This window comes from Archocentrus centrarchus, chromosome 21 (genome assembly GCF_007364275.1).
Source record: "Archocentrus centrarchus isolate MPI-CPG fArcCen1 chromosome 21, fArcCen1, whole genome shotgun sequence".
In the NCBI taxonomy this organism is placed as follows: Eukaryota; Metazoa; Chordata; class Actinopteri; order Cichliformes; family Cichlidae; genus Archocentrus; species Archocentrus centrarchus.
In genome coordinates this window covers 19,421,413-19,565,591 of record NC_044366.1, presented here as the reverse complement: position 1 = coordinate 19,565,591, position 144,179 = coordinate 19,421,413, and the positions used below count along the sequence as shown (strand labels likewise).

Sequence of the window (144,179 nt, the reverse complement as noted above, 5' to 3'; positions counted from 1 at the left end):
ACGGTAAAAACCTCATGAAATCATGGCAAGAAGAAGCAGTATTAGTTCATTGGAATGACTCTTCTGGTAGACCTGACGCAAACCCACCGGAACCCATGAATTTGATTTTCAAAATAAAACAACGTTTAAATTGTCAGTTACACGATAGAAGTGTAAATGCTTTAAAACTAATTAATGCATTATGCCGAAATGTAGAGAATTGGATAGGTAAGCCGCAATTTCAATATAATCATTAGCTTTAATGATAAACATCTGCAAAAATACCTTGCCGGACTTATGGGATATTATTATGGCAGGTTGATGTAGCTTCCGTGGAGAGCAGCGTGTGACCTATGGCAGCTGGGTAGGTTCAAAACTCAACGAGCCGCGAAACAAATCAACAAGAAGAGCTGTAGCTCACTAAACCTAAAAATGGCTAATATAAGCTCAATATACACCCTAAGAAGTTCACATACCATAATAACAAAGACCATGCATCTTCGTTCGAAGCATGCTTTTACATTCAGAGACAGCAATAATTAAATTAACTAAATTCTGGAACTAAGAATATATTCATGCCAAAAATAAGTTTATATATATATATATATATATATATATATATATATATATATATATATATATATAAAAGGAAGATCCCACACTGCTTCAATATTGTTGAGGTCCGGGCTATGGGGGGGGTCAGTCCATGACTCTTCCATTGTGTGTTTTTCTATCCTGGTATGCTTTTACTGCTCTGGCGGTGTTTGGGGTATCATTGCCATGCTGAAAAATTAGGCTACTGCCAATAGGACACTTTCGCTGTATGATGGTATTGCATGGTTAATCAAAATCTAACAATACTTTTCTGCATTCTTTATTCCATCAGTTTTGACAAGATCTCCAACACCACTGGCTGGCATGCAGCCCCAAACCCTGAAAGAGCCTCCATTGTGTTTTACACATGGCTGTACCGTTCTCCTGACCTACTCTGTACATACTGACAATGATTTGAGCAACAATTTTCAAAATTGGATTCATCACTGCATCAGACCTGTTACTACAGATTTTTCAGTCCAGTTCTTGTGTAATGTGGCAGCTTTTTCTCCCTGTTTCTCTTCATTAAGAATGGCTTCTTGACAGCCACCCTTCCACTGAGACTTCAGTGAACAGTAGATGGATCAACTGAAGGCTGAAGGGCCAGATGCATCTCTCAGGTCCTGTGTCAGGTCTTTGCTGGATCTTTTTCCTATTTCTTAAGGACTTGAATTTCAGATACTGTTCATGTGCTGTGAAGTAATAGCTTCTTTTTTTTTAGTGCGGCCCCTTCTTCTTTTGTCCTCCACTTGTCCAGTTTTCTCATTTTTTTAAGGACACACTGCACACCAGGTCGAGATATGCCTATTTATTTATTAGGGCTAAAAGCTCTTGACTTGTTGCATTTTTCATAGATTCCCCAAAATAAATGGGAATAAGTTATGTGTTTTTGTGACAAGCTGCTAGTAACAAAGTGCCTAAGGATATCATTTAAAGTTGGTTCTTTGCTAAGTTATGCTATGTGTAGACCAATCACTGGTTCAGCTCTTGAGTAAGGTGCCTTTTTATGTGCTTGAATGATTCATAGGTCAGTGTTAAGCAGCTTTACAAACATAAAAGTAGCATTCCCCCTAAAATGGTCAGGTGCAAGGACTGGATTAAAAATGAGTAAAAAAGCAGCCAGTGTCCAAAGAAAAACTCTGAAAGAGCTTCAGAAAACTTGGGGAATGATTGCTCGAGACCACTTTTTCAAAAATTACAAGAAAGTCTGGCTCCTTGAATGCAAAATATAAAGAAATGAGGGGTAGCTCATTTTGAAAGTACTGTGCATTTTTTTGCAAACAAGTGTGATCTAATTAATACATTTTTGTCCATTTGATGTGTGGGAAACATGATTGATATGTTATTAAAATACCTTATTACTGTAAAATGTGCATGCTTTATGTTTAATAGCTGTCTTTTTATTTTCTTTTTATTTATTTAGATATGACCTACTCAGTGTTGAGAGTAGGACACGTCTAAATGTTGTATAGTTTAATCAAGTGTATTTCTCTTATGTAGATGTACTAGTTAATGCTTCACATTGTGACGACCCCCCCACTGTCAAAAAAGTCCTTGGCTGTTGTTTCTGATAACTGGCCTGCATGGGAGGTTCATCAGCCAATGCAGCTCACCTGTGTCTTTCAGGCTATAAAAGATGGCCCAGATATGTTTAATAAATTACCTTTAATTTAAGTAAACCTCTTGTTTTGACTCCCTCCTTGTCACCTACTCTGAACCAGTTTGTGTGCATCTCCCTTTTTGTCATGGCCGTGTGGCCCGGTTTATGACTTTGTCATTCCAAAGTGTACTGCCCCAGTCTCAGGAAAAAAAAAAAAAATGTTTTTTTACTCAAATAAATGTAACTAGAAGAAAACCACACAGGTCTGTTTGCTTCACTTGTTGCTTTTTTAAGTATTTCACTCTAGAGAACCTGTGCTGCAGCTCCTAACTGAATATGGTTTCAAATGTTTTTTCTTTTTGAAATGAATTCGGTGAGGCAGCAGTTAAGTATCACATATTGTTGCTTTAACTGGGTTTCTCTTCATTTAAGAATGTGGTTTAAGAGCAAAAGCAAAAGTTCCACCCACCCAAGTGTTTTAAAGTTCCTCTTTAACTAGCTTCTCTTAACATGGGCTAAATCTGTTTTTTTTTGTTGTTTTTTTACAGTACAGTTATTATCTTAATGTTGCACTTAATTCAATGGAATTCATTGTTTTTCTTTCATTTATGTCATCATTAATATGACATGCACAATGTTTAAGTGAGCATCTGTGATTAAGACAAAGAAGCCGATGGATGACAGCTGTTATTCTATTAAATGAATGTGCATGAGGTAGTTTTAGTTTTTAGTCTTTCAGCTGCAGCCCCCGGTGGTGTTTAACAGTATGACAGTAAAGAGAAAATATGAAAACAGAATTCAACCGTACGCTTAGACTTTGTGCAAATTTGATAAAAAAGTCCACCAGTGCAAATCACTGACCTGTTTTAGGATCACATGTTAATGCGTATAGAACAATAAAATTTTTGTTTTAAAAAAGGAATAAAGAATCTAAATTTCTTACTGATGCTCATCAAGGAAAAATAAAGACTACAGATAATAATCAAAAAGCAAATAATTTAAGTTCTAAGTTAACTAAGAAAAATCTACTCAAAATAATTACGCTAAAAGTTTAAAAATTATTACTAACCCTAAAACTGACTAAAACTCAGGTTTGATTATAAAATTGTGATCAGTAAATTCTAATTAGCTGCTTTTATTTAGTCATACTTCAGCCAGCTCACTGTCACATTTAGATCTTCTCTCCACACACCTCATTAAGCAACAGCTTTAGTTTTTTTTTTTTTTTTTTATATTTTCAATATATGCTGTTTAAACTGTGCCTGCAAAAAAAGAACTGTCACTGACATAAAAAAAAATTGATTTCTAATGTAGTCACTCCCTCTCTTCAACAGTATTTAACATATTTTTTATTTATTTGTTTGTTTTAATCCTCAAAGAGAAATAAAATTTTAAATACATCACAGAAATGGGTGACAGTTTTTCTTGGGTGTTATATATCATTACATTTCAACAAAACACAAACAGTAATAGTTTATATATTTACAATGCCTTGCTTTTTGTCATTTAAATTGCCATTTGCATTTCCTTTCTGTCTGAGCAGAAAAGGCAACTTCAGATTCTAAGCCTCCATTGTTTGACTTCACACATGGCTGAATCCGGGGGTGAGAGGTGAACTACACTGACCTATGGCCATAAGCAAGACAATCCCCTTGCGTCTGCTTGGAACACTTCTTATGTCCTTTCAGAAGGTAAAGCCCCGGCAAAAGACACTAAACCATGTTGGTGGCCTTTAGATTCTCTTTATAAAACTCTTTGCTGACATTAATGAATATTTGTATCAATATGCACATCAAAATACAATTAAATGTTACAGTTTAATTTGTATAGGAGCTTGTTTCATTTAAAACCTCTTAAATTAAATACATACATGCTTTGGGGTAATTTGTGATTTACATATAAAGTAAAAGACAGCCACAATAAACCTGCACTAACTTGGTTTGATTTGGAATTATATTGTAAAATAATTTGTTTTTGTTTTGTTTTTGATAGTGTAAAACAATATTAAAAAAAACAACAATAATAATAAGTCGAAGTATTTTATTTGTTTCATTTTCTAAGGTTGAGATTTATTTGTATTGCTTCAAATTCTGGCCAGCAACAAATCTGAAAAGTCATCCCAGAAAATTCCCAAAATAACCTTTTTTTTTTTTTAATGTGGTAAACAGAATTAACAGACGTGTGTCATCCATCAGTTTTAACAAACATAAGAAATTTATTTTTCGTTAGATCTAAGTATTTTAAGAATATATGAAATCTCATAAAACATCTTTCAGTGTAAACATCAAAATTTAGAGCGCCTTTTTAGCTTCCTTTTTCAGCGATTATAACGGGAGCTCATAATGGGAGGCAATTTGATACATTTTTATTCAATCGTGTATTTATTTTTCCAAATGAATGGGGCTTATCTATTTCAGCACCTTTGTATGTTTACCAACAGTATATGAATAAAGTGGGGAAACTTCAGAGTCCCACTTGGAGAGGAAGTAGCGGATTTATGCTAATGAAGGAGTTGAGGCTGCGCTACGCTGGCTGGGAACCGCCCTTCATTCACCACATGGTTAAAAGGAGCGTCTACTCGCGCCACTTTCGCAATCTTACTACGATTCCCAAAATCCTAGCAAATCATAATAGTAGCACATGGTTGTGCACTTTTTTTTTTGGAGGGGTTACAGGTCTTCGCTGTTATTTAATCTCCGAAGTCTGTTTTCTTTTCTAAATTTTGCAGATATCCAAGAAATTCTGAGTAAACGGTAAGTCCGAACAAGTGAGTGAAGATGGTGGATTTTTTTTTTTTTTTTTGGTGTCTTACAAGGCGCGTGTTGTTGGCAAGAAACCTGTTGTTAGCCCTTCTTTTTTTTTTTTTTTTTTTTTTTTTTGAGGAGGGAGATGCGGTAAATGTAGGGAAAGTGAAACACACGGGGTTGACTTCGACACGAGTGTGCACTTTAACGTTTACGCGAGTGGGGGGGAGAGGAAAACCTTTTAATCGTCAGTTTCCGCATTTAAAAACAAATGTTGTAGGGGCGCATGGCAACCTCTCCTCCATGGCTGGAGAATGAGGGAGATTTGAAAAGCATGTGTTGCTGCTGCACCTCTTGTCGGCACCTCGGGGAAGTGGTCCTCACTCGTAAAAAAATATCTGCTGCACATTTCGGTAGAGGCTGCGAGTTGTAGACTCATGCGCTCGCGCTGTCAGCCGTGTGTTTCTATTATTTAAGTTTTCAAGTCTTTTCGGCTTACAGTGGTGTACATTTAAAAGTGCCTCCAGAACAAAGCAGCAGCACATGGGGTTGTAGCAGGCCGCGCGCCTTTGCCATCCCGCAAGCTGCCGAGTTAGCGGCTAACTGACCGACAGGGACTATGTATTGAAAATAATGATGATTAAAAAAAAAACACCACTGTCATTAGCCTGGAGGGCCCTCTTTTGTATGCTCAAGCGGCGCTGTCAGCGTTTACAAGCACTTGGGAGCACGTGTGTTGATATTCAATTAGCATGTGTAAGTTAGCCAACTTAGTTGCTTTAGTATGGCTAAGGCATGGGGGATACAATGCTTAGAAGTGGAGAACGGTGGCGAATACACAAACGTTACCGGCACACTTCGCGTGACCTAATGGGTATTGGCTTAAGTGGTGTCTTTAAGGAAGACTGAATGGGTGACCAAATTTTTGATTTGGATAATTATCCAACAGCTAACCACACTGTGGCAGGTTGCATACGTTAGCCCGTTTGGCTAGCACATGCTCGTAGCAGACTTTTGATGGAGCCCTCTTGGGCAACTACTAGCTTGTGTTGGATTCTGCGTTAAGTTTGAAGGAGCTGCGGTTTCACGCGTGGTCCACAGACCAGTCATGAGTGGATAACCTCATGTGCAGCTCATTTTAGCTGTGTGTCTGTGTGTGTGTGCGCGCACACCGATGTAGCCCATGTGCTTGTTTTTATGCAGTGGCTATTAGATTTTTTTTTTTTTTTTTTTCTCTTTTCAAACTGTGGACTTCTGGGCGCCATGTTAGCGGATGGGGGAGGGGTACAGAAATGTGGCTGGAGTGCAAGTGTTAGTATCCGTAAGCAGTCCCGGTTCAGATTTATCATTTAACTAATAAGTTAAGGCGTACAAACATATCGGCGTTTCTGTGACGTCGTCGCAGGGAAGCCTGGTTGCATGAGATTAACTGGAATACAGGGTTGGTTGTGGGGAGGCTAAATGGACAAGCGGACTGTCACTGAAATTTTTGGAGAATCTCTAAACGTGTTAATGCAACAAACAATGGACGAATCATTTTGCAGAATAAGTCAGAAAATAGATGGCTAAGATGATAGATTTTCAGGCTTTTACAAGGACGTGTTGGTGTCTAATAAATGTGTACATAATTGTAAGAATCTAATGTCTCCAGTGACTCAAATTTTCCTTTTAAGCATTTGCTGCCTTTAAGGGATTTGAGCTTTCAAACTAATAAAATTTAACAGGGGAACTTGTTTAGTCTTTCAACGACTAAAGTTGGGAACATTGCCTTGGATGACTGAGATCATACTCTGCACTCATCTCACTATTTGCCAGTTCTAGTTTGTCAAGTGTCTGCACATGCTCGTTGTCCCTGGCAGCATTACATTGCAACTGTAACTTAAGTGTGAGCTTTGAATTTTTCAAGAAAATTGCCTGCTTCAAAATTTAAAACCAAACTTCTTAACATTTGGCAGACTGCAAGTTAGAAATGTTCATGTTGATTTCAGTTACTCATACTCTTAATGCTTCATCTTTATCTTACAGAATCCTGGGCACATCTGTATCTTCTGGACAGCCCTCGCTGGATTTAAAGGCAAAGTAATGCAGTCTGTGAAAGGAATGCCACATGAACAGTTTCAAGTCACTGTAGTGCCAAAGTGCTTACAGTGCAGGTAGTTTTGTTCAAATCTACTGCAGTGAAGGCACTTTCAGCACTCTTCTGATAATGTTAACCGAAGGAGTTGGCTTGTTCACAAACACGGCCAGTGTGTTGCAAGTCCTAAGTGGACTGAAGCCACATACACTTGTTAATACACATCTGGCAAGATGTCATCTTGCTGTGAGGCTCAGCTCCCTGCTGTTCTGGAGCAAAGCAGCTGTGTATGGAGCAAACATGCTAAATGGCTGTTAGACACATCGCATCCTGTCACAAAAAATATTTCAGTGGTTCGTGGAATCAGAGTGGCAACTCAGTGTTATATTTTTAAAATAATTTTTAGTTTGCTTTATGCATATGGTGCCTTAAGAAAAATTGTGACCTGGCAAAATGTGACTACCACTAGTACTTATGCTAAGGTGCATCTAGTGCAGATAGTGAAGTAGACTAGCACCTACTGCCCTAAGTGCTCCTTCTGGCATAAGGAGCTGGGACTCTCATCTGCCTCTGTGCATACATGTGAGAGTGGCTTTTATAAGTATATTTGCATAGACTCCCTTAATCTTAATTGCGGCAGTCCTCCGTTAGTTTTGCATAGTTGCGCTGCAAGAAGTAAGTTGTGCAAATCTATGCAAAACTGACGGTGGCCTGCGTTTCCATCCAAATCCTCTTTGACTGTTCGTTCTTAGGTGGCGCTCAGTCTGGTTTCCACTACACCTCTGTTAATGTAAAGACAGGTTTCAGTAGTATTAAAGTGCTTATAGTGCAGGTAGTTCTCTTGTTTTCTTTAAATTCTACTGCAATGTGAGCACTTCAAGTACTCCTAGACTACATCTTCTTGGGGGGGGGGGGGGGGACTGCAGAGGTAGCTTATACACGTGGGTCTCTGGTTAGTTTTGCTGGTTTGCTTTCAGCTTTTTCAATGTACTGCTGTGCAAATCCATGCAAAACTGATCATAGAACTGAAAATAATCAATCAGAAGTGATCCCTTTCTTTGCAGGTTGGGGGAGGTGGCAGTGCTTTGTACTTATGCAGTATTGCACTTGTCCCGGCCTGTTGAGGACATAGGGAATTATTCTGCAAGTTCTCCCTGGATAAATTTGTTTTATCATTAATATCACCATCTCTCCTTTTTTTTGTTTATTTTTGAGTGGTGCCTTTTCTTAAGCTTGTTAATGTAGTCTGCTTTAGAGTTAAGCAAACATGTAACAGAGCTACATGTCATACATATCTAAGTATTATACTTAACACTGTAAATGGTCACTTTGTCAATAAATTCATTTTGGAAATATTTCATTTTGTTTTTTCCCTTTTCAAATGTAACCCATATATTGGTTGGTAAGCTTGCTTAAAAATGTATTTACCCTTTTTTTTATTTATTTTTGGCTATTCTGTGTAATCTGGGCTATAATGTCATCATTCAACCAATTTATGGCAGCGCCTGTGACGGCAGCAAGGCCACAGAACACTTATCTCTTGGATGGTTGTTCTGGAACTTTTCATTACATGTTTCATTGTAATGACAATAAATTGATTATGAAATGTTTGGATTGGGGGGGGGGCGAGACAAATTTCACACCAAAATTCTCAAAGAATTTAATTTCACTTGAAATATTTTGAGCATGGGAGCTCCAGTGTCTTGAATTTTGAGGTTTAATTTTTTCGGGTTTTTTTGTTTTGTTTTTTTTTTTTTTTGTTTTTTTTTTTTTTTAATCTGTGTTCATTGGTGTAGAATTGGCAATTTTACCATCTTCCAGCAGAGGGAGGTAGCTGTGCACTTAAAAGTGAGAGCAGTAAGTGTAAATTTGTGCAAACTAGTATACAAATTTAACACATTTTAATATGGTGATTTGATACATGGCTTAATGACGACTGCAATTTTAAAGAAATGCATTCCTTGATTATATTTTCACAAAATGAGACACCCCCCCCCCCCCCCCCCCCCCCCCCCTACCTCTCTTTCCCCTCTTGTTCTCCACTCTACCTAAACCCCATTGCTATAAACAAGTATTGTGTTAACAGATATCAACTGAGTGAGCACTCCCCCTATCCTACACACCCAACATCTAGGAGAACTCTGGTCATTGAGCAGAGTTTCCATTATTTGGCATTGTATGGTAGGCTGGCAGAGGGAGCCATTCACTGGAGTGTTCATCTTTCATTATCATGTCCCGGCTACTTGACAGACAAGATAAATGGGAAGCATCCAGAGAGGACATGAACTCAAAGATGCATTTCTGCTTGTCAGTCCGTGCAGATTGCTCTAGCAACCTCTATTTAAGTTGATGTCTAGAAAATCCTATGCCTTTATTAGACTCAGACTGCTGCATGATTGTGGGCTGTCAGGTAAATGGCAACTGGCACATTTAAGTTGTCCAGACTTTGTGATCAGCTACAGTGTTCCTGCTTGTTTTAAGTACAGAATATTGAAAAAGAATTCATGAGAAATTTATAGAACTGCTTTTAGCCCAAGTTACGAGCAGGTTGGTTTGTTCCTTGTTGAGGCTCATATCTACCCATGTAGCTTAACCGCTACTAGATGGACTGTCATTGATTTTTGACAGTAGCAGTTTCCAGAGGATAAATTCCATTACCTGGATGGGTATTTGATTCTTTTATAAAAAGTTGTTATGGGGTTAATAATTTGTGAATTTGAATAAATTGTCCAAAACTGTTTGGTGTAAGGCTGTGAAGCTTTCTTTGCTGACCATGAGCACCATTTGACAGCTTTCCTGTATCATTCCAAAGAACTTCTATTGTGCCTGGAAAGGAATTCACCTCATTATTGTTATAAATATGCAACAAATTATTTTGGCAAAGAATAGTATGATTTGATAGCATCTGTGAGCAATATTTAACTATAGGGATCATTTGTGATTATTCAAGGATGGGAAAATGCTGAAGAGAGAAACATCTGATGTCACACTCAAGTTATGAAATGTAACAATACATTGCTTGGGTCATCTCATTGTATTACATGTGCTATTAGATGGGGATGAGTAAATAACTGCGTGAGCTACATATATTTCATTGCCATGGGAAATTAACACATGTCACTTTGCAGTTTGCACCCAATCCTCGCAGCACAAAAGCTCTTTCCAGGCTTTTTGTCTTCTTGGTTGATTGCACTGTTCATCTTGTAGACCTTCCTAATCTGTATTCAGAGTTCAGCCTTTCTCTCTTTCCCTATCGCCTCATTTATGGAAAGAAATGATAGAATTTTTTACTAGCCCCTTAACCCATTAAAGAGGTATTTTTCAGCCCAGGTTTATTGCATTTTATTGTGAACAGTCTTACCCTCACTGTCCACTGCACCAGTGGAGATGATGCAGAACACAATAGTCAACAAGACATTCATTCACTCTTGCATTGTGCTCCCCTTTTGCTCGAGTAATTAAATTGGAGACAAGACAAATAATTAAAAATTCAATGTGCCATGGTTCCTTGAGGGCCAAACTGATGGGAGCCTGTTTGTACACACTTAAATTATTTTTGGTTCCCTGGTGAAATTGTGTGAGAATTTGAGTACAAGTCATTCATGGAGTTTTTTTTTTCTTTTTTTTTTAAAATATCAATGTTTAATAGCCCCCAGCTGACTATCCTGAACACAAACTCTTGCCCTGATAGTAGTTACTAACCCCAAGCCATATGTGGCTCTCTTGAAGGCCACAATTTAGCAGATAGCAATTTGATTTATGTCTAAATCCTAACCTAAACAGGTCTACAGAGGAACTGCTTTCATGGTTATCAGTCTGGATGATTTTAGAGAAACGCAGCTGGCTCCTCTTAGTACCTATAGGGCTAATTGAATATTCAAAAGGGACCCTGTGTGTGTTGATGTTATGTCTCCAGGGATTGTTTAATTCTGCTAACAGACACAAAAAAGATTGTGAGCCATGCTGCTGAGGCTGCAGTTCACTGCTGACATTCACTCCAATGGGGGTCTGTTCCTTCAGCTGACCTCTGTGTTAACCATGGCTCTATCTCAAGGATCATGCCCGACCTGAGTATGAACTCCAATTTTACGCATGCATATTGCACACCGCAGCTGTCAATTTATGCTAATGCACTTTTGAATCAGCCACGAAAAACAATTAATTTTCTGAGCAGGTTGAGGAGGAGTGTTCACAAGGAGCTTGATCACAATCTTTAGCGCTGGAACACTTGCTGACTATGTGGCTTGTGAAGTGAGACATTGACCAAATTCAGCATCTCTTTAAAACTGGGAAACAATGTCTTGCATGCTTAATACACAGTATTGTTTATTTTTAGACCTGAAATTATGTTAGCTTTTTTATTAATTCCAACACTGTTATGTTTTACAGGCACCGTTGTGTCCATTGCTGTTTAAAGTTAAAGCTGTAACCACAGCAACTTTTAATAGAGATTTAATATTACATCTTACTGTAATTGTCCTTTTATGATTAGGCATGAATATTTGGGGCAATGAAAATCTGATTCAAAATATGGATTTAATGAATTCATTTTGTAAAAAAACAAAACACATACATCCCAGTTTGAGGATGATTACGGGAAGCTGTAATATAAAGTAGAGGGCACCAAAGGCACCGTGTGCAAGAGAGAGCACAACTCTGGTTATTCAGGTGGTTGCTAAAGCACATAAAATGTCTTTAACCAAGCTGCTTTCATGCTACCAATCTCTGTCCTATTTTCTCTCACTCTTCCTGTCACCTGTCTCTCATTTCCTGTCCTTAGGGAGTCAAAGTTCCCCTTGGCTTGAAAGCCTCTCCAATCTTTTTTTCATCTGCCCAACTAATTTCCAGTAGGTCAGCCAGTAAGATGAACTGGCAGAGGTTTCAGCGCCGCAGATGTTAAAGCACCAACTGCTCCACAGTTTTCTGGCCCTGAAGTGTGAGAGGCAATTTCAGGGTTATTAGGGAAGTGACAGTGGTAGTCTATTTTACTGTATTTGATATGTACAAGTCTGTGAACATACAGAATCAGAAATATATCAGATGATAAAAAAAACAAACATTTTGTCAAAAAATTCAAAAGATGTTCATTAGGGTAGTCATGTAATGTGGGAGCTTTCGCTTGTGAAGATAGAGAAACCTATTTATTTTTTTTATGTATTTAAAGAGCAAATTAAAATGAAACTTGAATTTTGGTTGTAGAAATGTCTAAATGGGCAAATGAACATTTGTGCATCTTCCAAAAATATATATAATTTGGTGCGATCAATCCCAAATGTTCCATCTACATCATCTTTCTGATGTTCAGTGTTTTGTTTTTTTTTATTAGAATATTTTCATTTCAGTTGTGTTAGCAAAGCCTATTAGCATTTTGCTTTCATTGCAGGCTGTTGCTTTTCATGCTAAACAGCTGCTTACTGCTTTTGGAAAAAAGGTTGATGAGAGCAGTGAGACTTAACAGTAACTCTGTGGGCTGTAAAGCTAAGATGATGAGCTAAGCAACAGTAAAAGACTGCAGTGAATTCAGGACAACAGCAGAGTTTGGTGGGAAATATCCACAAACAAATACTGTTTGTCTTTACCAAAAGCATTATGCCTTCCTATAACAAATCTGTAAATTATGTATTTTTTGGTCACATGTAGCCAAACCTGCTATGTTAGTCTCTTTCTGTCTGCTAATACTTTCTTAAAAATGTATTTTGGAGACTCATAGGATATACTTTATCCCTTCTATGATGATTGAAGCTACAGAGGTAGCCATTATAAATATTCCTTTTCTCCAAGAGAGCAAGAAAAGGGAAACCAGTGGTGGTTCAACAGTTACAGATCTGACAGCCTGGTTCAACATAATATTTTTTTTCAACATAGTGGGTTTTGTGGGGGGAAATGTGGTGAATTGACACAAAACAGGAAGCATAATGTTTTCCAGAACAAATACAGTAATTGTTTTGAGAAGGTTTCTCAATGGCAAATGGTGTACCAAGTGAAAGCTAGCAGAGAAATCCTTTCAGTGCATTTCTTCTATGAACTTTGAAGTAAAAATTCTAATTATAACTAAAGCAAAATTGTTTTATGGAACATGTGGTCTTATGTTTAATAGTCTATTCCTCTGATGTGATTGAAGCGACCTCAAACACTGTAACATATTTATTTATGATTGAAACGTTAGATTTATTAGTTCAGGATTACCACAATAAATCACATTTTCTGTTCTGTTTTCTGTTTACCGAGTGAGCTGAAAGCTCATTCCACTTTTAGAGAAATAACATTAGGCGTGCACATCCTCGTACAGAGCGTCTCACGGATTTGTAAGATTTCAGCATACTATTTGTTCTAATCTACACCGCTACTTCTGACCAACAGCACTGATATTAAAGACAGAACACCTGGTGGTTCAGACAACTGTGTCTGGAAACTTCTCCTCTTTTTTTTTTTTTTGAGAAATCCATTTTTCAGTCAAAGAATATATAAAAAGATTCAGTTAAATCATTTCAACCCATTGCCATCTTTTATCATGAAAACATGGAAACCTAGCATCTCGATTAAGGTACATAACTGTTTGTTCCTTTGAGCTCTTTGACACATATGCCCTCGTGTCTCATCTTCCAGCATTTTTCTTTGTTTTTATGCATGCTATATGAAATCTTTGATACAGAGATCTCTAGGAGACACAACCTTTTGGTCTGAGAGTTTTATCGACAGCTCAGAAGACACATTGCTTTTCTTCCTCTTCCTTCTTAGCACTGTCTCATTAATTAACAAAATGTGTCAAGGAGGATGAGAAGTGGCCTTGTAACACTTCACCTTCACTACTGTGAAGGTGGGTAAAGAGCAAAGTGCTTGAGTATAAGTATTATTAGTGTTATTACTATCTGTTACTCAGCCGCAACTGGAGAATGGGAGATTTATTAATTTATTTGTCTTTAAAGAAGTGATTGAATAAGTGAAGTTCTATATTTAGCATTATACAGTATGCTTCAAAATGTGCACTGGTTCATCCCGTCATGTAAACACCGGTGAACGACAGTCATTTGAGTGTAACCTAAAAATGTCACTGATGCAATTTCTACATGTAAATGCATATTGCTGAAGACAGGTTTGATCATTTCCAATAATCCTCCCACTTCACTTGCACTGAAAAGATACGTTTACAGTTCCGCTGCGGCCAATGAATCATATAATTTGTCATCACAGAGTGATTCCCCTCTGAGCTAGTATTAGATTACTGTGTCTCCTAATTACGCAGTCTGAATTTGCATAATATTTCACTTCTATCATCTGAAAGTTTACAAAGTAAAGCTGCAAGCAGTTATCTGTCACCATCTTCAGTCAGGAGAATTGACTGTTTGACCCAGCTTCCACAAAAATCACACTTGACACTCGTACTCCTGCAGGCAATGTCAAATGAGACAGCTGGGGCTAACTTGGGATGACACACATCACTGAATACTGCTAAAGATGTTCCATTTGTCAGAAATAAACTAATATTTCCTTTCAGCAAAAGCTCCCCGCTCTACTGCATTTCATATTTGCTGTAAGGCAGTTCTGAATCTATGCTAGGTATGAAAGACTTCCTGTGGTGCACAGGAGAGCAACCAGGGTACTGGCATGCCCTTTGTCCTAGATGTAAGAACCAGTCTTTCTGTTAATGTTGTATAAAGAATATGGAAGAGATTTACAGCTTCTTGACACTTTTAATATAAAACTGGCAACATTGCCAGAATGAATTCAAAGAGGATCTCAGTGGCTTTATCACCAGTGAGATAACCATCGCGGTTCATTTAGACAGAAATCAGGATTTTAGGAAAGTTGATTTGTGACCTGCCTCGCTTGCACATTGCTCTTTTCGCAACATATAAAAATGCAGTATATTGTTATACAAAGAGCTTTACCCTATAATGATGCATCACTGTAAATAACTGAATTTTTCTCATGCATTTAATTATAAAAGAACACAGGAAATCAAAGAAGAAATGTGTGGGATTACATGGAAACAGATGTATGGGGGTACTATTGATGAATTAGTGGGTGGACTGTAGGCATATCTAAACCAGCAGTGCATCTATAATTGTTTTGTTTTGGGTGGCTGTGTTGTTGAAACTAAAAGACTAAATATGATATTACATTAAAGGAGCTTTTTGTCCCAAGTGATAGCTGCCAAATCAATGTACAGTCACAAATACCAATTGTACATATTCCTCAAATCTCACCTTTCTGTGATTCTGCAAATAAAGAGCCATTATCTAAACCTCCAGCATCCCAGTATAAGTTAAACTGGCTTTGAATAAATGAGCTGTAACAACTACAACAGCAGTGTCATCTTGGTAATGGAGTGTGGACTGAGGCCTTTCATATTATCTCAGTGTAACAAAGCAGACGCTCACAGAAATCAGATCAGTTTGGCACATCAAGCTATAGGAAGCATCTGCATTACAAGCATTCCATTACCACACTGTATACTGAGTAATTACACTTTATCTTGAAGGTTTGTTATTTAAAGCGGTAACAAAACCAATAAGCAATATAATAAAAAATACTATTACTAATACTATTAGCCAGCCCTATAATTACATGAAAATGACTAATAATTAAAAACTTTCCAGTCTGTAACATAGCTTCTATTACAGCGATGCCATTAAATTCACAGTAATTTGTTTAATGTTTGTGTAAGTGAGGCTATCACATAAGGATTTATGTTACCAAATACCAAATATTTGTATTTCTATGCCATCATTTTGACAACCCTTATCTTTATACATCAGCTTCATTTACGATCTCAAATGAACGAATTATAATTATGAATATTTCTGCCTTGTAGCCCAAAATGATCTTAATAGACAATAATATGTATGGCTTTAAACCTCACTTTCCAACATTGTCAAGCGTAATATTGTAAGAAATTTCCATTAGGACGTTCATGACTTCCTCAGTAAATGTCTGCTCAGATACACTGATTTACTTCCTTAATTAGCTGGTTTACTGGCTGGCTTATTTGTTTCAATTACTGTCAACTACAAACTTCCAGAAATATTGATGATGCACAATCTTAGCTACAAATGGAAGTCAATTAATGAATCTTTTACTTCTTAATTCTATTATTTCCTCTCACTCAGTTATATAATTTTTTTTCTTTGAACACACAATCATGGACTTCATCTTTAAAAGAAAAGCCTGGTCGGGCACCCGGGTTGCTCAGTGGTGGAGCAGGTGACCACATACATATGCTGTGGTGCGGTGCGGGCAGTGCAGGTTCAAGTCCTGGCCTGTTGCCGATTTGCTCGTGTGTCTTCCCCTATATCTTTTCCCCATTTCCTGTCTATCTTCACTCGATAGAAAAGCTGCTGTGGGCATAAATGGGGAAAAAAAAAAAGTCTGGCCATTTTATTTTGGCAGATGCAAAGTCCAAAAACTAAAATAACGTTCCAAACAAAGTCCAAAAGGCAATCAAACATAAAATCTAACAGCGCATTAAAGACATCAAAATGCAATAGGGGGTCAAAATGAATTCCACAGGGAAGATAAAGCAGATAATTCAACAAAGGACAAACGGAATACTGAGGCTGTATATACAGACAGAGGGCTGATTAGCAATGAGTCACAGCTGAATGCAATCAAGACAATCAACAGATAGCACACAATTAAAACTCTTCAGCAGACTGGAAAAAAGTAAAGACCGAATCCAAAGATACAAAATGTTACAAAGGATGAAACTCACTATGGATAATAAGGAAATGGTAAATGGACTGGTAGTTATATCGCACCTTTCTGCTCAATTTGAGTGCTCAAAGCACTTTCTGCTACAAATCTCATTCACTCATACAGCGCTTTATCTAACATTCGCACACACACGCACACACACACACACGGATGCATCAGGGGAAAGTAGTTCCCCTGATGCATCCGTGTCAGTCAGTAGTTCAATCTACTGACCTTAGTCAGTAGATTGAACTACTGACTAAGGCAGTCACAGCCACCCCCAGATCTGCATGAATACTAAACAGTAACTAAAAGTACAAATACAAGAAATAATACTCAAGATTACTACAACTACCAATATAAGAACCGAACATCAGAAAATACGAGGAACTAAACTCAGCCCTAGAAAATAATAACAACAATAAAAAAAAAAACAGATATCAGAGACGATAAAGACAGTAATCCAAAACTCAAAATACTAGAACATAAACCTAAAGAGAAACACAATGTTTGAATATGATAACTAAGAATCCCAAAACAGAAATGGAGATTCACTCTGAGGAACATCAACAAAATAAAAAAGCAGCTAGAAGAAAATGACACACAATTTAGTTTAAGAAGTAAACGTCACACTTGACAACATACTCACTTGCCCAACTGCAAGTTTATGTAAAACATCAATGTTTCTTGTAAAAGTACATAACACATAATGACAGCATAAATCAGATCATCATCCAAAGTTCTTTTTCTTTTTCTTATAGTAAGAATATGCTTGTCTATAAAATATACTATAATTTAATAATTTTGGACCACATTAAAACTCGTAACACTTAGACTGATAGTGCTTCAAACTTCTCATGTGTATCATGGATCAACCCCCCCACCCTTCCCATCCATCCAACCATCCATCCATCCAACTTTCATTCATTGAAAGGGTTTTTCATTTTTGTTGCATGCAGTTTGATGTTTGAAATTGAATGTATTCTTGATGAGGGAAGCTGGGAATTGGCTGGCTGTCAGATCAGCACTATTATCTGCCTTTTAGGTTTGAAGCAAATTAGACTTGGAGTCCCCAAGGTGCCTGGACCCTTGCATGCTGGCAGTGTTGAATTCTCTGAGCGTGTCACTTCCTTGATGGAAATTCACTTTAATCAGAAGAAGATTCACAGCCCCACTGGACTTGTTCACAGCTTTTAGATTTGTTTTCAGGACGTGTCAGAAAGCATCTTTTTTTCTTTTTTTTTCCCTGAAACTAAGAAATGTATAAGTTGATTAACATATCTGACCAGTCAGTAATCTCAAGCAGGCACAAGAAAAGTTTATTAATGAACTATTACACAAAGCAGTGATGTATACACGCTTTGATGTTGCAACATGCACCAACTTTATGACAGAAATGTGAAACCATGATTTTTTTTTTTCAGAAGAAGAAAAAAGAAAACAAAATATGACATAAAGGCAGATGTGTGCATTCAGTGTTTGACATGATAGTAAATGAGTGACAGCACAGTTTAAACAGAACTTTTTTTTTTTTTTTTTTAGCCATGTTTGGGAACACCAGAACCTAATTGTGGTTAAAAATGTTTAAATTAGTTTAAATTATGTTTGTCTTTAAATATATTTCAGAACAGTTTGGAGCAATGCCTCAGTTGGAAGTTAAATTCTGTTTTTAGTGCATTTGTGACATATATAACCAAGTTTTTGTGCTGGCCTTTGTTGAGGCAGAAAAGCTAGACAATTATATGTTGCTGTCTTATTCTTTCTGACTAATTCAATGATGATTATACTGTATAATTACAATGACAATTTACAAAGACTATTTATAATCACCATCTTAGTTTATCACCTTAGCATCAGGCTAAGGTCAGGCTGACTGGAATGAATTATTGAATTTGACCAGAAGCAGGTATTACAATGGTATTACAGTTTATTCTGTTACACCCTTACTGTGCTGCTCCATCCTTGTCTTCGAGGATGGTGGTGCAGCAGTTAGAATTGTCGCGTCACGGCGAGTTTCAAGGTTCACATCTGCTGGTGCTTTTGGGGCCGTTATTAGGTGTTATTAAGTTATTAGGTGATTCTAGTTGTAGTTGTAAATTTGTGCATGAATGATTATTTGTTTCTCTTTGTTCACCCTGTGACAGCCTGGTGACATCTTCAGGGTGTACCTCTCACCCAGTGTCAGCTCCAGCAACTCTAAAGTGGATAACTAAGAAAAGTTAAGAAAATGGACGGATGCATAAATTTAATAATTTTACCAAATTTAATGGCAACCTACCCAAGTGTTGTTGGACTATTTAGCCCCAATTGTCAAATATGACAGAAATCATTCTAGTAGTAGTGGTAAGTCAGTAGGATTTATTTTTTATTTATTTTGCTAGAGACCACAATATGTGTAATACATTTCAAGGTAATCTCAATGATGTTTATTGAGATATTTTAGTCTGGAACAAACTAATTAACCAACAGGTTGGCACTTACCATCCCAAGAGCCACACTGCTATCAAACCTAAAAGTAAAAAGCAACATCACATCATCAATAGAAGAAAATGTGGAATTCATTAGTCTGCAAACTTTAGTTTTATTTTTAGGATTCTTAAACCAACAGAAGATAAAATACCTCCCTTGGATTACAGAAAAAAATGACAGTAGCCAGCACAGTCTCAGCAGTTTGTATGAAGTAATCACAATATTCAGGTATACAGTACCAGTCAAAAGTTTAGACACACTCACCCAATGAGTGAGTATATATGTATATCACTTCACAGACACCGATTTCACACTTCCTCTGGTGTTATTCTTTCACATGTGGCATTTTCATTTGTTGTTTCCCTACTTTTTCAAACACTCTTTGGTTAGGGGGTAGCCACCACCTGGTTATGTTAGGAAAAGGATCACGATTTCATTAAAAAAAAAATACAACTACTGCTTTTAAGCTCATCTTTCCAGGTTGCCTGGGTGCTGGGGAAAAATGGTGCCGGCATGAAACGCACTTCCAATTAAAATACATTAGTTTCAAAGTCCTGCTGACTGTCACAAGAAAATTGACAATTTATGTCCATGCACACTAAAAATAGATCACATTTCGTCCCTATTTCATGACTTTGTGTGAGACCAGGCTGAAATAACGGAGACAAGGCTGTGTCAAGCTGACATTGATTGCTGGGCTGCTTTAGTGTAAAATACATGATTTTTTTTAAGTGCAGTGATTTTTTTTTTTCTTCATTTCAGAATCCATTCCTTTAACCTTAGAAGCAAAAAATACACACAAACAACTTTTAAATTAACAAGCCCACACACTGTTTTCTACTTGTTCCTGTCGCTGCGACAACCTGAAAACAAAGCACATGCAGTCAGTGTGCTAGCTTGGAGATTTTAGCAGGATCAGAGTTTGGATCTTGGTCTTTCTTTGGTTTCAATCATCTTGTCTTATCTGAAATTCTAAACCATCGGGTGTGTTGTGTCCCACAAATTCCCACAGGTAATTGGACTCTCAGTATGTTTTCAGAACATCTTCCAGGCACCCAGAATGGTCCAAATCATTATGGTTTCTGGCAGATCCAGAGCTAACAAAGGATTAAACCAGAGAGGAGCCAAGGAGTGTTGGGATTTGGTTTGTTTGTCCCAGCTGTGTTGTTTACAACCTCCTGTACTATACTCTGCTTAAAGACAGCCCAAAAGACATCCGAGAGGTGTTGGTATCCAGAAGTTTTGTCAAGCCTGTCTCCCTCATACTCATCTGCAGGCTCAATGTGTCCGCTTTTGGAGAATGATTGACCACTAGCCTTAGATTGAAATTGATTGCATAAGAGCTATAACATTGAAAAGCCTTTGGTATTCTGGCAGTAGCGGTGGAGGAGTGTCAGAGGATTGGGATACTGCTGTCACTAGAACAACAGGGTTCTTTATTAACGTATTGTCTAGTAGTCAGATTCCTAAGATCAGAGTGAGCCTTTGATCTTAGAGATACTGTGTTGCTAATTGGGTTGTATTGATCCATCCAGCGCCTGCCCATGATGGCACAGTCATGATGAATGTCAGTCTGCTGTGCTGAATGAATAACTGGAGTAACCAGCTTTGAGTTCAGCTGGGTTGTCTGGGTGATGTGTGGTGCCAGGTTCTAGACAGAGAAGAATCAAACATAAGTGGCAGAAAAGACGTCATTACTGCTTTAAAGTTTTCTGTAAAACTTGTTGCAAGGTTTCAAAATTCTTCAGTGCCCATATCAGTCTTAATATCATATAATAGGTCTTTTAAAACATTTTTATGAATGTCCTTAACAAATGTGACTTGCATTAGAAAAAAAGATCAATTACTTTTTAAAAAAATGTAAATATTTGTTATATTGTCAAGTCTGACAAGTATTTACTCATAGCAGAGTAAATAGCAGTGGGGTTTTTTTGTTGTTGTTGTTTTTGTTTGTTTTGTTTTTTTCTAATTGCCTCTGATATACAAACATATTTGCAAAAGGCTCAAACTGCTTGATAAGAATTTTAAATAGTTCTGTCTAAGGGAACAATTACATACTGTATGTGTTAATTTTTATTGTGTTTCAGACAAACAAACAACACATTATATTTTGCTCTTGTGCCAAAGTCTGTTTTCTGTTGTATTATTCTGACATTTGTAGAGTTGCACAACCCCAATTTCTGATGCACATTTTTTTTTAGTTGCTATGACATTTAGTGCACTAAATATCATAGAAATTAGTATTACATAGTATCAGTACTACATAAATGCACTACAACTTTGAATTATTTATTAAAGATTTATAGATCCATACCATTGATGTTGACACAGCCTTCATCCAAGAGTGTCTCCTACTGATTCATTATGCTGCATTAAATGCACATGGAGTAGAACGGGGCAACGCTTGAAGGATTGTACAGCATATTAAATCTGTCTTGGTGAACATCAGTGGAATGAAGACATCCTATGAAGTTCGAAATGCAGATACAAAATTGCTGCTTGAAAACAAATAATGTTTAAATCACAGTAAAACCTGGGAAACGAAGGGTAGCATACATCGCCTGCAGTGACCCGGAAGATAAAAATAAACAAGTTAATGTATTGTAACTTACCATATACAGTATTAGGACACACCTGGCCTTGCCTCTGTGTAGTCCCTGATTCAGTTAGAACATAAAAAAAAAACTTTTTTTTAATGTTTTTACACGTTTTAGTAATTAATGTTTTGATATTTGTTATCTTCCCATGATGCATGAGGCTTTTCATTCACCTCTTTTTACTCTGTTTATACCCTACTCTGTATTTAATCATTAGTTATTATTAATCTCTGGCTCTCTTCCACAGTGTGTCTTTTGTCCTGTCTCTCTCCCCTCAGCCCCAGCCGGTCATGGAGGATGGCTGCCCCTCCCTGAGCCTGATCCTGCCGGAGGTTTCTTCCCGTTAAAAGGGAGTTTTTCCTTCCCACTGTCACCAAGTGCTCATAGGGGGTCGTTTTAACTGTTGGGTTTTCTCTATAATTATTGTAGGGTCTTTACCTTACAATATAAAGTACCTTGAGGTGACTGTTTCTTGTGATTTGGTGCTAAATAAATAAAATTGAATTGAATTGAATTCATATGTATAACAACACGTTAGTTAAGTGTGGCTACACATGTTTTTACTTGATACAAACCACCACTGACACTACTCACATAAAAGAGGTCAGTCATGCAATGGCTTGAGCAGCCAAGGTGATCATGTAGAGATAACAAATGAAAATAGTCAAGCCTGGACTCCACTCTTATATTTCTGTGCTAAACTACTCAGCTTGATTGCTTTACTCAGGCTGTCTGCTAGTTTCTGTAAGGTGGAGTTCTTTTCCTTACGGCAGTCCAGATAAAGATTAGACTGCAATCCAATGTTAAGAGAATGCTAATTAATTTTCTAAGTCAGTAGCCCTAAGGAAGAAGGCAATTTGGTCTTTGCTTTTTTACAAAATTGGACAAGATTTTGTAACTGATGATAATTTAAAAATGTTAGCACTTTTGCTTTAGAGGTTTTAATATCATAACACATTTTAGCTTGATGGGTACATAGTTATGCTATGTATATGCTATATTGCAGACACAAGATGTGTTTTTTTTTTTTTTTGGTACTGGAAGTGTTGATAATTTTTCATTATATAATGGATTCATTTCTCATAGTCAGCTGAGCACATGGCCCTGAGACAGCTTTGTTTCTATTGCAATAAACAATGGTGAGGTGAACAAGAGTGAATGATGAAAATATGCCTGTGGTTTGAGTCTTTCCGCCCCGGGCTTGTGAAGAATATATAGGACTTCCCTGGACATATACTTTACAAAGGAATCCTTAGTTGTAGACACAAATATACAATTGCAATGTTCACAAATGCATAATCAGTTATAAGCCACCACAGCCAAGTATGTCTTTGTATAATGAATCCTTAAGTGTACATTTAGAAAAAGGAAAAAGAGCAGCATCTTATAAAATTGTATTCCAGTTGTGCTGTGTAAAAGATGCTTTTTATTACAGGCCTAGAATAAAATATGTATCTTTTGGGATGATGGCCTCATATAATTCTGCCTTTCATTCATGAAAAGAGAACGTAATTGAGTAAAAGCAATTTTGTTCTTCTATTATTATTATTATTATTAGTAGTAGTAGTAGTAGTAGTAGTAGTAGTAGTAGTAGTAGTAGTATATAATACATAATTTTAGAAATCTGACTTCTAACATAAATAAGACAAGCCTAACAGCTGCCACGACTGCATGCAGGTGTGCAGGTGTTTATGTACGTGTCCGTCTGTCTGCTTAACTGACAGTGGACAGATTTTTGTAAACACAATACCTTCCATAACCCTGCAGGATAGAGTCACAAAAAGTCTCAGTTGTAGTTGGTATTTGATCAGTGTGGTCCAACACAAGTGCTAGTTTTGTAATGAAATAGCTCAGTAGCTTCCATAATGTCCCATTAAAATGCATCATTATTCCTTTTAGATGAGTAAGATTATTCTGCTCAGTACCCCTTTGGTGTAATGCATTTCCAGTTGAATATTTTTGGCTCAGTCATGATTAACGGTTTATATAACTTTCATTTTAAATTAAAACCAAGAGTTTAGATTCATTCTTTGATTTATTTTTCTGACACTTAAACTGCATTTACATCTTACATGTCAATTGCACTAGAACTTGCTTTTTATAATCGAGCTGCGACTTAATATACTTACGCATCACTTACGGATATTTTTAAAGTACTGCTGCTTTCATCTCTCACTTTTCAATTGACAAGATAAATGCTTCACTTACACACTTGATTCAGTGCTTACAGTGAAACTTCTTTCATCACATTCATTTCAGCTCCTTGCTGTGCTTCTTTTAGGATTTGTATTTTGACCGCACCTTAAACTGTTACATAATTTCATATGTTTTATGTGTCCACTGTAAAATTTCAGCAGTAAGAGTAAATTTTGTTGCCATGTTTTACTGTTAATTACACAGATGACTATTTCATCTTTGTGATTAAATTCATGAGTGGGTTAAAATATTTAACACACACTTTGCCTGCATTGTATATTCCACCTGAAATTGTAGTTTTATTATGACAGATGGTTATATTGGCCTCAATAACCTCCAGTGTTGGAGAGTAAATATGTCAACTATAGCTACTTATCTTCACACATAACTACCTGGATGCATGTAAAAGCGTTATTTAATCCAACCAGAAGAAAAGTAACTGTGATCTGTTACAGATCATGTATAATATTAGTGATTACAAATAGGGTTATGATTTAATACATCCTTTTTGGAAGAGCAGTGTTATTGTCGAATACAGCTTTTATTGTGTTGCCTTGCATTTGGTCAAAATAGTCTCTAGCGTCATACCTGAGGAAATATCTACAACCTGTAGAAGACTTAATTGTTCAATCAAATAGTAATAAAAAAAAAAAAATGATTCAAATACATATAATAGCTTCCCTTACTTTGATTAGGGGTTTCAGATATTTATCTTAGTTGTTACATATTTAACAGGGTAACTAACAATTTTTAAACAATTCATAAAGCTCAGTAACCCTGAGCTTTATGTCCCAATAAGAACATCCAGAGTGAAGTGTTCTCATGTGAGTGTTCGAGTAAAAACATTTTTACAAAGAGCTCTGTGAGTGGTTTGATAAAACGGAATCAATCTCACCTGGAATGGTGCCTGATTCCAGTGGAGAATCAAGAGTCATGCGCTGAATAGGTAGAACTAGATGAACTGTCTAATTATTTCGAATGCTAATTTAGCAACAATGAAGCCAGCATTTGTTTATCTTTCTCTCAGCGGGTATTCCGCCACCCCACTTATCCAAACACAGCAGCTTGTTTCACTGGGAGTGGATTAAAAGTTTCTGTCTTCTGAGCATCTGTTTAGTGCAGCAGGAGTCTCCCCATAGCTCCAGACAACTCCTGCAAGAGCCCATATTCGCATCTTTGAGAAATCTGAATGGGGACACAGTTGCTGAAGACAAACTGCTTATCCTATAATACATTTCACATTTTCAGTCTTTAAAAAAATAAAATACAGCCAAGAGATAGACATAAGGGGAAATGCCCAAAACACTGTGCTTTCTTATATGCATTTATTTCCCTGTAGGTTGTCCCAGTAAGCGGTGGAGTGATTTGGAAGGTTGAGAAGTTCACTGCAGGAAATACTTGAAAGAAGGTGGTTTATAACTGACTCTTCAGAGGCTCTCAGTTTGAAGTCAATTGAGTTTTGCTTGTGGTTTTATTTTCAGAGGGAAGAAAAAAAAATAGATTTTGAAATTTACTATTTACTGTGCTCCAAAGGGGCATATGAAGTTCACTGTACGATAAAGATGGTTTTTAACACTTAGTTCTGATTATTGTGTTGCTTTGTTGTCAATTAAGAATCTTCTCTCAGACATGCAAATGTCCATTATCTGTTATGTCTCTATCTGAAGAAAGTGATATATTTCTAATATCTCCATCCATCATTTGTCTTTGAAAAGGCGTGCTGTTTCAATTCCTAATATCATGAGCGCATTAATAAAAGAGATTCATCTTGTCTATATTAGACCACAGGTGCATTGTATGAAAGTCCATTTTTCAATTCAGAAGTTAGTCTGGTATGAAAAAAATGCCAGAACATGGAGTTAAAGAATGTGCCAGACAGTTTTTAAAAACTGAAAAGAATTCATAACCCATCCTTTTCACACTATTGTGTGTGAGGTCAATTCAGTTAATGTTTTTGGATTACATGAATGAGTACATGACCTTCAAAATACAAAAAAAGAGGGGAAAAAAAGACAGAATTAATGAATAGCACAAATGCCAGTTTGATAAATCAATATTAAACAAACTTTTAAAGCAATAGCAACTTCACAATGCCATTGTGATTAACTGATAAAATGGCAAAAGGCTGAATTTCAGCAGTGAAGGAAGTCCTCAATTTCAGTATCACTACAGGACATATTACTAATAATGATTTCTGCCAATCAGAAATCTAGATAGCAAACCATGTTGACAAATAATAGATTTTTTTATGATTTTTTTTTTTTGGCTGTTTGTTTGTTTTGGTTTGGTCTGCTTGCAGGTTACAAGCAAACTTCATGTCTTGGCTACATGACCAAGCTGCAAACATTTCTCTGGGAACCATCTCTGTTTATGTTCTATTCTCTGTTGTCTATGAGAAGAGCAATTTATCTCAATATTTGCAAGATATTAGCTACAAGATGATTATACTGCTATAGCAGCCCCATGGCAGAATGATTATATTAAACTGAACGCTGAACAGAAACTCTGAGGTTGAAATGTAATGTGAATGAGAGCTGTCAACCATTAATCATGCTATGCATTACAGCGAGAACAAGCCTTTATGTAACCTATGCCAACATCTTGAGTTTGACTTCACTTTGCCTCCTGTTTGTGGTGATATTTTTTCTTTGACTAAATTACGTGTAGAAAAAAAGTATAATTACTTTTGTATTTGTTGTTAAACTATGACAGCATTATGATTATGTTTATGGGCCAAATGTTTGTCGAAGTCTTTTTGTTTGTTTGTTTTGTTTATGTAGTTTATAATTGTTGAAAAATTCAATAAATATATATTATTAAAAAAAAACTATGAGAGCATTATTATCTAATTAGTCATTTGAATCTTTCTTTCAAATTTTCTTAGGAAATGGGATATGGCAAACTGCCACCATTGAAGTGTTTGTTATTGTAATCTAATCCACATTCAAATCAACAGTGATGCTGAAAGAAAGAAAGAAAGAGATGAATATATACTTATTTTACCTACTAGACTCTCAGTTTTCTTCATTGAAAAATGTTAATTACAAATCAACTAGTCTACCCCAAACACACTCACTCACACACACGCATGAACAAAAACCTCCATTCATTCTGAAAGGCCTCCACATTATTCCTAAACTTTTGATATGTGTACTCCACCTTATATATACCATCCCTTTGAACATGGAAATAACATCCACTAGGACACCACCCTTCAGCTTGTTTCTGGTTAGCCAAATGGCCAACTTAACCTGATCAAAAGAAAATGAACTAAAACTGCTAGTGTTTTTCTTCGTGCTATATACACTGGTCCCAGGATAATGGTCTCAACAGAAAAAAACCACCCCAAACTGAGCACAAAGAAACTTAAGAAGTTCTAAAACACGCTTGATTCTGGAACATTACAGGAAAGCATGCATATCAGTTTTACATAAACCACAAAAAGGACAGCCCTCCCCTTGGTCTGATCTTAGCCTGGCCAAGAAATGGTTTGTTGGCAGGGCAGCATGAACTACCCTCCAATGCAAATCTGTTCTGGCTGTTTGTAAAAAAAAACTCTTGACCTGAAAGCTTGCAAATGTTCAAATATAACTTCCTGCCACTGATGCACTGCAACGTCCCTTCAAACCTTAAAGTTCCTCACCTTCATGTAGGCCATATACAAGGGTTTACTGTGCAGCTTACTAATTCGGCCCAGACAAGGAGTGCTGATGAACAGCAACTTCCCTTCCCCCCCTGCAGTTCTTCAGTGTTCATGTCAACTGAGGCAACTCAGACACCTCCTTTCCCTGTGACACCACCAGGCAACTCCTCACTAACTCTGGCAGAGCCTCCTGGACTCCTTCAAGAAGCTTCTCAGTGAATTCAGCCCAGTCAGCTGACTGAATTCTTCAGGTGTCCTCCACCATGTCCCATCAGGAGATAGAAGATGCTTTACCTTGGTAACTCCTGCCTTCATAATTCTCTGTGTCAAACCTGAAGAATCAAAAGATGTCAGAGAGAAGACTGGGAACAGGCTCCCCCAAATCCCCACTTTGAGGCCCTCCATCTGTTCATCTCTTAAGAAGCTCCATGCTTTCAAAACAGACCTGTAGAAGTCCATGATCCCTGTTGTATTCAGCTCCAAAAACTCTGTGAGGAAGAGTTGAACATCCAGCCCCAGTCCTCCAGCCATCCTTAACAAGGCACAGGCTGGTTTCCTCCAACTCACATCAGCAGGAGGAGGCTACTACAGTAAGTTATTAGCAATCAGGGTCCTACCTCTGCAAGACAACTGACTTAACAACTGTTTCCACTTTAATAGTTTCTTTTGTATTGTCTGTACTAGTCCTTCCCAATTCTTTTTAACCCGGGTCTCAGAGCCCAAATAAACCCCAAACCCTCAGCCCAGTATCCTTCTACTGCAAAGCACCTGGCAGTCCAATTTCCACACTGCAAAGCCTCACTCTTTGCCCAGTTCACTTTGGCAGAGGATGCCTTCTGATAGACCTGAAGACATGTCTCTAATGCCCTTACATCTTCATCACTTTTTATAAAAACACATATACATATAAATACATATACATAAATCATCTGCATAAGCAGACAGAATGTTTGGTTTACATTGTCCAGCTTCCTAAGAAGACATAACATGGGCTCAATTGCCAAACTATAAAGTTGTCCTGGCAAAGGGCAACCCTGCCGAATTCCCTGTCCAACCTGGACCAGCTGACTCAAACCTCCACCCACCTTCAACAAACAAGTAGCACCTTTATACAATATTTTAACAATTTGAATACAAAGCTGTCCAAACACAAAACCAGATAACACTTTGAACAAATATCCATAATCCACTCTGTCAAAAGCTTTTTCCTGGTCCAGGGATACCCCTCCACAGCAGAGTACCCCCAAATTGCCCATTTCCAAAACATCACACATAAGAAACAGATTATCAGAGATTGAACATCCAGGACCACAGCATGATTGACAGAGTTTCAGACAATTCACCAGAACCATGGCAATCAGTTTATAATCCACTGTCAATAAAGCTACTGGCCTCCAATTCTTAAGAGTCACTAGATCTCTTTTTTTAGGTAGCAGGGTCAGAACAGCCTTCGTACCACTCAGTGGCGATTCTCCAGTTCTAATGCACTCCGTTAAGACTTCATACAGATCTCCTCCAATAATATCCCAAAAGGTCCTATAGAACCCCACTGGAAGACCATCTATCCCAGGAGCCTGTCCCAGTACCGTGTGAGACAAAGCACAGGCCGATCTAGGAGAGTCTTGTCGGAGTCAGAGAGCTGAGGAAGGTCTGACAGGAGAACATCACTCGTCGCGTTGTTCTGCTTTAAATAAATCAGAATAGAACCGCACGGCCTTCTCTCGCACCACCTTCACATCTGCAGTTATTCTCCCACTAGAAAGTTTTAAACAGTGCATAGTCTTCCTTTGAGCCGCTCTCTTTTCAAGGCCAAATAAATAGGAGCTGGATGTGTCCATTCCTTTGAACATATTGACTCTGGCGTTAATGAAGGCCCCTTTAGCTTCCTCCTTCAGGTGAACTCCCAGGTTTTTACGGCCCTCCAACAACTATTGCCTTTTCCCAACACAACACCTCCCACTCCCATCCTCTATCATTTTAGCCTCCAAATCACTGATGCTTTTTCCAAATCAGCTTGTACCCTCCTCAGCTCTGCAGAGGACAGAGCAGAGTATTGCTGACAAAACAACCTGATCTGTACCTTCCCCACATTCCACCAAATCCACAAAGAATCAAAACCCTGCTTATTCTGTTTCCATACTTGCCAAAATTCTCTGAACCTAGAAGAAAAGGTAACATCCTGCAAAAAGCCCACACTGGAAAACCAATATGCAGACCTGTGGACTCTTGTGGACAAAAACAAATCAAACAGAACCATGGATACATGGACCTGAATGTATCTACAAGACCTCTGACCTTCACCATATATTACCCAAGAGACTGGGTGTGGCTCAAAACTCTCCATTCCATCCAGACTGGGGCTCACTGTACAATTCCAGTCCCCTCACCACCAAAACTGTATCCAAATCAGCAGACTCTAACTCAGTGCTAATCTGATTGAACTGGGCCACTCTCTCCCTGCCTATATTAGGAGCATAAACATTAACAAACATAAAATACCTACCCCTGCACTAAGATTAGTGCCATGACGGAAATAAACTTTCCCTCTTCACCAGAGCTCCCAGTCCACCTCATTATCAGCATTACCACGTGTTTCTTGTAAAAAAAAAAAAAAAAAGCACACTAATCCTCTTTTGTTTCATAAATTCCCACAAAATGCTCATCTTTCCTGCATCTCTATCCCCATTAATGTTAAGATAAGCCACATGTAAAAGATCCATGCATAGGAAAGAGAGAAGAGAAAGGAACCCAAGAAACAGAGGGTGTAATGAAGAAGAAAAACTGATTATATTAAACAGTATTTGATCCTAAACCTTTTCTCTCAGAAATCACCCATTTCCTCAGTCTATAAATATCCCTCTCTGCTATCAACTTGCTTCCAAATTTATTAATATGATGAACAGATCTCAGAAATTTTTCTGAATCTGGAAAATAGGAAACCAGAGAAACATTCTTCTTATTTTTTGTGTTTTTCGAGAACTGACTAAGCTCCATAGCTGAGTGCAAGTCTTCACTCTGGAACTCACAGCTAGTCTCTGGTTCCGACATTTCCCAGTCCGACAGCTCCTGTTCCTCACACCCAATCATCCTCACCTCCTCCTCGTCTCCTTCGTCCTCCACCACTGTCTGACCCTTCACCTTCTCATTAATAGTGACCTCTTTCTGTAAAGGACACTCAACGTGTACCTGTTGCTCCACAAGATTTTTACATTGTCCTCCAGTCTGAATAATCCCATCAGACTCCATCTGCTTTCTTACCCTCTTAACATTTCTTCTAGATAGACCTACTCCATCAGTCCTACTTCTCTCCTCTCTCTCTTCTCTAGTCTTCTCTGCCACCTCCCCTCCACCTTCTTTACCTACAACCACTCCTACTTCTGGCCCCTCTCCATCCTCACCTATCCCCCCACTCGCAGGACCTCCCTCACCTATATGCCCTCTACCATTCTGATGGGGACACACAAAGCTTTTATCGCCAATGTTGCCATTTTCAAAACATCTCAAACTATCAGTGGTAGCAAAAATGGAATAAAAACTATTTCTGTGTTTCACTGCAAAACTGACATCCAAAGTCTGATCTGTGCTCTTTAAACACATGAACGCCTCTCTACGGAAAGACAAAACATGTTTCAAGTTTGCATATGTCTGAAACCGCTTGCAAACTTGCCAGATCAACTCAATTCTTTTTCTAAGGTTTCATTCTCAATGAATGGCAGCATATTAGAAACTAATACCCTGGTAGCTGGCGCTGACAGTGGTAAAACCAGCACCATAAGCCCATTAATCCAGATACCGGCAGCGACAACCTTGCTAACCAAGCTCTCCTTCTTCAGAAACACCATTCGTTCTGGAAGCAAAGCTGAGATTCTCACTATCTGCTCTCCTACCAGCAAACATGTCACAAACAAAATGTGTTCAAAACAGTCCACTCACAAATTAAACAAGGAATCACACCAAAAAGTGACAACTGATTATATAACAAAGGAAACTGTGAATGAAAGAAAGAAAGAATGGAAACAGCCAAGAATGCCAAAAAAGTGCAGACCCTTCTCACCTGATTGAAGAAAGAAAGAAAGAAAATTTTGAATATACACTCACTTTACCTACTATGCATTTTCAAAAGGTTCAAATATATTTACAATGTTGTGTAAAATGTAACCTCACTCTACAGTCATGTTAAAAATAAAGTACATCTTTACTGATAAGAGGGTAAGTGGCAGCCAGGTGCTGCTAATCACATGCACTTGATTAACTGATCATCAGTGTGAGCACCTGTATAAAAGCAGAGGCTTTGGCAGTTTGGTCGACTGGAGCATTTTAGGTGTGTGTTAGCGCATTGCAACAATCTTTCAATCAGTGGGCAACCCAGCAAATTCACCCCAAGGTCAGACCGTGCAATGCTCAGAGAAACTGCAAAAAACCCAAGAGTTACATCTCAGACTCTACAAGCCTCAGTTAAATGACAGTACATTTAGGAAAAGTGGCTTGTTTTGAAGGGTCGCCAGGAAAGCCTCGTCTCTTTAAAAAGAACATGGCAGCACAACTTAACTTTGCAAAGCTGAACAAAACACAAGACTTCTGGAACAATGTCCACTGGACAGACAAGACTAAAACAAAGATGTTTGACAATAATGCACAGCACCAAATTAGAGAGAGAGAGAGAGAGAGAACAACTGTCAAGCATAGTGGTGGAGGGTTTCGGCTTGTTCTGTAGCAGCCACCTGCAGTCACTGAGTTGACCATGAACTCATCTAAATACCAAAGTTTGTAACAGCTTGGCTGAAATGGCCTGATTGAAATGCTTTGGTAAGGCATAAGGAGTGTTGTGCAAAAATGAAGGCCCCCAAACTGAAACAATGTTGTAAAGATGAGTGGGCAAAAATTCCTCCACAACAGTGTGGACTGATGAAGTCGTACAGAAAACAGTTATTTTTAGTTATTGGTACTAAAGGTGGTCCTGGTAAGTACTGAATCATGGGGTGTACTTAGTCTTTCACAGGACTGTGAAAACTTTGTTTCTTTTTTTTTTTTTTTTTTGCATGACTGTACATAGATTTTATGTTTGGGTTTTTTTTTCAATAGTTCCAAATACCTTTACCTTTGAATTAAATCTGAAGCCATATTTTTGGATCTTCTGTAGAAAGATCAGATCATGTGATCTGATTGTGAATTCATTCACAGTGAAGCCGATGATGATGGTAAACAAGTGTATAAAGACAAAATTGTTCACACAGTAAAATTTGCAACACTTGTTACTTGTTTTTGTTGTTTTGAAGTGACTTCTTGCTGTTACGTGATTTGTTGCTATTTGTCCAAGTATTTTAAAATGACATATATTTTATATATATATATATATATATATATATATATATATATATATATATATATATATGACACAAAATCCTGAAACAGGGATTTTGGGGCTGTAGCAATTAACATATTTTTGTTTGCCATGTTTTGAGATGGTTTTGGAACAAAGTCTTTACATTGCCAGAAAAAAGGGCACAGCCTATCTGGAAAGCTTACACTAAACATGCATCAAAGAAGATTTATGCTGCTTGAACCTTGAAAGCGATTGCAAATTTCAGCACAATACAGTGTTTTTATCCAACAAGAATAATTGAGGGATCACAGGGATATTGCTGCCTTCCCTCGTGTATTGAGGATTTGGTGAAGATGTACATCTAGCATGTTTATTGTGATCGTTTCAATGAGTCATTTAGTCTAACACATTGACAGAAATCTGCATTATCTTCCTGAGATTAAGTGAAGCATGCGCTGTGCTTGCCACAAATTTGATATCAAATCCATATAAGCTGTTCCTTACCCCCTTTCGCATTTGTGAAAATTTGTGGACACAGCCAAAAACAACAGTCAGCCTGTTTTAATTCAAGACGCCAGCTCTGAGATCCCCATACTTCTCATTGTGCTGCCTTGTTTTTTGGGGGGTTTTTTTTACAGAGAATAAACGTGGATTTTCTCATCTGCATGAGGACTGCAAACAGAGCCTGAGTCCATATACAGGAGAAATCAAAGTGCATTAGTATTTAGGGCAGGTAGACCAATTTGACTCATATAAAAATACATATTTATTTGTTGTCATGACTTGAAGGTAGGTCAAATATTATGTAATGTGCATTTGATAGTTTATCCACATTCTCCATATCACATTAAATTTTTCATCCAAAAACATAAACCCCTCTGTGCTCTTGTAAGGAAAAATCACTTGTCAGGTTCTAGACTTTTATTAGTCAGACCCTTTTTGTTCCACTCTTACCTCAGCTGGAGACATTCTTGACTAACTGATGATGATTTATTTCATTTTTCTTGTCTTAACCACTGTGCAGTAACATTGGCAGAACTAATTAAAAATTATAAGAAGCAAATTAGCATAACAACTCAGTTTACAGATCTTAACTAATGAATTAGTCTATTTCTTACATGTTGATGTAAAAAGGGTAACTTTATCATTTGTCTTGCAGCTAGCTGAAACACACAGAGCCCTGATTATAAAATATAACAAATATATAACAGAAAAATATGCAAAACATAAATAAACAATACACAAACACATGCCATAATCACCCCACCCAGTCATCAGTGGTTATATGATAATTTTTATTACCTGTTATTTTCAAGTAAAAGACTGATGATCAGCTGACTCACACTGAGCAGGTTAGCATTAAGGTGCACTGGACCAGATGGAGACAGCCACAAAGCTCTTCATTTGTTAGTTAATTGTTCATTTTGATTTTGAAAACCACCTAAAAAAAAAATTAAGCTCTGGTTGATACATTTAAATAAAAGCAGCCAAAGCTTGAGTTTGGAGCTGGGATGTAGGGCATGGTGAAAAGTCCTGTAATAATGGTGTGCAATTGCCATATTAAAAGGAAAACAGATGTGATGGTCCAGGTAAGACATGAATATGTGGTGCTCTCCAAGGTGCTGCTCATGTAGCTGTCAGTTGCAAAGAAAATGTCTGAGTCTCTCACTCTAATTTGTGCCAGGTGTTTGTGTTACTTATTAGCAGAAGCTTATAAGACAATGTTTTAACTGCACTCATCTGTATATGTGGATGCGTTTTTCTCTCTTGGTTGCAGAGACTGGAGCCTTTCTTCACCTAATGTCTTCATAATAAGTACTGTCAGTGTCACAGCACTCAGTATTTCTCTTCTATTAAGTTTGTTTTGTTCTGAACTGTTAGTGTGACAGTATGCCAAAGTTATACTTTACTCACCTTGATGGCTGCAGTGTTTATTATTTTGGCAAGTAGTTCTTGTGATTTTGACAAGATAATAAAACTTAAATTTTAGTGCATGTCATGGCCCTGGTTCTTTTGAGTTCTGTGAAGTTTGTGGTTCTTTGATTTTTGCATTTTAGGTCATCTCTTGAGTTTCAAGAGATAACCTAGGTTATATTTAAGTCCTTGGGTTTTCAGTTTATTTTACCTGCCCTTTCAGCCCCCCTGTTGTCAAGGTGTAAGGTGCCAATAGGTGAAGCACAGTCCAATTGGCACAGATCTCACAGTTCACAAATGTTTATTGAACACAAAGAGTTAGTTGCACAGGGAGGTCTCAGTAAAGGAATGGTTTAATTTGTTAAACATGAAAGGTGGGATGTATTCCAAGGCTAGCCAGTGGATGATTCTGCTCAGAGTTACAGAGTAGTGCTGCTCTGGTCAGCATTTACGCAGATGCTGCTGCATGGATGATACAGCCAAATCCTCTTATTGAGCAGGGATTAATGGTAAATGGACTAGTTCTTAAATAGCGCTTTTCTACTCTACTTGAGCACACATAGCATTTTATACAACATGTTTGCATTCACCCATTCACACACACACACACACACACACACACACATACACACACACACACACACACACACACACACACACACTTTTTTCCTACATCTAAGTGCTTTCTATCTAACTTTCACGCACACATTCACATCCCGATGAATACATCAGGAGCAACTCGGGGTTCAATATCTTGCCCAAGGATACATTGACATGCAGACTGGAGCAGCCAGGAATAGAACCACCAACCTTCTGACTAGCAGATGACCTGCCTCCAATGGAGGCTGGTAACCTAAAGATAGTTCAAATTGGGAGAGTCCTGTAGCAGATGAAGTCAGAGAGTTGTGGGCATATTCTATAGAGGACAGTTCTGAGCTCCATGAAGACATGCCAGAGACATAGCAGTTCCTAGTTTAAACGTTCTGTTTGGAAGTTGGTTTGAGGGTGAAAACCGGAACTGAGACAAGGTTTGCCCCCCCCAAAGCACCACAAAATGCCTTCCACACTTGTGAAATGAACTGTAGCGTCTATCGGAAACTCTCTCTAAAGGAATGCCATGCAACCTGAAAACATGATTGGTGGCAGTTTCAGTCGCTAAAGTGAGTTTTACTAGTGCTAGGAAGTGTACTACTTTAGAGAACCTATCAATTATGGAGAGGATTACAGTCTTTCCACATGAGGGGGGTAACCCAGTGATGACGTCTAAAGCAATGTGTGACCACAGTCTACTGGGAGTGGAGGGGTTGTAACAGACCTGAAGGGGGCTGAGAGCTACTCTTGTTCCTGGAGCAGATGGTGTAAGCTCCTACATATTTACCAGAAGGTCACCAAAAATGATGTTTCAGGAAAAGAATAGTTCTGCTTACCCTGGGGAGGCAGGTGAATCTGGCAGTGTGGACCTAGTGGAGAACCCCCAAGTGCACTGAGAAGGGGACATAGCCCAGTCAAAAATGGGCAAATCCCAGAAAGTGCTGGAGTTGCTTCTGGGAGATGTGAATCGGCCGCTCAGCCATGGCCTTGATCTCCTCCGGGTCTGTGTTCATCTGCCCTCTCTCGAACACATATCCCTAAAAGTTCACTGAAAACACATTTTAGATTTCATATATGGGGGATTCTCCAGGAACCTCTGGAGGACTCATTGCATGTGACAGCGATGTTCACTGAGGCATTTGGAATAGATCAGAATATTATCAATATCACAAAAAAAAGACATTCGGGTAAACTGTTTTTATAGCATTCACAAGGGCTTGAAATACAGCAGGAGTGTTAGTCCAACCAAAAGGCATTACCAAATACTTAAAATGACCAAGTAGAGTGTTGAAAGCTGTTTTCCATTCATCATCCTGATGTATTCTGACCAGGTGGTAAGCATTCCTAAGGTCCAGTTTTGTGAAAATGGTAGTTCCATGTAGCAGCATGCATGCAGAACTAATGAGAGAGAGTGGGTACTTATTCTTAATGGTGGCACAATTAATCCATCCATCCACTTTCTTCTGCTTATCTGGGGCCAGGTCGCAGGAGCAACAGCCTAAGCAGAGAAGCCCAAACTTCCCTCTCCCCAGCCACCACCTCCAGCTCATCCAGGGGGACCCCAAGGTGGTTCCAGGCCAGCCGAATTCCTCCAGCATGTCCTGGTTCTGGGAGCGGGAGATTGACAGATGCATTGGGGCTGCGTCTGCAGTGATGTGGACACTGCACCGGTCTGTCGTGGTAAAGAGGGAGCTGAGCATGTAAGCAAAGCTGTCAATTTACCGGTCAATCTACGTCACTACCCTCACCTATGTTCACGAGCTTTGGATAGTGACCGAGAATGAGACTGCGAATACAAGCGGCAGAAAAGACCTTCCTCCGAAGGGTGGCTGGCCTCTCCCTTAGAGATAGGCTGAGGAGTGCAGCCATTCAGGAGGGGCTCAGAATAGAGCCGCTGCTCCTCCACATCAAAAGGAGCCAGCTAAAGTGGTTCAGGCATCTGACTAGGATGCCTCCTGGGCACCTCCCAGACATGCAGACCAAGGACATGCTGGTGTCTTGATAAGTCCATGATAATCTATACAAGCAGGGAAAAAACAAAACAAAAAACAGCACCCATACAAGAGGAAGATGCTCCCAGAGATTCTCTTAGGTCGAGAGATGTTATACAGTAATGGCCAAAAGTTTAGAGAATGACACAAATATTGGATTTCCCAAAGTTTGCTGCTTCAGTGTTTTTTAATCTTTTTGTCAAATGTTTCTGTGGTACACTGAAGTATAATGACAAGCATTTCATAAGTTTAAAGGCTTTTATTGACAATTACATTAAGTTTATGCAAAGAGTCAATATTTGCAGTGTTGGCCCAGTCTTCCTCTGTAATTCACCCTGGCATGCTGAAAATCAACTTCTGGGCCAAATCCTTACTGATAGTAACCCATTCTTGCATAATCAATGCTCCATCATACTGGAAAAGGCATTGTTCTTTACCAAACTGTTCCTCTCAGAGGATGTTTTCGTACCATTCTTTATTCATGGCTGTGTTCTTAGGCAAACATGTGATTAAGCCCACTCCCTTGGATGAGAAGTAACCCCACACATGAAGGGTTTCAAGATGCTTTACTGTTGGCATGACCTCACACTCACCTTGTCTTCTCCAGACAACCATTTTCACAGATGTTCCAAACAATTGGAAAGGGGCTTCATCGGAGAAAATGACTTTACCCCAGTGCTCAGCAGTCCAATCCCTGTACTTTTTCTGGAAATTTCAGTCCTTGATGTTTTTCCTGGGGAGATATGGCTCCTTTGTTGCCCTTTTTGACAAGTCTTTGCCTCATTGCACATGCATTCCCACATGCCTGCTGCCATTCCTGAGCAAGCTTAGGATTAGTGCCCCAATCCTGCAGCTGAATCACCTTTAGGAGATGGTTCTGGAACTTGCTGGACTTTCTTGGGCACCCTGAAGCCTTCTTCAGAACATTTGAACCTCTTTCCTTGAAGTTCTTGATGATCTGGTACTGCATATGGTTGATTTAGGTGCAATCTTACTAGAAGCAATATTCTTGTCTGTGAAGCCCATTTCATGCAAAGCAATGATGGCACATTTCCTTTCAGGTAACCATGGTGAAAAAAGTAAGAACAATGATTTCAAGAACCACCCTCCTTTTAAAGCATCCAATTTGCTATTCGAACTCAATCAGCACAATGGAGTGGTTTCCATCCTTGTTCCCATCAACACTCTCACCTGTGAGAGTATCACTGAAATGATGTCAGCAGGTACTTTTGTGGCAGGGCTGAAATGAAATGGAAATTGTTTTTTTGGGAGTAAGTTCATTTTCATGGGAAAGAGGGACTTCACAATTATTCAGCATTCACCTGATCAGTCTTCATAATATTCTATATGCAAATTGCCATAAAAAAAAAAAAACGGAAGCAGCAAACTTTGTGAGAACCAGTACTTGTGCCATTCTCAAAACTTTTGGCCATAACTGCATAAATGGCCAGTGGGCTGTGCGGCCCCAAGGAGCAATGGCACATTCATATGGGAGATGAGGTGGCAGTGACGGGGCTTTGTCATTACTGGGCATAAATTGGAGGTCTTGGTATTCATTAGGGACTGAGGCCATGTCTGATGAGTAAGAGTTAGATGAGTTATACTTTAGTCACCTTGACGGCTTCAGTGTTTATTATTTTGACAAGTAGTTTTTGTGAATTTGACAAGACAATAAAACTTAAATTTTAGTGCATATCATGGTCCTGAGTTCTGTAAAATTTATGGTTATTTGAGCTTTGTATTTTGGCTTTCCGGGAGGAATGAACCAGCTCAGCTTTAACAGGTGAGTGAGCAGGGACTGTTTCTCAGCCACACGGAGAATACTGGAATGCGAGAGAACGAAGACACTGGAATAGAGAATGCAAAGGGATACAGGAAAATCATGGAAGAGCCTGATTACCACTCTAGGTATGCAGGCATTCTGGCAGAGACTGGATGCAGGAGCTAATTCTTAAATACAGGTGGGTGATGAGCAACAGGTGGGGGACCGAGGAGCAGGAGATGGTGGGACCATGCCTGCCCAACCCAGCCTAGACCTCAGAGAAAGAGAAAAAAATACAAAACACAAGAGCAAACCAGTGCAGACCATGACACCAGTATTCTGTTCTCAAGTCTTAATATCAGTGGTAGGTGGTTTTTTTTTTGTTTTTTTTACTTCCTGTTTTATATTGGTAGCTCTGTTTCCCTGTGTTACTAGATTTCTCTCTCTGTTCCTAGTGGTTTTCCTGGTTGGTGTTTCAGTTTTGTTTTTACTAATCAGCTTTTTGTTCGAAATCTGTCTCCTCTCTCGTCTGCTTTTGGATCCACACTTTAACCCACTCCAATCACGACAATTTATTTTCAATGTGCCTGTATTTTAACTGCAGTATTTTTCTTTACATCTCTCTTTAGAGGAGTAGCTGGTATGAGTAGCTTGAATGAGACCCTCAAATATACTAAGAACATCACATATACCACTGTACATCACTGGATCATTTGGGAATGCCTAGAAATCCCAGAATAACTGTCCTAAGTTAGAGCTGCATATTACTGTGTAGTTGGGAAACTTGAAGGCTATCTTAGTTGAGAATTTTCCATGAAATTAATTCTTCATTGTATTAAAATTACTCATTTGGATGAAACCATTTCCTGGGTTTCAAAGTTAGATACATTAATTAAAGTGTGAAATATCCAGGTCAAAATATCTCACTATAAAAGCAGAACAGAGACTTCATGAAAGGAAATACAGGATGAAGAGGCTAACCACTAATTCCATCATCCCTTAACCGAGTGTCAGAATAGGGGGACTACATTTGTTGGGGGGATAGTGTTTGACCAGTTGCAAACACATAAGGGAGTATAAGTGTATCGGGGTATCGTGATTAGCAGTGTTTTCGTTATGTGACTCCTCCTGACCTCTCAAAGGACATGATTGACATGAACATACATTAAGAATTCTAAAAACTAATGAGTCTTTCATGTAAGGAATTCAGTGTGGCGTCTTAAAGGCAGAGTGCAGGCACTTTAATCTGTAAAGCAGAACATGCCTCAGTGTTGCCCTTAAACCTGAACCCCTTGGATCTGGATATTTAATTGAAAACCTTCCAGTGCTACCATCTGAAACAAGCCAGTGTCACTTTAAAGAACTTTCAAAATGTGGTAACCCATCCCACTGGAATCCTTTGCATAGTGATGGCAGTCATGTTAATCCACTGTTGATCTACCCAGGGATCAAGCTGCTCCAAAATCAATAAAGCTGTGAAAGCCTGCCTTCTGGTCTTCATCAAATCCTTTACATCCGTGACTTATACAGTTTGATGCTACAGAACCTGATAATTTGCTCCTGTATCAGATGAATATAGTGAAAAAATATCAACATTTGCATTTTCTAAGCTCAACAGAATTACCCCCAGTGGAACATGAAACTGCAGGCCAAATAAAGGATAGTTAAGTTTCAGATATTAGGGAGAAAAAAAAAAAAAAAAAAAGACTTCATTTTGTAATGCATACTCACATAAAACAATGAGATATACCCAAAGGCATTTAAGGGAGTGATTCAATTTTAAAGTCAGCTCCATATCTTCCCAAATATTCCTATAAGGGTTTGGAGATTTATTGCAATACTAAGGAGTCCGCCCGTGCTGTATAACGCAGCTGATGTAGTTTCACAAAATTACTCCTTTCAAATGCAGATCGATTTTATCCAATAGCACCTAGGGGATGCTTTATTTATTAGTTAATTTCTACTAGATTGTATCTCAAAGGCAGGTGCCGACCTGCTGCGGCCCCCCTGCCACACTGGATGAGGCTGGATTCCACTCCATATTTTGTGTCCCGCTTTTGCCCTGCCGGTGCATCTGATCTGAACACAGAGCGCTCTCCTCCACAGTGCATTTCCACTTCAACGCAGCGACCATGGGCTTTCTTTGCTGAGCGAAGTTGAGTCAACAAGCCGGGAAACGCACTCATTGGATTTATGTGGCACCTTTATGCTCACAGCCCTCTTTTCTACTGCGCCGAGGGACTTTCAACTAGACTCGGTTGCGTTGCAAACCCGTTGTGCTTTGAGGAATGTATTAGTAGACAGTAGTTAAGTTCCAACCACTAACCGACCAGTTATTAAGTAGCCTTACCTGCGAATCTGCTGCAGGGGGAGTTTTGCCAGCAAGCGGGACACTGCAGAGCACCTAAACAAGAAAGGATCTGTACAGAAGTGAACGATGCTCAGACTGGAGACCATCATTTGCACTTTTTCTGTGCTCTCTGTTGCTGCAAGAGCAGAATTTAAAGCACGGAATTGCAGCGAGGTGAGGGAGGCTTGTATCGCAAAGGGCTTCAGCTTCGCACATGTTCCCCATCAGGAGATCCCAGGTAAGGGTGGGCTGAGTTACTGACTCACGACCTGTCAATTACAGCATCATAAGTGATCGGGAATACACAGCGACTTTTGCCAAATAAACGCGTCTGTGTTAAGTGCTTAGCAGTGGGAGGAAAAGTTAAAAACTCAGCCGTCCTATCGCAGTCCATTGAAGATGCTAAATGGTTTTAATGCTGCAGGGGTACGCTACTGCGACGGCACCACTTCTAACTAATTGGTTACAGCTTTTCAACCACCTGTCACTCACAAAGTAACTGTCATTCTCACTCACCGAAGTTAACTTCATACGAATGATGTGAGCTACTTAATTTCCACACTGACTAACTGGATACAGCGAGCTTCCCACTGCCGGATTGACAGGTGACAGGTCTAACCAACAATCCACAAATCTAAAAGGCCTGAAACTACAGGCTTATCAGTTAAATGCTGGGATGGCACATCATATCGGCTACCCTGTTCTGTCAATGCCGAATGTGTGCCGAATTTATCTGCATGTCTCCAGCAGAGGTCTCTGACCGTGGAAAACCAAGTAGCGACAGCCCAATGAGTGGCCAGCTCTGCAGATTAACTCCTGTCCTGTGAAAGGAGAAAAAAAAAAAAAAAAAAAAAAGGTTGACTAGATAAAATGTAGCTCATGCAGTGCTTAAGCAGTAGCCCATAACCACGATCCACGCATTTGGTTATGCATGATTTCAGCCACAGCCCTAATGAGTAATTATCTTAAATATACCTTGTACTGTACAATAAGGTAGGTCTGATGCACCCCCACCAGCATGCAAAACTACAGATTTAATGATGTTTAGTTGAAATCTCTGTTGGTTCTCTTGACCTTGATTACACATTCTTGCACATAATTTAAAAAATGACTTAAGGTTAAAGTGTCAGGGTTTTACTGCAGTAATACTTAATCTAATTATATATATATATATATTTTTTTTTTCAAGCATAGTTTGGATATAAATGTCAGCAAAACAGGAGAATGGATGAGAGGCATCCTCCCCCTTCCTCCTCTTTTGTCAATTTGTCTCTCCAGGTCATCATTGTTATGCTTCAAGGCTAATTATTCTTTCTATAAATCAGGAAATCTGGCACAAGTAAAAGGCTGCATATTTGATAACAGGCACACCTGTTCAGAGATGGGTTGAATAACTAACTGATTAAATCCTTTGGATCCGTGTCTCCGGCATCACAACTAATCTCTGGAATGAGTGAAAAAATTCAATCTGTCGCTTTCCTGAATGATGTCACCCTGAATAAACGTCTTTTGATCTGCTCTTTGACTGAGTCACAACCTTGCATGTCTTCTGGAGAGAGTCTTTATCAACAACTCAGCAAATTCACACAGTGATAGACGTGTCCTCTGGGCTCACAGCTCATTGCCTCTTACTCATGCAAACAACTTTCAAGCTAAGCCAGGTCTTGACTAAAATGAATTTGGAAATTCCTTTTGATTAAAAGTTGATTAAAATCTTAACATTGTACTACCAATAAATAAATAAATGAATACAAAGCATTAAAGTTGCATCTTAGCAGAAATGCAGTAAATGTGGAGAGCTTTCTTTTTCGCTGTGCAGATTCATATTAGCCTGAACTGATTTCACATTTAATCTCATGGCTGGCACATTACTTGTTTGCATTATTTTAACTTAATCTCCTGAAAATAGAGGCCTTCCTTTGGTTTAATAGCTGATTTGGTGGATAAATTAGACCCACTGACAGTAAATTCAGTCATATAGTTTATTATAACTGTTTTTTTTTTTAAGTTACAGGCAGTTTCGTGGTGCAGTTGCCTCACAGCAAGGGTGTGCTGGGTTTGAATCCACTGGCCGGCTGAGGCTTTTCTGTAGGGAGTTTGCACGTTCTCCCTTGCCTTTGCATGGGCTCTCTCTCTCTGGGTGCTCTGGCTTCCTCCCACAGTCCATGAATGTGAGCATGAATGGTTTTCTGTGTCAGCCTTGCGATAGACTGGTGATCTGTCCAGGGTGTACCCCTCCTTTTGCTCTGTGACAGCTGGGATAGGTCCCAGAAAAAAATGTAAGAAAATGGATGGATGGATATATTTTTGTGAAATTCACTTGGCAGATATTGTTAATAATGCAGCGTTATCTGCTTTTAGCTTTGGCCCTTTTTAGTTATTTAATTTTCTTACTGGAATAGCACTGATTTATATTACACGAATGATGTGGAAGTAGAGATGTAGTTAATGAGTGTGTGAAGGGTGCGTTACTGTTCACTTGTTTATGATTTGTGGAATTTACGGACAGATTGCAAAGAGCATTAACACAAAGATTAGTGTGAACTTAATCTTGACTTTTTTCATGTAGTTTCCGATGACTTTAAGAGTTGTTTCGGAGGCTCCGCGGGAGCATCGAAGTCACAAATGGGAAGCATCCGAAGTTACTTTAGAGCTCCGTAAGCTTCCTGTTTAGCTTAGTGTTTGTGTCAGTCTCACAACTGCCATCACACTCTATTAAAATCACTGATGATTTAGGAGAAATGTCAAACTTCACATAAACACCACAAATGGTGCTTTCACTGCTTCTGCATGCTGCTCATTTTTGTTAAATGGTGTCACTTTGCGGTTTGATTTCTGGAAGTCTGTAGTTATCATCTTATAGTCTCGAAGTTATTATAGTGACAGCTGGATGTGTGTTTCTGGTCCTGCTGCTTTTGATGTGGAGACTGAAAAACATATCGAGAAAACACCATATTTGTTTGATTTTTTTTTTTTTTTTTTTTTTTTTTTTTTACTTAGATTTTACTTACGTTAGTTTAATCACATTAGAATACTATTAAAAATTTATCACATCTGTTATTATTTTTTTAATTGGATAATCTTTTTTATAACATTGGCCAATATCCATAATTCATTACAATTGTTGCCAAAATAATTGCGAAATAATAGTAATAGTGAAAGAGCCGGGTGTTATTGTGTGTGTGTGTGTGTGTGTGTGTGTGTGTGTGTGTGTGTGTGTGTGTGTGTGTGTGTGTGTGTGTGTGTGTGTGTGTGTGTGTGTGTTTGGGCTCAATAGAGGAACCAGGTCAGGGGGAATGACAGCATTGGAGATGGAGTTATTGACAGAAATGTTGTTATGATCCAAGCCTAAAGGCTCAGGGAGTACAGTAATTCCACAAGTCTTAACCGATGACACTTTCTGCCGACCGGACCAGGTTGCAGGTACACAGTGAAGATAAGTTGAATAGGCATGAACTCAGAGATTGCTCTAAAAGTCTGGAGTGTTTGCACATCTTAAAATACTAATCACCCTTTCCAAAGAAGACTTTACTTATATCTATTTAATTCAGTTGTTAGCAAATGAATTGTATTTTGCCTCCTGAATCCACTTCTTTATTGCTTGTTAAAGTTAAGACCTGCCTCAGTCTTATCTGCTGTCTCGATTTCCACTCAGTGGATTACCCAACGTCTGAGACAAGATATGGAAAGTGAGTCATACGGCACACTGCTGGATTCAATGGAACTTCTTAGCATGTCATATTCTATGCTATCATTTGACGTCCAGCTCTGTTTACTGCCAGTCAGGAGATGGAGGTGGGACAGAAATAACGGTGGTGATATTTTATGTGATCTTTGCCTGTCTGCACGAGGCAAATGATCTCTACTGAAGCATGTAATGTGCACAGGTCTTCTACTGTCATGTAATGGGATGGAGGGGATTAAAAAGGGCTAAATGGGAGTGCCTGCAGAGGGAATGCTAGGTGACTTTGTTAGCCCCTGCAGCACACTCACACTGTTGCTGTGATGTATTGTGAAATTGTTGTGACCTTTCTGTCAGTCACACATGTTGAAATAGATCTGGGAGTGAGGTCCTGAAAGGGATAATAGCTTTCAATGGTGTGTTTTACCTTTTTACATTTTACTCCACAAACATCAAAGTATTTGTGATAAAAAATTGCAGATAATTGGACTGTTGAGATCCAAAGTAGTTGCTTTGTTTATATATGGTAGCACCAATCTTTGAGTCTGCATTCTGCTAATGTAATGTAAATGTGTCCTACTGAGAAGCAGAGAGGGGGCACTAACAGGCAAAAAAAATCCAAACAATCATCATTTTTCTCGTGGCAGAGGGGAATTCTCGCTGTCTGCATCCCTGTGTCATCAATCATACTTATGGATGCCAAAATGGCCTCATGATGGGCTCTCTCTGCGGGTGTTTTCTGTGAGAGCTGCAGGAAACACGGTGTCCTGCAAGTCTTTTAGGGTTGCAGCACTAAAAGCATAACAACACAAGACTCAAAGCATATCAAAATAAATTTAAGAAGGGGCTTTTAAAAAAAACAAAACAAAACTTTTACACAGAAAGCACAAAAGTAGGAACACTGACACAATTTAATGCTTTCCAACACTATGCCTTGCTTTTCAAGGCCCTGAAGTATTAAATGTATAAATAATTTTTAATAATTCATAAAGAAACTCAAAATAGACAAACATCCTGCAAGTACAACCCAATCAATTATACAAATGTACTGCAAGTTGTGCAGATGGCAGTGGAACTGTTTTCAGGGGACACACACAAAGGTGATGAGCAATGTTGCAATAGACTAAACGTGTTTTTGCTCATTTTCCACAGCAACTTCAAATTCACAAGGCATTGAACAACAACAGCAGACCCTAGGAAAAATTTACCTCCAGGTTTTCAGCCAGAAAGAGTTTCTAGTAGAAACACTTAAGGATGTCAGATGAGTGCTATAAAACATATGTAAAACCAAAAGTCAGTGCTGACTTCAATCCATCCATTCATCCATCCATTTCTGTCGCTTATTCGAGTCCAAGTTGCGAGAACAGCAACCTAAGCAGAGATACCCAGACCTCCCTCCCTCACCTCCTTCAGCTCTTCCAGGGGCATACCAAGTTGTTCCCAAGCCAGCTCAGAGATGTAGTGTCTCCAGCATGTCCTGGATATGTCCTGGGGCCTCAACCTGGTAGGAAATGCCCAAAACACCTCAACTAGAAGGCACCTAGGAGCCATTCTAGTTGAACCACCTCAACTAGTTCCTTTTGATGTGGAAGAGGTTCATGCATACTCTGAGCCCCTCCTGAATGACTGAGCTCCTCACCCTGTCTCTAAGGGAGAGCCCAGACACCCTTCAGAGTAGGCCTATTTTGATTGCTTGTATTTCATTCTTTCAGTCACCCAAAAGTCATTGCCGTAGTTGAAGGTAGGAATGTAGACTGACCAGTAAATCGGCACCTTCGCTTTCACGCTCAGCGGTCATCACCATAACAGACTGGTACAGCATACGCATCAGATGCTGCACCAGTCCTATCTGTTAATGCCCCCCCCCCTCATCTCCCTTGAACAAAACATCGAGATACTTTCACTCCTCTACTTGGGGCAGCAACTCCGCCCCGACTCGGCATGAGCACTCCTAAGTCAGTGTTGACTTATTAATTATAAACTTAGTTGATTTAGTTTACCATAATGGACTAGTGGGCTGTCCAGGCTGAATACTGTCTCTCATCCTATGACAAAGTCTGATAGGCACCAGCCCCTCCACAACACTAATTTGGATAAGCCATTAAGAGGCTACTTTCAGCTGCTCCCTTATTCACATGGGGTCACCACAGCGGGTAGCAGGTTTTTACACCAGATGCCCTTTCTGACACAACCTCCAAGGTATTTGTGTCTAAGAAACTGGATGGACTGATTTTATTTTTGCTAAGAGCTGGCTTGGTTAGATTTAGGAAAAGATCGTGTTTTTGGTTACATAGATGATTTCACAGCATTACCTACATATATAAAGCCTTTCAGCCAAATATGAGAGAAGGAACTTCTGCCAGAAAGGCTTTCTTCTTCCATGTGCTCAACAAGCAAATCCCAACCAGGTGTCTCATAGAAAAAAAAAGTCCTTTGGTGTCTGTGCTTTTTGTCACATGTGTGTCTGTCTGGTTGTGAGCCCAAGGCACATTTCTGTATGTTTTGTTGAGTGTGCTTGTAGCTTTTGTCTTGTAAAATTGATAAGGATTTTTTGTTTTGATTTTTTTATGTGTGTGTGTGTTTTATCTATTTTTATCATGCTCTTTCATCCACAGTATTATTGATACTTATCATCTGATATGTACAATATTTGTTTAGTTGTGTGCAGGTCATATTTTTTGCACGCATGGGCTATTGAAGTGGGCTTCTTGCACAATCACCCTCATGCAGCCATGCGCTGAGTTTATTGTTTCTGACCAGCAGTCCTAAACCAAGTTATTTTATTTTGCTAGTCTGGAACCTACAGTTTATGCAACAATGCTCTCTTCTCAGATTTTGATGAATTTTGATGTGTTTGTGTTTCTTCAGGAAGGAGGGGAACTCATGTCTTCAGGGTTACTGATATTTTTTAACACCAAAAGTGCTCTTTGGATAATATTTCTAAACCCTAATCCTGTTTGTGACCCAAACTTTCTGTTTATTTTGTTTGTGGCCTCCAGCAGGGTTTATGTCCAACTTTCTGCTGCTCATAACTCCAGTTGCTGAAATTTTAATAGAGCCTACACATTTAAAAACCAAAGGGGACTCCAGTTGGTAGTCTGGCAGTTATTAACAATGCTGTTTGTTTGACTAATTCACATTGCATTATGTGTGAATAAGTAAATTATTAAGATATTTCCAGTTTAATGCCGCTTGTTTTATTACTGTGTAGCAAAAATGCAATTTCTGAATCCATACACAAGTAAGAATGGAAATAAAGGCAAATAAAATAGACTGGGTTATTGAAGCTTGGCCAAATGCTGTAAGGCTGGCATGCCTGGTTTCGATTGCTGACACACAGCTGTTGTCATAATATGCTGCATCCACTGCCTCGGGGAATTAACATTTTCCAAATTTATTTGCGATAAATATGTGAGAAACAATGCATAGATTGAAGTGATTTCTCATGAAATGGCACTGCAATTGTTTAAGAATAATTTGAAATGTGAAAGAGAGAGTGCTCCAGCAAGAGATTGAATGGATGCTATTTTGATCTATTAGTTGCTGTCAACAACTGTCCAATTAAATTCTAACCTGAAGCCACGATGAAAGAGCCTTTTCATTCCTCTTTTAAGAAGCTGGCATAAACACATTTTCACTCGTCACTAATGCTGGGTTTTTTTTTGACCAGTATAGACTACTATTTTTGAGAACTGTTTACACTGTTTCCTGTAGTTGACAATATTTCATTGTCTCTTTTTAAGACGCCCACAGATCATCTCTTTCTGAAAACAATCCTCTGGATCAGTGTGCGTTTTTTCATTGACATTAGTATCAAAATTCTGGCTTTGGACTGTGGCGTATAGCCGCTACTTTTTCTCAACATCACATCAAACTGTCAAAACTCAGCCTTCGTGAAACAAAGCCAACTCGAATGCCTTGTTGCTGCTGTTGGATCTATCTTTAGCCACTTCTGCCACTTCTGTCTTGTTGACAATGTCTGACTAGACATGATGTGTAACTGAAGTCTATGTTTGCCTTTACACTGCTCTTGAGGATGGTTCAGTGTGGTTTGTAGCAAGCCACCAATGGGAGTTATGTAGCTGAGCTGTGTCCTCTCCCTCTCAGTTAACCAGGCCACTGGCTAGAGGACACTTACACTGTAACAAGGTATAATGACTGGTGTCTGTATTCTAAACTGTAAATGCCGAGTGAAAGGTAATGATCAATGGAGGTCTCGGGGCCTTGAAGGTCTCTAAACAGCCACCAGCTGCTACCTGTAGTGCATTTGTCTGCTATGCTCCACTTAGCAAACTGATGCAGACAAGAGTGGCTTGCCTGCTCACTTCTCATTCTCAGGGGCTTCTAGGCAGGCTTCACACATATAGTAGATCGAATATCCACACTAGACTCCTCGGGTCTCTGCTAGGCTTTTTATTATGCGCTCCACAATAAATATCAAAGCTAGACATAGTGCTACATGTGCTGATTATGCTGCACTTGACATTCCTAATTGTGCCATACATGGCGTTAGGGAAATCCATACATCAATCTTAACTGTAATGATATCGTCGTACTTTGATGAAGGGTATACAGTACATAAATATCCCATAGCTATTACCCTCAAGGTCAAACATACTTTTTTGTTGTTGCAGATATGTGGTAATATATTTATTCTTGGCAAAGATTTTTATAAGGATGCTAGTCCTTGTCGTGTTAATGTGTGTGTGTTTTCTCAACAAATCTTTTTTTTTTTTTTTTTTTTTTAAATGTCAAAGTGGTAAAAAAATGCATCCTACATTCCCCACCACCAAATACATGTTCCTGTTGTTTGCTTCATCTGCTGTATGCCATGCCAATAGTTAGAAACTGAAATTGGTCACAGTTTAGAATTATATTTGACAAAGCACAGGAGCAAATCTTCAGGTCTAAAAAGCTGGAGGCACTTTTATTTTGTTCACTAAAATTTACTGAAAAAAAATTGCTATGTACTATGCAACAGTTCAGTTATTTATCCGAAAATGTATTCATCTTCAAGTGAATGGAATCACTTTTAACAAGTATGGTCATCTGCGCTGGAATAGATACTCTGATTGTCCTTGAATCCGGAGGAGCAGGAGTTTTATGTTAAAATGTCAGAGTATAGACCAGTTTCACAAACAATCTGTTGGAGAATATATATGTGGTGTGTGCACACGTGTGTGTCTGTGTGTGAGTAAAAAACCCATTTCTCCACAACAGTTTTTCAAAGCCTTCAAAAAAGTTTGTTTTTCTTGTTTTTTTTTTTTGTTTTTTTTTTTTTTTTTTTTCCTGCACTGCTCTTATGCATTTATATTTCTTCCCTGAAAGAGATTTTTTATAGTACATTTAAAAACATTTCAATATGAAAAGCTATACCGTTGAGTCAACACTTGGCTGTTTTATCACGCACGCAGCCTTGCACATGGCATGTTGCAGAGAAATATCTTGACATATTCAAAAATATATACTGACACATTTGCTAGGAGTATGAAACTGCTCCAACATCTTTATTCCTGTCCTTTTTCCCTTCACGCTGACTCTCCTGAGGATGAAGAATACCATCATACCATTGTACTGTGCTGCTTTTATTGTAGACTGTTTTATGTCAGTGAGAATTCATTTCCTCTTGAACCTGTCCTCATTCACCCAAGGACATATACCCTTCTGTATCAGCATCCCCCAGTTATTTAAAACATGAACATGCCTTTCATAATAACTTCTGACATGACCCAAAATGTGATAAGAATAATTTCATTCAATTTTTGATTGATGCAAGTTCCAACTTGAGCAAGAAACTTGGCTATTCTGTACACAAAACCCTCTAGAGACATTATTAAAAGTGTGAAGGTGTGTGGAATGCAGAGATTTAAAGATCCATGCTGATGTTCATATTCAATGAATATCTCTTGTCCTATAGCTCCCGATGATGTGATCTTATTTTTACACGAGCTTGTCTTGTCAAAGTCTGATTACCCATCTTTTAAAAGGGCCGGTTTCAGTGTGCTGTAGAGAAAGAGAGATGAAGCAGAATGTATATTACATTTAAATTACCAGTATGTATGCCTTGGGTGTCTAGAAGCATAGGCCATCAGCCAACATTTGCTGACATTTAGTTAATGTCTATTCTTTCAGACATCCAAGGTACTTAACCGGCATTTGGTTTCTACTTCAGTGTTAGAATGGTGATGTACAGCAACCTCTAACTCTAACCTATTGATTTACTTTTAATAAGGAGGTGAAACAAGTGCGCTAACTAGATCTGTTTGGGGTCATATCTAATGAGCAACTTCCACATATGATGCTTATGGGACCATAAAATAACATATATTAATGTATGCATATGCTATCCACCCACTTACTTACTTGCAATTAAATTCAATCATTAAATTTTTTTTTACACACTCTTAGACTGTTGATCCAAACCTCTTGAGACAGCACACTAATGAGGGACATTAATTTGCTGCAACAGCATATCATGCATCGTACTTGGACTTTGCACTTAACATGATTGTAATACAAAATAACCACATGGCTAGTCAAAAATCTTAGGTCAGATTACACAAAAAGATATATTGTCAGATAAAACAGGATTGCTTCAGCCCATGACCTTCAAGCTCTGAAGAAGGTGTGAGGTAGCTGTTCATTTAGTGTAGAAGGGATTTTGGATTTAAAATTTCTTCAATATTTCAGTCCAGCACTGAATGGTTGAAGGCTGATCCAGCTGCCGTCTGGAAGCAAATTAACTCTGGACAGTCTTGGATGGATTTTTGCTTGAATTAAACCCACCTAAAGGAAATGGCAGATCACAGTAAGTGGATCAAACATGCATCATAATAATAATAATAATAATAATAATAACTTTATTTGTATAGCACTTTTCAAAACACAGTTTTACAAAATGCTTTACAGTTTTTATAAAAGCCACACATAAGTATGCATGTTATGAACATACAGACACTTAATCAACCATATGGAAAGCCATTCACTCCAACATACACACTTCCATACATGCAAATAGCTTCAAATTATGGCCCAAATTAAAGGGGAAAAGATTAAGGGAAAGCTAAACTATAACAATGTGTTTTCAGCAGTTGTTTAAAACAAATCCCAGAATTGGCCAACTGAGGAAGGCTGTTCCAAAGTTTGGGCACCATAACTTCAAAAGCACGGTCGCCTCTGCTTTTAAAATTAAGAAAATGTCTCACAGCTTGTGGACTGTGGAACAGTTATGAGACCCTGGTTAGAGGATTGGCAAGGCCAGCTGCAGTGAGCTCTGATATATAAGCAGGGGCCTCTCCATGTAGAATTTTATATGCTAATAACAGGATTTTAAAGTGGGTTCAGAATTTCACTGGAAGTCAGTGAAGGGATAAAGGAATAGGTGTGACATGTGAACGCCGACTAGTTTTTGTTAGCAGCCTTGCTGCTGCATTCTGCACCAATTGGAGATCAGCTATGGAGGACTGAGACATGCATGTGAAAAGTGACTTACAATAATCAAGGCATGAGTAAACAAAAGTGTGTACTAAAAGTTTCATATAATTGAATAACAATAAAGGTTTGATTGTTGCAATATTTCTGAGGTGATTAGAATCACTTTTCCTTCTATAGTATCAGCTTTTAGTGAACCTTTCACACAGCGATCGCCTAATAAGTCTTTACCCTAACTGTGCTTCATCTTCTCAGCATAATCTTTGTGCACAGAAGATTATCCATGCTGATAAATTTTGCATGCACAAAATAATCAAGAAAGAACTTCATGAAGCTATCACATTACACATGTTGCATACCACTTGTATCCAGTTTGATGGCAATGATTATGATCTTATTGGCCGTGATAGTTGTCTACAACCACACACTTGAAAGACTGGTAATATTTATTTATATTTGCATAACTTGAATATAGTAGGGTTTTATACTCCCATCTCATTAGTTTAGTTATTGAAATTGTGTAGTAAAGTTAAATGTGGTTAATCCATTATGCTATATTGCCATGTGAGATTTTAAATAATGGTGCATATTGTGGTTTTCAAGTATAGTTACTCTCTGGCTTCCTCCTGTGGCATTTAAAATGGTTTACTCAGTTATATAATAAGTGTGTGTGTGTGTGTGTGTGTGTGTGTGTGTGTGTGTGTGTGTGTGTGTGTGTGTATGTGTATGTATGTATGTATGTATGTATGTATATATATATATATATATATATATACACACACATTTATGGCTGTGGTTGCTCATAATCCTCCTGAACTCCATCACTTTCATTTGGTGAATGAAATTAATTTATCATAGGTGTGACTGTTTGCAAGCCTCCGTGACTTCTCGTTGTCCAAAACAGCCAACAAATGACAAGAAAACGTATCACTCTCTCTCTGTACCTCACTTATTACAGTAGCCTGGGTACTATGATGAATCATGAGCCAGATGAGCTACTACATCATTGGCATTCTGTCATCTGAAATTCTTGATGAAGTGAGAAAAAAAAAACTGTTATGAGGAAACACTTTTGCAAACTACTGTCATTTCTGTTTTTTTTAACAGCTTGGCTAACATAAAGGAATAACAAACAGGATTCTAATAGCAATGGATTAAAATTAACATGTCTGGAGGTTTTACTGACTAAAGAAATTACCAAAAACATGAAAAATGAAAAAGATTCTCATTAAAACAGATTACTGTTGTAACTCTAAACAAATTCCACTACTCGGTTTAAAATATGTAAACAAATATGGACAAACTACTAGAAAATCAAACTTGTTCTAAATTCTAATTTTTGTTTGACATATTGATTTGACAAGGAAGAGGAACTGCACTGACACAAGGAATGCAGATTTCATTAGGGCTGAGTGTGGCTTTGAGTGTGAATCCATTAAAAGTTTGTCAGGGGGAACCATGGGACACGGCAGATGGCAGAGCACATATGCTCTGGGTCTCTTTGGCCAGGTACACTGAGGAATACTTCAGAGAGTTGGCCTACCTTTGCTTGTATTATGGGAACTTGGACACTTTAAAACAACACGAGTTATAAGCTGAATTGTGGCATTTCAGTTTGTGATGTCTAACACTGCTAAAATCATGCTCTAATTTTACCTAAAGCAGCATCAAAGCATAAACTATGTGATGATTGCATCTTCTTTATTGCTTCTCTATCCTGTGCGCTTATGTAATTAATATAGGAAGAAAGTAATATCACTGTATACAGGTGTAACCACCTGTGCTCTCAACAGTCAAAAAAACAACCAAAAAACAGAAAATATTTGCATGCAAAAATTTGGTTCTGGGAGCTGCTGGTGAGCTATATTTGACACAAGGTTGAGACTGGTGAAGACCAATAACTGTGACAGACCTTCAGCATGAAGAGTAATCTATTAAAATGTGTAATTTAAAATGGTAACTTGCTGCACCACTCGTCATTGTGGGTGGGGAATAATTTTGGACTTTTGATCTTAACACTAAATAAGATTGCTGTTTATCAGTGACACACAGCTTATATACACTAGGTGTGACTTGAGCAGGTTTTGACAGGCACCCGTGGAGGTGTTCTGAACAGTAAACAAGGACAACAGGTGCCTTAAGGTATCACTTGTGATGAAAAGTAAATACACATAAAACATGCAAGTATGTAAAACAGATTCAGATAAACAGTTTCACCTCTGTCACATAAGATTATCTCACAGTAAACCTGCTGAAGACAGCAAAGGAAATCTTAAACGTGTTGTACGTGCTTGGCAGGGAAGTTTTGTAAAACGGGAACCCATCTCAGCAGGGGGAATGTAGAATTTGAATATCTTCATAGAGCTTCATTAGCACTGATAATAAGGTAGCTAAATTGACTGACACTTGATTTGATTACAGACACTGAGTGACATCATGTAATTATGACTTATGATGGCAGCTTAAATAGGTGTTAATAAATCTGAGTGCATGAATAAACCTCTCTTATTAATACTCGACTGTACATTTTTTTTTAACAGGGCTGATACACCGTGCAGCACAACTGATAAACATGCATGTATGTCTTGTGTTTGCTGCTGTTATTATGCTCATGTGAGTAGGATCTGTCTCTTTGTCTGCATGTTAAACACAGTCTGGTCCCATGGCTAGATGCAAAGTGAATTTCTGCATCCTCCTGTTAGCCCTAGACAAACAGAGGATGGGTGCTGAGAGCATGTAGCGAGGTTAGTCAGGGACAGGCCTCTTTGGTTCACCCACCCTGTCCACTTAAGTCACAATGACTTGCCAAAGGCCAGTTTTGATACAAGGCCATTAGAGGGAAATAATTCCCCCTCAGCTGCAGAAGTATGGCTTATTCAGGATCGTAGACGGCTTTATTTGGAATTCATATTTGCTACCTTACCAGCCAAAAGTAAACAAAAAAACCCCATCTGCATAAGATTTGGCTCAGAGCAGAAGATGTCCCGAAGCTGTGCTAACGTGTTTACTGGAAGAACATTTTCATTTTCACAACTGTTTCCAAAAACAACCCTCATGGGTCACAGTAAGATTCTATTTTTCTCTGTGAAAGAAGGGACATGGTAAAACCTGACGCTGTGTGAAACTTCATTACAGAACACATCTAAAGCAGTGCGATGCTATAAAAAAGAAATTCATGGGAAGTTTCTGCATGTTTAACTCATTGAGTGCCTCCCATCTGACCCCTCCTGCCAGTACTATTTATAACAGCATACTATGAAGCATTATTAAAGTATTAATTCATCTTGGACTGTGCATATATATATAATGACACCTATTTAAAAATTTTTGCACTCACAATTTTCATATGTGTATAGATTTAGATGTGTATATAGTCAAAATATCTCTTTAGTCTTTATACTTTTATGCCTTTAGTGTATGTTAATGTGTTTTAGGTTTACTCGTTTAAGTGAAACGGTTGCAGCTGTAACAGTAGTAATTTCCCTTTGGGATCAATAAAGTATTCTGACTGACTCTGACTGACTTTATTAAAAATTACTCCTACATTAATGCACATTAGTATGTAATTCATAAAGATTGATATATTTTTTTATTATTGATTAATGAGATCATATGTAATATGTTTAATTTCAGTGGGTTATGATTTACCATGGATTAACCATTTCTAAATTAATTATCACATACTGTAAAGTACAAATCAGTCTTTTAGGAGTTATCTATGGCTTACAATATAGTTTAGAAAGTCTATGTAAATAAGTTAGATGCATATTTATACATATATTGATTAAGATTTGCTTAATTGTTTGTATTTATAGAAGTTTAATAAATACTAATGTGCCGTTTACACGAAGCCGTTTTCACTGGAAACGGTGTCGTTTTGATGCGTTTCAGCCTTTCGTTTATGTTGCGACCTTGAAATATCCCTTTTAATCTTATTTGTATTTTCAATTATTTAGTTGGCAGTAACAGATTTAAACAATAGGTAAATATTTTACGTTTCTATTTTATTTTGATGTTATGCCAAATATTACTGTGATTAATGTTGCTACTATGGGGTCAGAGTTCAGGATGTGATGTCATCAACTATCGCGAGGTTGGTGAGCGGTGCGACCTCTGGTGAATGTTTTTTTTTTGTTACTTTCTCTCGTTCATCTGTGCTCATGTTTGTGCCTGCTTTGTGGAGCCATTCAGAGAATCGGGAATAAAAAAAGTTGCTGAACTGAAGATGGAATCCTGTCTTTTTAAGAGGGCAACATAAACTTGGTGTTTCCGCCCGGTTGAAGTGTTTTCTTCACCGCGAAGCAAGACGAGAGAGAGCGACAGATGCGGACTCGGTGCGAGCTAGCACTAGCTGCTAACCAAGGCTACAGACTCCAAGAGCCCCGAGGAAGAAGGTAAAACGTTTTGATCATGGCCGAAGTGCAACAGATGTCATCTGACTGGGAAAGCCTGGTGGCTGAGATAGAAGAAAAGTTGTTGAGTCTGAAAGCACAGGACCTGAAGGATGTGTGTACAGCCCTCAGCCTAACTGTAGATGAACGTGACAGCGACGTAGCACGTAAGTTGAGAAGGTGTATTCTTCAGTATATAGAGGGAGAAGATATTACCTCAAGAGAAGATGAAGGAATGTCTGTTTTGCTGAAACTCAATGACCAAATCGACGAATTAAAAGAGAAATGTGAGTACAGTGAAGTACCCTTGCCTCAAAATGTCATCCAGAAGCGCCACCCTGTGGCCGAAAATGAAATTGCACCCAGTGATGTAGAGGGACAAAGGGAGAGTGACTTGACCATGAATGCAACAGCTGCTATAGCTAGCCAAAATGTCTCTTTTGTCCACCCGCTGTATAGAAGAGAGTTAAAAATAACTGGACAGATTGGGGAACCAAATCAAAGGGACAAATTAACATACTCAAGTCTGGAAAGACAGATTCAAAAGGCACTGAAAAAAGGATATGATGAGGGAGAAGTTGTCGAAGCTGTTATTCAAGCAATAGCTCCTGGAACAAAGCTAAAAAGTTATTTAGAGAGTAGGATAGACCTGACGCTGCAAGCCCTCAGACAAATCCTGCGGACCCACTACATTGAAAAAGATTCCACTGAGCTGTATCATTCCCTCACACGTGCAGTTCAGGAACCTAAAGAGACGCCCATACAGTTTCTGATGCGAGCCATGGACATGAGACAACAAACTGTCCTTGCCTCAGAAAGAGTCAAGTCTGGTCTGAAGTACAGTGCAGAACTAATTCAAAACCAGTTCCTTCAAACAGTGATGACTGGTCTTCGTGATGACACCATTCGAACAGACATGAAACCACACTTACAAACCCCCAAAGTGACTGATGAAGCTCTTCTGGAGAAAATGACTGCTGCATACAGTCTGGAAATGGAAAGGAGAAACAAGCTGTTAACCACACCGAAAACCAAAATGATCAGTGTGGCAGCAATTAATGAGGAAAATGAAGGAGCTGAATGCGAACATGTGTCTAAACCCAACAAGAACAAAGGTGGGGAAGCAAATAAACGTGATACACTCATGGACAAAGTAGATCAAGGTAACAGAGCCATATGTGAAGCTATTCAGAACCTCACAACACACATTGCAACCCTTCAGCAGAGCCCGCAGTCTCAACAAAGAGCGAATGGAGAGCCAAACGGAAAATACAGAATCCAACCTAAGACTGGGAACAGCCGAAAATGTCAAAAATGTCAACAGTCCAATCCTGATGGAAGGTGTGCTCATTGCTACAAGTGCGGCAGTACTGAGCACTGGGCAGCAGGTTGCCGAATGAAAAACGTAAGAGCCAGCACAAGCAAAATTGAAATCCTGCACTGTCCCACTGAAAGCGCAGAGAAAGCAGATCTTCTCAGTCTAGGAGCACCTCTCACTGGTAAACAATTGCAAACTGCAAAACTGGTGGGGAGGAGGTGTCTAGTTCGAGCCTCCCTAGGAGGAGTGGACACTACAATACTGTGGGACACGGGCTCACAGGTATCAGTAGTGGGAATGGGCTGGAAAAGAAAACATTTGCCAGATGTGGAAGTCAGACCGGTGACTGAGCTGCTTGAAGATGGATCGTTAGAGCTTTCAGCGGCAAATGGAACTGACATCCCATATCAGGGATGGATGGGGATTGAAGTGACTTTAGCTAAAGATGCTGTAGCTGGAATGAGCGATAAACCTGTCCTGGTCCCCATCCTGGTGGCAAGCCACGATATGGAACGCCCAATAATCGGCTTTAATGTGATTGAGGAATTAGCCCTGACCAATGACACACATGAAGACTGCATGCGATCCGGTCATATGGTTAAGAGACTTTGCTCAGCACTGGAGGTAGGTCACAGAACTGCAAAGGCTGTTTTATCTGTTTTGAAAAAGCCAAAGCTTGAAAATCAGCCCCATGTAGCCAGAGTGGGTAGACAACCAGTGACCATCCCCCGTAACAAAGTGATGGGGGTGCAGTGCGGCCGACTAAACAAGAGTATGGTGGGTGCATCACACGTAGTGCTAGAGCCAAACCTTGAAGCACCCTGGCCATCTGGTCTTGCCATTAGAGCACAGCTGATTAAGCTCCCTCCAGGAGATCATGAAAACATTGAAGTGACTGTTGAGAATGTGACTGATAATGACATTGTGCTACACAGTCGCACCACACTTGGCCTGTTGTACAGTGTGGATGCCATCTACCCATTGCAGACAAAACTGGCTGATGAACAGACTTCGCAGACACCACACAGCTGTGCTGCTCCACCCACACAGCAGTCAAGTGGAGAGCTACGAGGTGAGCCATGGGACCCACCCGTGGACCTGAGCCATCTATCTGAGGACCAACGACAGCAGGTACAGCAGATGCTCAGGGAAGAGTGTGATGTTTTTGCTAAGGATGACTGGGATACAGGGTGCATTAAAGATTTGGAGATGGAGATACAGCTAAAAGACAATGTGCCTGTTCAAAGAACATATAATGCGATCCCCAGACATCTCTATCAGGAAGTTAAAGCGCACATACAGGACCTACTCCACCGAGGCTGGATCCAGAAATCCTGTTCTTCATACTCTTCACCTGTGGTATGTGTCAGGAAGAAGGATGGGAGTCTGCGGCTATGTATAGACTACAGGCTACTGAATGGGAAAACACTGCCTGACCGTCATCCCATCCCGAGGATACAAGAGATTCTGGAAAACCTGGGAGGCAACTCCTGGTTCACGGTGCTGGACCAGGGAAAAGCATACCATCAGGGCTTCATGAGTGAGAAAAGCAGACCCTGCACTGCATTCATAACGCCATGGGGACTCTACGAGTGGGTGAGGATCCCATTCGGGCTTACGAATGCCCCTGCCTGTTTCCAACGCTATATGGAAGGATGCTTGGGAGACCTCAGAGATGAAGTGTGTGTCCCGTATTTGGATGATGTATTGGTCTTTAGTCCTGACTTCGATCAACACATCCAAAATGTAAGACAGGTGCTCAGGAGGCAGCGAGAGTGTGGCATAAAGCTGAGACCAAAAAAATGTGACTTTTTCAAAAGTGAGGTCTGTTATGTGGGTCATGTGATTTCTGCAGAGGGATACAGGATGAATCCTAAAGAAACAGAAGCAGTTCAAGCACTGAAGCACGAGACACCAACCACTGTGCGAGAGGTGAGAAAACTAATGGGTTTCCTTAGCTATTATAGATCCTACATCCCAGATTTCTCCAGGACAGCCAAGCCCCTTTATGAACTGTTAGCCAAGCCAAAATCTGAGGTGAAGCAAAACCAAAAGAAAAAGGGGTGTAGCCGCAAATCAGCCCAGTTACCACCTTCCCATCCAGTTCAGTGGACCTCCTCCCACAAAGAGATACTGAACCAAATTGTGGATCAGCTGACCAACCCACCTGTTATGGCATACCCAGATTTGGAGAAGCCCTTTGTGCTTCACGTAGATGCTTCTGAAGATGGCTTAGGTGCGGTTTTGTACCAACGGCAAGAGGGGGTACTCAGAGTGATAGCATATGGATCAAGAACCTTAACAGCAGCAGAAAGAAATTACAAGCTACATTCTGGTAAACTGGAATTCCTCGCGCTGAAATGGGCTATCACAGAACGGTTCCGTGACTACCTCTTCCACGCACCTCACTTTACAGTCTACAGTGACAATAACCCTCTGATCTATGTCACCAAGTCAGCAAAACTCAATGCAGCAGGACATCGCTGGGTTGCAGAGTTGGCAGACTATAGGTTCACATTGAAATATAGGCCTGGAACCGCAAATAGAGATGCAGACTTCTTGTCACGCAGACCAAAGCCCATCGAGGAGCTCATCCAAGAATGTACGGAGGAATGCCCACAGGAAGCTGCTGAATGCATCATGAAAGCTCCGCACCTGGACAAAATAGGTGAGGTGAATTGGATATCAGCTGTTACCTGTAACGAAGATGTGCTGTCAGAAGGGTGCAGCATCACTGAGCCACTTCAGCCTCTTGCAGCAGAGGACATGAGGACAGCTCAAAACACAGACCTCATCATAAACAGAGTGGTGGCCTTAAAAAGGACACACGCCCACATGAAACATAAAGACAAACTGGCAGAGAATGAAGGTGTCAGACAGCTTCTCAGAGAGTGGCCCCGCCTACACATGGATGGTGATGGTATCCTCAGAAGGGAGACGGCGACACGAAAACAGCTAGTTGTTCCTGATTGTCTGAAGCCAGTTGTGTACAAACTCCTGCATGAGGAGATGGGACACTTAGGTGCAGATAAAATGGTAGCACTGGCAAGAGAACGCTTCTTCTGGCCTAAGATGAGACAGGAGATGGAGCACTATGTCACAAATGTGTGTTGCTGCATAAAGAGAAAGAAGCCTCACAGAATAACCAGAACAGCTATACAGAGTATAGAGACCTCCGCACCGTTTGAGATGATCTGCATTGACTACTTACATCTGGACAGGTGTAAGGGAGGTGAAGAATACATACTGGTCGTTGTTGATCATTTTACAAAATATGCACAGGCATATGCAACGAGAGACAAGTCTGGGAAGACTGCAGCCAAAAAGCTTTTTGATGACTTTATCATGCGTTTTGGTTTCCCATCCAAGATACACCACGACCAGGGAAAAGAGTTTGAAAACACTCTCTTTCACAAACTCCAAAGCTACTGTGGTATCCGCCACTCCCGCACTTCTCCATATCACCCCCAGGCTAATCCTGCAGAGCGCTTCAATAGGACGCTGCTAGGAATGCTGCGCACACTGGAAGAGTCTCAGAAGACAAGGTGGAAGGAGCACCTGAACAAAGTGGTTCATGCTTATAACTCAACTGTGCATGCGGCAACAGGGTTTTCTCCATTCTTTCTTCTCTTTGGTCGTGAACCAACACTACCAGTGGACCTGATGTTCCCCAGGAAGGGAAGGGAAAGAAACCAGTCACAGACTGGCTATGCAGAGAAGTGGAGAGAAGCCATGCAGGAGGCCTATGCGATTGCGATGCAGAATATGAAAAAAAATGCACGAAAAGGACAGAAAACCTACAATCAGAACGCATGGAGTTCTACCCTGGGGTCAGGTGACCATGTCCTGGTGAGAAACCTGACGCCTAGAGGTGGCACTGGAAAACTATGCAGCTACTGGGAAGATCTGATTTATGTTGTCAAGGGAAGGAAAGGACCTGATAGCCCTGTGTATGTAGTTGAGCCATTGCAAGGAACAGGGAGACAACGGGTGTTACACCGAAACCTACTCCTGCCGTGTCCTTACCTGGTTGAGGTGCAAGAGGAGCCCAGCCTGAAAGAGAAAAGCAATGGAGACAAAACAAAGCAGAGAACAAGGAGACAGCATAAAGCCAAGCACACTTACCCCACTGATGCAAGCAGTTCCAGTGATGAGGAAAATCACATGTGGGCAGCAGTGAGGCGGGCAAATCCACCCCTCAATATAGAAGCAAAAGAGTTTTGCCCCCGGAGTGAAATGCTCAGAGGTGAACCTGAGGAGGTGTTCATACCTGAGGAGCACTCTGAAGAGGAACATGAGGAGGAACAACATGAAGTGCCATCTATGGAACTTGAGGATGAACAGAGTGATGCTGAAACAGGGAGAGAAAGGCCTAAAAGAGTCCGACAGCCCAGGCGTGTCTACACCTATGACCAGCTGGGGCAGCCAACCTTTCAGCCGCTGGAAACCTGCCCTGTTAGTATGAGGGAGTCCTCCAGAACCAGCCATGGCCTGCTAACCAGTCCATAATCCATGTATCCTTTTTACATTGAATAGAGGCTCACACACACATATACAAGACAACTACAAGTTAGTTTATTTGTGATTTGTTATACAGTTATAGTTCACGGGGATGTGGTAATTCAAATGCATCACAGAATATAAAAACAGGTTTTCTGAACATTTATTTCAATAATAAGTACAGAAAATGGGGAACTAAGCTAACATGTTGGAGTTAAGGCAGTAGTGTGGTACATACTGTAAAGTGAGAACTAGTAATGTGTACACTTACTGATAGGCATGCAGAACACATGGCTATGAAATGTGTGAATACACAGTTCTGGGTGTAAATGGTAATTTCCTTGTCCCATTTGTGAAGATTTGGGGGGCCCACCAATGCTTCTATGGACTATGCACCTTACAATACTTATGGACTGTAGACATTTGATCCTGTATTGTGGCCATGAGAGACCATTAGAAAGAAAAAAAAAAAGAAGAATGGACTGTTAAGATAGCACAGCCTCATCATCCTGTAAAAGAGAAAAAATGTGATGTGTATGATACTCACCTGTTTATGTACCTTTGCATCAAATGTTCAGTTAAGAAATTAAGAAAATGTTCTGCAACATTTTTTTTAGTGGGGGAGGGTGTTGCGACCTTGAAATATCCCTTTTAATCTTATTTGTATTTTCAATTATTTAGTTGGCAGTAACAGATTTAAACAATAGGTAAATATTTTACGTTTCTATTTTATTTTGATGTTATGCCAAATATTACTGTGATTAATGTTGCTACTATGGGGTCAGAGTTCAGGATGTGATGTCATCAACTATCGCGAGGTTGGTGAGCGGTGCGACCTCTGGTGAATGTTTTTTTTTTGTTACTTTCTCTCGTTCATCTGTGCTCATGTTTGTGCCTGCTTTGTGGAGCCATTCAGAGAATCGGGAATAAAAAAAGTTGCTGAACTGAAGATGGAATCCTGTCTTTTTAAGAGGGCAACATTTACACGATGGCGTTTCAGAAACGATCCGCGTTTACACGAGGACATGTGAAACGATGAAAACGATGTAGTTCTCATGCCAGGCCACAAGTTGGCGTTGGTTTTCTCTTTGCAAAGTTTGTTTATGCAAGACGCGCATGCGTGGAGTGACACAGTAGGTAGTGCGGCAAATTGTTCATTACTTACAAAACGGCCAATGTGAGAGGTTTTGTGTGGACCGATGATGAGGTTGGATCGCTGCTGCACACAACGCTGAATTACAAAATGGTAAAAACACAGGAAAAGCATATGAAGCACTCGTGAATCCGCGAGTACTGTTTTTCAGTTTGCGCGTGCGCGAAAAACTGTGGCCGTCGCAACCATAGTGCGCATGTGCGAGTCGAGCATTTTCAAATCATCCCGGTTTCAAGTGTTTACACGAAAACGCAAGCCGGTGCGTTTCTGAAACGCTCCACTCTGGACCCCGTTTCTGAAACACATCGTTTTCACTCTGTTGTCGTGTAAACAGAAGGGCGAAACGCATCAAAACGACACCGTTGTCGTGTAAACGCAAGGCCGAAACGCATCAAAACGACACCGTTTCAAAATGAAAACGGTCTCGTGTAAACGGCACCTTAATAATATTGCGATTCATTGGTAAGTCAGGCAGTTACCAGTTGATAAGTTGCCTATTTGTGTGACCTCATCTAAAGTGAGGAACATGCCTTACAAATTCTCAGAGAGATGCCTTACAAAGCCTTTACAAATTAAAATAAAAAGCTAGCAAGTAATACCTCAAGACTCAAAAAGTTATCTTCGCAATAGAAAATGAAATCATATAGAGCAAGTGTTCAAGGTCATAAGAGGGGTTGAAGAGGGAACGATGAGGGAGCATTGAGCAGCTGAAGCCACAGGGTATTTTCTGAATATCTGAATGTGTTTATTACAATGGGGATTTTTTTCATAGCTCTTCATAAACCCAAGTGTAAACACCAAAAAGTGTCCTTCACATTAAACTGGAAATGGAAGAAAATGTCCATGAGATGTTAAAGTTTTGGGAATTTCTTTAGTTTGTTCAACTTTTCTGTGGGTTGTAGTCAGTTTACTAGCAAAATTTTGTTACATAAGTCGGTGTCAAGTGAGTTTCAGGTCCAGAGTGCCCCTGAATTAAATGAAGAAGTCATGTTTTTTTGGTGGGGTGATTCAAGAGTCCTAACACACACGTCAACTGGGTAAATGCAGCTGAAGAAGTGGATGGGCTTCACTTGGACACAGTGAAAACTCAGAGCAGATCCTTGGTGTAAGCAAGTGATCAGGGTCAGTGGTGGAACTGACTCAAAAGGCCTTTCCATAGAGTCCCAAACAGGGTTCTAGCCAGGGGTTGATCACCTGTGACTGTGCCGAACTGAGGTATAATTTTAGCGGTTCACTATCAGAACTGTTCGCTATCAACACATTTAGCGGGTGTGGCTAACTAGCAAGCAGTCGTCCGATATCCAGAAGGAACATGCCTCCAGTCAACCGTTCCTCCAATACCGCCGGTCTGTGAATTTTTCTGGCTAAAGCCCTGCCAAAAAGTCACCTGTGTAAAACAGGGATGTTGTTGCATTAAATCAAGAAAAAAAATCTTCAGTGGACATAAGGAACAGAAAATCTAATTTTCAAAATACACAATAGTCCATCCATCCATACTTCCATTTTCTTTTGCTTTTTCCAATTCAGGGTCATGGATGGACTGCAAGAGGCAGGGTACACCGTGGAAAGGTCACAAGTATATCACAGGACCAACACAGAGAGACAGGCAACCATTCACACTCAGGTTAATTGGAGAATTGAATTTAACCCCATACATGTTTTTGGATTGACATGGGGAGAACATGCAAACTGCTCAGAGAAAGGCCCCGGCCAATTGGTGGATTTGGACCTTCTTGCTGTGAGGCAATGATTTCTTTGCACAATAGTAAATAAAATACTTTTGGCAATATAGTGTATATTGTTTGTTTTATGATCGTAATTCATGGTTTAAAAAAAGCTAAAAAGAATTCATGACTGATTTAAATGGGTAGAATATTTCATGCAAAAAAATAAATTAAAAAAATGCTGGATGGAGTGTTCCATTAATTAATTTCTTTTTTTGCATGAAATATTCTACCCATTTAAATCAGTCATGAATTCTTTTTAGCTTTTTTTAAACCATGAATTACGATCATAAAACAAACAATATACACTATATTGCCAAAAGTATTTTATTACTGTACCAAACTGGAAGCGATTGGTAACAACAGCAACTCAGCCATGAAGTGGTAGGCCACCTAAAATGACAGAGTGGGGTCAGCGAATGCTGAGTCAGTCATTACAGACCTCCAAACTTCATGTGGCCTTCAGATTAGCTCAAGAACAGTGCATAGGGAGCTTCATAGAATGGGCTTCCATGACTGAGCAGCTACATCCAAGCCTTATATTACCAGATGCAGTGCAAAGCGTCTGATGCAGTGGAGTAAAGCATGCCTGGACTCAAGAGCAGTAGAAACATGTTCTCTGGAGTGATGAGTCACGCCTCTCCATCCGGAAATCCGATGGATGTATCTGGGTTTGGTGGTTGCCAGGAGAGCGATACTTGTCTGACTGCACTGTGCCTAGTGTAAAGTTTGGTGGAGGCGGGGGGGGGGGGCATTATGGTGTAGGGTTGTTTTTCAGGAGTTGGGCTTTGACCCTTAGTTCCAGTGAAAGGAACCCTTAATGTTTCAGCATACCAAGACAATTTAGACAATTTCATGCTCCTCTGAACTTTGTGGGAACAGTATGAGGATGGCCCCTTCCTGTTCCAATATGACTGCCCACCAGTGCACAAAGCAAGATCCATAAAGACATGGATGAGGGAGTTTTGTGTGGAAGAACTTGACTAGCCTGCGCAGAGTTCTGACCTCAATCCACTAGAACAACTTTAGGATGAATTAGAGTGGAGATTGTGAGCCAGGCCTTCTCATCCAACATCTGTGTCTGACCTCACAAATGCGCTTCTGGAAGAATGGTCAAAAATTCCCATAAACACTCCTAAACTTTCTAGAAAGCCATTCCAGAAGAGTTGAAAATGTTATATCTGCAGAGGGTGGGCCAACATCATATTAAACCTTATTGTATGGTCTTTATCATACAATATAAAGCACCTTAAGGTGACTGTTTGTTGTGATTTGGTGCTATATTAATAAAACTGAATTGATCTGAATGGATTGAGAATGAGATGTCACTCACTTTCATATGTGAACAGAGGCAGATGAACAAATAATTTTGGCAACAGTGTATTTTTAACATGAATTTGGTATGTTTACCTTTAAATGAACTAAATAAACTGAATAGCAGGACATTATCATACATCTCGCATACCTTAATTTGTACATTGTACTGTACTGTAATTTTAAATGAAGCAGTTCTCTTGAACATACTACATATTATCATTAGTATTGAAAGTGCATAGCAAGGCATACATTTCAGACATTGTAGTGTAACTTACTTCAAGTTTCCATTCAGTGTAATGCAGTAAGTGTAACACCAGGCTCCACTATCGAAATGGGAAAGCAAAAGCTGAAATAAAATGCAATACAACATCATTGCCCATTTACATTTCTATTGGATAAAATTTGCTTCATTTAGTCAATTAATGTCTCATGGCACACTTGAGACCAGCAGCCACCTCATCTCTAACGCACCACACAAGAGTCACTAGCAGAGAAGTGGATTGTGTTGCATGGCATGTTTCTGATTTATCTGATTCTTTGATAGGTGACACAGAAAAAAGTAATTTTCTAAAATCAGTTATTTCATACATTTGTACCATGGTATTTTTTTTTTTTTTTTTTTGAGAAAAATGCAAGAGGAGATCAGCTATTAAAAAAGCTAAGTAAGACTGCACACATTAATGCAAATTACCATCCAGAGTAAAACTGTAGCAAGTTTCCCTAGATGACTGAAACAACCTACGAGCCATTGCCTGATAGGCAGAATTGTCAACTCATTGCACTTGCTTTCCATTTTCGCTCTAGCATTACGTCTACTGTAACAGATTTCAGTTGTGGACAGGATTGGATTTTTTTTTCTTTTTCTAACCAATCACTAGAGACCAACATATCTGCTGGAATCTAACAAGATATTAAGTCAACACTTTCTTAACACAGGTTTTAAAAGTGCAGCAGAGCAAAGTAAAATCCAATTACAATGTCAGTCAACTCTGTGAAGTGGACAAATTCAAAGGCCTGGACCTTGAAGAACTTGGGCTCTATAAAGGAAAGATGTTGATGCTAAGTTTTTATTTTAGCTTGTTCTATGTTCACTGCAGATTGAATGAAGTTGACTTAAAAAAAATTATTTGTTGCCTTATTTAGGAAAGCATCCTCATTTTACCAACAGTACCTAAAACTTAAAGATTTTACATCTCCAAACCCGAGAATGGTTTCAAATGAGAATCTAACCATTGGCCACTGGAAGTGAATTCTTATTTATAGTATTTGTGTTCACAGTAATAGTTGTGTTAAGCTAACTGGCCTTTTTATTTGTTTTGGGGTGGGAATGGAGATCTGTGATTGGAAATAAAAAACCTGTGGTATCAATAAATGAAATGTGGTAAATGTGCTGATGGTTTGAGCATTTTGATGTTGTCGGAGGCATATCATTAAAAAAAAAGAAATAAAAATAAAGCGCCATTATATGGCACAAGAGTAAGCGTTTTTTTTCTCTGCTGCAAAAGAACTGTCTAGCCCATACTCCATCCTTTCTGTGGCTAATATGTGTGGTCTGTTCTCCTGTAGATAGATTATCTGTGAAGCTACAGCGCTGTTTTAACCTTGACTAGGAAGGTCATGGCACTTTGCTGAGCGGTGAAGTCCCTTGAAAGCTCCTTCCCATATGTTGATGTACGACAGGTTTATTTTTAAGTGATGTTTCACTCTGTTGAGACTGCTGGAGCACACAGTAAGGTTGTTGTGTCAACTTGTATTTTTTTTCCCCTCTTCTTGACATATCTTGATAAAAAAGGCTGCACTGAAAACACTGCACTTGGTAGTAAGATGCTGTTAACATTTGTCTTCCTGGGTCTTTCTAGTGATTAAAGGTTTATAATCCATGTTTTTGTTTTTTAAGTTGATTTCACATGCTATTTAGGCAGTGCATGTCTGACAAGTGAATGAAGTGAGTAAAGGGAGTCAGGCATGCTGACAGTGCTAACAGTTATCTTTTCTGTTCTGTTCATTTCACAATACATGATGTTCTTTTTAATCAGAACCATGAAATACATTTATCTAGGAAAATACAGCAATTCAATTGCAGATATAATAATTATAAGGAAGTTAAAGATTTAGCATGGTGGTTACATTTCAGTCATTAAAAGCTTTTTGTAAAATTGCAAAATGTGCTTGTTTTTTGGTTATTGTGCCATTGGGAGTTTAAAAAGCTACTCCTCACTGTAACAAACGCACACTCACAAATAAACACACACCAATGGTGAAACTGATGTAACATTTTCAAGGGGAAGAAAAATAAAATGACCAGCTGCCTTCGGTCTGGAGCTCCATGCAAGATCTTGCCTCATGGGAGGAGGATAATCATGAGAAAGGTGGTGAATCAGCCCAGATCTACATGGGAGGAGCTTGTTAATGATCTGAAGGCATTTGGGACCACGGTCACCATGAACATCATCAGTAACACACTACGCCATAATGGAGTGAAATTCTGCAGTGGCCACAAGGTCCCCGTGCTCAAGAAGGCACATCCACAGGCCTGTCTTAAGTTTTCCTAGTGAACATCTAAATCAGGGGTGTCCAAACTTGCGGCCCGCGGGCTGCTTCCGGCCCCGCCCACTTCCGGTCTGTAAATTGATGTCAAAAATGACATACAATTTGGCCCTTTAAGTTACTTTTTTGACATTTCGCCTTCCCCTCCAATTAAGAGTGTCAATGGACAGGGCTGTGCACCGTAGAATCTTGGACAAGAACCTTTTTTCCCTCAGCCAGAAAACTAAAGATGGGTTATGGATGGGTCTTCCAGCATGACAATGACCCAAAACATACCGCCAAGGCAACAAAGAAGTGGCTAAAGAAGCAGCACACTAAGGTCATCATTGGTCTAGCCAGTCTCCAGACCTCAAACCTATAGAAGATCTGTGGAGGGAGCTGAGGCTTTGAGTTGCCAAGCGACAGCCAAGAAATTTAAATGATTTAGAGCAGGGATCCTCAAATCCAGGCCTCGAGGTCCAGTGTCCTTCAGGTTTTAGATGTGTCTCTGCTTCAACACATCTGAGTCAAATATAGAAGTCATTAGCAGGACTCTGGAGAACTTGACTGCATACTGAGGAGGTAATTCAGCCATTTGAATCTGGTGTGTTGGATCAGGGACACATCTAAGACCTGCAGGACACTGGACCTCAAGGCCCGGATTTGAGGATCCCTGATTTAGAGTGTTTCTGTAAAGAGGAGTGGGCCAAACTCCCTCCTGAGATGTCCGCAAACCTGCCGACTGACTACAAGAAAGTTTTTACTGCTATGCTTGCTAACAAGGGTTTCTCCACCAAGTACTAAGTCATGTTTTGCTTGAGGATCAAATATGTATTTTACTCAATGAAATGCAAATCAATTTGACTTTTATGCAATGTGGTTTTTTTTCAGGATTTTTGGTTGATATTGTTTCTCTATTAAAATGAAAAATGTTCTTTTTCTTTGTAAGTGAGCAAACTTACAAATTCAGCAGGGAATCAAATAGTTATTCAGTTGATTGTATACAATGACACAACGTAAGTCAAACGTGAGCACAAAAGTTGGCAGGTTGACGTTTTTTAGGTTGGTGTAACATACTTAACAACAGCATTCTTAACACTTCAGTTTAACAATAACTAAAGTAATCTTGTAATTCTGCTGGAGCCTGCACAATATTGACATGCAAAATTTAAACTGAAAATTATTTTCAGTTTGGGTTGTTGTATCTTGGGTCAGGCTTTTTAATCAGCTGCTTAAAGCTCCCCTTTACCACCATATAACTGCATCAGTAACTTCCATCCAACGTTTGCTCTTCCTGTCATATGGAGTACAACCAACGATGCTCTGTGGAGTCATTTGAGGGGTTTTTTGGGTCACACATCACCAGCTGCTAGCATCTCCTCCTTTGTGGCCTTGTTGTACTCAGTGGTGTTTTTGCCTCAAGTGGTCGAGCATGTTTGTTGCTTTCAGCTTTAACGGGAACATTATATTTGCAAAGCACTGTGCTTTGTTGCAAGTTGTTGAAGTAGCTCCCTTTTAACTAAATCATCGTTGGAGGCTGGCACGGCTCCTGCTGTCAGACAGGTGTGGGCTTGTTTCATTGTGGTGCATGCTAAGAAACATAAACACATGGCATTGCTATATTATTGATCTTGTGATATGACACTTTTATATTATCAAAGAGTGCCATATCATATTATAGTAGACAGTATGTTGTGGCACAGCCCTAGTAGTCACCAGAGTTGTTGCTGTAGTTTCTGTTAGTTTCTGAGATTTTTTTTGTTTCAGTAACTTTTTATTGTTTAAAAATGTTTAGTTTTAGTTGAGTTTTTATTAGTTTCAGTGCTAGTTTTAGGCTTTTTTAAATGTTATTGTATGGCGGGCACATGTCACAGGCAAGATTTAGGAAAATCAGTACAGGTATTACAATAAAAACGCATAACCTTTTGAAAGCAGTTGTAGGAGTCTTGTAGACATTCAGAGTCCCAATAAACACATCCATTGATGTCTCATCAGGCAAGTTGTAATAAAATCTTTACCAAGCTAACAAATGTGGAAATTAAGGATATTTTCTCTATATTTAATTTAATTTAATTTTCCAATTTCATAAAATTGTTTCATATTGTTTTAATTTTTTTCAAGTCTAGTTTTAGTTGTTTGTTTTTTTTAATTTTCACATCTCATTTTAGTTTTTAGTTTAGTTTTAGTTAACTAAAATACACTTGGTAGTCACCTTTCTGCAGGTGTTTGGATCTGCAAAGACTACACAGCACATACTTGTTGGTATTCTAATGGCGTAAAAAGTATTAAAAGCTATAGTTATGACTCTTCCTATGAAATACATTCTTTTCCAGACTGAATCTTTCATTATCCGTATCTTTTTTAATATGGCTGCTTGGGGAAATAAAATGATGTGGGTCATTAACATTATATTCAACTCAGAATTCCATCAATTATGTAATGTGCTAAAGAATATTTTAAAATTATGTATTATCTGTTTCCCCACTGAGTTGACTTTAATGTCCCCTTGTCAATTATCTCACTTATTGTCTAACAGACAAATGAGTAGCCCGATCATCAACCAGAGACCTAAGCAGGAAAACAATAGTACTGGTTGATCATTTAAACCGGTTAAAATAACTGATGTTTAAGTAGGTAGCATCTTGCAGTAGTTCATATGAAATCTCAAGTGCTCTCACTGTTGGTATTTTTTAGCTGGATGGGACTTGTCACTCTGGTAACCAAGAACCTGCCATTCAAACACAAAACACAAGATGATGTCAAAGATCTGGAAAGTCGCAAGCTTTTTTGTTACTCTATCCATTTCTGAAATCAAGTGATTATTTTCTGCATTGAGAAAACAAAATGTTGAGGTGGAATGTGCACTTGTGTGAAAGTATTTGCAAAGCACTCAGTGGGGACAAAAGGGAAGTAGCTGAAAGGAAATCATTGTGTTTTCTTCACTCAGCTGCATTGAGACACTTGTTCCTGTCTCCTGTCATTGCCAGTGGCCCTGGCTTTGTTGTGGCTCAGTGAGAGGTAGGAGGACACTGACCAGTGGTTCTTGCTACAACCAGGTACAGGTGCCTGCGGGGGACAAGCAGGCTGCTCCCAATTCTGTTGGAAGTTGTTCGAGTAGCTCCCTTTTTTTACTAAATTGTTTTTGATGCTGAGATGTGGCTTTGCTTCAATAGGTGAGCCACCTTACCCTTACTGCTTCCTTGTTTAGTTTGTACAAATGTTCTGTGCAAGTTTGTACAGAAAATGTTGCTGCCAATGAGACCTTTTCTGTCTTAGGTCTACCTTTATGTGTTACCACTGAACATATCATATTGTCACTGCAGTATCTCCTTAAATAGTTATAGACTCCCAGTTGCTCAAAAGTTTTTAAAATTTAACAGGGCCAAAGATATTTTGGTAATTGAGAAATGTGGCATGAGCAGATGCAGTAGTTTTGGAAATGCTTGGGCATTATTTAAGCGCAAGTCATTGCATTTGTTAAGAGTGTCTATATGCAATGTAAGTTTTGGTTTGGACAAAAAAAAAAAATGTTTTCTGTTTTGTGCTTTTTGCAGGGGAACATCTTCGTGTATGTCTTCAGGGAAACACATGTTGCACCGAGGAAATGGAGGACAAATTTGGCCAACAGAGTAAACAAGACTTTGAAAATCTGGTTGATGAAATCAGTCACACACTGAGAAGCACCTTTGTTTCCAGACATAAAAGATTTGATGGTAAGTCCTCTTCAATTAATGCTTTAAGGTTATTTTTTTTCTTTTTAAAATGGTTTTAATGGTCAGTCACCAGAGAACAAAATGCTATAAAAAGGGAAATCAAAGACTTTCGTGTTAATTTGAAAGGGTTTACTCAAGTTCTTTAGCCGTCCTCCCTGAAGAGGAGACGAGATGTGAAAATCTCATTAATATGCCTTGGAGTGGAGAAGCCTCTTGTTGGATTAGACAAACATGGCTACTTGCACTGAAGATTGACAGCTTCAACAGCAGCGCAAACCCAGTTCCTGCATTATTAAGGTTGTTTTGGTGGTCTTTTGCTGTATGTGATCTTGTCCTAGTCCCATTGTGACTTTCTTGACCACTACACATTTAATGAGTTTTTGTATGGGAGGAGATGTGCTCATTACTGAACCAAGCCTCACTCCACCTCTCTACTCGTCCCTGTTGGTGTTCTTTTCTATGGGGTCAGCTCCTTCTAGTTACAGTTAAATGAGAAATAATATTCCCTCCAACTCTCAGAAGACCATGTGGTTAACAACAGCTTATCATTGTGGACAATGGTGACAAGTGGCAGAGGTGGAAAATTGTCAAGTGTAGCCACCTGTCAGCACTGTCATTCATTAGGATTTTTGATTATTTAGGAATAGAGCATAATACCTTTCATTACACAGATACAGTATCTTTTAAATATTACTGAATTTGATTTAACTTTCCAAAGAAGTGATGTGGTACTTGATTTAAAAAAATATCTAAGAATATTGGATTGTGATACTATGCAAGCATTCATGTAGACACATTGTACAAATATGCCAACTTATTAGTAGTATTTACACCTTAGCAAATACAATATATGCTCACACTTTATACACAGACATTGTATTGCGTTGGCCCTCTTTTTCAGAACTGCCTTAATTCTTCATAGCATAGATTCAATAAGGGGCTGGAAACAGATTTTGGTCCATATTGACATGATAGTTGCTGTGGATTTGTTGGCTGCACATTCATGATAGGATATTCCTTTTGAGTACAGCCTTTTGTGACATGATGCATGATCCTGCTTGAAGTAGCCATCAGAAGATACACTGTGGTCATAAAGGGATGGACTTTAATCAGCGACAATACTCAGGTAGGCTGTGACATTTAAAGATGCAGCCTGAACCGCCGATACAAGACAGGATGGATCCGTGCTTTCATTATTTTTGATACCATATTGTGACCGTACCATCCGTCGGATGGTAAGGTTGAGACTCACCAGACCAGGCAACATTTTCTTCTATTGTCCAATTTTGGTGAGCCTGTGTGAATTATTGCCTTAGTTTCCTGTTCTTATCTGACAGAAATGTCACCCAGTATGTTCTTCTGCTGCCGTAGTCCATCTGCTTCAAAGTTTGATGTGTTGTGCCTTCAGAGGTTCTCCTCTGTATACATTGGTTGTAACAAGAGGTTATTTGAGTTGCTGTTGCTGTCCTGTCACCTCCTCTGACCTCTGACATGTACAACGCATTTTTACCCAGAGATCTGCCGTTCACTGGATGTTTTCTCTTTTTCAGACCATTCTCTGTAAACCCTAGAGTTGTGTGGGAAAATCCCGGTAGATCAGGATTCCCTGAAATACTCAGCCTAGCCTGTCTTTTTGAATAACTTTTCTTTCTCATTCTGATGCTTTGTTTGAACTTGTGCAAGCTGTCTTGAATAAACAGGAGGAGCCTTAAAATTCTAACTCAATATTTCAAGAACATTTGTGATAGTTATATTTATGATGATACAGAGAAAAAAATGTGAAAATGTGTGCTTGATTCTTGCAGCCAGCAGCACTTAAATACATTTATAGATTCATTTACTTAAAAACGAAGGGCATTTTCCATCATTCTTTTCCAATGAGCTACTGTCATTGATGACATACTACCTAATTTGAAGTGTGCCAAAAGATGCCAGCAGCAGCAGCAGCAGCAGCAGCGTCATAGTGCAATAGTAGTGACACAGCATTATATCCAGTGACACAGTATAAGTCAAATGCAAGCACAAAAATAGCCTAGGTAGTGTTTTTCCCTGGAAATTTTAAATAAAAGAACACCATGACTGCTTAACACTTAAGTTTAACAATAACAAAAGTAACAAAACCTTGAAACTCTTCAGGGTCTTGCACGATATTGTCACATAATAAAACTAAAATATATTTTTATGCCTGGGATGTTGTAACTTGGGTCGAGCTTTTAAACCAGCTGCTTAAAGCCCTGCTTTTCCACCATGGAACCCCATCAGTAATTTCCATCCACAGTTTACTCTTCTTGTCATAAGGAATGTGACTACCAAGTGCTTCAGCGATGCTCTGTGGAGTCATTTGTTTACATTTAGGTTACACATCACCAGCTGCTTGTATCTCTTCCGTAGCCTGGCTGTGCTGACGGTGTGTTCTTGTCATATGGAGTGCAACCAGTGAGTGCTCCAGTGATGCTCCATAGAGTGATTTGTTTACTTTTGGGTCGCACATCACCAGCTGCTAGTCTCTACTCCTTGCATGCCTTCATAGCCTGGTTTTATTCAACAATGTGTTTTTTACTGTTTCCACCCTCTTTTTTTCTTGCATATTGAGCAAAGTATGATGCTTTGTTGGAGGTTGTTGAAGTAGCTCTAGTTTTACTAAATCATCATCATCAGAGGCATCACGAGGCTTTCGCTCTCAGACACTTAAGAGTAGAAAGGAAGTCAGAGCCTTCAGCTTTCAGGCCCCTCTTCTGTGGAACCAGCTTTTAGTTTGGATACAGGAGACAGACACCCTCTCTAATTTTAAGATTAAGCTTAAAATTTTCCTTTTTGGTCAAGCTTATGGTTGAGTTGGATCAGGTGACCCTGAACTTAGTTACGCTGCAATAGGCCTAGACTGCATGTTCCCTTTGTCATTCTTTCTGGGTTCATACACCACTCTGCATTTAATCATTAGTTATTATTAATCTCTGGCTCTCTCCCACAGTGTCTTTTGTCCTGTCTCTCTCCCCTCACCCCCAGCCGGTCATGGCAGATGACTGCCCCTCCTTGAGCCTGGTTCTACCAGAGCTTTCTTCCTGTTAAAAGGGCGTTTTTCCTTCCCACCATTGCCAAGTACTAGCTCATGGGGGTCATTTGATTTTTGATGTTTTCTCTGTATTATTTTATGGTCTTTACCTTGCAATATAAAAGACCTTGAGGTAACTGTTGTTGTGATTTGGCACTATATAAATAAAATCGAATTGAATTTTGGCAATATAATGTATGTAAATTAAATACTGTATGTCAACATGGGCAAAGTCTCATTTTTGAAAAGAATTGGTTTATCAAAAAAAAAAGTATCTTCAAAAGTAAGAAATGAAAGCATAAATTTTAATATTTTGCAATCTGTATGTATCCAATATCTACAATGAATATTGGTTGAGTGATTTAATAGTGCAATTTAATACTTGGCAGTCAATGTCATGTCATTCTGTCTTCATTCTATTCAATATAGTATATGAAACGAATGCTATTGAATTACAGCATGCCTCTCTAAGATGATTCCACCAGTGCCCAGAAACTCAGTGTCACAATGACTGGCTGATGTCTGTCTGTCTTTTCTTTTTTCTTTTTTCTTTTTTTCCTGGAATAAACTTCTTGAACGCACATGTGATTCCTGGAAGCATGCATAAATAAATAAGTGTTATTTTGATCATCCGCTGTCAAGATAGTGAATATCATGAGGAAGGGAAATGGGGTTTGTCCAGCAGCACTTAGATGCATGACTCCAGGCACCCCTTGCTCTCGTGGGGTTTGCTGCCACTTTCCATAATTTCATTAGGGTCAAAGCAGATGCTGTATACAGGTTTTTGCAGGAGACTGTGTGTCGGATGAGAGTGTCTACTGATAACCCATTTAGGAAATCTGAGATATTGAATTATTGTAAGGTCTTTACCTTACAATATAAAGTGCCTTGAGGCGACTATTGTTGTGATTCAGTGCTATATAAATAAAACTGAATTAAATTAAATTACATTTTTGCCCTCACTGTTTCTTTATATATTACATTTAATCGGATGTTTAAAGTTGAGATATTAGCTTTGAGCAGGATTTATTGGAAGAGATAATTGTTTTTAAAATATAATTTGTGTTTTATAAAGATCCAGTAATTTCTCCATCTCCATGTTCCCAGAAGTATATTTATTCATTATGAAGCAATTTTAACTAAATAACAAGATTCTGAACCAGAAAATATAATTAAAGATCCAAACAATAAAGAGCTTTTAGTTCACTTAAATGCCATTTTTTTTAGAATCTGGCTTAGGTTTCCGCCTACAGAAAGTCGGTGTATTTGAAAAAATGTTTTAATTGAATTTATGCAGACTGTGATGAGTGTTAGTGTAGCTAATACTGGTTCGGCGGCCCACACACTTCTGACTCCACAGCCTTCGTGTCACAATAAGAGGGTATGGTCTCAGCTATGCCAAGACTCATCCACACTGAAATGTCTGCAACAGCTCAGGGGCACAGTATGCTTGTATCTAAAAGAGAAATAGCATCATCTAAACAAAATAATCAGTGCCAAACATGCAGCCCAATTCCTGTAATGTAATAATAAATGTGATTGTTATAATGCTATCATTTTCACCACAGTTCATAACTTAAGACCACAGAAAATAACTGGTCTGAGAAAGCAGACAAAGCAAATGCTAGCACAGAGAATTCTATTTTATCTCACTCATTAAAGTCCACGTCAGGGTTTGTAATTGTTAATCAATTCTTGGCCCTGCTGACCACAAACACCATGGTGCTGAGCATCCTAGCAGAATATTAATGTGGCTCATTCTCTGCAATTGATCCATTATAGAGTCACTCACACACTGTGTGTGGTACCCATTGATATCAGTTGTGTTGCTGGAGGGTTGCTGCATTTTTACTGTTATATATAAAAATGCAAACTGTAATTTTATGCAGTCAGTGTTGAGGTGTCCTTGACCAAAGCACTTAACCCAAAATGACTTCTGAGGAAGTGCCGACCCATATGAAACAGCACTGTGTGGGCAGCAAACAGGTGTGCTTGTGTGACTAGATGACTTGGTCCTCTCTGCACCTGATTCTGCCAGAGGCCTCTTCCTTTTGATCCCCCCCCCCAGCTGCTTGCTCGTAGGGAATTGTTGATGTTCTTTCTGTAACACCAGACAGTGCAAAGCCCTGAGATGTGCACAAAGATGAACCCGTGAATTGTGAACTGGCACAATATAAAATATTTAAAATAAAATTTAATGAAGTTGCTGCAGTATGTCTGCTTGTTAATTGATGACGTATTATTCTTCTGAGAGTACTATTTCTGGGTCCATATTTCTACTGTGTGAAATGAGTATTTCTTATTTTAGTTTGAATCGATCTGTGGTAAAATATATATATTCAATTGTCATTCTACCCCTGTACAGCATCTTAGTACGCCCCCCCCCCCCTCCTTTTTTTTAACAGCACATCTTTAACTAAGCTTTAAAAACTCAATATAGACTGTAACCCCAGGGCTTATGGTGTTCCAGACAGCAATATTTTAAAGTTAAAGACCATTCGGCAAACTTTGCTTTTGGTATTGACATTATACTTACTTCTTCCTCACTGACCGGCCAAAATGTTAACTTTTAATAAAGACAACTTAACCTTCAACCTGATGCTTTTGCAGCTAAAAACTTTTAAACGTTTTACTTACTTTACTTGCTTTTTGAAGACAATGACTGCTACTTCAGGTGTTTGCTGAATAATATCTCTAGTTCTGCTCTTTGGGTGGTTGGGCCCTACGCTTGAGAACAGCTATGCTGATCACTCTGTTGGATTTATAAGAATTTAGACCATTTCACCGAGTCTTACTGTGAAGTTGTACCTCAGTGTTTGTTTGCTTTTGTATCTGAGGGAGCATTTGGATTCAAAAATGTCTGTTATGTCAGACAAGAAAGTCTTTTATGTGAAAATGTCTTGTGCTGCTCAGCAAGGTTTCTGGTGGGCACGTTTTGATGATTTTAGAAATACAAAAGATTGCTGTTTTAATTTCTTAAAGTCTTGTTAATTGTTTAAGGTTTTTATATGATGTTATGTTAGAGTCCAGTATGTCAAATCCCAGTTAACATTTATGAGCTAGCACGGTAACTCTAGGGTCTGATATGGTAACTTGAAATAAAAAGAATATTCCCATTACATTAGACCTCACTTCATATATTTGTCTTGAATCATTAGAATACCTTTAATTTTTTCCATTGATAAAAGCACAGGCTCACAATACTAGACTGGCTATAAAAATGATCGCAGTGAAATAAAAACGATCATCCTATCATGTTCTCTACAGTAGTGTAGCTCTCTGAGCGGCTCTCCGTAGACTGGCACTTCCTGTCAGACCGATCAATGGCCCAGCTTTTGACAGACATGGGGAATTTGAAGTGCAGTGAAATTGCTAGGTTCTTGTACAGGCATCGGAGCTCAAGGAGACTGAATACCATGCTGCTTGTCTTATATTATGCTGTTTCAACATCCACAAAGTGAGAGCTGGGCTTCTTCTCTGACTGACTATGTTGCTGTGGAAGATGCTAGGTGAACTGTGGGAGACAGCAGCTATTTGCTCAACTGTGCGAGGGTCAAGAATCATTTATATTTGTGTAGTTGTGTATTTTCGCTGACAAATTACTTGTAGTTGTGGCAAAGTGTTGCTTGCAGCAATTTGACAAACGCTCAGAAAATACTCCCAGTCCTGAAATTATGTAGCTAATTTGTTACCTTTTTATTTGTGTGTGACCTTGAAATTAAGTACTCCACTGTATTGTTTAGTTTTATTAAATTCCCGGCCTGCGAGAGTGAATGCATTTATAAAGTCATGTAATTTACATGCATTTTTAAGCAGCTCCACATGTTCTCTGCAGAAAGTGTTTCTCTTTTTTTTTTTTTTTTTTGCACTGGGTTGTGGATTTTCTGCGCAAATTACCAAATTCTGGCAACCACCTAGCAACAGGCTAAAAGGACCTGTTTTTAGCCTTTTTTGCACCTGGAATATCCTATGAACACATCCTATCATTTTGATTTCATGACAGTGACATCTCATTCATATCTACAAAAGTCTGCTTATGCATGCCTAGCAACCACCTAGCAATGGGCTAAAATAATCTGTTTTTTTTTTGTTTAGTTTAGTTTTGCATTTACGTACCTATAACACCTTATAAAAGCATCATGTCATTTCTGTTTCACATCAATAATATTAAACTTAATGACTAATAAATGACCCATTTTTAGCAAGTAAATAACATCTAACCCCCTCCCACCCCAAAAAAATAAAGCTTTTCTCAGTGTTATTATGTACATCAGTTTGCCAGCAGCACAAACAATACTGTAGCATGGGCATGCACTAGTTTATATAATTTAACATATCAGTAACATTCCAATTGGTTTCCATTACAACATGTACACAGAAAATAACATGAATTTCTGCTTCCACAGATGCTGAATGTGGCCCAGTTAAAAAGGTGGTCTGTGTATGTAGACTCCAGTACAATATATTGTATGTACTCAATTGAAGAAGGCTGAAATGTTTTGGAAAGCCAACCCTTTTATCCTCCTTAGCTGGCTGGTCACAGTTCAGGAGACTGTAGTAATTAATTCTGCAGGCCATTTCCCCTGAGGGTTCTCACAGTAGATGTCATCCCATCCACAGCAAACTCCTTTGGTTATGTGTAAAGACCAAATGAAGTTGACTTCATAGTTTCTGTTGTCTCCACAAAGCTGTGGTCTGCTTAGAAATGAAATTCACAAAACTTGCCTTTTCCCACCAGCTAGTTCAGAAATCAAACAGGGATCCTGCGTTTCAAGATTGCTGAAAAAGACTGCTGACATCTAGGAGGCCATCCATCAGTAGGTTTCTGCAGAAGCACAGAAACAGAGGCTTTCTTTTTATCACAAAGAGAATGGCTGTGTGTAACCTCTGCACAGCTCTGTGCACATCCTGAGGAGTTGGAGCCAAATTGAGCTTTATCAGCGAAATATAATGAACTCTGTGCAAGTTGGGAGTATTTGAATCACTGCTGTCCAGCATTTCAGCATCATAATCCTCTGTTTGCAGCTCATGCAAACGATTATTTGGACAAATGTATTAATTACTAATATATGTTTAGGATTTATGGAAGTTTTCCAGGTAACTTTTAGTCTTTCATATTTCACTGTGATTCTCTGTTGTGAAATATGAACCCGCTCAAGAGTTTTCACTAATTACATTATGATGTCTTTTTTAACCTAATATTTCTGCTACTGATTTATACCAAGGCCATCCATAGTGTGATTATTCATCGTAATCACTCCAGTGCAGAGCTTAAAATTATATCAAATTTAATGTTCAAATTGATGAAAAATGGTGTTTTAATTAAATTGGTTACGTTTAATTAGTCTCTTAGCAGAACGTGGCTGTATTAAGATTTGCTTTTCTTAATGTCATATTTTTAAATAAAATTTGTTTTGAAGCTGTCATTAATCTATGTGCATATCGCTCAGCATTACTGACTGTTCTCATTACCAACAACACATTACTGAAGCACAAATCACGCATAGAAATTACCATATATAAATCTGCTAACTGTGGACATTTATTAAATATGCTCAAGTATACTGAAAAATAACCATACTTTGGCCAACATCACAAGTCCTGCCTACTGCATGTTTTAATATGCGGTGTGTTATAGTTGAATAAGGTAAAAAAAAAAAAAAGAAAGAAAAAAAGTCATAACCTCTTAGGCACACAAATGTGTGTGAAGTTAAGCTAATGTTGTCAGATCCCAGTGGGAGTTAACACTCACTGGTACCTGATAAGATGTGCTAATGAACAGTAATTAAATCTGATGAGAGTAAAGAAAGCAGGTATTTTGTGAGCATGTACTAAATGACAGCCAGTTTTTGGGTGAATAAATTAATGCAAAATAAAGAATCTTTACTCTTCAAGCTCAAATTATATCGAAAATCCTGCCTTTTTAGATAATATAAATAGTCTTTATACATGTGATACCTGTTATTATATCATAAAATAACATTTCATGTAAATGAGGCATTGTTTTTCATATTTTACCTTCTGGCAATGTGCATCTCAGGTACCTCTTGATATAACTAATCAGATGTGACTTGGTGTGGCATTATGGAGAGTCGGGTCATTTGGTTTCTCTGCTGCTGTAATCTGTAATTTTACCTGCATTGCTGGGAGCTAATGACCACTTCAAATCCATTACACTTTTGTCTGGGCCATTGTGATAAGTGACTCTAATGTGCATGGCTTTGGGGGGAGAGGTGTAACCTAGCTTCTATGAGCAACTTGAGAACATACAGATTTATAGTCTTAATAGTCCACAGTACTGACTAAAATAAAAAATAAACAGTACAATTGGAATCAATAGCTAGCATGATGTTATAGGGACTACATGCATACATCCTTATCCTGATCGATCCCATATTTGTAGTGTTTTGCTGCTGGCTTATTCACACTTTCCATCCATACCACCTAGAAACTAAGATGTGAAATGAGTAAATAAATCAATAATAAATATGTAAAGTGGAAAGTATGCTTCAGTCCATTTTGATTCAGTCTCTCAACTCTCATCAGCCCTATTCCAGATGCAGCAGGTAGCTGCTCTCAATGACAAATCAGTGAAAACACCATATGGGACAGTGCATGCCCTACCAGAACAATTATGCATTTTGTCTGCCTCCAAAGAAATGCACGTCTGTAAAACTGCTCACATTTTGCCATATTATAACTTCATGAGGTGATAGTACAGTAATATTGTGAATATAACTCTTTCTGCTGAATCCAAGGAGCAAAATATATCAGTTGATAGACTGAATAGTTCACCCTTCTTTAAGTCTTTGGTTTGGACCCATAAAGACCATTCACTTAGGAATATGAAATACTTTCTCTAATACATCACTATACTTTATTGAATTGGAGCCTGCTCTGACTCCTTTGACTCTCTTTTAAGAAGAAGAAGAAGAAGAAGAAGAAACAGCCTTTATTGTCCCACAGAGGGGAAATTTGGGTGTAACAGCAGCCGCAGTTATTATAAATATAAATAAAGATATAATAATTCACACTATTAAGAAAAGAATATATATAAAATCAACAAACAATATTAACCTTAATACTACTAATAATAATAACACTATATACAATGTGCATGATGTGCCGGACTATTTACAGTATATTATATATTATCCTACATTGTGTAGGCTATTGTGGTTTTTGTTGGGAGCAGTGATGGTTATAAAGTCTTACAGCTGCTGGGAGGAAGGATCTACGGTAACGCTCCTTTGTGCACTTAGGATGCAGCAGTCTGTCACTGAAGGAGCTCTCCAGCTCAGCAACAGTTTCATGCATGGGATGGATTGCAGTTGAATGCATAAGTTTTGCTGCCTATTTAAATTTTAATCTTGGCCCTTGAATGCCAATTTTATTGTTATGGGTGGCAGATAGTCAGAAATATTATCATCTAATCCTGTTTTCTGGCATGTCAAAGAGGTCATGAAGCAAACAAACACATGAAGCCTAAAAGGAGAGTGCAGACTTCTGCAAATCCTGCAGTCAAACTGCTGTCATAATCATAATGATGGATAATTAACTACATGCTTTATCACAGTATTATGCTTCCAGCATATAGAGAAATACTCATATATGCAAAGTGTTTATAGGAAATATACTTTCTGTCAATTTACAGGAAGATGTTTGGGGTTTACATTTGAGATGTGGACAATACAGCAAACACAGAACTTATTGCTTTCCAGAAATATATGAGGAAGGCTCTCATTGTCATGACAAAACTAGTTTACTGGAAATAAAAGTCAACAGCGCTGTGATGTTCGTTCAAAATGAAAACAACATCAGACACCCTAATTCTTTTTTTTTTTTTTATTGTTTTTTTTGGCTGTTGTCATATTTGCATTGCAATCAAGCAGGCCCCCTTTTTAAGCAGCGTTCTAGATTGCAATCAGACACATTTAATGCCATTTTGCTGTATTTCTGTTTAATTGTAAATGTAGGGAAGGTTCCCAGTGGATCTTGTCAAAGCATGTCTATCCGTAGCATGTACAGAATAAACTGTCAACACAGTCACGCATAAAATAAAATCAGGCAATAATGAAGGCTTTTTTTTTTCTTTTTTCTCCTAACCCAGAATTTTTCCTGGAGCTGCTGGACAACACAGAGAAGTCCCTGAATGATATGTTTGTGAGGACTTACGGCAAGCCTTACATGCAGAATGCAGAGGTCTTTGAGAACCTGTTTGCTGAGCTGAAGCGCTATTACACTGGAGGGAATGTTAACCTAGAGGAAATGCTTAATGACTTTTGGTCACGGCTGCTGGAGCGTATGTTCACACTGCTCAACTCCCAGTATGTCATCACTGAGGACTATCTGGAGTGTATCAGTAAGTACACCGACCAGCTCAAGCCCTTTGGAGACGTGCCCAGGAAGCTCAAGGCTCAGGTTACCCGCGCATTCATCGCTGCACGCACATTTGTCCAGGGGCTCTCTGTTGGCCGGGAGGTGGCCCAGAGAGTGTCTAAGGTAAATGTTCTTCCACTTTAAAATTTAAATTTAACTGGAGTATTAAGGGGGGGAAATGTACTCTGTTACTTAGCTGCCTGTAACAATACTATGTTTTATTCGATTTCACATATTCTCATTACAGATATTTAGCATAAGCTGAAGTTACAAGTGGAATCTAAACAAGTTTTACTAAGCCAAGGGTTCGTTTCGTGCTTCTGCCAAAAGCACACATTTCTCCCTAGTTTTCACATGAACAAGTTTATCCCAGATATATTTTCCGAGTAATTTGAATTCTCTGGGGGCATGTCCTCAGAAAATTTGGTCCTCGAGGTGGCTTGTTCATGGAGCTGTCTAGAAAACAGTGTTGAAGGGTTTGTGGATTGCTCGGGAGAAATTTGCAGACAATGAAAAAGGAGAGAAAAGGAATGTCTGTTATCACTGTTTATTGCTCTCTTGCCTTATATGTGTTCATCCAGTATACAGAAGTCATTAATCACACTGTTGCCTGTGTATCCTGCTTGATGCAAAGCAATCCTTATGCAGCTCCTGCAGTACACCATACTGCCCTGGGAGTGTGTGTAGGGCTGATCAAATACAAAGTGAGATTAAAGGGAAAGCAAAAGGCTAAGCCTTGGATTTAGTCGCGCTCAACAACATTGTTGTTTTCACACTCTGTCATTTGGGTTCAGAGAAGCACTGATTCGCTTCATTGCAAATCCCCAGCCATCCTATTTGTTTGTTTTTTCAATATAGTATTTAGATCAGTTAGATCTGATTATCATCTTCATAATGAGTATAGAGAGAGCCACTTCACAGTAGGCTATATAACTAAAAGCTAATGAAAATATAGGAGCCTTGAATAAGGAGAGACATCGAGCAGATGGAAAAGACACTGCTGTATTCTTATAAATCCACCATTCATTTGGCCTGTTAATCCCCACCATGCTTGAACATTAAACATGTTCCCTTCATTTCCCCTGGGCTCTCCCGTTAACAGTAGCGGCAGTGAGGTTCATTTAGAAGCACCCACAGAGGATGTGTTGTTAGTATGCATTTACTGAGTTGCACTCTGCATTTCTTAGAAGCCAGCATGTCCTGGCTTCACCTCTTGACATTTCAGTGGGACCTGAGATCCAGGTCATGTGTCTGGGACTGCAGCCCTTTGATCCCCAGAGTATAAACTCATCATGAGAGATCGGGTGTAAGCATAATAAAAACAGACACCCTGCCAGAGGTATCTGTTTCTCAGCGCTTCTAAGATGTAACATCCATGCTTATTGCTGCTAGGATATACAATATATTGAATTAAAGTAGGTGATGCAGTATTTTATTGCTTTTCACAGCTCTGAGGAAGGTAAAACTTGTGCCTAGATCTCATAAGCACAGCTCAAACCTATGCTCGATCATTGCCTCAACACCGCACGTGCTTGTGCTTGTGCTATTTGAAGTGAATAAAATCTAATAATCATTTTGGTAGTTGACAATTTTTAGAATACCTAAAATTTCATGCAGGTAACTAAAAGTAATGTTTCCATCACATGGAAGTATTTTCTGTAGTAATAAACTCTTCAGAAACAATTTGCTCTTTTGTTCTGAAAAAATGCCATCTCAGCATTTTATTTTTAGTCAGTCACAATTGTACTTGTGTTTTAACAGAGTCAGGTTGCATCTGCAAACACTTCTTGTAGACAACAAAGTATAAGGATAGGTGCATATACTGAATATGGAATACCTGATTAACAACAATATTTGGGTCCTCCTTCAAAGCAATATTAATGATCATCTGCATGAATTGTTCAGTGTTTGTAGAGAAAGAGTGAAAGAAAAAAATGTGTTTTGAATTTGTGAATTAATTTCTTTTGCATTCTTTTTTTAAAAGATTTTCATCAAATCAAAGCTTGAGAGAAGATGAGAGACTATAGTATAATTTTAAAGTTATTAAAGTGTGGCGTGAAAAAGACGACTTTTAAAATATCATTAATATTTCATGGATAAAAATACCCACAAAAAAAATACCTATAAAAAAGTTGTGAATATGAGATTTGAATACAATAATATAGGATTTTTTTTCCTATAAAATTCTAACTACAGTATAGAATTTCCCTCTGGGATCAATAAAGTTATTACTAATACCATTAGTGCTAATGCAAAGAGCACTAACAGTGGTTATTTCTCATCATGACCTCTTAATCCACAAGAAACTGTTTTCTGTCAGCCTTGGGCTGCTGCCTTCCACCTGTGTCAGGTGATACTGATGCTAGCAGAAGCATTTTTAGAATATTCAGTGTCAAGTTTGTATGTGACGCCAGTTGTCTGCGAGTTGATGTGTGGGGGTTGTCTGCTAGTGAGGGCAAGTGTGTCTGTGTGTAACGTTCTTTGTGTGCGACTCTGAGTTGCAACAAAAATACATTCGCTCCTCTCTTGTGATTCTTACCTCTGCACTGAGAAAGAAGGAGGCATTTGAAGCACATCAGTCGGTAACAGGCATCACCAAGATTAGAGTTTCTCTAATTTGTAGACTTCGGAAAGGTCAGCCATGTTTTTCTCTATTCCAGACTTGACTTCTACTTACTTGGCCTGAGTGGGTGAAACATTCAAAGGCAAAATGGCAAAAATTGTGTAACAAATTAAAAGAGAATTGACCATAAGTAGCAATTTTTGCTGCACTGCACGTAAATAATTCTGGAAAATAAATAAATAGTTTGTTTGTTTTCATCTCTTTTTAAAACAAAAAGAGCAGTGATACAACATTATAACTTCTTGGAGCTTTTCTTGAAGTTTAACACAGTGAGACACTAATAAGTGTTAGCGTGTGGCAGAGTGTAATATGAAAAGGCAGTTTTTCCAGACTAAAAGATGCTTAAGAAGAGTCTTGTTGGTTCATGAAACAGTGAAAATAGTCCATTTAATTTCAAACATCCTAACAGGGCTCCAGAGTGGAAGCATCTGCGTGCTGAGATTAAGAATAGTGAATGCTGCACATTAGAAATCATTCAGTATTTTTTTTTTTTTTATCAGATCACATAGTGAAGTTTGTATTTGCTATCAGATATATTTTCTCACTATGATAGACACACGCAAATAAGATTTTTGCCCTTTAGTATTCAGTCAGCTGTCTCCTGCAGTTTTTTTTTTCTATACAAGTATTACTTCACTTTCATAAAATCTCATGAATGAATCAGATGAACGTTTTTCCTTGCAGTTAAATACCGACTGTTCATCAGAATAGCCTAAAGGTTGATCATCAGGAGTTCTTGTATACTAGAGGGTACTTCTACGGCTTCCAAGGGGTATCTGGAAAGATTAGTAATTTAAAATCAAATCAAATTAACATTTGGAACATGGGAGGTGGTGTTGATGAAGGGTGGATGCACGCAGGGAAATGTGGGCTTGTCTGACCCAAAAAAAAAAAAAAAAGGTTTGGAATCATTGGGCTGCAGTAGAAAAGTCACAACAGAAACGTTTTAGTCAGTTTTATGTATAATAAATATGATAAACAGACTAAAACTATCAGTTTGTCATTTTACAATTTGTACGTCATAGCATATATGCACACCATCTATATCCTTAGGCTTTCTGCTGGGCTTTGTATTTGTTCACGAGTGATATAACCTTACATTTTAGAATTGAAATAGATTCTAAAATTAGATTCTGATGAGTGGGCAAATGGATATTTGACTTTATCTAAAGACTGAGTTTAAAATCCAAGCCAAATTGCCTTATATGAAATGCTCATCGGTGGTGACTGATTGCATGAGAGCATTCTCTAAAAGTCTTCAGTCAGCAAAAACTGTCTCTTGTCCCAGCTCTAGGAGCATTCCTGATTAATAACTGAAACTTTTTTTTGACAATAGAACTTTTCAAAAGTTTTCTACTGGACACTTTTCTTGCTATAAATTACTTAGAATACTTTAACAGGCACAGTTAGTTCAATAACATAGATCTATAATTATCATGTGTTTCATAGGAGCTATGCACATACTAATGACTGCTGTCACATTCTGTGTCCTTGCAGGTTAGCAGCACCCCAGCGTGTATTCGAGCTCTGACAAAGATGCTGTATTGCCCCTTTTGTCAGAGCATGCCAGCAGTAAAACCTTGTAAGAATTACTGCCTGAATGTCATGAAGGGCTGCCTGGCCAATCAAGCTGATTTGGATCCAGAGTGGAACCAGTACATTGGTAAGTCTTTTCAAGCATTTTTTTTTTTTTTTAACCGGGGCTCTGCTGTTCTGTTATTTCTAAAGTAACATACCAATTAGATGTGTTGCGATAAATTAATGTCTGGGCGTATGACTTTATAATATGACTGAATTGAACTAATGGATGCGGGAGAAAAGCAAAGACAGCATGTTACATCATATGCAGATCTAATTTTCACTTACGCCATCACTTTTAGCGGTTCCTTTTCGCTGCTATACACAAGGTTATATTTTAATTGCATACCAAAAAGTGACACCAATTGCTGTAAAGCAGAATGGATAATAGTATGAGTCAAATAATCTTTTAAGCTGCCTGGTTTGAACCAGCAAACTGCACCAATGCTCTGAAATTACTTAAAAAAGTAAGCTGAAAGCTGCATGCTGGGATGTTGTTTTGGGTGACGTGGGGAAAAGCTGTAAACCTTTTAAATTACAGGGAGTAACTAGATAAAAATTTAATATTACCAATATTTCTTTGTTTTGCTCACACCTTAATCATAAAACAAAGATGCTTCAGGGACTGTGAGACCTATATGTTCAGGAAGCAAAAAGGGAGGCTATAATAACTGGAATCATCTTAAGTGGCCTTATGGTGGATGCTCATATTAAACATGGCCAAACTTTCAAATAATAGGTCAGCATATATGTAATTTATCCCTATGAGCCAAAAGCTGAGGCTTTCAGACTGTGTACTGATAGACTGCTTACACATAGCTCTGTTAGCTGAGTGGCCCCGCCCATCTATTGTTCAAAGAGTCTGATTGAGAGAAGTTGCCAATTAGAAGAAAGTGCGCTTCAAGGGAGGGTGACCTTAGGGAGAGAAGCCAATACCACTTGATGAACTGAGGGGCTTCACAATTGCACAGTTTAAGTTAAAAAGGATTATTATGAACTGTGAATTGTGCTATGCAACTATAAAGTCTACGAATAAATATGGAAATGAGCATAATAGGCCCTTTTTTAAAGAACGCTGCTGACACTGAATATTTAAATACAACAGAATATATAGCACTGAAACATCTGAATTTATAGTACTGTGCAAAAATCTTGAGTCAGCCCTCATTTCTTTATATTTTTTGTTAGGAAAGTGGAAAATTGGTACAGTGAATAATTGAAACTTGCAAACATACATGAAAATACAGTATGTAAGGCAAAAACAAAGTTTGTCCGATTCTGACGAGCTTGAAAGTCAATATTTGGTGTGACCACCTTTATTCTTCAGCACAGCCCAAAGTCTCTTAGGAAAGTGTTCTTGTCATTTCTTTAAGAACTCCTGACAAACAGTTCTCCAGGCTTCTTGAAGGACATTCAAAGCTCTTCTTTGGATGTTGGCTGCCTTTTGTTCCATTCTGTGTTAAGATAATCCAACACTGCTTCAGTAATGTTGAGGTCCCATGCATGCTTTGGCTGCATTGGCAGTGTGTTTGGAGATCACTGTCATGCTGAAAACTGGAGCTGTTGCCAATCAAATGCTTTACAGATCAAAATCTGTTTGTACTTTTCAGCATTCATAATTCCATCTTTTTTGACAAGATCCCAACACCACTGGCTGACATTCAGCCCCAAATCATAACAGGGCCTCCAGCATGTTTTACAGATGGCTGTAGAAACTCACTGTAGTACCTCTCTCCTGACATCAGTACATGTTTATGGTGTTTTGAACCAGTAATTTCAAATTTGGATTCATGACTCCTGCTGGCACTGATTTTCAGTCCAGTTCTTATGTAATGTGGCATACCTCAGCCTTTTCTCACTCTTTCCTTCCTTAAAAATGGCTTCTCACAGAAAAGTAGCCAATGTCCAAAGAAGGACCTTCAGAAAGCCTGGAGAACTACTAAAAACATCACATTTAAAAAAAAAAAGAAAGAAAAGAAAGTCTGGCTCCTTGGATGCAAAATATAAAGAAATGAGGGGTGACTCGAGACTTTTGCACAGCATCGTATGGGAATTAAAGTTCTGTATAGTTAAAGTTGGTTAGTTCTTTCATGATGTTCTTTCTATGTTTTCACAGCGTTAAATGCTTAACATACGTAACACCATAATAAAGTGTTTCACAGTGATTCTGTTAAAATTTTATTGATTTAATAAAAAAAATATCAAAAAAACAACTCAGGTCAAAATATTGACTGTGTTAGTGTGCAGGATTAAAGAAATCCTTGTGTTGCATTGTAGAGTTGGACTTTCTATTTTAAGAGAGGCTGCAGCTGGTGCTGTGTCATTATCATATTTTGACAACATCACTTTCATTGACACTCGCTGTGCTTTTGGATGAGAAAGTGCTCTATTTGTCTTTCTTCTATCATGATTCCCACATGAAAAGATTTTATTCATGGGATTCTGCTCTCCTGCTGGGCTAAATGGTGACTTGTAATGGGGCAGAAATGCACCACAGGAAGTGCCAAGTTTTGTGAAGTTATGTTCCATGGAAAGTTATTCAACTCAGACTCCAAGAATACAAATAGAACTATAATATTTATATATTTATTTCATATTTGATAGAATGCCCAGCATGACAACTCCTGACAGTTTGATAGGCTCATCCCACTGGCCTGAACTAAAGTTACGATGGTGAAAATGGGACTAGGCTGCTGAGAGCAGGAGATGGATTAATAGTTTCTGCTTTTTTTTAAATGCAAAGACATATTTAATTTCAAAATAATAAAAATTCATTAAAAAAAATTCAAAAGTTCTGGTACTGAAGTTTTTTGCATGAAGTGTTCTGTATAGTTCTTAGAAGCTACTTTTAGCTGCTACCTTATTCAGAAGGGGTCACCACAGCAGCTACCTCCACAAATTTGATTTGACAGATTTTTAACAGATTCAGCTGAACTGGGGGTGTTACTTGTTCACTTCTGTGTACATCTTGGAATATGCCAAATTTGGTAATAATGCATTTTTTCAAAATTAATATTTTCCAATTTTCTTTTTTTTTCAATTTTTCAATGATTCATTCATCATGCAAGAGTGAATAAACAACCAGTCAACTCCTGCAGAATGCAGAATCAGGTTGCCATTAACGTTTTGATTGTATTGGCATCCAAAATTATGTCATGGGTCAAAGGTTTGTTTGCTTACAAGTCATGCTTGGTTTTGAGCAATTAAATTAATTCTCTGTGAGATTTGATCACATTAATACCCCCCAATCATTTTTTGCACCTCAAAGAAAATTAAAGAAAAAAAAAAACTACAGATTTGGAGCCTAAGACCTAAGAAAGACCTAAGATTTTAGGTTACATTTTTTCCCTAGTTCAGTTCAGTCCCTGTGAGCAGCTCCTCATATCTTGACACTCAGAAGTGTTGCACTGACATTGTAGTGCACAACCATCTGGTCTAAGTTGTGACCTTGATTTATCTACACAAAGTTTGCCAGTCTTTGTGAGACCTACTGGGACTATATGGAGCAGCAAATCAAAGCAATGAGTAGCTCAAACTGACTGAAAGCTGCACAGAGCCTCAGTGTTGGTTCTCAGTAAGTCCTTTACTGCTACATTACAGAAAGTCACTTTGTGCAACAAAATGTATTAAACTGTGGACAGATGTATCAATAGTTTTGTTCAACTGTGACTAATTTTGATTAAAATATGCTTAAGGAAAAAATACAGTTAGATCCAGAGTTTTTTTTGGACAAGAACAGATTGTTTTGTAATTCTCAGTTCATCACCACAGTGGAACAATCAAGATGTGATTGAAGTGCAAACTTTCAGCTTTAATTCCAAGGATGTTACAAAAGTATTGCATGAACTGTTTAAGAATTGCAGACATTTTATACATAATCCCCCATTTATGTATAGTTGAATCTAACTGTATGCATGCAGATTTCAGTATGCTCTCTCTTACTAAAATTCCTTCTGTTGTTAAGTGGATGGTATTCAAAACTAAGCATGCACCAAAACAAAACTCATAAGTGAGAATAAACACAAGCGTTTCTCTGAGAGCTCCTCCACATGATGCAAAAGCATCATATGCACTGCTTTTTTCCACACAAATTCATCTTTCAATTCCACTTATCATCATTCACAGTACATACTGTTTTGTTAATGTTATATAATTCAGTATATAATACACTTACACTTATGTATATGAAATGTGATTTTTGATTGCCATTATTTTTGTTAACCTTTTTAGATCAACTTTGACTTAATTGTTAGTTTACTTTTAATACTTTAAGACTTTTTAATACTTTAGCTCACACTATCTATTAGCAGAATATTCTAGATTGGGCGTCTTCCTGACTTTTGAGTTATTACAACAACAAGCACATGACCTTTTGTAAGGGTGGTTGTGATGGTGTAATGGTGTGGGGGATATTTTCTTGGGACATGTTAGTCCACTTAGTACACTAGTAAGGTGTACCTCAGTGTACGGTGATTGCATATGAATACATTTCATGAGGTATTGTATGTACAGTACTTTTATTTTTATTATTAATTAGTAATTAATCAGTAATTATCATTTTATTATTAATTAGTAATTAAAATAACTGTTCCATGCAGCTTGTGTAATTTTAACTGACAACCCAATATTGAATGATCAAAAATTAAACACTGCAGGTTGCCTATTGATAACTGTGCTCCTGCAGTTCCAACAGCTATTGAAACTTAGTAATGTATGAAATTGTTTGGTAAGAAACATCTGTCACAGTCTGTAGTCAACAAGCAATCAACAAAACAGGGCAAGATCACAAGCTGTAACAGCATGTCCATTATGCATGACAGTTTCAGCATGCCACATATATTATTTGTCCTACCTGTCAATCACTTGTTAATCCCAATCAATGTATTTTCAAAACCATGCATCCTGTTCAGGGTCATGTCAGTTGCCAGAATGAAGCATTGGCGTATTACAGAGAGATATCACAAATAAATATATCCACCCCCACAAATAATTTAGTCACTATTACCTTACTTTCACCTTACCTGAATTTCTTATTATCAGAGAAAAACAGGGAGTATAAGAAAACCCAAAGTCTCTGTTTGCTGTCCTTTTTCCTCTGTGTGGTTTCTCTCCTTTTACTGATATATTACAACATAAATATTGTCTGTTGTTAGTTGCCAGTGAGACTTATTGCTGCTTAATTGTAACAAAAAGCATTCTTTGGTCTAATAGAAATGTCTACTTTTACTCCACAAAAATAAATACATTTTTGACATGGCTCCACTTAAATACGACAATTTTACATTTCTGCCATTAATTTTGTAGCAATGTTCATTCTGTCTTTATTAGAGCACTTGTCAATTGGGTTATTGTTCCCTGGAGCAGATTAAATGCCAGTTCTATATCTTTTGGCTCTGACATTTCATGCTCATTACGGGATGAAAGATTTTCAATTAGCTTGAAGTCTAACCACAAAAATGATATTGACTTGGCGCTTGGTGTTAAATTGTCAGGAAGGTTATTTCATCTACTACACAGACAGACAAATTAATGTAATATGTAATCCCATGTAGATGACAAGTATGCTGTTACTTGAAAAAGGAAAAAGGAAAAAAAAAAAAAACCCTCAAATAACCTTCTAGTCTCACATGATGTCACAGACTTCAAGCTCTGATAGTCATCTTGATTCTTGTGGCATCTATTCAGACCAGCTTTATGTACAAGATACCGGGGAGGTGAAAACTAATCCAACCAAAGAGTGAGAAATCCTTTACACCTGGAGGCTGTGCCCTTGATGGTGACAATTTTCCTCACAACACTGCAGGAAATAACACCCTCTGATTAAATAAATTCAAAATCGTGACAGAAGTTGAGCAAAAAACAAAACAAAACAAACAAAAAAAAAAACAGGCCAGTTCACAGCCTTACCTCCATTTATCTACAATATGAGTGTGAAGCTGAGAGCGACTGTTAAGGCATCGCCAGAAGCAAACTAAAACAGATGTGTGTATGAAGAGCAGCTGCACTGCTCCTCAGAAATGTGAAATGTTTAGAAAGCGCTACTTCTGTACTGCACTTTCACAGGGGAAGAAAAAATAGCCTGTTAAACTTCCTCGTTTTTGGACGTTTGCTTTGATGTTGGGCTGGAAAATAATTATTTGCTGTTTAGGCTAGAGTATTAAAAAAAAAAAGTGACATGAAAGATTGCCCTCCTAAATCATATCTTTCCTTTATGTTTCTGTTCATGTGACAAAAAAAATGCAGCTGCATTATTTTGTCACATGTACATTTTCGCTACTCTCAACCTTTAACAAATAGCATTGCAATTTTTTTTTTCTCCTAAGCAAGAGGTTAATTAGACAAGCAAATAAAATCTGACCGAGAAATTTGATTTAGAGGCGCAAGCTTATCACAAGCTCCAAAGGCTAATATCATATTTAAATGTATTGGTCTCATGTTGTCATTTCACATTCATTTGGAAGGACGTTGTTCTTAGAACTTCACTTGACAGAACGTGAACACTACGCACTGTTTCTACAGTCAATACAACATAACATTTTTCATGTAGCACCTAAAAGAATATTTGTGGTTTTAATAAGTATAAGTTTGAATGTCATACTGTGATCTTTATTTCTTCTTTAATGTTACCCTGAATAAATCAAATCTGAATAAATCATACAGTAGATTAAATGGACTCTGCTGAGTAGCCGGTCTCTAATCCGTTTGTTCCCACTGGAGAACAAATCCTTGCTGACTTCTCCCAATTCCACTCCTACAGACAAGACTTGCTCACTGCGTCAGGTATGGAAACCGATGCCAGCTACTGTACCCATACAAAGACTTGATGTCATGATAAATGCGTAGAAAATGCTACAATTTTGTCAAATTGTTTGCAGTTGTTTTCTGTACACTGTTTGTCATAATAAATGTGCCTTTTTCAAAAGCAGTCCATGGGCAATTTGATGAGATTAAAGCTAGGATTAGATTTTAATTACATGAATTAGCTGAAGCATGGGGCGACTGAGGAACAGCTGTCAGGGTGTTCACTGCAATCAGAAGCTACAGTGAACACAATCAGGATGCATGTGCAAAGATCTGAGAGCTATATAGATAGATAGATATAGATATATAGCTCTGTTTTCTGCAGAGATTGTCTATTATTTTTTAACTGTTCAGTTAGGTATTCTTTTTGTTGAGGAATGCTCTGAATAAGGCTGTTTTTAACCATTTTTTGTTTTATTTTGTTTGTTTTTTATCAGGCTGTCTGCACAAATTGATGTCTTCTACCTCTCAGATGTTTTAAATAACAGTAACACAGTCAAATTCCCTGGTGATAAATAATGTCCTCTGTGCTTTACGTCCTGTGTGTCATTATTTTCTGTGTTGACGGGTAGCTCTCAGCTGTGGAACGTTGTCTCGTGCATATTCAAATACTTAGAGACTTGCTACTGGCCTAAAGTCATTCTAGAGTGAACTAGTTATTGGTGCCAGTTTTTTGCTTTGTTTGTTTTTCCCCCAAATCTAGTTGCCTCGATGTTTACTGGCTGTTGCCGTCCCCTCACTTTCCCTCTTGAGAGAGAAATGTCTCCACATTGGAAGTGATCTGCATCGATTCTACCTGCTCATTTCTCTTTAATTAGGTGATTTGTTTCACTTGGTAACTGTATCCAACAACAATCTGCTTATTGAAATTCAAGACAGCAGCAAACCCTTTCTTTTGTTTTTAAAAAAAAAAAAATCCTTGTATATAAATTATTGACAGAACGGAAAAAAAAAATTATGGTCTTACAAGCTATAAATAAAAAAAAATTGATAGAAATCACACCCTCCCACTTCACCATAATTAAGTTCCTTTTTAGAACAACAGAATGATGCGAGTTGGCAGCCAATCCAAACGGGCCAACACAAGTCCAACCTGGTTTGGTGGCCTCGCTTTACAGTTTCCCCTGTGAAAGCATTTCAGGCACAGTCAGCTTTAGCGATTTGACGTTTGTGTTACTCATTGGAATTTAACGGTGTCACTTTTTCAAAATGGACTGAACTAACTCTGCATCTCATCTGGCAGAGGAACAGAAAACAGAGAGAATTTGAGTGGGCGAGTAAAAGAAACTGCTCTGAAAAAGCTAAAACTTGTCTCGAGCAATAAAATTGTGTGTGGTTGGATGGACAGCTGCAAGTGTAAATCTGCGAACAGTCGTGAGGAATAACCTGTGACTGCAATCTCCTAAGAAATAATATGTTATAGGAGTCCATGCTGTTAAACTATTCCATCCATGCAAAAGTTTCTGTATATAAAAATTAAATGTCGGTTGTATTACACAAAGACCGCAAACAAAGAAAATAGATACATTTTACTTGGAATTTACAAAACAAGTGATTTCAATAAATTATCTGGCTATTTTTGCTTTTTACTTTAAAAGATTTTTTTGTGTGATCATAATCACTGTAGACTTCAGGGCGTTTTGCATTTTCAAATAGACAGAATTTTCATAAAGCTTTGGGTTTTTATTAACCTTTTGCCAGTGGGTGTTAAAACAAGTCGCAACGATTAGACAGTGCAGACAGCCATTATACATTCATTTAACTCCACAGGTGTGGGTAAATGGCTTTCAGGCGCAGCAATTCTATATCACTAGTGTTCAGGGATGGAAATTGAGACCACACAGGGTGAGGACAAACAGCAACACATCATGGGATTCTACTCATCTGACGCAAGATGATAATTTTATTTTTTTACAAATTGGACTTTATAAAAAGTGAAGACAGTGATAGCCAATCGTATGAGAACTCTACATGTTCCATTAAACATCAGCTCCCCGGGATCCAAAATGTCAGCCAAATATAAATATCTGTGGATGAATTTGGCTGCATGTGAGAGTTCACATTTTCTGATTTTCAATCACCCATAGCACTGATTACACAGTCAGATGTGTTATTAGATGTGCGTCAGATGGAAGGTGATTTTCTGTCTTCCTTTTTCTTGGAGGTCATCTAATAAGGACTTTGATTATACAGATTGCAGGGTTAGCATTGAAATTTGTTTAAAAAAAAAAAAAAAAGTCATAAATTCGATCATATTTTCAAGCTGTTCAAAAGCAAACTCACTGCTTTCTGATTTTTTACTATTAAGAAAAACAAAAGGTGTTGAAAATGTTTTCAGTTTTATCCCAGTGTTCTATAGGATGATATCTAACAATATAACCGAGAGGTAGTGCTCATAAAAATTGGTTCCATGATTGAGAACCATTGCCAACTTATCACTCTAAGAGCTTATTTAAAAATGTAAACTTATCTAAAAATAGCCCATTTGCCTTGAAAAAGGCAAATAATTAAACCTGTATTTTCAAATTGTTGAGTAATTGTTTGTATTTACCAGTTAAACAGACGTAGCATTTACCTATTTAAAGGTGCTTAAGTTAGATTTTTACTTTAATTTACCTGAAATGATAATGATCAATAATCTAATTAATATCAATCTAAAATAACACAGTTTTGATTTTCAGTCTGCGTGTACAAAATGTAGAAACCTAGCTGTGAGAAAACCTTTAAAACTGCGAGCTGAAGAGACTACATTATGTAATAGTGCTCGCGCAGGAGTTTCTTCTGACCGAGTATTGACAGCCTGTACCACCCTTGTGTGTCATCTGTCTGCAGAAGTCAAATAATGTAGAACATACTGTGCTTTTCTCAAGGCAGCACCGCGTGAACATTTGGAGCTTCGTGTACACTGGCATCTGTAGGGACATTAATTTACATTCTATTTTATAGTTATTTGCTTGTCTAATCACTCACAGTTACGTGAAGATGTGGTTGAGTGGACCTAATTACATATTCTCTTCCCACCTGTGCAATTAGAAACCTGCAGAAAGATGGGAATTTTGTAAAGAGTGAGAAATTATACTCTCCAGTGTGTTTATAAGCAGTGAGGTCTATTATTGTCTTTGCTCAGAGCTGCACGGCTGGTGAGCCTGTCCAGATTATGTCTGAGCATTGTGGTGGTGATGTGCTTTGCAACATGAGGCTTTTACAAAGTGAAAACAGGAAAGGATGGCTTCAACATAATTGTGGGCGAAATAGTAGAAACAGTCCTGTCAGCAGCCATGCACAAAAATTCCATGACATCTCCAGCCCTATTAGTAACACGATCTGATTGCAAATAGCTCATTATTGGATTGTGCCTCATAGTTTGATTAGCCGTGCAGTACACTGTCAATGTTGCTCTTGGCTTTTGCATTTTAAGTCTTGCTTACTGTTTATATTGCTGTTATCATCATGGGAAATTAATTATGGTTAATGATTCAGACTCTGTTTTAAAGTGGGACTCTGCAGCTACATAGTGGCTCTTCCTTAGGCCCAGAGGTCCTTCGAGCTAAATGCTAACACTGAAATGCTAGCATGTGGCACAATGGCACTGCTAAGATGCTGAGGATTAGAAAGCAGTTCACTGTGTTCTCCACCTTTTCTGTAGATGGTAGAAGGCTCATTTTATTAATTGGCTCAAAAAAAAACAAAGTACAGCTAAAGGTTTGATATCTTTTTATATGCATTTAAACAAATTAACATTTTTACCTGTAATGGTGCAAAATAAAATACCATTATTCAATCATTAAACTTAATTCTTACAGGGGCTTTTTTTACCCCTGTAAGAATTTAGTTGTACGAAACTGATAGAAATCAATAACGTCATCGTACTGGGTTTTGGACCCAGGGCTCAGGGGGAACAAGAGCTTATTAATTAATTTGTTTAATAATTGGGCATCTATGGCTCAGGTGTAGAGCAGGTCGTGTAACAATCAGAAGGTCAGTGGATCAATCCCTGACTCCTCCAGTCCGCATGGTGAAGCATTCTCGGACAAGATACAGAACCCCGATGCATCACAAGCAAAATGAATGTGTATGTGACTAGGCTCTCAGTTGAGTAGAAAGGTGCTTTATAAGTTCAAGCCAATTAACCATTTGTTCCTCCTGGGTCAATTTAGCTTTGTCAAGTGCATGCATGTGACTGTTTCCCTGTTTAGTTATTGTTTTTCACTTCCTGTTTTATTTTGGTAGTTATTGGTCTCTCGTGTTTAGTTTTACATGTTTCTTCCCCTGTGTGCATGTGGATTTAATTTGGCGTCACCTTTTTTGATGTGTTTTGTTTTGTGGGTTTTCTGCAAACAGCTTCATTCAACAGCTTGCTTTCTGTGAATCCTGCCTGCCTCTTGCATCTACATTTTGCTTCCTCTACTTTTTACACTCCAAACTGTGTGTATACAGCTGACAGTCTTGTAAGGACACTAAAAAAAAGTCAGGAGATTGTTAGTCAACCCTAACTGTCTTATCTAATCACGCACTAGATGTGTGTGAGTGATATTATACTGTAACAGAAACAATTTTGCCTCATGTTAGCAATGGAGAAAAGTCAAAGATTCATTAGAGGTGATTTTCTTCAGACCTTGAATATCTGTAGCAAATTTCAGTACAGGAGGTTTTCTGTCTGAACCAGAACCTTAAAAATTATGGTAATGTAAATGTAAATGAATCTTTTAAAGGAATATTCAAACTCGTTAGCATTCGTCCTGTTTTTCAGGCTACACTAAAACAGGAACTAGAACTTTTTTGCATTCATATCTGATCACACTGACATGAGTTTACATGTGCTAATTAACTGATGATCTGTCCTAACACATTCTAACATACTATTAAAAATTTAGGCCCTACCTCTTCTAAGCAAACCCATGTATGTATAGTCATTTATCAACACAGAAATGAACCAAAAGGTATAAAAGTTGATAAAGAAGACTCGGGGGGGGGGGTCAGGGGTAGTTTTTTTTTTTTAATTTTAATAGCATGTTGAAGAAGCTTCTAAGGCCTGATTGGGGGAAAAAGGTTCTTGATATTACCTTTGCTTTATGGCTATTAATCCCTTAGAAGTGGATATTTTTTTAACATTATGTGGAAATAAGTCTATGTTCAAGGACTCCTTTTCTTGATCACGACAATGTGTCCAAGGGACAATATGCCTTTTTTTTCTTCCTTTCCATTTTTATACCGTTTCATAGCACTATTAGTTGGTTGACTGAACCACAGATGAGCTATGCTTTACAGAGTCCAAATTACACTAGAGCCATTTTTCATCCTGTGGAACTCTTCACAGGCAAAGAGCCATAGATGGGCTTGTTCACTTTCCTTATTTGTCCTTGTCTGCTGGAGGTTGCCGCTGGCTGACATAGCCTGAATTTAAGTGGACATCAATCTCGATAAAGAGGCAGAGCCCAGAGTAAGACGGAGCAAATAAGCATGTTTCATATCACAAACTGAAATATTAACCTCCAATATGAAGAAAAAATAATTGGCTCACGCTGTGGTTTCGAGGCATGGTGTCTTTTAGTTGTCTGTGTCTCTATCCAGTAAGTCACAGCTGTATGTAAAAACCTAAGCTCAGAATAGGACAAGATGTGTCTATTTGCATGGCTGTGTGGTGTTGATAACAAGATTTCCTCTGGCTGGCCAGTGGCCTATCTCAGTGCTGCAAAAGTGATGCAGGGAAAATTTGGCTCAGAGTGGCAGCTGTGCCACAGTGGACTGGACTTCCTGCACTCCTCATAAATGAGAGTCATTAATTCTCCATGTAGGCAGAGTTTTTCACATGTAGCGCAGGAGCCCGTCTCTCTATAGGACACAGCTATACCCTAGCCTCACTCAACCCAGACCCACATCTTATTCTCTAGCTCTCTTCTTTTTTTCTGCCTCCCCCCCATGAGTCTCTCAGCTTTCCTTCAGCTGTGTATAAAGACAAAGTTCCCGGGCTAGCTCTCTGTTTGTTGAGCCCAACTGATAAGTTGCAGATAAGTCACCAGTGCCGGGAAAGATTGCCATCGTTTTTGATCCTGGAGGCACACTTTTTTTTCTCGTATGATGAAATACAAGATGTTCCCAGTTGGCTCCACTGACCTAAATTTTCAGTGTTTGCAATTGACAGTTTTTAAGCTTATGCGTGAATTTAGATTTTTTTTTTTTTTTTACCTGTGTTTGTTTTTGTGTGCAGACATACCTGGGGCATTTGAATGAATTTACATCATAATCAGATTAAATAGCAACTAATATGGAAATCCCAAATTCAGATCTTTTTTAATAGAATATAAGAACACAAAAAGCAGTCAAACTACACTGCAGCGTACTATTAAAAAATCGTTCGCTAAAAATGATTGCTATCACTGTTAATAGATAAGCAGTAAGAATCATTTTTGTGGCTATTGCAGGTGTTTTTTTTACACCATATGGTTACACAGTTGTGCAGTTGAAGTACTGCTGTAGAAAATCATTTGGCACTGATGTAATCTGTATATTAAGATCTCAGCAAGAATCATAGGCCATTTGCAATTCACAGTGTAAACAAACAGAAGAGCTCTTCAAAGGCTCTGACTTTGACATAATTGGAAAGGAAATGGAAGCAGAGCTGAGCTAATGTTTCTCAGCTTTTTTCCTCTGCCATTAGTGATCTTAGCTCCCAGAAGAATGAAAAGTTGGACAGGTCTGCTATCAAAGCACTAAGTGTAATTTAGATTTTTTTTCTTCCTTTGTTTGTTTTGTTGGGGTTTTTTATATACAGTATTTGTCTACAGTGGGCAGCCACCTTTTTTTTTTTTTTAAGGTTGATTATTCTTTTTTTTCTCATGTTTTCTTTTCAGCCACCATTTTTGGTCTGTTCCCTGTGGAATATTATCTATTCTTTCGCAGTTTAGGAATACATTATTTTATTTTCATATGATGGGTGGGGTGGTTCGGGTAGCAAGCCAAAAGAAAAACATAATTTATTCTTCAAAAACCAACAAGCTACTTTTGGCATTTTGATACAGATTAAATAAACTGTTGAGGGAGTCCAGAGCATGTACGGTAAGACGTCATTGTTTCTGAAGGCTCCAAATGACAGGATGATCTTATTTAGTTGCGAAGTAATTATGGAGTACTTATCCGCAAACCAGTCTGCGGGTTTGTGAATAGAGCAACATGTCCTGTCCTGTCCTGTCCTGTCCTGTCCTGTCCTGTCCTGTCCTGTCCTGTCTGCAGAAACGGGACTTGCTTTGAATCAGAAGTTTGGTGATGTCCGGTTACCTGTGGCTTTCAAGTCAAACTCAATTTTGCCATCCTGCAGACTGTGGCGCATAAAAACAAATCAAGAGAACATCAGTAGTGTTTCTGTTTACTCACTGAGTCTCAAAAGGGCAACAGCAGTTTGCCTAATTAGTCTGAGCTAGTGTGAAATTTGCACCATACAGAGTTGTACATATTAAATAATTTGAATGCAGCATCCTTTTTAAATGCTTTCAAATGTGTTCATTAAAAAAACGATGAAAACAAGTGCAGATGATATGTTAAGTGTATCATGTTCAACAAGGCCTTCTGGCTTGTGTCCACACAATATTAATGAGCCACTGACCTTTTTCACAGTGAATGGAAATAAGTGCTTGGCTTTCAAAAGTTCTATTAAATCAATTACTCATCAGCACTATTCACTACATGGAGCCTAACAGCATTTTGTAGACTTGATTGAGTTGATCTACATAAAAATTGAATTTGCCTCAAGACACGTTCATGCTTCGTAAGTGTGTTTGCAGACTGAGGTGGGGAGGTGGTAAATGACAATACTGTGTAGCAATCAGAAGAAGATGCAGTAGTTTGCAAATTGTAAACTGTTTGGGTCCTTTTGTAAAAAGCTCTGCAATTATATAGCAAATATTGTCAGGTTTGTTTATTTGTTCATTTATGGTGATATAAGTCATTGAGAGCAAACACATCTAAACCTTTAAACCTGGAAGTATGTTTTTTTTTTTTGTATAAATAATGGATTAACAATTGTTGGGGAAATTGGCATATTTTTTCAGTCAATTAATTGTTTAATTATTAATTAGGGGTAGGCATAGCATTGTACTGTTAATACATTTAATACCATTTTATTTCTCTTTCTGTCATGTTTTTTTTTCTTACGGTGAAAGCCTAAAGAGCCCGAAACACCATCAACTCAACTTCAAAAGAAAGAGACAAATGAAAAATAAAAACTACCAGTTAGTCAAAACTGTACACTGCATCTGGAAAGCATAAACCCACATAAACAAAATGCAAGCAATTATAGCAGGTACATAAAAAAAGAGCCATTGCAGTTGCACACCTCTGAACTGAGCAGCACTGCAATGGAAGTGTTTTCTGGGACATGTGTGGAGTCTTGTCTTTGTTCTTGATGATTGTGGTTCCTGTGTTTACAGTGAATTTCTGGCTTTCTGTCAGTCATACAGTATTTTGTTTGCAAAACAATGTTACTAATGTTGGACTTTTACTCTCACTAATCATGTAAACAGGACTGTGTAATCTGACACGATCAGTCACCTTGTCGTGCAGTCATTTGTTGCACTGACAGTTATTTTTGTATGTGACTGCTTTACCACTTAAGCACCAATGCTAAGTGTGTGTTTGCACTTCTGCTCTTCTTCCTCCAACACCACACTTTTTTTTTTCTTCTAACAGATGCCATGCTGCTGGTGGCACAGAGGCTAGAGGGACCTTTCAACATTGAATCTGTCATGGAGCCTATTGATGTCAAGATTTCAGAAGCCATCATGAATATGCAAGATAATAGTGCCCAGGTCTCCTACAGGGTATGTCAATTAGGTACATTTCTCAAAGAACAAAAGTATCACTTCAGACAGGCTGTTGAAGCCCAAGTTTGTCACTGTATGAGGAATAAGCTTTGGTGGAAGTCATACTGGGCTGTGACTAAGGTGTGGATTACAACACGTTCTAATTATGTCCAAGTTTAGGCCTTGTATTTGAATTATATGTTTCAATTTGGTCAGATAATCTTAGTTCGACTAACAGTAGTTAATGTGTTTCCTGTGTTTTACTGCATTTTTCTTTGCCCACAAAATTGTAGACAGAAAGAAAAAAAAAATCTAGGTGGTTGTGAAGAATATTTTTCTGCCTGCACTGATTTGGATGCCAGTTCCCATTCAAAGCTAAATGCTCAGTTGCCTTTCCCATGCAGCAGATGCCGTTTTGTTTATGGCTTAAGTATATGTGGTGTTTTACCAGAAGCCCATAAAAATTTAACTCTACCAACTTAAATAGCACTGGTCATGGCTCCTAGTTGGATCACCTATCAACATGGTTACCTCAACTTGACGTAAAGCACTATCACACCGGTAGTCAGGGGTGAATCATTCACAAGACCTTATCCAAACAGTGTGTTTTACCTATTTTCTGCATCCCAAGTCATTTAAACCGCTGACAGCTGGGTGCCCATGTTCATGTAATTGCAGGTTTTTCAAGGCTGTGGTCAGCCAAAACCCGCAGGAATCACTAGGTCTGCCCGTGGTGTTTCGGATGTGTTCAACGCCCGCTTCAGGCCCTACAGCCCAGAGGAGCGGCCTACCACTGCAGCTGGCACAAGCCTAGACAGACTGGTAAGGAGACAAAAACCAATGCTGCTGTTTTCAGGCGAGACACTGCTTTAGTGTAAACATCATTTATCTTTCTGACTTGACACTGTTGATTAAAGCTGGTGATTTGCCATAGTAAGCCCCTGGAGCCGGAAATTAATTCTTTGTACTTGTCCTCCATTCAGACCTTTCTATCGATTTGTGTTTGTTAACGAATCAACAGCTTTACCCAAAGGCGACAGTCGAAGGTGTGATGTACTGCATTCAGTGCCCTTCTCATCTCTGTGCACTTGGCAAACAGAAATGAAAAGGGGGAAGAAGGGAAATGGATAGATTTTGTGAGGCTGACCATATCAATTCTTCCTTGAAGGTGCACCTTTATTTTCTGTCAGATAATCTGTATGTTTGTTCAATAGGGTCTTGATACGTGAATTTCCATCTCAAAGAACCTTGAGACCTGAAATGCTGCATCAGGGTAAAGGTTAACATGGGGGTGGCAGTCCAATTTGGCTGAGAGACAGCTCTAATCATGGATTACTCCTGCAGCAACACTGCCCTTCCTTTCTTATATCTAGCCTTGTTCATAGTGAATCTTTTCAAAATGGATGCTATGCTAGTAATATTTAACCTGAGCCTTGAAACATAGTAACATTTTTCAGTCTGTTTTGGTGAATGGCAGCTTCATTCATCACAGTTTTAAAAACCTGCCAAATTGCATGTCTTAGTTCTCTGTGTGAGGTTAATAATAGGTTATTTAGTTAATGGGTACGTAATTTGAAAAGCAGCCGTTTTTTTTTTTTTGTTTTGTTTTGTTTTTTGCCATCTGGCTCTTGAAATCCCACAACGACAAATGAGCTATTTATTTTATTCAATACTAATTACGGTTTGTTTGGGGGGGTTTTGCACAATCTAATTCATTCTCGATGCATTTTTGATGTCTTATATACAGCAGTTGGCTTTTAAGCTTTGTATGTCCATCAATGATTTCTCCCACCTACACTGAATTAATTAAGACTTTCTGTTTCCCTGCCTTTATGCTGCAAACCAGAGGATTGTTTGGAATGCAATGCAACACAGTGTAAGGTTCAATATTTTATTCTTATAATGTTTTCACTGGGACTGTTATCTACTCCTGTTTCATGCATTAACTGTGTGGAGAATTTATGTTTTTTTGCACTGTGTGGATGGGGGATGCATAGGACTGTATTCAAAGCATTAGAGATTTTCAGCAAGCAAGCTCTGGGACTTGTAAATCCCAGTGGTATGCAGCACTTGGTGTGCTAAGTGTCATACTCTCATTTTCATCTCACATGGGATTCAATGTCAAATGCTCTCATTAAAATGTTTCCTGTGATTTATTAGGTGCTCTAATGCAAGAACTCTTCAGAGCTTGATAATGTGGTGTATTGTGGCATCAAAGTGTCAGCTGTTAAGCACAGTGTTTTACAGTTGAGTGGCTAACACCGCAGGGATTGTTGAACACATGCCATGGTGTCCTCAGCTAGTGAAGATTCCTCCCTGAGATCCAACGTAAATGTTCATCAACCGCCGTATCTATTCGAGACACATCCCAGTCCAGAAAACACTCATTGCCGTAGCTAATAGAGTTAACTCCACAAGGATCCCAACCAGTCAGCAAATGACCTGCTCCGTTACAGCTGACAGAAGGGAGAGCTGTGAAGTCTTGGTGGGGGAGTGTCACAGGCAGCAGCAGCTACGATGGTACAGTGATACAGGGGCACCAGACTGCTCCCGAATAACTAGGCAATAAGCCTCCTTAGAGCTTCTCGCAAAATGGAGCTCAGTGGCAAGAGCTTATTTTTGACATGCTATAACTAAACCAGTTTACATGAGCAGAAAATTCCATTATCAACATTCCCGAGGAGTCCATGCTGATCTGGCCACAGAAAGCTACAAATTGTTGGTTTTCTGTAATATGCTGTATTATGTGCTGTTTGGCTTATGAACAGTAAAGGAAAATCCTTGAGTTATCTTTCAGTTTGGTCCAGCTCACATCCATTGCTCCAGTTCAGAATCACTGCTATGCTTCCCACAGATTTGTTTGCCTTTGGTAGGCATTTTAAATATGTATAACATGTAACACGCATACTCAGTTATATTGGCTCATAGTCAAATATGATACAACACTGATCAGATTTTCATGGCAACTTTTGAGGGAATCAAAACAATCTGTTAGCAAACACTTCCAGCAGATACTGAGCAACATTTGCATAATTCAACCAATTTAATGAGACCCTCTCCTTTTAGCTTGGTTTTAGGTCTCCAGTGAGTCCCAGTGGGAATATCTGGCCCTTTATATAGCTGCTTCAGTCAGTTGTTTAACTAGACTTTGCCTGTCTGGTGTTTGATGCTGACCAGACAGATAATAGTGTTCTCACTGAAAACACTAAAAGCCTGGTCTATCTAAAAGTAACACTTATGAGAGCTGTGAGAGAGGGAACAAAACCAGTGAAAGTGTAAGCTGTGACCCTAACAATTCAAGATATTTCTTTTTAACTTCTGTTTTCACTGCTGTATCTTCCATTTTAAAATAGTCCTTGAATTTTGTAGTATGACTGGTTTGAGACTGGAAATCTGTATACACTCATGCACCATCATATCAGTACACTCCCACTTCCATGTTTTATGGTCACCACTTTGCAGTCACTGTTGTAGTCCTGACCAGGTTCAAACATGCTGGATACAGTGTGATCCAAAGACATTTATTTGAATCTGGCTCATTTCATCTTGCACTTTTCTCCTCCTCTTGGCGCATTGTTTTGCTCTTGGATGGCATACGAAAAATATGCTATGTCATTATGTATTATTGCTACATTTCCTTTTCTTTTTGTGTGCGTCACTTCACACCAGGAATGACATCCTAACCCTCACCTTCTCACGTGTCATTTAATGTCATAAAATGGCACACAAAAAGCTGAAAGTGCATAGATGTGACATCCGAATTTCCATGAAGTGTGAAGTTATTTATACACAATCCCACTTTAAACTAAAACATTCTCCAAAAAAAAAAAATTCCCTGTGTCAAGTTTCCCTTCTGTTTTTCAATGCAACATTGCATAAAAGCAAACTTTCACTTGGCACACTTTCACTTTTCACTGCACCTTCTGTTATTAGTCAAGTGTCTCTTTCTATACCTTTATACTTATTAACCCCTGCTGCAGTTGTGTTGCAGCTTATACTCAGTAGCTTATTGATGCTCTTGTGATATTTCCAATTTTGAGTGTTAGTGCCACTGTTTATTTATTTATTAATTTTTCTATGGTGCATTGAAACAACCTGTGATTAAGGTGTTCATGTGTACTTTTATAACCTTGTTCATACATTTTGCTTTGGAAATCGGGATTTTGTGTTTTGATTCAGGTTTCCTATTTACATGATAAAAAACAAGCAAAAAAACGTCTTATAATAAATGCCTGGCAGTATATTAAATATCAAGAGCTGAATGAAGTGCAGACTTTCAGCTTTCAGCAACTGAAGGTAGAAGCAGTAAAGCCCTTCATTTCGAGGGAGGAAACATGGGTTCTAGACACCAGTCGCTGAATGCAAAGGCTTTTTTATCCAAGTATTGAAAAACAATCCTTGTATTGAAAATTATCTTTGTTAAATTACTTTTGAGCCTTTGAAAATGTGGGGGTGGGGGGTAAAAATGGATGTAATTCCTCAACAGTTAATGTAGTACTTTTGTTAAACCCCTTGTGGTAAGGATGAAAGCCTGCACTTCAATCACATCTTGATTGCTGGATTTGAAATCCACTGTGGTGGTGTACAGAGGCAAAATTACAAAAGTTGTGTTATTGTCCAAATACTTTTGGATCTGACTGCATATTATACACTGCCTGGCCAAAAAAAAAAGGTCGCTACCAAAAAAAAAAAAAAGGTCACACTAATATTTCGTTGGACCACCTTTAGCTTTGATTACGGCATGCATTCACTGTGGCATTGTTTCGATAAGCTTCTGTAATGTCACAAGATTTATTTCCATCCAGTGTTGCATTAATTTTTCACCAAGGTCTTGCAGTGATGATGGCAGATTCTGACCACTGCACACAGCCTTCTCCAACACATCCCAAAGATTCTCAATGGGGTTGAGGTCTGGACTCTGTGGTGGCCAATCCATGTGTGAAAATGATGTCTCATGCTCCCAGAACCACTCTTTCACAGTTCGAGCCCGATGAATCCTGGCATTGTCATCTTGGAATATGCCCGTGCCATCAGGGAAGAAAAAAATCCATTGATGGAATAACCTGGTCATTCAGTACATTCAGGCAGTCAGCTGACCTCATTCTTTGAGCATATAATGTTACTGAACCTAGACCTGACCAACTGCAGCAACCCCAGATCATAGCACTGCCCCCACAGGCTTGTACAGTAGGTACAAGGCATGATGGGTGCATCACTTCACCTGCCTCTCTTCTTACCCTGATGCGCCCATCACTCTGGAACAGGGTAAATCTGGACTCATTAGACCACATGACCTTCTTCCATTGCTCCAGAGTCCAATCATTATGCTCAAATTGAAGCCTTTTTTTTCCAGCTAGCCTCACTGATTAGTGGTTAAGGCTACACAGCTGTTCAGTCCCAACCCCTTGGGTTCCCTTTGCATTGTGCGTGTGGAAATGCTCTTACTTTCACTATTAAACATAGCCCTGAGTGCTACTGTTGTTTTTCTTCAATTTGATTTCACCAAACGTTTAAGTGATTGCCGATCACGATCATTCAGGATTTCTTTCCGGCCACATTTCTTCCTCAAAGTTGATGGGTCCCCACTATCCTTTCAGATTTTAATAATGTGTTGGGCAGTTCTTAACCCAATTTTAGTAGTTTCTGCTTGATACACACCAATGATTTGACCCTTCTCAAACAGACGGACATCTTTTCCACGACCACGCGATGTGTCTTTTGACATGGTTGTTTAAGAAATGAGAAGCAACTCATTGCACCAGTTGGGGTTAAATAACTTGTTGCCAGCTGAAAGATAATCGCCCATGCAGTAATTATCCAATAGGAGGCTCGTGCCTATTTGCTTAGTTAAATCCAGGTGGTGACTTTTTTTTTTGGCCAGGCAGTGTATCAAGGCCGTTCCAGCTGTTGACCGGTTCAGTTTACAGTGGTCGACATTGGATGAGTGTATATGTTTCAGATGCCTCACTCATCTGCTGTGAACTCAGTCCTGCATTTTACCTCCAGCTGTCAAACCTCTGTGTAAAACTGGTTGTCAGCATCCAGCAGACAAACTAAGGCATGGCAAGGCCATGTAAAAAAAACTGCCCTAAAATGCATGAGTGGCTCTGTTATATGAAGTTATATTTGTGTGTATTTCTGTCGATGGTCTGCAGTTGACAAAACAGCTTGTAGCAGCGACCACCTGCAGATAGAGAAGAGGGTATTCTTGATTTTGTTAGATCTGTATGTATCAGCGCTGACTTCTGGGATTAATAGAATTAATCTGTTTTTTAATTATATGTATATCTATATTATATGTAAATGATCAAAGTTCATTATCAAGAAAAAGAAAAGAAAAATGCATTATTGACGGTATAGTTACCGTCAATTTATGACTTATTTATTAAAATCAGTTAGTTATGGAGTGGTATTTATGAAATCATCCCTCACCCTACTGCACTGTACCTAAATATGTTTTTAGTCAAAAATTATTTTGAAGATTTGTAGAGTAGTCACACTACACGTTTTTCTCACTGAAAAATTTGGTCACAATTCTCTGCACATCAAAGTAAAGAAAATATATCTGGAGATTGGTACAGTTGAGCAGTATTACAGTAAAGCACCACGGTCTTACCTCATGATTCTTCACAGTGGGTACTGTATGTATTAATTGAAACTCCTGCCTTGTTTTTACCTTAGTGCTTAGTGGTGTAAAGGTGCAGCTAGTAGCTGTCTCGTGCCATCATTAGTGTGATGGTATTTATGTGTTCATCGTGCAGCAGTGACATGACTGGGTTTCCTGCAAGAATACGTCTCTGTTGTCCCGCACACTGGCCTCGTTTACATTCTGGCACAAGATAATTATCCATGACAGTGACACTGCTCAGGCCTGTGAAAGTTGACAGCAATTTAAAGTGTCCTTTGATAAGAACTTCTTGTTTGGATTCACTGCTAAGTTTGAGAGTTAAAGAATGAGGAAGGGATGGCGGGGAGTGCCTGTGTTCATTTCTTCTGTTGCCTATAGAGGAGCCTGGAGGAGCGGGCCCACCTCCAGCTCAATGAGCCATGACTGTTTAATTGCCTGACATTCTGTCAGAGTACACACCCTCAAAGCTCTGAGAGAAATGGAGATTTTAAAGTCAAAAGAGGGGATAAAGGCGCAGCACACTGTCAGGCTCAGAGGTGCATTAAAGATAAGAAGTGGAGCTTTTAATTTGACATTTGTAACAAGTTTTGTGCAGTTCAATTTTAGTGTAGTTTTATAGCTCCTTTTTTGTCCCCTTGTGTAATGCACAGTTCACAATTTATATGTATGGCAATATAGCACAACAATGAGAGCAAGGCACAAACAAGGCTAGACTGCAGAAAGAGCCAGTAGGGAACAATAAAAAAAATAAATATATAAAACCTTTGATTCATGAAATTTGTTAACATAGTACTGGACCCTCTTTTTGCATAGCTTTCGGAAGATATTTCAAATGTATTATATATTTATATATTTAAAAAAAAAAACAATCAATAGATAAGACATCACTGATGATTACAATAAAATCCATGCACATAATGACTGTTTATCAATAAATGTAAATTAATTTAGCAAGAGCAAGTTCCACCATTCTGGAATTTGTTGAATTTTAAGAAGACAAACATAATTTACGCTGTTTATTTACCACAACTTTCAGATTTGTTTCAGTCGGTTCATTTCACATAAGACAAGGTCATCTTGCCACAAGAATCTTGCAAACAGCAAGTAAATCTCAGAGTAACAATAGACAGAAAAGGGGAACAAAATACCCTGTTCTCAACTTGAGCACTCCCTTTTTGCATTACAAATGGTACTTGTAAAATCATGCTCCCACCAAGATGTTTGTTTTTCCCATTCCTTAATATTCTAAATGAGCAAGTACTTTTTTGTTTTTCTCTCCACACCAACAAAATAGCTTGATGACTGCACACATCAAATGGAAAAGCTATAATTGTAAATAAATTATAGCTCCTCTTTTTCTTTCCTCTTTTTCCACTGCTGCATAGAGCAAATATTTTTGAAAACCAAAGTCAACAATCAACTGTGGCAGGTGACCCGATGACCGAGTGGTTAGGGCATATACCACGTGGGTAGCAGTACCGCAAGCTGTGAGCCTCTGGTTCTGCTAAAATATACTTGTCCAAACTCGCTGCTGGATAAACTATATAATAGTGCCACTGTGAGTGCCTGAAATCTGCAATCACAATTACAATCACAATTGTTTTTGGAATTGGGGTTATAGTTTGGCATTTTTACATTAGAATTTCTTGTTTCTTCTTGGTTAACACATTCTGTCTGATAAGGGTTAAGTGATAGAATAACAATACCTGCTTTACTGAAAATCAAACATTCTTGTCTTGTCTGTGGGAGGCCTTAAAGTTTCTGCATTACATCTATGAAAGCTGAATAATGCTGATTGCCTTCCAGACTAATTGTGTTGTTTCAAAATCATATTTGCTACATGCACATGTGTGCTAATAAACTCAAACATGAGGTGAGGACTCAAATTCTGGAAATGCCATGGTTCAGACCTGGAAGATGGGGGGGGGCATGACAAACAAACAAAAAAAAGAAGTCATTCTGCATAGTGAAGGTCAAACATCCCAGTAAAAAACACATCCCTCTCACTCCCATATTAGTTTGTTCCTTTTCTGTCCCCCTGTGCATTTCAGTAGGTGGAAGGACATCGGGTCAGAAATCATTATAGTCTTCTTGGTTAGCCCTAATAATAAGAAAAGATGGTAGCATGGTGGATCAATGGCTGCCCAGCAGCAAGCAAGTTTTGCACTTGTGATTTTGTTTACCTTAGATGTTGAAGTTCCTCTGAACCAAAGCATGCAGGTCAATAAATAGCTGTTAGGTGTGACTGTGTGATTGTCTGTGTTTGTTGGCTGTGTGACAAGTGATCTGTCTGGGTTCCTTTTTTATGCTTATAGCAAATACATGGGCTCTATCCCTGCATGATTCGAATTAGGAGTGTAGGAAGAATGTGAATGACTGAATAAAAGATTCAAAAGGCAGCTGTTCAGCTAGATTCTGGTGATTTGTCTGGATTGCCAACATGCACACTGAAGCTCCTTTATGTGAGGTGGAAATGAAGATGTTGGTTTTTTTTCTTAACTTTCAAATTTGGATCAATTATCATTTAGTCAGTGCACGAATAACTGTGAATGCTCATGTGCATTATCTTTGTTTCTCACATTCTTTGCCATGTTCAGTAGGAAACACTAACATCCATGTGTGGTTTGTGAAGTCACTTGTCAAGAAAAAAAAAGAAAACATAGCCTCTCCTTTTCAAAATCTTGACCCTAGCATTATATTTCTGCCATCCGGGGATATGACAAGCCACTGAAACATTCTTGTTTTGGATACAGCCTAATGGAAGTAAAGTGGGCCTGTCCACAGCTCCTTTCTCTGAGTTGTTTTATTTACTGACTCTTACCCAAGCCATGCAATTATGGAGATTCCACAGATTCTAGCATAACTGATACTTTCCCTAAGACCACACAAAAATAAACAGTCTGGCAGTGCATATGTGGCATGATACTTCAGGACACTGTTTGACCATAAATGCAGCAAATGTCTAGGCAAGGGGTGGCACTCATGCATGAATATTAAAGCCCTTAAATTAAAGCCCACCAAATGTAGTCTATATCTTTTAAATGTAAGTCACCACCTCTACACCACCTGAAACCAATTCAGTCCAACCCAAACACTGTATCAATTTATTATGTGAAAATGGGGTTCATTAGTGACTCAATGATGGCTGTTTTAGAAGACAAATAATCACCTTAAAATGTTTGTGAACAGTACCTTTTTCAAACAAACTACTGGTACAGTTCACAGTTGTTGTGCTAGGGATGAAACAAAGGAGCAAACCAAAAAGAACCAGAACAGGCAACTCTTTGTTCACAAAAAGATCAGCTGTGTTTACTGTTGGTAAGCTAAAAGAGAATGTAACTCTCATTTGCAAGCATGATCCTCTGGTTAGGTTACAAATTTGTAAACCTGTGGCATTGCACCACATGCAGATATTCTAAAATTTACAATGGCCGGAAAATTTTAGAGCCACTGGTACATGTGCATTGTTCTCTGTGTGTGTGTGTGTGTGTGTGTGTGTGTGTGTGTGTGTGTGTGTGTGTGTGTGTATGTGTGTGTGTGTGTGTGTGTGTGTGTGTGTCTCTGGTTGTTGTCAAATGGGAAACTGAGAAACTGGATCTGCTCTGGGATGACGTTACGAGATTCTGGGATTTCTCAATAAAATCTTTTCCCTGCAGAAACCCAAGATTTGTGCATTTAGCAGATTTTTTTTTTTTTTGCATGTTATACAGTATGTTATCACCTTAATTATCTGTTGAGAGGGTATTAAATGTGCAGTGTTCAATGCAGATATATATTTTTTTCTTTTTTTTGTTTGTCATACACAAATATATGAAAAGAAATACAAATTGTTCAGGTCACAGGCTCTGGATGAGGACCTCAAATGCACTGGCAGGCAAAATGAAAATGTAAAGCATACCTTTAATGAATCTCCAAAGAAAGGGTCCAAAGGAAAACAAAGTACAAAAGGTAACAAAATCCAGGGTAAACACAAGAGCCAGACAGCTCTGAGATGATAGGCAGGCAACAGTAACTTAAATAACAATTTGTGACAACCAAAGTATGCAGAAGAGCATCTCTGAATGCACAAGACCTCCACACCGTGTGGTCTTCTGCTGCTGAGAAGATTGCAGCTACGATCTGCATGGACTCACCAAAATTGCACAATAAAAGAAAAATGTTGCCAGGTCTGACGAGTCTTGATTTCTGTTGCAACATTCAGATGGAAGGATCAAAATTTGCCATCAACCAACCAACCAACCGATATTGTTTAACAAAAATAAAACACAAGACTATAGGTGTATGGAGGCCAAATTTACATACACATCAGCCATCTAGCTTGTTGGCTTTAAATAAAATATTAAACCCTGGTGGTACTGCAACTTACTGCTACTTCAACGTGCGTGTCCATTTCATGCCTAGGACAGGCAAAGCCTGAAACCTACACAGTGCACCAGCGTGTCTATTACTTTCCTGTGACATCGGGTTGCATAAACTACATGTAAGCGTGGAGCTGTAGGATGAGTTTCCATTATTTCTGTTCTCTGTCAGTTATGTGAATGTGTTTGTCAGGAGTTGTAAATGTTAAAAAAATAGTAATGAGGCTATACAGAAAAGCTTGTGGCGCTTTCATTGATTTAAAGATGAAGCACTTAGTTTGCTCTCAGTGACTGGGTTGATTCCCAGGCTGACAATATATATGTGCGTGGGAAGGCAGAGCCCATATCTGATATCTTGCTTGCGGTACCACTGTAGACATATTTATTCATTGAAAAGAGCATTTAGTGCTTTTGGATCTGTGTGAAGGAGTTTTGTTTTTGTTTTGTTTTTTAAAGCCAGTCTGTGTGGCCGTGTTACATTCTAAATGAGTTTTTCCCTCATGCACACTATTAGGCATACTGTACAGTCTAGGCATACTGTAGTGCCCCATTTCTGGTGGAGGTGGCACCTTTCAGGTGACCAGTAACCACAAGCATTAAATCAGACACTGTTGTGACTGGGAGTATGGTTCTGTTGAGTAAGTATACCTTTTTAGAAGGAAAAGGGAGTTGTTTATGTAAATGAGTAAGAAGTAGAGGCCACTTTGAACACACAGTCACTACAGGACTTCCTATTAAATTACGTGTATGATGAACATCCAGCGACATTTCCCATAGTGACACTTCTCAATCAGGCTATCAGGGAACCACATCTGACAGTAATCCAATGCTTTATGACCTTGATCCTACAGTGATAAAAAAAAATACATTGCACATGGTGTATTAGGGCAAAAGGTGCAACAAGCATAGAATACTTATCATCCATGTGTTACTGTTGTCATTCACAAAGCAGCACCAGTAATGTTGTCAACAAGGTGGGTAGAATAAGAATGCTGTCTCACTGTTAGCCAGGTTGAATAAACATTATAGGCTAAAAATATAAAGAACTATGAAGTACAAGTAATGCAATTTCACCAGATGGATTTATTCTTCAAGACAATTTCACAACAATCTTAATGCATACATAAGTGCCTATGGGTATAAGACAAGGGGTATCACTCTGGAAACCACTTCTGATAATTTAAGGTAATTTACATTCTCCAAAGCCTGAGGTGGTTCAAATTAAATTTCAAAGAGGACAAAACTGTGGTGTGTATCACAAAGTGAGTTCTGGGCTTATCAAAGTTCAGAAAAGTACATTTTAGAAGGCTTTCAGGAGCTGGCTTAAGAGAAAAATGTTCTACACTGGGAAGAATGAAGAATGAATGAGAGAGCATGTCTTTAGCAATCAAATTAAAAAATATATATATTTGAATAAAATTATAGAAAACTGCCCAAAATGGGCAAAAACTGGGGCATTGAACAATGTCTGCCATTGTCAGACAAGGTGCACCAGGAAAAACACATAATGGAGCTATAAGAACAAAATGAGAAGTGCAAACAAAATTTTTATACAGCAACTATACAAACATGATTCATCCTGTTTTTGCCATGCTATACTTCAAAAAAATCAAAAGGACATTTAGAGAAGAATGCTTATAAAAAGCAGCAATTACAGCTAGAAAGACAAAAAATACCCTGTCCTGGATTATAGGTATAACAGTATTAAGGGACTACATTGGCCTTTCTGACCAAAACCACAGAACAGTGTTGTACAAGAACATATTCTGTGACAAGAAACTTTACATTCAAATTTTTTTTTTCAGTTGCTTTTTGAGCATTTTAAAAACAGCGTGCACTCCTCGTGTGCAGTCATTCATTTTGGTAAATGTGGGCCCTGACTCTGTTTGGGTTGCTGGCTTGCAAAGTCATGTGATGATGAATCCATCTTTTTAGAGTAAAAAGACAAAATATAACAATATGAAAAAATTTAGAGCATTTAATAAGCCATGAGTGCAGTTCATTTACCATGTACTCTGTCTACCAAATACTATGCCAACATTACTATATTTAAATCTATATACTATATTTATTAACATGCTGTTTGTTAGAAGACTTGTTTTAATTGTAGGGTGAACAAACAGCCGCTTTTATCATGTATCAGTAAAAGGGTGGAGCATTTTCTAAGCTTTAAGTGATGTGCTATGTTCTTGTTTTGTCTTCATTTTTGAGTTGAGCCTTGGATACAGAGAGGCAATCAATACTGGCACAACAAGGTCTCCAAGCCACCTCTGAGACTTTTGCAATCCAAAAGGCCACACCAATCCAGAGTGGTTTCCCTGATAATTTGCAGGTAGCAGCAATGCATTATTAAATGCTTGACTTTGTCCGAAGTCAGTTCTGCAATCATTATAATTCACTGTGCTTTTAATAGCCCTTATTATTTTTTTCTGAGAAAATACAAATATCTAATGTATAAATGCATGCAGAACACATTACATCTGCAGTCCAGTTGGATTTATGGATCTCTGCCAGATGCGAAAGCACAGCTTGTCTACAAGTATATACTGTATATACCTAACAAGTTAGAAAGGTCACATTATGCTGCCATTTCCTGCAGTCCAAAGTAGGCCTATATATATGGCAAAGATCCAAAGACAACCAACCCTCTGGCACGGAGATGCACAAATTCCATTACATTTGCGATCTAGTTTACAAAAATGCACATACTTTATGTTAACAGATGGGAATAAGATAGTTGTAATGATGGGAATGGCATCTGAGTTTCTGGGGCCGCAGACAGCTGAATGTTGCAGTTGCTACAGCTGCTCTGAAGCTGCATATGAATTTTACGAAACCATAAACATGGTTTATTAAACAAAGAGAGGCACAGGAAGGGAAGTCAGTAAAGACTGCAGATATTGGAAAATGCATTGTATAATAAAAATGAGCTCATAATAATTGAACTAAAATGATGAGGTTTTTTATATATATATATATATATATATATATATATATACACCTCAATAACTCTGTTTTACAGTTCATCCCTTCTCTAAGTTATAATCTAAGATAAGCCAGCTGCCAAAACAATATTTTTTCACAAACACTGATTTTCTTTAATTTTTTCCATATAATGTCCATTTTTTCCTTATGGACTAATGCTGGTGCCATAAAGGCTCTGCAACATTTCATATGTGTCAATTCATTAATGAGGCGCATTGGCCCCATTACACTCTATGCCACTTACATCTCTGGGGAGCAGGGGTAGCAGGGGAAAGCAGCCTTGCCAATGATTGTTCTGTTTTCCACAGAGCATAGCTTCCCTTTAATCATCTCCCTTTTTCAAAGTTCGCCTGTCGTAGCCTTGGGCGAATCACATGCACAAACTCACCCCTGTTTCATCAATATTCTGTCATTTTTTCTCACCACGGGATCATTGTGTGATACATTTGCTCACTATGATAAACCATATTGCCTAACTGTGTAGTTACCATGGGACTGAACAAATGGTTTGAGGCAAGAATACTTAAAATGGGCCATGACAGTCCTGTTCATTGACACCATGTAAGTACAACATAAGCTACATCAATACAGTCATTTATAAGGGAAATACTTAATCACTGTGTGTGTGTGTGTGTGTGTGTGTGTGTGTGTGTGTGTGTGTGTGTGTGTGTGTGTGTGTGTGTGTGTGTGTGTGTGTGTGTGTGTGTGTTATGTGCAGAATCCAGTATGCATAAAGCTTAGTAAGTTTGGGCTTTAGTAGCATATTATTGTATTGTGTATTGACTCATGACTATTGAAGTATCACTTCAAATGCCCCTAAAATCGCAAGGGGTACCAGCATCATTTTTTTTCTGTTATTGCTATTCACAATTTAATATAATTCACTGTATAAAGTGATCAAATCTGATAAATTTAGCCTTAAAAGGCCAACGATGTTGGTTCGTAATTATGCGTCTTACACTTTTATTTTTGGAGCCAGTGTTTTGTTTTGTTTTTTTTCCACGTGTTTTTCAAGGTACACAGAGATTCACTGTCACATTAAATTAAAGGCATGATGAACTGTTTCCTCTACAACAGTTATGAAGTCTGTATAATGTTGAAAAATAAAGTTATGCCTCCAGGGTATTACAGAAGCAAGCACTTAAATTCAGTTCAGCTTCCTCTCTCTCTGTAGTATGGAATCAAAACTTAATTTTACAACATAGTAAGACAGCGTGGTAGCAAATCTAGTTGAATGCTCTCGCGCAATCGCATCAATGCAATGTACAGTATTGATTTAAAGCAGAAGTTTTTAAATCAGTGTTTGTGCTGCAGTAATAAGTGATAAATATTCATTAGCTTCGTTTATTGCCTCATATCTTTTCCACAGTTTCTGTCAGGTATATAATTAAAATGGATCTCGCAGCATTTTCACTAATGTGTGAATTCCAGGCTGCAAAATCAAAACGAATGCAAAATAATAGCCAGATTTGTGTAACAATGCAGTTTTACTTTATTTCAAGTATTCGCTCACAGGAAACTGCATATTAACAATCTGACAGCGCTGTCACCAGGAGATATAAGAAACAGAGGCTTCCCTGGTTTGGGCTTTGTTGGGGGGGTTGTCAAATCATGTGGCAGATTTCTACCAGGACATAATCAGCCGTAATCAAGTTAAACGAGGAGGGAGTTAAAGAAAGTGCTGCAGCCCACAGAATGATCCTAAAAAATTGATTTAGCATGAACACATGGTGTGTAACCCAGCAGTGGGGGGACAGAAGCCATCGCTCCAATGTCACATCAAGCCACATTTTAGCTGGCTGCGATGTTTTCTAACCATGATTTGCTTTGGTGTACGATTTTCGTCTGTGTGCAAGATAAACAGCCGAGTGATGTCTTTAGTCTCATCTGTTGTGAAGTCACAAAGGGGAAACATTATTTGCTTTTGCCCTCTGTTGATGGATATTGATTGGATGAAAACAGCCCACATCTATATGCAGTCTGGTAGTTACCTGCTCCAAGCAACACTGCCAGTCACCTTTGAGGCAAATGTTTCCAGACAAGGACAAAGGAGACGCGACAATGTGGAGACGACTGCTACTCAAAACATCATCACAGAGGTCGTTTACTTGGTGTGCTTTAGGCTAACCAAAGTTATTTCTACTGAATCAATTTAATAATATGCTAAAAGTGCTTTAAAGCCAGATGGCTGGTCTTGGTTGAGAGAATCTGCTGTTTATGGGTTGACTTGAACTGATGAGGAGGATTTTATGACATGTTGGACACCAGATTTAATAGCCATATCCGGGGACTCACACCCACAGGGACTCGGTCTCCTGTTACTTGACACTGTGACAGATTGATTTGTTGGCAACCTTAACACAAAAGAGTGCGTTAGTTTTTTCAGTTTGAGTTAAAAACTATAACTTGATCAGGATTGTGATGAAGAGGCAAAGTTATTCCTACTGCAGCCTTCCTCCTTGTGAGAAACTATTTGGTCCGTCCTCAAATTGGTCACTGGTCAGAGAGAGACTTGTGGCACGGCCAAGGTCTTGGTATGAGCAGAACCGACTCCCTGACCCCTGTAATTGAGATGCAGGAAGAATACTGCATTCGTATCAAATGAAAAACTATTTTAACGCAGACAGGAGGAGCAGTTGCCAGGGAAAATAAGTTGATCGAGGAGTTGTCTGCCCCTTGTGGTTTAGTGGTAAGACCTGCTGTCGAGTCTATGATTAGATTGAACATGCACTAATTTAGCACAGACTTGCAGTAGATGGATATGTGCCGTGTCAAGCAGTGATGACAACCCCCAGATATGTGCTTATAAAAAGGACTAGTTGTTAATTTAGCAAGATAGGTGTTCATTACAGAGAGAGAGAGAGAGAGAGAGAGAGAGGGAGAGAGGGAGAGAGGGAGAGAGAGGAAGGGAGATGTACCAGCTGACTGAAAAGCCAGGGGACACACTCTGCACAGGTCAGCTTGGGCAGCACTGTGTGTGTGCGCGTGTTTGAGAGCAAAAGTTATGTAGTCTGGCCACATATTTCTTTTTTACTGAAAGGCACATGCAGCATGTCCAGACATCATTCCACAGCCAGATAAGAGCTTAGGGCCCTGACATTGTGCTGTCACTAGGAGTGTGACTGCAACTTCAAAGCCAGCGACACGTCAGCTTTTGATCTGAGAATAGGCAAGGGCGTCTGAAAACCACTGGTCAAAGTACAGTTCACTCGCTTTTCTGTTCTGAGCTGAGAGATGGCACACAGCTTTCCATACTGTTAGAGAGCCACAAGAACTTGGGATCTGCCTGTCTGCACACTCAGCTGTGCCCACAGAAAAACAGGACGGGTGATAAATATTGTAAGAAATACTTTAAGTGTTTGCAGACACAAAGACTTTAAGCCCGTTAACACCAGTATCACATATGGTTGATTTTTGAAAATGATTGTTCTCTGTAACCATTTCCTCATGCTCGTCCGTTTGAGCTTGCCGATAGCTTTTTTTGCAGCGAGGAAAACGTATATCCAGGCTGTTTGGGCAGATTTCATCTGGGGGTGAAAAAGGCGAGTTTAAAGGTGAGGTTGTGTTTGGATCATAGCACGCTAAGCTGTGTGAGCTGTAATACATTACAGGCTACTTTTCATTGCTGTTTACTGCTGAATTTATCTTCTGTGGTTTAGTGTTGCTAAATAAAATCCCAGTTTACCTCTTCCTGTGGAAATAAGAGACATTAAGAGACAAAAAGAATTGGACGTGCAATTAAATGCATGCGTTGAGTCACTGTGTCAGAAAAGACCACTTTCCTGCTCATTAATATTCGGAATATTTCAAATGAAAGCATGGATAAAAGAATTCAATATGGAAAGGTTAGAGAAGGCTGAGCTTATTCTGTATATCACATTTGGAAGGCACCTGAGGCTTTGCCCACAAATCTCCTTTGAATGGGAGTTCTGGTGTAAGATCACGGGTCAGCTAGCCATGAAACTTTCTCTTACATTTAGAACTAAAGTGAGAACAGAAAAAGACCAAAAAAAGAGTGGGGACCTTGCAGAGTCACAGCAAGTAGGTAGAGAGAGCACAACACAATGAAGTAATATATGGTTCCTGACAGGAAGCAGGGCAGTGGGGTAAAAGAAGAAAAAAATACAACTGAGTAGGAAAGTAGAGAGTGAACAGTGATGCTGCAGTGGTTTAATTAAGATTTAATTCAATACCTAATTATATATCTTCAGGTTTAAGCTATGGAAAAGATCTTTAAAAGATAAATGTGGTCACGCTCTTCTTTTATTATTATTATTATTGTCACCAAATTCATGAAAGGACCAAAACCTGCAAAAAAAATTAATCCTACGCATAAATATTGGTCTGGAAGCCAAATCCTGATTTAGCTTATTCTTTTTGTGCAGCGAAGCCCCATTGTATTTATTTGTTTGCTTTAATTAAGATATATTATTCAACCATACCATTGCACTGGGTAGCATGTATCTTAAGAGCAATAAATAGGGCCCATTTATTGTGGATGTATATGCTGCAGTTGCAAGTATCCATTCATTCACCAAATGTGGATTAATCAGCCAATTTAAATTGTACTCAGCAAATAAACTCCTGCTTCAGAGGCATTTGTAACTGCAGTGCCCGGTTGCTGTAGGAAATTCATAAGCCTATTTTAAAAGTTAAACAACACGCACTTACATCTTTTGACTAAACAGTGGAGGAGAGGCCAAATGCACCGGGCACAGCTGGGAAGTTGGAAGGTACCGAGTGACTGAGGGGCCGAGTACCACCTGCTTGGTTTTGTGCCATTCAGTAAAGTTATTTTTCATTTAGTATTGAAAACAATAAACTGTTATAGTTATTAATGAGAAGCACATTTAAAGGTATGCGCTTCCACAAAGCTCTGGCATCACTGCGCCTTTATAGAATATAGATGATATGATGTATAAAACAGAACAAGAGCAAGGCCACATACAGCCCAGTAGGATTAGTCTCAAAGACCTTTAGAGTGTAGGAAATATATATATTTAATTGCACTGATCTTTATTTCAGTGCACACAGTGTAGGATATATACTACATATTATAGAACATACAGACAATATATCATCATCAGAGAAGATGGTCTAATAAGCGTTCAAGTAATTTATTTAAATAAATATGTGTTTTGAATAAAAATCAAAGCTATGTTTCTTTGCTGATCTGTCAAAGTTAAAACATTAAAAAAATTATTCAGAAGAGATCATTGAGTGGAAAACATCTGTAGAGTTAACATTTGAAGAGAATTCTTTTCAGCAGTGCTTCTAATAGCTTAAAGTTCTTGTGTTGCTGGTGTTTTTGTGTGGTCCTTAAATTTAGATGTTATTGAAGTCCTCTGACTGAATAATAATCTAAAAATGAATATGGCTTGCGCTTCTATTAGTTAATGCTTCTATCAACTGCCTCATCAGCCCTTATTATAGATTGTAGATATCACACGCTAATGCCACCTTTAGTGTCATTAGGAACTGGAACAGTTATCACATATCATGATAAGAGTCATTTGTTAGGATGTCACTGAAAACAAACGCTTTGTAATATCCTGATGTGAGGCGCCAGGGAGGTGTTTGCGTCTGTGATCTTCATTGTGATTTTAATGAGAATGTCAGTGCTTGTCAGTAATAGGTAGCAGATTATAAAAAGAATCACATATCTCCGCTCTGCTTCCTCACATACCATGGGGACATGCATTTCTTCTACACACTAGATTTTTTTCTTTTTTTTTTGCATGTGTGTGTGTGTGTGTGTGTTTGTGTGTAATTTCGTCTTCCATTCGGCTTTCTGCTGACATCTGTTTGGATGTCATATTCCTCATCTGTGTTTGGCCACATAGCGCTAAACTTTGATGTTAAAGAAGCTTCATTAGCAAACATAATTAGTTTCAATTTGCAAGGCTATTTTCTCACTTTCATCTGGATTTTCTTTCTGCTCGCTTTCATCTCATCATATCGCAAAGACATACTGCCATCTAGTGGTCACTGCGGTTGGTTGCATGGTAGGGTTTCCTGTTGGAGTAGTAGCATTTATTCATCGGCAATGTGCAGTGACATGAGAGGCAGACTTTTCTCAGAGGCATATTTATTATTGTGTGGGGAAAGCTCAACCTTCTTCCCTTTTGCAGACTTAACTCAACATTTTAGGATTTTTTAAGTTTGTGAAGTTTATTGACTTTTTTTGTTTGGTTTTTTTTTACAGAGATTTTTTTTATTGTTTGCTTTCAAAGGGGATATTAAGTCGCCTGCTTAACCATTATGTGTTTCTATTTTCATCTACATGAAATAATGGCTGCACAGCATTGGACAGAGGTGTTAATCAAATATTTGCATTGCTAAAAAAAATGTGTCAGTTGCAGTTCAGTTCACACTTTTTCACAGGTTCTGGTTTTGCCAGTAGATCCTGAGGAAAACTGTGACTCTCACTTGTTAAACTTAACTTAATGTATGAGGTTTAGTCAAACATTGCCAGTCAATCTCTTGTATTGAGTTGCAGCCTTGACCCTGTGGGCAGTATCAGAGCTGCTCAAGTGCTTTGGCATCAGTGTGACAGGATTAACACATCAAAAGCGGTGTCAGGGCCTACAGCAGCGTCACACAGTCAGTACAGCACCTTTCATGTTCTGCTCAGGTTCACTACAATTTCACGTAAGCCAACAGCAAGTCAGACGGAAAAAGATAATGGGGCCAACCTGCTGCTATCAGGCTTTCCCTCAGCTTCAGTGAAATATGTCAAATTCTGTGTGTTTGATGAAAGATTGGAGTTCAACAGGCTCAAGTCAGGAAACGATATCTGACTTTGTCACATGGCTGGGATGCAAAGGAGCATTTAAGTCTGGCATTCAATGTGAAATTATTGCTGCGAGCCTGCATAGTCTTTCTTGCCATGATGCAAACCTTTGATAGTCAACAGAGAAGGAAAAAAAATTAAACCCAAATAATTTTTTTTGGTTGGAGAGTGAAGATGTCTCGATGGTACTTCGCAAGGTTATAATCACCTTGACAAGGTGTGCTAATAAGCAAAGGTGGAATACTTTCTACCTTTTTCACTTGAGATGCATCCTGAGGTTTCAAAAAGAGAGTGAGCTAAATTCATCTGACTCAAATGCAAAATATTAACCTGACATTTTGAGTGTGGCTCAGAAATGTCTTGAAATTTAGCGTCTGTATTTTCTCTCAGATGTTTTTACAGCCATATACTATAATAGGAGCATGTGACAGGACTGTCATGTACTATAAGGCACTATAAGATTGTTTTGGAACATAATAAATAGCTTATAGGTGTTAATAAGCTTCATGTGAAGTGCAGTAAAATGTAATCCAGTAAGTATTTTTTCCTGTCACGTAACGACCCCTGTCTTTGTGTAGGTGGTTGACATAAAAGAGAAACTAAAGGAGTTCAAGAAATTTTGGTCCAACCTGCCTGAGGCAATGTGTGTAGAGGACAGAGTGACCGCTGGAAATGCCAGCGAAGAGGAGTGCTGGAATGGACACACCAAGGGCAGGTAAGGGCGCCAGAGCCTGAAGCTAATGCAAGCTAACACAAAAGGTTAGAAGTCCAAAGTCTGTTCAACCTGCCTCATATTAAGCAATCTAAGCCTAGAATTAACAATCAGATTATGTACTTTACTGACTTGCTGTGCAAGAGCTTGGCATGCGTTTTGATTCATTTAACTAAAAGTAAGCTGTTGTCTTAATTTTTTTTTTTTCTTTTTAATATTCATTGTGGTTTTGATTCATCTCATGTATAATAGAATTTGCTTCCATACTTTTTGCATTTTTGTTGGACTTTAGTGGAATTGTGTTTTTCTCCTTTTTAAAATGTTCCACCAGCACGGAGCTCCATATGTTAATCTGGTTTTATTATAAAGGAAAATATTTGCATTAGGGCTCCAAAACCTCCATCCATTTCTGATCTAATAGAGAAATTGATTTGTGCCTTTAGTCACTATATGAACTACATGATTCAGAGGTACTCAGAAGTGATATTTTAAACATATTAAACATACACTGACATTGAAAGTAGCAGCTGCTGCTGTTTTCTGTGGCAGAAACAAAAATAATATTAGTTAAATCAGTTAAAGGTGTGAAATGTTCCCTGTTTCACCTCAGTGAAATTTCAGACGTGTATATTTTCCAGAGTGATCTGGACTTATGGGGAACAATTGCTGCTGTCAGATGATTTGTGGAATGCCATCACATGACGACCTGCCGCTTACTTATCGAATAGGAGTGCAGGCAGCTGACATGTTTTCCCAGGAGAAATATGTCAAAAGAATGTCAGAACATTAGCCTACAAGACTGGGTCAAATGTTCATTTTTCTAACATTGTTGTTACCTCAAAGAGCAATTCCCAAGCGCTGTATTGGAGCCATGGCTCAAAACATTTGTGGAATTAGACCACGTTTAGCCTGTCTGGTCTTGCATTTAGAGAAAGCCGATGATGAGATTTCTTTGAATGCCAGAGAAAGCAGTCCATAACAAAAAAAATGCACTCACTGTTTTGTTTGTTTAACAAGAACCATATCAATGAAAGCTATTTTGTTTTTTCCATCAAGGTACTTTCCTGAGGTCCAAAAGAATGGCCTTACCAACCAGGTCAATAACCCCGAGGTGGGTGTTGACATCACACGCCCAGACACCTTCATCCGTCAGCAGATCATGGCTCTGAGGGTGATGACTACCAAGCTGAAAAATGCCTACAATGGCAATGATATCTACTTTCAAGATTCAAGTAAGCCATTTGTCACTTCTGTCATGCACACAAATGGGACAAAATTCTACTTTTTTAAAATTTTCTGTGGGCAAGAAATTTATTTTTAGCCTTACACCACCCACTCCACACGATCAAGTTCATGCTCCAGCTTCATGTCACTTACCTTGATAAGCTGTCTACACTGAAATGCTGCCTAACCTTGAGGCAGAGGTGATTGGCATCAGTAAAACTGCAAGAGGCACTAAAGGTGTAAATAACAAATAGTGTGTAACAAAAAAAAAAATGTCTTCCTCCAGCTTTCTGAAATTTTGAGGCATCACACTCAGTGTGTAAAATCATGTTCCATTTAAATATACAAATCTAATCAAGTGACACAATTATACTGATTAACGAAAAGAATCCAAGTAAATACACACTGGTAAGTACATTTTTGCCACTTGGGGGCAGTAGAAATCAGTTTTAACAAAACACTGACAATATTTGCACTTTTTTTTAAAACATCTTTGCAGAAAGTGGCTTATTTAGAAATCAACAAGATGCAGGACAATATTTACTTAATGCCCACTTAAAGAAATAGAAGTTTATTATTGAGTCTAATTTAAGAACTGTTTTGAATCTCCCACCAGTTAATGACAAAAATATTTCAAGTCATACAGTTCACTATGTTACCCAGGCATTGTCTGCCTGTTATTTACTGCTGAGCATATCTGAACAACACTGAGTTCACAGTACACCATGCTGGCAATAAAATGAAGGCAATAAGCTTTAAGCCACTAAAATCCACTCCAGCAGTGATAATCATGTGAGACTTTAACCGTTTAATTTTTGCATGGAAAAGTTCCATAGTGTCTGGTGGAGTTTTTGACCAGTGTTACACAACTATTAAAGCAATGTGCTCATTCTGGCTTGTGTTACGGTATTGCAGGCGATGAAGGCAGTGGCTCAGGCAGTGGCAGCGGCTGCACAGAGGTCTGCCCCACATACATGGACGGTACCGCTGCCACTGAAACCCCTGTGGTGAGAGCCGACCGGAGCGGGCCCGTGCATGACTCTGCCCCACTCTGTGCACCCTCTGTAGCACTGCCAACCATGCTGGCCCTCTCAGCCTTGGCACTTCACCGACAGTGGAGATAATGCTAGAGGAACAGGCTAAACATGGACAGCAGGTTTTTCTTTTTTTTTTTTTTTTCTCGCAGTTTTTGTATTCAAGCAGATTGGAGCAGACAGCATTCAGACTGCCAGCTTCGAGGCAAGAGGAATCTGCTCTGAAAGAGAGAGCAGTCAAGCATCATGATTTCCCACTTTCCCAAAGATTGTGCAGTGCCATCCTTAGACTTGATATTTTTTGGCATCACTTCAGCATCTAACAGTGATGCCCACCCTACTAACTCTGCTTCTGAGATTTAAAAAAGAAAAACACTAACGTAGGTCTCAATGTGGAAACATATATCACGCACTTTGATTGTTTTGATTTTTTTAAATGCAAAAAAAAAAAAAAAAAAAAAAAAAAATGCGTGTTGAAAAAAATGTTGAGAATGTGGTCATTTTATACACCTGTTATTTTTTTTTAAAGCAAAGGATACTTTGATTTGATCTGATTTGAAGGGAACATGTGGTTAAAGTTTTAACTGGCTCCTTGTTCCACTGTCATTAACTTATGTGCCAATTATTCATTTCTGATGAGACACAATCAAATATTTATCAAAAAGTAATATTGTCATGTTTGCTTTACATCAAATGCAGCTGCTAAATTGTGTTTCACATTCATTTTAACTATGTCATATAGCAAGATTGTAGTTACACTATATCATGGGTTGGTTATACATCTGCACAGCTTTTAGCTATACTCCGAAACCTTTCAGCAGCTGCCTTGTGCTTAAACTCACTGTCGGGGTTGAGATTGGCATTCTATATACTAATTTGCCTTGCTTCAAATTCATTATCTGCAAAAATATTCTCATATCAAGCTGGATTCTTAAGCTTCAAGACTAGACAGCCTGGACAGATTTATTATGGAGCAGTTATTCACATACAGAGAAGGTATCGCTAATATTTGGTTTATGCTGTCAAGGAGATGCTGCTTCTGCAGCTTTGTGGGGTGCATGTCCTGGTATAAAATATATTTATGCCGTGTCAGATATTGTGAATACTAATCATTGCTAATATGGTATATGATCATTGATTAATAATATAATTATTGTCTTAATCAGAAGTGGTGTGAGTGAAGGGTTACACATGTATTTCAACCAACCACTACAATGTAAAAGTGCAAACCACTCAGTACGGGAATAGTGCCTAAAGCAAATCAAATACTTACAGAAAAACAGATGCTTAACTGTTGCGTACACGTGTTCTACTCGCAATATAGAGAAGGTCGTGTAAAGTCATTGAAAAGCAGGATCATGTCCTTTATCTGTGTAAATGGACATTTACTACTTTGCACTAGAAGAGAATTACTATCAAGTCTTGTGCTGCTGTAACCTCTGTGTTAATTTACAGTAACTGGGGCCTTTTGCATCTTTAGAACACTACAAATACAAAGTATTTACAAAGTATTTTGAGATGGTTCATAAATACTGAACAAAAAAAAAGTTCAATTTTATCCTTGTTCCTTTTTTTTTTTTTTCATAAGGTTGAGTAACCAAAGCTTATTCTGTGTATAAATGAATACTGTTGTAGCAAAGCTGAAGTACTGTATGACAGTATTAAAAGTCAAGCGGAAATTACAAATTCAAAAACAAAAAAGACAAAAAGTGATAAATATCGGAGTAGTTGTAAAGAGTGAGAGGATTATTAAGGGAAGAAGCAGCAACAGCACATAGTGGTTACTGGAAATGTAAAGAAAGGGTCCCTAAATTTATCTGGAAAGCTTGAATGGTTGTGTCCGCAGCACAGACAGGCTTGAAGCCGACCACAGTCACCTGTGAAATGAGAATCTGTGGAGGCTGGACAGGGCTGAATGCTTCAGTGAAGCTCCTCACTAGAGCGGACTTACGGAGAATGTGAGAGGCCTGGCCGTGCTGAGAGGGGGGGGGGGGCAAAACCAGCCTGTATGTACGTCCACTGTTCTCCAAGAGCCCGACAGGTTCATAACCAACAGGCCAGCTAAGCTTACATTACCACAGAATTAGCCTGTATTATGTCCTTTGCAGCATATCACTGAATATTTGTTGAGCTTTTCTTTATTTCATTTTAGCCACATTTATTTCAAGAAGAAAATATAGAGGAAATTTACGTCATTTAAAATGATCCATTATTATAAGCATTGATCTCATAAGATGCCCTTTCTATTGTTTTGTATCATTGAACTTTTAATATTTTTGCAATAAAATATTGAAAATGGACATCTGGTCAGACAAATTATGTCTCAAATACAATGAGTAAAAATGCTGTAAGTCATTCTTTTTCTTTCTTTACTTTTTTTTTCTTTTTTTTACATTTAATGCATTTCTGTATGAATTCAAAACTAATGAGGAAAAGTTTATTTGGAGTTTGAAAATAATTTCAAACTGAGGGGTGAGTAACTAGTTGAGCAAATATGCCTTACTGTTTTCCAGTGCAATTAAGATGATAGTGTTTGTGTTTTATTGCTGTTCTTGAGAATAAATTCTTATTTAAAAAGAAAAAAAATTGCAACAGATCTGCAGTCGTCATAAATTTGTAAATGATATATAATGGTGATGATTGTGATGGGAAATCAGGGTCATGTTTTTGTAAGCTTGCTAAAAAGATCTTCATCCTGGTTAAAGTATACATAACATTCAGTTACTGACTGATTTAAAAACTTAATTAACAGAACAATCACGTGAATCATCTGCTAACATGAAATTGGGTTTAACAGCTAAAACACAACATGGCGTTCAGAAACAGGATTATTATTCTGCTCTTCTTCACAGTCGTGAACACAGACTGGGCGCCCCATTACTCTGAGGTATGTTTGAGCACTCAAGTGCATTTCAGAACAACAGGTGAAATCTAGGCTTCCTCTGTGTACTTTCTATTTGTGAAATCCGCTTTTATCAGAGGTTCAAAGCCTCTGTTTCTCCGCTGACGCAGGTAGAGCACGAAGATGAGAAGAAGCACCAGGAGACCGATGAAGATCCCTCCCAGAGTGGAGCCCAGCACAAAAACAGCCGGCCTTCCATCTGCATCTGTATAGATGAAACACGGGTGGAGATGTTCACTGAAACCTTTGCAGCAGTAGGATCGTTAAATATAAATGACAGCTGTTGTGATAAATTGGGAATATTTTTGTTCCAACATAACAAAAAGAGATTTCCTAAGTCTGATGATGCTGTGAGGCAGCATCAATGATTCGAAAGTGGTCAGCAGTGACTTATTTGTTTTGAAACATACAGTGTAGCTCTTATTGTAGTTTGCAAAAAAAAATAACAAATGTGGCAATTTCATTGATGCTCATCGATACGCCCCTCATGTCTGTATGATATATATCACCATGAATTTTTCTGGGAAAGCTTCTCCATTAAAACTATTATGTTTTCGGATTTTGGCTTTATACAGATTATACAGGTAGTCTAATAGGTCTGTTTTTCTGTGAGTATCTGGTTAAGTTTTTCCTAATTCCTTTTTTTGAGCTTGTACAGGTTACGTATGCAGAGTTTTTATGCAAACCCTTACTACCTTCGTACTTCCTGTTTACTGTACACAAGTCTTTTCTCAAACACTGGTAAGAAATTCAATGAATTCCCATAAATATCAACCTATCCCATCAAACTCATTCTCTCACTATTTGCTCACCATCCAGGGAAATGGCGTAAGAATATCCCAGCTGCTCAGATGGGACATAAACTTCCTCATTAGTGACAGGAGGGAAGAAGGGAACCATGTTGTACTCTCTGTTGTGACCAATGGGGGCCATCTCATCTGGGAATGTGGCGTTGGATGGGACAAACCTTTTCATCCATTCATTAAAAATGGCATCAGTGAAAGCATGGAGCACCTGCAAGGTAACCAGAAATTGCATTTTTTTTTCTTTTTTTTTAATGAAAAAAAAAATGTGTTCACAATTTAATTTCAGAGGAAACATTCATTTCACGACTGACCACAAAGATGGGGTCGTTGGCAGCAGAGTGAGCCAGTGAGCTGGTTCCATTGAGCAGTGAGTGGACAAGATTGTGAAGGTTATCAACGGTTTCATCCAGTTGTCCATCTGGTTTTTCATACCCTTCGAGAGCATTTCTGTGAGTTACAAACAACAGCATTAATTTATTGTTTTTGCAGGTATAAATTATCAATGATGAACAGTCCACTTTTACCTAAAGCTAAAGGAGGAGTTGGTGAAATAGGGAGGGCTGTCAAAGTCCCGGATTCCAAGACAGCTTCGGACGTCAGACATGGTAGGCAGAGGCTTGTTGGCTCTCTCCATCATCCCTCTCTGAATCAGACCCTCACTGGTGCCATTACAAAGAGTCACCAGACGATTGTAGTCATCGAGACTGGAAATAAATTAGTTACATGTGAAGAATTTAAATCTTTCGCCCACATGTACCATTCAACTCTAATTAATTGGTTACACTTTTTTTTTTATTAGAATTGCTGAAAATTATTTCCCCCCAATCGGTATTTTGTGCTGACCTGTTACACACCACCCCCCATCTGGAGAACCTGGACTGGTTACTGATGAGGAAGGGGTTGTCTGGGTTTCTGCCTCCCAGCAGAGAGTCGGTACACACATCACACTCACTCTGCCCTGTGGCAAAGTTCCAGTAAGGGATTGCAAAGTTCTCATTGCCAGTCAGTCTCTGCAGGAGAAAAAGAAATACTAGTGTTTGTATCAAAAAGTATTACTAGATCAGCAACATTGGGGGTTTTTTTAGGGCTAAATATTATACCTCTAAAAAAAATTTGATTAAATGCTATTTCAGGGAGGGGGGTTTTAATGCAGATTTAATTTATCAAAACAAGAGCATACAAATTCTAAATTTTTTTACCAAAACAATAGTGATCAGCAAACTTAATGAATTTAGTGTGCAAGAATATATATTTTATATTTTTGAGCAAATGACATACCCCTCATCTCCACCATAGAAAAAGAGAAAAGGTAAGATTAATAACAAATGTTAAAAAAAATAAAAACAAAACAAAAAAATTATAAATACCTGGAGCTCCCTTTCAAAACTCAGGAGGTGATGCCTGTGCCACGTAATGAATGCTGGCCCTTTGTGTGAGAAATCAATGGCTTTGAAAGGGCGACCTGGACCTGGAGGAAAATGAAGAGTTTCATTAGCTAACAAACACTATGTGTAATGCCTCTATACCCACTTTTTAACAAATGTATGAATACACGAAACAAAAAGTTTAAAAAAGCATTACCTTCATCTTCAAAAAAATGACTATCCCTGTTTGTTAACACTGTTTGTTGTTTTATTTTAACACTTGACTATTAGTAATTCTACATTTTTTTATCATGTCCAAAGTTTGTATGTTACAAAATGTTAGTAGTTACAGTTATATTTGTCATTCAAAAAAGGAATCTATTATGTGAGCATAATAAATTGTGATTGCCTTTTTATTACATTCCCAGTATTTCTATTGGTGGTTTTGTGTTAAGAAATATAACTGTAACGTTTTACCAAGAAGAGTGTCTCTGACTGAGTAGTAATGCTGCCAGACAAAGAAGTCATAAATGGAGACACTGGCAATCTGTGGATCGGTTCCATTTGGACCCAAGAGTCCGAGCCAGTGCTGGGTGGCGATGACGTAGTCTGGGTGAATGGTGTTCTTAGCCAGTTCCAGCGTGTCCAGGAACTCTTGGAGCTCTTCAGGGGTCAAGGAGTGGATATTCTTCCGCGCCACAGGAGCTTTCCTCTGGTCACAGTTTGGCCCTGTCCAGCCAAACTTGCACTGGCCACAGTCATAACCTGCAAAGTTACCTGCAACACAAAGAGCAAATTAAATGTCACATCATGAAAGTAAGTGAAATTTGTTTATAAAGTGGTTTTTACAGACATGCAATCACGAACCACTGTAAAACAAAATAATAAAACCTAAAATATAAAATAAAATGAAAATACATTCAGCAATACAATATCCAGCTAAAACACAGAGCAAAACAGAATTAAAAAAAGGAATAATTACTATTGGTAAGAATCTCAACAGGTCTCATTAAACAAAAGAGGAATGCAATGTTGATGACAGACCAGGTTCAACATAACCACTAGTTGAATCTAACTCTATTTTAATCATTTCCTGATTTAGCCTTTCTTATTTATCTTAATAAAGCTGTTCAGCACCTACCAGTACATCTGCACGTCCGATTGAAGAATTTGGTCGGCCACCTCTCTCTGTCATCAACATTCCTTAGTCTGTACGGTCCTCCCCAGGGTTTGGTGTCGACTCGAACAGCAGAGCAGCTTCCTCTCCCCGACAGAGAGCCACACACATTGGCAGGGTCTGAGCCCAGAGCAGGGCAGCACTGCTTGGACAAGATCCCCTCCACTGTGCAGCACACCCGAGGAAACTGAGCCTCTGAAGGGTGAAGGCCAAAGAGCAAACAAAGAAGACCAAGACCCAGTACGATCATGATATTTCACCTGAATGTTTCTTCCAGTCAGTGGTGAGAAGTCAGTTTGTACAGCTGTAATATGCTCAATTAGTTTCCCCAGAAGAGTGTGTAATCGCACTCTGCTACGGTCCCTTGCTATTTATCTTCAAATTAGATTCAGTGATAGTTTTAACAGCTGCAGAAACAACTCCTAAATCCAAACCACGTTGTGTTCTAGTTAGTTCCACGCACATTAAGAAAGCCTCTAATTTCTGTTCTCGCTTTTGTAGAGGAGGATTAAGCCATCGGTCTTGTGATGATCACCTGACAGCAGAGCTGTGAGCTGTTCTAAAATCCGGATGAATATCAAGAAACTGCCTGAAGGGACTATTAAGGCAATGTATAGCTACTTTGTGACAAAGAATGCCATTGTGATTTTTATTTTTTAGCTGTGGTTGAGTCATTCTCTGCTATCTAGATAAAACAAAAACTAGCTTTCAAATGAGTTCCCCCATTACAGACCTAGTAAATCTCAATGGGAGACTAATCACTTTAATCCAGCCAGACGTTTTCTGAAAGTTTTGGAGCTTGTTAGTGCAGGTTGGTTTTGAGGTTTTTGCTCTTCACCTTTTCACCCCTGATCTCAGCTGACACCCTTTGTTATGCATGTAAGTTGAGAAAAAGAACAGCAGTAGAAACAGTATGGTGTAGCATAAAAGAACTCCCATCTTTCTCACACTATCCATCCATTCTTTGTGATTCATGACAAACAGCATAATGGCACAGATCACTATGAAACTATGTGAAAATATTTAATATCACTCACACTTTGATGAAACATACCGAGTAGAGAAGAATATTTTAACTACACACAACATAGAACCCCTACAGTCAAAACATATTAAAATGCAAAATGGCTCATTTCAGAATAACAATGCTGCATTATAATTAATAATATGATAAATGTTGCATTTAAAATTAATGATGCGCTGATGTGCACATAAATATAATCTTGCACTGATAATACTGTTACTAATTGTAATTACTGCTTAGTAGTACGCAGATTTCCATCCATCCATTCATTTTCTTCTGCTTATCCTGATTCAGGGTCACAGGGTTAGGGAGGCTGGAGCCTGTCCCAGCTGTTCAGGCACACCCCGAACAGATCACCAGTCTGTCACAAGGTTAATACAGTTTAGAATCACCCATCTAACATGCATCTCTTTGGACTCTGGAAGGAAGCCAGAGTATACACAGAGAAGCCACATGAACACAAGGAGAACATGCACATTCCAGACAGAAAGAACCCAAGCCGACAGGTGTCTGCCCCAGAGTGCCATGCCTAAATAAAGTATTATCTTAATAATAATCCTGTAATAAAAGCCTCAAATTAATTTGTTAGTTCTATTTAATATCTGAATTAGCATACAGTGCTGTGAAAAACTGTTTTGCAGCTGATGTACTCATGAATCTCTGTTGCTTCATTCAGGATAGTGGTTCTGACACTCATTAGTCCTCTGCCTCCTTCCTTCCACTTAGTCTCAGGATGCTGGATTTGGAGTGAAACTCTGTGCGTGGCAAGGAGCTTTCTTGTCTTGACATCAGTGGCTTCAATCTCCTCCTTTGGCCAGCTTATTATTTCAGCAGGATATCTGACAACTGGCAGGGTGTAGGTGTTGTTTGCCTGGATCTTTTTCTTCCCTTTCAGCTGACTCCTGAGGACTTGCCTTACTCTCTGCAGGTTACTTGGCAGTTGCAGCTTTCCTAGCAGCCTCTTCATGGTTCCCATTTGCCTGTGGGATTCCAATGTACTTGTAGTTGTTCTCAACATCTGCAATGTTGCCTTCTGGTAGTGCAATCCCATCAGTTTTTACTATCTTCCCTTTCTTTGTTACCATCCAACTACACTCAGTGAATTGATGTCTTGTTTACTCCTGGCATACAGCTCGATATTATCCATGTACAGGAGGTGACTAATGTTTGCGGCATTCCGTAGTCAGTATCCGTAGCCAATCTCATTAATGATCTGGCTGAGGGGGTTCAGGCCTATGCAGAACAGCAGTGGGGACAGAGCATCTCCTTGGTAAATCCCGCACTTGATGGTAACGTGTGCAATGGGCTTGAAGTTGGCCGCTAGTGTTGTTCTCCACATTCCCACTGAATTCCCAATGAAAACTCTTAGGGTCCAGTTGATCTTGTAAAGTTTTAGGCATTTCAGGATCCATGTATGAGGCATCAAGTCACAGGCTTTCTTGTAATCAATCCAGATGGTGCACAGGTTGGTCAGTCTGGTCTTACAGTGTTGAGTGACTGCTCTATCTACCAGTAGCTCTCCTGTTCTCCTGATATCTCTGCCAATTCCGCTCATGTATTAAGCCATGTGCCTCCTCATCTTAGCTGCTATGATGACTGACAGGAGTTTCCATGTTGTGCTGAGGCAGATTATTGGCCGGTAGTTGGTTGGGACTGGTCCCTTCTGGGGATCCTTGGGGATCAGGACTGCCCGGCCTTCAATCAGCCATTCCGGGTGTGTCTTAACCTTTAGCAGCTGGTTCATTTGTGCTGCCAGTGGCTCATGGAGTGCGGTTAGCTTCTTTAGCCAGTAGGTGTGCATCGTGCCAGAGCCTGGTGCTGTCCAATTCTTCATATGCAAGACTCGTTCCTGGATGTCTGCCACTGTGATGGTTTGTGAATCCTGTTCAGGGAAAGAAAAGCCAGCAACACAGAATTGCTGTAGGCATTACACAGCAGTTTACTCTTCTCGACTCTAAACACTGACACAATCCTGGCTGTTGCTGGGCCTGGAGAAGACAAAGGAGAAGGGTGTGGTGGCTATCAGCTGGAGCATATGAGGCAGCTGTCCATCCAATCATCCAATCTGCAGGCACTTCCTCAGCCTGGCCAATGCAGGCTCCACCTGTTACAGCCAGCACACACACATGCGCACACACACACACACACACACACACACACACACACACACACACGGGAGGAAGGAGAGAAGTCAGACACAACCACTCACACCCCAGTGGGAGGGCCAAGCAGAAACCACATGACACACACGATCCAGCATCATAACAGTAGTCTTGGTAGTTGGCCTGGGTGGGTCCAGGTTTCCAGCTTAGCCATGATCTTATCTTTCAGGTCAGCTGCTCTGCCATTCAGTGTACAGTACCAGCTGTTGTTGGAGCTTGGTACCCAATCTCGGAGTGTGGGGATGATGATATCTCCCCCCTGACCTGATGTCCTGGCTCCCCCTAGTATTTGTGTTGTACCTTGTCAATCTCTAGTCACGAAAGCAGTTGCTTCTTGCAAATATTGGAACACTGAGCTAATAATTGTTTTAATGTCAGTCTACATGTTGGGTGTCAAAGAATATAGGTCCCACATCGTTTGCATATAACCCCTTTGACTGTAGTAGCATTCCAACAGCTCCCAATTTTCATCGTGTGCCCTTTTATGCCGTATCCTTCCAGTTCCAGTAGCCAACATGTGCTCTGGTTGCTCAACACCTGACGCTGTTTGTTAATTAGGGCGACATCCGAGCCTGTATGGCTTCAATCTCTTGCTCATATTCCGAGGTAGGGTTGGGTAGCATGGGTTTTATATATATATATATATATATATATATAATATATATAAAATATACATACACACACCTTCTCAAATTAATACGGACGTCATCCAAACTACCAAGGAACACATAAGGAATAGTGTAGTAAACTTAAAACTGTTAAACAAATCAAAATATGGTTTAGATTTTAGATTTGAATTCGATTCTTCGAAGTAGGCACCTTTTGTTTTGATTACAGCTTTGCACACTCTTGGCATTCTCTCAATCAGCTTCATGATGTAATCACCTGAAATGGTTTTCCAACAGTCTTGAAGGAGTTCCCAGTGGTGCTGAGCAGCTGTTGGCTGCTTTGTCTTCACTCTGGGGTCCAACTCATCCCAAACCATCTCAATTAGGTTTAGATCAGGTGATTGTGGAGGCCAGGTCATCTGAGGCAGAACTCCATCACCCTCGTCAAATAGCTCTTACGTAGCCTGGAGGTGTGTTTGAGGTCATGGTCCTGTTGAAAAACAAATGCACAAATCAAATAGGATGGCATGAATAATTGCTGCAGAATACTGTGGTAGCCATGCTAATTAAGTGTGTCTTGGATTTTGAATAAATCGCCAACAGTGTCACCAGCAAAGCACCCCCATACCATCACACTTCCTCCTCCATACTTCATGGTGGGAACCACACATGTAGGAACCATCTGCTCACCTTGTCTGTGTTTTACAAAGACGTGGCGAACCAAAAACCTCAAATTTGGACTCATCAGACCAAAGGACAGATTTCCGTTGGTCTTATGTCCATTCCATTCTTGTGTTCCTTGTCCCAAACAATTCTCTTCCTGTTGTTGTTCTTCCTTAGAAGTGGCTTCTTTGCAGTGATTCAACCATGAAGTCCAGATTCTCTGAACGTTGATGTTGATCTGTGTGTGCTAATTGAACTCTGTGAAGCATTTAGGTGGGCTCTTATCTTGGGTGCTGTTAACTTACAGTTTCAGAGGCTGGTAACTCTGATGAACTTATCCTATGCAACAGAGGGAACTCTTGGTCTTCCTTTGCTGGGGCAGCCCTGATGAGAGCCAGTTTCACCATAACTTTTCATGGTCTTTGCAACTGCACTTGAGGATACTTTCAAAGTTCTTCAAATAGGGCTATTCACCAACTCGACCTCTTCACAACACAACTGATGGTCTCAAACACATTAACAGGGCAAGAAATTCAGAAATTAACTCTTGACAAGGCACAGCTGTTAAGTGAAAGCCATTGCAAGTGACTACCTAATAAAGCTGACTGAGAAAATGCCAAGATGTGCAAAGCTGTAATCAAAGCAAGAGGTGCCTACTTTGAAGAATCTAAAATCTAAAACATAGTCGGGTTTGCTTAACGTTTTTTTGTTACCTTGTGTATTTCTTCATAGTATGGATGAATTTAGTATTAATCTACAATGCAGACAATTTTTAAATAACGAAAAACCACTGAATTAGAAGGTGTGTCCAAATTTTAGACTGGTACTGTATACACACACACACACACACACACACACACACACACACACACACACACACACACACACACACACACACACACACACACACACACACATATATATATGAACATTGACCTTAGCTGAGACAGGTGAGGCCTGCAGATCTTTAGATGTTGTTCTGGGTTCTTCTGTGACCTACTGGATGAGTTGTTGATGCGCTCTTTGTGGATAATGGCTCTTTTTAGAGTCCCAAAGCCTTAGAAATGGCTTTGTAACCCTTTCCTTACTAATACATATCAGTGATTTTCTTCCTCATCTGTTCTTGAGTTTCTTTAGATCGTGGAATTATGTGTTGCTTTTTGAGATCTTTAATCCTATTTCTCTTTGTCAAACAGCTTCTATTTCAGATTTCTTGATTCAACAGGTCTGCCAGTAATAAGGCCTGGGTATGGCTAGTAAACTTTAACTCAGCTTTCCAAAAAAGAAGACATGGTTAATTCATGATTTAACAAGGGCCATGTAGGTTTGGATAGGTATTTTTATTTCACCCCTTTTTAAATGAAATCATCATTTAAAACCTCCATTTTATACTCAGATTATCTTTGTCCACTTTAAAATTTGCATGACGATCTAAACGATGTAACTCTTTTTAACTCTCCTTTACTCTTGAAAAATATATGATGATCACTGTGTCATAAGAGTTGGTTGTCTAATCATCTTAAATATTACCATAACAGAGATCAAAGCTTCCTTTCAAGGGTTCCACGAAAGGGTTTGGACTCCATGAAGACCGGCAAACCTGTTTCTGGTAATCATCGAATAGATCTTACTGTGTTCAAAAGTTCTTTGAAAGAGTGGTGTGAATGACACCATTGAGGTTTTGTTGCTAGATTACATGTGACCAACTGTGTTTTTAGTGCTGAATGAAATTCCTGAGGTTTCATGAGTGTCTTTTGAATACATTACCTTGTTTTGTTTACTGTTTTGTATACTCAGTTTTTTTTTGGGGGGGGGGTTTGCTGCAAGGTTTTACTTGTGACAGAGAAAAAAATTATTTCTCTTTGTGGGTTAGATTTTTGATATGGTTTGTTTCTCACTACCTCTAAGAAATAAATGTGTCTTACCCAGCCCATTTCCTGAGTCAGATGAGGTGAGAGCCTAAATAAATGCACTAATTATTGTTATGAATAGCCCCTGTTTTCCCCTCTTAATGAAGAGATTGTTATAACTTCTTTCACTGGTAATAAAAATATTGAAAGACAAAAAAATTTAAAAGTGAGGGATCATTAATACAAGACTAAGAGTAGAATGAAGTGAATAAAAATGGTGTGCTATGTCCTGTCATACAAAAAAATCATACCACAAAATATCCATTAATATATGTTTCATTTCAGATATTTAGCATAAAATATAATAACCCAGGGTTTTCAATGTGAGGCCCACAGTCTGTACCAGTGGAGGCCCATGGTTGTGTAACATGCAAGAAGAAGAAGAAGAAATGCTATTATGTATTTAGTTCATTAGCAGTTCTTGTCATATTATTATATATCATTCTTAAAAATTATTAGCCAGCACAAAAACTGACATTTACCAACATAAATCACAATCTTTTGCAGGCATAATTTAAACACAAATTAAAATGGTTTGAAGTATATCTAAGTCATACACTTCCTCCCTTTTCATAAAGCAACTACATTCCTAAAAAAAAAAAAAAAAAAAGTCAGACTTAAGATCATTTCAAGCCAAAATAGCTTCAAAAAAGGTAACATATCAGGAAAACACAAGACTCATACATCAGACATAATCATGGCACCATGAGAAAGCTCATGTGTGACCACTGCTTCATTTACACAACAGACCATGTGAGGTTCACTGCACTCAAAAGGATTAAGGAGCAGAATTCCCTGCAAGTCAAATGGAATTTCTCAGTTTAAATTATTTTACATCAGGTTCAGTAAATAAGTGTGCCTACTCGTGCAGACGCAGAATCTGATGAACTCGCCGATGGTTTGATTGTGGTTCATCACAGTCATGGCTTGTCATGTGAAATAAATGAGATCTTTTGCCACTGAAAGGTGTGATATCGCTCACAAGCCAGTGAAGAAATGTAAATCACATCACAGACAAGATAAGATCAATCAAACGCTAGCAAGAAAAACAATACAATAATAGTTAAGCAAACAAAATTAGGAACATGGGAGAAAAAAAAAAACAAGCTAACAAACAAATCAATTTTAGTTAGAAGAGACTCAAATGAAACATCCTTTAAAAGTATTCAAATTAATCAATTTAACATAGTGTGCAAATCAGGAAATTTTGTAGGTGGAATCTTTTGCAAGTAAATCCTATCATGACATCATTCTTATAATAGAGTATATTGAAAAGCATTTTAGAGAGTGGAACTCTACAAGGACGTTTATATCCATCCATGGTGGCGGAGATGACAAAGGAATTAAGAACAATGACTGAAGGACTTCTCATGAGTCCCAGTGGAAGGATGCTGCTTCTGATTTCATTAATTTGAGTAACTTGACACTCTCATTATGAAGTAAAATTATAGGATTATGTTCACATATACATTTTAGCGGGCAGCATCAGCATTATGGATGGGCCTCGGGGGTCCAGACCCACCCAATAAAGTCACTGTGCCCCCTCAGCTGAATGCTTCTGACACGCTTCAGCTGTAAGTAACATTAATTCATACAGTTTGGTATAAAACCTAAACACCCATACTGCCAATAAGTTATTGCAGTGCAATTTAATTATTCGGTTTGGCGCTTCTGTAGCAATTGTGGTAACCAGCATGACTGAGGAGGACGCCAAGCGGATGGGCCTGTGCAGGTTAAATTTTAGGAAGTACCCCTCATGTCTCTTTGAAACTAAAAAGAGGTCATTCATCAGCTTGTACAGATAACTTTTAAAGCATGATCCTACTCAAAAATGTCAAAAGGAAATGTGTTGAAGATATTCTGAACTCAGAGCTGCCCTAGTGTGAGTGAGTTCATTAATCTACGTCTGCACTCAGAGAAAATGTTTCTATGAGTGCACTATGCATGTGTGGTTATAATTGTGCATAGTATGTGTGAGTGCAAGCACATTAATCTTTCTTCTTCTTTTTTTTTTTTTTTAATGGAATAGCAAAGTGACTTGAGCCAAATGCAGCATTTGGCCGTTGGTTGCCCATCCAGTTCATTTGGTCTGGAGCCGACCCTGTTAGTTGGAGACTCACAAGATGCTCAAACATTCCTTTAAAAACATGCTAACACGTGTCTTTAAAAGTCAGAATTCACAGAAGGATTTTTTTCCTTGAATTTCAACATTTCACATTCAATCATATAATTTTTACGCATTCATCTTTGCATAGTGATATGTTAAAAGTAGCTTTAACCTCAAGTTAAAAGCAGATAATGCTGGATTATTAACATTACAATATCTGCCAAGTGAATTTCATAAAAATCCATCAATCCATTTTTAAAACCATTTAATCAGGGTAGCAGGGGGCTGGAGCCTATACCAGCTGTCATAAGGTGAGAGGCAGGGTACACTCTGGACAGGCTGCAAGTAAAGCACAGAGAGACTGACAATTATTCAAAACTACAGCCAATTTAGAATCACCAATTAAACTAATAAGCATTTTTTTGGACTATGGGAGGAATATATCTGTCTTCCTCCACTTATCCTTTTCAGGGTCACAGGGGTGCTGAAACCTATCCCAGCTGTCTTAGAGTGAGAGGCAGGGTACACCCTGTACAGGTCGCCACCCTGTCGCAGGCCTAACCATTCACAACTATGTGCAATTTACAATCACCAATTAACCTAACCCCACTAACTGTATGCCTTTGGACTGTCGGAGAAAACCTGAGTACCCAGAGAAGGTTATTTCTATAGTCCTTAGCACTTTTTATTGCATTTATTTTACTCTAATTTGAACTTAAGTTCAAATGGTGCATTATTATTATTATATTTCTGATATTTTAATTCCACTGAATTACTTCAAAATAGTTTCCCTTCTTAAAAATGTGCAAATAAACAGAATGCATTATTCTTGCTGAAACACAGGATGGTGCCAGAGAGAAAAACAAGCAAATGCATATAATGGTACCTAGCATGTGATTGTGAGAATGAAAAATATTTGATATAAAATGACAGTGGATCTTGCTGATATATTTATAAATATTATTTTTATATTTACAAAATAAAACTCAACTTTTCTTTCAGATAATTAAGCAGTCTGTATCACATTTCCATCAAGATATATTCATCCTGTTAGAGAAGATTTTGAGGAGAACATGAGAAGAAAGGAAAAAGTGATTTGCATCTAATGACTCTCAATTGTCTTTTTATATGGGGTTTGAGCTCCTCATCACACTCAGGTTCAACATGTGCTTAACAGTGCATGATGCATCTCTGAAATACAGCAGGACAAAAGTATCCA

At 38.6% G+C, this 144,179-nt stretch overlaps 3 protein-coding genes across 4 annotated transcripts in view; 1 reads left to right on the top strand and 2 right to left on the bottom strand.

Moving 5' to 3' along the window:
- The window catches only part of fastkd5 (FAST kinase domains 5), a 3,831-nt gene extending 3,743 nt beyond the window's left edge, over nucleotides 1-88 (bottom strand). Inside the window, exon 1 of the mRNA XM_030757505.1 lies at nucleotides 1-88. This exon is cut by the window's left edge and continues 28 nt beyond it. The gene's annotated coding sequence lies outside the window, so the exon portion shown is untranslated.
- Nucleotides 89-41,607: 41,519 nt separating this feature from the next.
- gpc6b (glypican 6b) lies at nucleotides 41,608-128,704 on the top strand. 2 transcript variants are annotated; one of them, XM_030757575.1, is made up of 10 exons: nucleotides 41,608-41,758; nucleotides 73,117-73,275; nucleotides 84,438-84,829; nucleotides 88,827-88,992; nucleotides 104,391-104,521; nucleotides 105,182-105,325; nucleotides 106,350-106,379; nucleotides 125,846-125,982; nucleotides 127,036-127,211; nucleotides 128,119-128,704. In XM_030757575.1, exons 1-10 carry the CDS (start codon nucleotides 41,608-41,610, stop codon nucleotides 128,325-128,327), a joined length of 1,695 nt encoding a protein of 564 aa, XP_030613435.1. In that variant the 3' UTR covers nucleotides 128,328-128,704. The 2 variants fall into 2 exon arrangements, with proteins under 2 accessions (XP_030613435.1, XP_030613437.1); XM_030757577.1 differs by lacking the exon at nucleotides 106,350-106,379 and having other exon boundaries at nucleotides 128,119-128,327.
- A 515-nt stretch (nucleotides 128,705-129,219) lies between these two features.
- Nucleotides 129,220-134,736, bottom strand: dct (dopachrome tautomerase). Its single transcript, XM_030757578.1, has 8 exons — nucleotides 134,451-134,736; nucleotides 133,787-134,086; nucleotides 133,313-133,413; nucleotides 132,789-132,955; nucleotides 132,470-132,649; nucleotides 132,257-132,392; nucleotides 131,952-132,153; nucleotides 129,220-131,344 (listed from the first exon to the last, which is right to left on the bottom strand). The coding sequence occupies exons 1-8, from the start codon at nucleotides 134,734-134,736 to the stop codon at nucleotides 131,169-131,171; spliced, it is 1,548 nt and encodes a 515-aa protein (XP_030613438.1). The 3' UTR covers nucleotides 129,220-131,168.
- Between the last annotated feature and the right edge of the window lie 9,443 nt (nucleotides 134,737-144,179).

Coding starts and splice junctions, on each gene's coding strand:
- gpc6b (XM_030757575.1), top strand. CDS start 41,608: ATGCTCAGACTGGAGACCATCATTTGCACTTTTTCTGTGCTCTCTGTT. Junction 73,276..84,437: donor CAGACATAAAAGATTTGATG/GTAAGTCCTCTT, acceptor CTCCTAACCCAG/AATTTTTCCTGGAGCTGCTG. Junction 88,993..104,390: donor AGAGTGGAACCAGTACATTG/GTAAGTCTTTTC, acceptor TTCTTCTAACAG/ATGCCATGCTGCTGGTGGCA.
- dct (XM_030757578.1), bottom strand. CDS start 134,736: ATGATCGTACTGGGTCTTGGTCTTCTTTGTTTGCTCTTTGGCCTTCAC. Junction 133,414..133,786: donor AGTCAGAGACACTCTTCTTG/GTAAAACGTTAC, acceptor ATTTTCCTCCAG/GTCCAGGTCGCCCTTTCAAA. Junction 131,345..131,951: donor TTACGCCATTTCCCTGGATG/GTGAGCAAATAG, acceptor TCATCTATACAG/ATGCAGATGGAAGGCCGGCT.